Below are 116,841 nucleotides of genomic sequence, written 5' to 3'. Positions count from 1 at the left end.
GGTTCTTTCAGCTTTTTAAAAAAAACGCTTAATCTTGAAACATATATTAGATACATTATGCTCCATTCAATCACCTCTAAGTCCATAACAAAACCAAATGGGTTTTATTCTGATGAAAGCTGGCACATACAGCCTCAGGTACTTCTGTAACATAATTGGCACCAGAATTATTCTTGGCATTCAGAATATGGGTTTTTTTTTAATTTTCATTTTTAATTTTAGTTAACTCTGGTGTTCTAGAAACTCACATACATAGCAAAACACATCCCCCACACCTACTGGAAAACCTGTCTTGGGAGAAAAACCTCACCATCCAGCTCTTTCTGTTCATATTTTCTTTGCTCCTGATTCAGTTCTGTATATACAGGTTTATATTTAGCCCCTCTTTGGGTCCCCATATGTTCCTTCTAAAAACATTTCCTATTGAGGGATTTCAAACAGTTGCTCTCTTGGAGAAACCACTGAGTGAACGTGACCCCATGTAGGTACGTGTGGGGCTTGTCTGCTGGTGGCACTGTGGCGGTCCCGGGAGTCAAGGAAGCTCCTTACAGACAGCTGTCCTGCCGCATGGCTTTCCTGTGTTTCTGAAACCTTTGTTGCGGAGGGCCACACACAGTGTCTGTGGAGGTCAATTCATGTCCCCCAGGGGTTCCGCTTTTCCCTGCCTTCCTCCTTTGGTCAGGTGTTGCTCTGTGGTAGGAGGTGAGGAGTGGGCAGCCAGAGACTGGGAGCCGTCAGATCTAGCACCACAGGCCAGAAGGTACACAGCAAGAGACTAGAGAGCACACACTGGCAGGGAGAGGCCACGGAGCTCTGGCTCGCCCTGCGTGGCTGGCCCAGAGTGTCCCAGCCCCAGCCCAGGGCCCTGGCTCCAGAGCTGCAGTCGTATAAATGATCTAATCCTGGCCAGGCAGGCCACAGGCTGCACCTGCTCTCAGGGAAGTCACTTACATTTGGTTAAAACAGCCAGCCAGGAGAGGGAAAGGGCTTCAGAGCCAGTGAGACTGGTTCTGTGATCCCTCAACTGGCCTTTGGGGATCACTCTAGGGGTTACTCAGCCTACTTTGTAGGGTCCCAAATGTGAAGGACCCACCAGGTCTCAGTGATTGTGATGATTATAGCTTACCCACTGGCCACTGGCCTCTGCTTGATCACCAGTGTGAGCCTGGGCCTTTTCTTGTTTTCCTGGATTTAGCATCTATTTCATCAGCACATCTTGTGTGCCGCCCCCTACTCCTAGTTCCTGGCTTTTGCTGTAGCTTTCAATGTTCTTCACTCCTATGGATTTACCCCAGTGGATGGTGGGCTCTGAGTCTTTCTTTTTAGTTCTTGTTTCTATGGTGACTAAATGTTACCATATTTTACCATATTTTCTTGAGCTAAGGGCCCCTTAAACAAAGTCAGAATGACCACGGGCAGGGCATTGGGTGGTCTTGGCTTGGCATGTTTAAGAAATCTTTCTTTAGCCTTCATGGACTCCAGAGCCATGAGGACCAGGTTAGTGAGGCATGCGGGGGCAAGGAGCTCCCTGTCCCTGCAGGCCTCTCTGCCCTTTCACGTGCTTTAGGAACAATATGCTCCTGATGCGTGGCTCAGTCCCCTCCTTTTTCCTTCTGGAGTAGGCTGTGGGCAGAGCCCTGTTGTCCATGTCCCATATGAATGATGGATTCACGTTGGCTCTGTGTGAATGTGGGCTGGCGATGAAAAGACCACAGACACAGAAATACCTTTTTTTGGGGTGGGGGTCAGAGACAGCTCAGCAAGCTCAAGCTTCCCTCTTGGAAGGCAAGGGGAGCAAAGGAGGCAGGAGGCAAGGAGCAAGAGCAGCAAGAGAGCCACCAGACTCTCTGATCCCTGGTTTTATACAGGGGGAGGCATTCCATGGAACATTCTACCCAAGTAAGGCAAAGGATTGTGTTACAACAAACAGGTGGGTGTAGTTCAGCCCCATCGGGTGATGCCCAATCCCAGAGCTGCACCTCTCTAGCTGAGCAGAGGTCGTCCACATGCTGCATGCAGCGGGTACAATGCCAGTCCAATACCTCCTTACCCAAGGCTAAAAGAGGTGTCCTGTTCAAGGCGGCCTCCCACAGAGCCCACACTCTTCCTCTGCTCCTCTGTGCTGTAGGAATTATGTGGGAGCCCTGCCATGAACCTAGTTGCCCGTAACCCAGCTGGGTAAGTCAGTGTGGTGTTCCACGGAAGCCATGGTCTCCCACCTCTTCTCTCTTCCTAAATAAAGGAGACGGTTTGGCCTCAGCTTTACCTATTGTTTTCTTTATCATCTTGTTTAGAACCCAGAGAAGGAAAAGTTAGATGCTATTTATGGATGCACCCTTGGAGACTCCAACAGGACTGTGACTGAATGAAGCTGGCACAGGTGGGACCACAAGGAGCCGAGGGGACAGTGGCAAGCTGAAGTGAGCATACTTCCCAACAAGGGGAGGGGCAGCTCCATTCTAGCTCGTTGCTCTCTTGTGGGCACGTGGACCCAAGCATTTCAAATTTCTCAAAGAAATCCAGAGATCGGGATTTTTATCTGGCATGCTCCTACTTTTAAATGTTGACAAAAACAAACAAACAAACAAGACATCATGAAAGTCAAGTCTGTGTGGGACACATAAAACATATTTCTGGCCCATGACTGTGTGGTGGCTGCCAATCTGGGATCCTGCCGGGGATCCTGGGCACTGCATCCTCCCTGGTCATATTTACTGTAATTTGATCCTTACTTTCTTACATCCCATTAGAATAACTTGAACTCCAAATGCCCTATGATGTCTGGGAAGGGGCACTGCTGTAATGTATGAGTTCCTTTGGAACTACAAGCTAGCAGCCTCATTTGATAATTTGCTGTTCTCCTTTGGATGAAATCTTTTGATCTGTCTTGCAATGTACCTACTTTTTACATACGACTTAGCATACAGAGGATGGAAAGGCAAATGGCTCTATCCCTCTTCTTGGCACTGTCAAAAGATAGACTGTCATGATTTCTTGCCCAAACATGTACCACATCAGTGGCAATTACTGAACCCCAGGTTAATGAAACACATACAAAGAATGAAAACAACCACTAATTCTTCAGCATCATTGACTCTAAGGTATCTAATAAGTGGAATTTGAACTTAAAATCTGTAGTAGTGAGGTAGTCAATAATTTGTTGTGATGGTTCTATATTGTAACATTCGTTGAGCCGCTTAACAAATATTTATTCAGCATGGTTCATCTGAAAGCCACAAATGTGACTGCAAAACCCACCAGCACACAAGACTGGAAACTTCTCCCCAAACTGCTGCTTCCATTGTGTGGCTGAACAAGAGCATCAGGCACCACTGCGGTTGTTGTCAGGCAGCTGTGAACAAATGTGATTGACCAGCAAAATGAAAAGCCCGCATGCTGCAGTTTCTGCGGCGTATTGCTTCAGAATAGCAGAGCAGTTGCCTTGGTCTCTTTTCTACACGGTCAGTTCCTACAGAGGCACTTAAAACGTAAAGATGGCGAGGAGCAGTAATATCAGGACCCCATTACAGTTATCTTTTCATTGGTACCACCTGAATTTAATTCCGTTTGAGTCACCCAGGGTTTTGTGACTCAAACGGAGGAGCTGGGTAGTGATGATACAGAAGTACCTCTTCTTTGGGGCATCAGCTGTTTGGGAGTCTTGGCACTTCAGAGAGTTTGATCTTATGACTTCTCCTCAGGCTTACCTTGCACCAGCTCCTCCTTGCTTGTGGCTGGTCAGCTGAACTTTTCTCTCTACCTATGGGCTTTTGCATGTTCTGTTCCCTTGCTTGGAATGCCTTTCCACTGGCACTTATTGTAGCTGTTTCCTTCTAAACTTTGAAATTTCTATTTAAGTGTCACCTCCTTGGAGCCCTCTCTTTCCCCCACTCAAATGGCCTGCCCTTGTGCATTAGTGAAGATGGGCTAGACTGCAGTGCGATAGTGAACCAACCCCAGATTGTGAGGGCCTGGCCAACAAAGGTTTATTTCTTACTCAGTGTCAGTTGAGCAGCTCTCCTCCAAGCAGTGACTCAGGGATCCAGCTCCTCAGTTTGCCTATCTGAGGGTGTGCAGATCAGGGAGAGAGGGCTTTCATGCAGAGGTATTATGGCCTACCTACTGATGGTTAGAACCTTAAGTTATTTGAAAGGGGTAAAAGGGCTGGAAAACAAGTCTTCTGTTACATAGGCTATTAATTTAATAATTATAGTAAACCTTTGAGGAAAGTCATAGTATCATACTCATTTTACAGATAGGACACAGAGGCTTAGAAAGAGTAACTAACATACCAAAGGCCCCACAGCAAAGAATTAGGATAAGAATGCAGGGCTCAGGCCACACTGAACACAATCTCTGTATTATTGTATTGCTTTCATGTCAAAGATAATAAAGAAAATTGATAACATGACAATCATATATTTGCATCTAGTGTTGGAAACTCAAAGAGTTTTATAAGTATTCTTACTATTTATTCCCAGAACAATAGTAGCTTAGATTGAAAAGATAGCTTTGCTAAGAAGGCTGAGGAACAATTAGACTAATCATTCTCAAATGTAGTCTATAGCTTCTGTGGAACACTGATACTTTTTCAGTGCATCTGTGAAATCAAAACTATTTTCATAATAATCCCAAGATGTTATTTGCCCTTTGCATTTTCTCATGAATATACTTTGGATTTTTCCAGAGGTTCCTTAACATGTGAGGATGTGATTGCTGTGATGTTAATATGTAATGAACATGTGGTTGTTACTTTTAAATGGACTAACAGTTTATTATTTTAGGTTACAACTTTTAAAAAATCAACACTACTAACAATAAATATCAATAGATATAATACACATAAAAAATAGTTCTTTGGGATCCTCAATAATTTTAAAACGTGTGATGAATCCTAGACCAAAAACTTGAGAATCTCTGAATTTAAATAGCTTAAAGCAATGTGTTTTCTGACAGTTTAATTTCAAGTATATAACAATTAAGAGCCTCAGTTTAAAAAAATTTTCAAACATGCTTATGTTTCAATATCTTTATTTTTTAAATGAAATCATATTATATTTATAATACTAATTACAGTATATCATGGAATACAAGATTAATTTAGAACATCAATCATAGTAGATTAGAGTTCTAAATTTTGAAGACAGAGATGAATATTAACAATTCTAAGAAATTTCCTCAATTTTCTGTTTCTTTTCGTGTGTGTGTGTGTGTGTGTGTGTGTGTTTGTGTGTGTGGTGGGTATTGAACCCAATGCCTTATACATGCTAGGCAGGTGCTCTACTACCGGGCTATATCCCATCCTAAAATCCCCTTCTCTTTCTCCTTGACTCCATTTTTTCTCAAGAGTAGTGAGAAAAAAATACAGTCTGTTAGCACCATGACATTCAATCAGTGAAGTCTTCTATTTATTGGAGATTAATTTTCCAATCAATTTACCTTGGCCAACAGTAAAGAAAATTCACTACAGGTGAAATTGTCAACAAAATTCATTTTAACTGCATTACTATGTAAACAGACAGGTTTTCTTCCTTCCTTCCTTCCTTCTTTCCTTCCTTCCTTCCTTCGTTCCTTCCTTCCTTCCTTCCTTCCTTTCTGCATGCTAGGGATCAAACCCAGGGCCCCTCATATGCTAGGCAAGTGCTCTACCTCTGAGCTAAGTCCCCAGCCCAACAGACTGTGTTTGAACTTGGCTGATGGTTTGGTGTGTTCTCCTGTACTGCTGTCATTATAGTAAATTTCAGTTTAAATAAAATCATGTAGCTACTCTCTTCCAGTTCTCTCCCATGCTATATGATATCACAAAACTTCATATTTATAATCCATGTAACATTAATATAGAAAGTAACCTGTGTGGGCACAAGATTTACCCAAGCACACAATAATACTTAATTAAAGACTTAAAGACAATGGATTTATTTTAAGTATCTTTTCAAAAAATTAAAATTAAAGAGATTAAAGAAATAGTAAGCCAGAATAAATTATCCAATACTGCTATAAGTTAATAATAGCTGTACTACTGAGTAAGTAACTACCACATGCAGGTGTCATATGTGGTGACTGACACATTTTAGTTCATTTACCACCACTTCCTAACACTCCAATGATGTTACTGTTATTCCAGTTTTACAAAAGTGAAGAAATTAATCTTTGCAGGATTTAAACACAGACAATAAGTCATTAGCTCATGCATGCAATCAGTAACCAATGTGTTTCCGCTATAAAATTGTGAATTTAAAACATTCTGAGTTTTAAAAAGAGGAGCATTTTCATTAAAATGTTCTCATTTGATTGTCTTTGCATCTTTGGTTGTTGCTAATGTGGGTTGAATTGTGCCCCCTCCCAAAGATATGTTGCAGTCCTAACCACCCACACCTGTGAATGTGATCTTACTTGGAAATATAGATGACCCTCAACCTACAATGGGTTCTGTCCTGATGATTCGACTGCAAGTTGATAAAATTACAAGTTAAAAACTCACTGAAGCTGGGCACAGTGGTGCATGCCTGTAATCCCAGAGACTTGGGAGGCTGATGCAGGAGGATCACGAGTTCAAAGCCAGCTTCAGCAATTTAGCGAGACACTAAGCAACTCAGTGAGATCCTGTCTCTAATAAAATACCAAATAGGGTTAGGGATGTGACTTGGTAGTTGAGTGCCCCTGAGTTCAATCCCTGGTACCCACCCCCCCTAGAAAAAAACCTGAATACTCCTCATCTGCATCATAGCTTTGCAACCATGTCTCACTGTAGAGTATTGCCCATTGCCATAGTGGGGTAAACTGGGAGCGGTGGCCCGCTGCCACAACCAGCATCTCAAGAGGGTATCTCACCAAATATTGCTAGCCTAGGAAAGAATCAAAATTCAAAGTACAGTTCCTACTGAATGCACATCACTTTAACATCATTGATAAAGTTGAAAACTGTAAATTGAGCCATTGTAAGTTGGGGGCCATGTATTTGTAAGTTACAGATGTAATCAAGTAAAGATGAAGTTGTACCAGACTTCGAGTGGAAGATTTGGAGTCACAGCAGCACAGGGAGAGGACTACCAGGAGAAGACCAAGACAGAAAGTGGTGTATGTTGCTACAGCCAAGAAATGGATGCTTAGGGCCAGGAAGAAGCCAGGAAGGAATTCTTTCCCAGTGCCTCTGGAGGGAGCATCACCTGATACCTTGATTTCAGACTTCCAGAACTGAGAGAAGACATTTGTCTTGTTTTTTAAGCCACTTTGCTTGGGGTCCTTCATTTTAGCAGCCTTGGGAATTAATACAATGACTTCCTGGGCTGGAGCCCCAGGTAAGCATAAGATCCTGCCAGTGGGGCCTGGACTCCTGCAGCACTGTGGTACCAGCAAGAGTAGACACCCCGGGAGAGACTACCATCCAGTGACAGGAGGACCCGAACGGACTGAGCTCTTAATTTTAATCTGGTTGATGAGCCTATTTTGATGGTCAAGTTTTGCAGTATGATCACTGAGAATTTTAGAAACACAAAAATGAAAGCTTGCCTTTTACTTCCTGGAACAAAGCAGAATTTAGAAATAACCAGTGACTCTTTCAATTTGAGACAGCAAACTTGTAGGCAGTGGGGAGACTCTGAAATGCATAGCTACAAAGGTAGTGAGCAGGAAAGGTGATGGCTGTGGGTTTTTAGAAGGTGCTACAAAGGGAGAGCTCTGAGCAACAGCGCACAGGGCGCCTGGAGACACACCCGAGGACACACCCTTCAGATTATGGGCAGTGTTTTTTTGGTTTTTAATTAGTTATACATGACAGTAGAATGCATTTATGCACTTTGATGTATCATACATAGATGGGATACAATTTCTCATTTTTCTGAGTGTACATGTTGCAGAATCATATTGGTCATGTAATGTCACATATACTCATACAGTAATGTCTGTTTCATTCTACTATCTTTCCTATCCCCACATCCCCTCCTCTTCCCTCCCATCACTTCCCTCTACCTAATCTAAGGTGATAGTATCCACATATTAGAAAAAACATTCAGGCAGTATTTTTTTTTTAGATGTTGATAGAGATGTTTAATTCATTTATTTATATGCAGTGCTGAGAATCGAACCCAGTGCCTCACCCATGCCAGGCAAGGGCGCTACCGCTGAGCCACCACCCCAACTCCTTGGGCAGTGTTTTAACTCCCTCTTGGCTACCTCATGTGCGCTGATGTCTTTGCATGGATGGGAACTGGGTGGCCAGTCTAGAAATATGGAGTTTGCCCCAGGGGAGAAAAGAAGGGTTCGGGGAGAAACAAGAAGGCTCTACTACACATGATGTATCTTCAAGTTCACACAAAATAAGCCAAAGGATGGCAGGTAACGGAAGTCCTTCACAGAGTCCACAAGCCCAAGGCAGACTTTACTGCCCAGACTGTGGAGGACATGAAGGTGAAGGTGGAGTAGAGGTGTCCTATCCTCAGCTGCCCAAGGCCAGTCTTGAAGACTCTAGTGAGAGCAGAGTCATTTCTTCACCACAGCCACCTGGGACTCCATGAGCAGTCACTAAATGGACCAGAAATATGGGTACTGAAGAGGAGGAAGGGGCTAAGTATGACTCAGGTCTCACATCCTGTTTACTGGGGACAAGTTGGTGCAGTAGACGAGAGTGAGGGAGTAAGGCTGACATTTAGTAAATGCTTAGGGCATGCTAGTCACTGTTCTAGCACCTTCCTACTCAGAACAAGCCCATGGGGTCTGGTAACACCCCCATTTTGCATATGAAGAAAATGAGATGCCCAAACACTAATTCATTGGTCATAGTTTGTACAATTAGGAGCATCCTATTCTTTGACTCCAAGCTTGTTCTCTTAATTCTTGTGCATTGTATGTGCAGCAATGTCCCCACAAGTTTTTAGGTGAGATGGGTATTATCATGAAGACTGTTTTGCAGATGAGAACACTGAAGCTCCAGGAGTTTTAGTGACTTGCCCGAGGTCATATGGTTAGAGGATGGCGAAGTAGGGCTGGTGCTCAAGTCTTGCAGTCACAGATTCCCCACTCTTTCCACGGCACCACTGTGACTGCTGGGCAGAGTACTTGGCTTTTTGAACAGGTTGAATCTGAATCACAATGAAACAGCGAAGTAGGCAAGAGTATAGGGAAAAGGGAAAACCAAATGTCCAGAGATGCAGCAACTTAAATACAGGGTAGAGAAGGTGTGAGGGGGGCCGGACTGGCAGGCCATACCAGAGTCCAGTGCTCCTGAGGTCAAGAAAATAAATCCTCATAGCCACAAGGGCCACCTCGAGCCTATGCTGTAGAGAAATCTTTGGGTGAGATGGGGCAAAACCTGGTGTTGTCTAGGCAATAGCTCAGAGAGAAAATCTCAGTCGGTCACAGAGAGCAGAAGACAGCCTGCAGGTGGGGGACCCGGAGACAGCAAGCCTTGGTCACTCTTAAAATCCTGACCCTGAGGGTGGGAGAAAGACAGGATGGTGGAGAGGCCATAGAAGTAGTTCAAGTGTCTTTGGGTAACAGGGAACAAGCCTCCTTAGGACTGAGAAGGAAAGAGAACACCCAGGGCCATTTGTACTGGTAGCTGGTTGCAGGTGGTGGTGTCAGTTTTTCATCCTAGAATGGATAGAAAGATGTATTCAGAGATTATATTCCATTTCACAACTATTTATGGAGTTTTTTAAAAAATGTGGTAGTTGTAGATGGACAGAATGCCTTTATTTTGTTTATTTTTATGTGGTGCTAAGGATTGAACCAGTGCCTCACACATGGTAGACAGGCGCTCTGCTGCTGACTATCGCCCAGTCCTATTTATGGAGTTTTGTGCTAGCCCCAGTCGTTGCTGATAGTGAGTGTGGTGATGGGCCATATGTCTTCCCAGCACCATCCACCTGTTAGGATCAAAGTGTATTTATTTATTTATGTAAAATATGACAGCCAGTTATCTGTCACCAAATCATGTATGAGGAATTTGCAGGATGTTTACATTATTTCTAAAGACAACAAAAACTATTGGGATAGTATTAGGCCCTCAAACCAGCTTAAGCAAGAAAGGGAAATTTATCCGATTACTTTGGTGTCCCATGGGACCCAAGAGTCCAGGTACAGCCAGGAACGGCTCAGGACCCAGAGGGCCATCGGGAAGTCTGTCAGCTCTGACCAAAGCTTCTGCAGAATCTTCTCTGCCCCAGGTTTCTGCAGGCTGGCTTCTCCATTTACACAGCAGTCTGAGGACAGCCCTGCACAGGCTTGACTTTATATTTTCCTTGTTAAGGGACCAGCCAGATTGAATGTATTAAGATGGTTTTTCTTCTACAGGGGACCAGAAAAAAAAAGTAGCTCAAAGGGCTTAAGCTAATTAGGGAATTTAACAGCTCATATAACAGAAAATTCTAGGACAGCTGGATCCAGGTGGTCAAAGGGCACCATCAGAAGCAGCCTTTCCCTTCACTAGGGCCACATTGTCTACATTCCCTGCTGGTAGTGTCCTCTTGGGACAAAAGACCAATAGGACCTCCAGATTTCTCTCCTTTCCCAACAAAGCTGGGCTCTGGTCAAGCTTAGTGTTGGTCACATGTTTACTTCTAAATCACTTATAGCCCAAAGGGAGGAATGTGCTTATTTGGCCAGGCCTGAGACATGTGCCTGTTGTGGAGCTTGAGTTGAGGTTAGCCTACTCCAAATATAAAACAGTAACAGCACATTTTTATAGAGTTCACTGTGTTTTGGATTAGTTCTAAGTAGGCAACTCATTTTAACCTCAGGTTATTATTATTATTTTTTTTGTTAACTAATTTAATCCTGATGTTATCCTTATTTGATACACAGAGAAACTGAGACACAAACCCTCACAGATAACCAGTCTCCAACTTACAATGTGCAAATACAACATGCGCTCAGAGGCAACTGTATTTTGAAGTTTGAATTTGTATCTTTTTCCGTGCTAGTGATGATATGCACAGTATAATCCTCCCTCAGGACGCTGGTCAGGGCATCAAGCTGCAGCCTCAAGCCAGCCACTTGATTATGAGAGGAAACAACTTACTCTGTAGTGTTCTGTGTTGTTAAACTATGATACTTATTAGGTTAGGTGTATTCAATGTGTTTTCAATTTGTGATGGGTTTATCAGCATGTAATCACTTTGTAAGTCATGGAGCATTTGTAAATTGCAGAGCTAGAAGTTGACCCAGAACTTGGACACCAGAAACTGGGGTCCTAAACATTAGCAGAAGGGAACTTCTGCCAGGAAATTGGGAGATAGATGCTGGGCAGGTAAAAACAACAGATGTCCAACAGTCACTCTGGATTCTTGTTCCACAGAGAAGCATTTCCCCAGCCCAGGGTTGGATAACCACCCTGGTGGGGTTCAGGAGAGGATGGAGGGATCAAGTTGTTTGCTTCTACTGTGACCTTGAACATGGACTAGTTTCAGAAAATAGAAGGGAGGAAAAAACAAGTGTCCTTCTATTGTTATTGTCTAGTGAGGTGTCATCTGAGTAGGGAATTTTAGTCATGCAAGTAAAAAAGGTGTATGGGGGAGGGAACTTATAATTGTGTCTATGAAACAAGCTGAGTAGACAGATTAACAGGAGAGAAAGCGTACGAATTTGTCACACACATGGGGGATTCATATGAAAGAAAAGTGAATATCTCCCAAGCCCAGTGAGATCTGGTAGCTTATATAGCATCCTGGACTACTGAAAGCAATAGGGGCAAGAGGCTTATTTGGGACAGTAGTGATGACAAGCTATGGGAGGGAGAGGGGAAGAAATGTACAGTGTGTAAAAGTTGTCTTGGTGTGCACATAACACTTCTCAGTTAATGAAGGTTGCCTCAAGGAGGACTTGTCAGAAGAATAGGTGCTAGCCCATAGTGGCAGCCCATCTGGGCAAGATAATGACCCATGGGGTGTCTTTTCCTGTGATGTTATCTTCCCTGGTTGATGACTCTCCCAGGGGAGAAGATCCATGTCAATTGGTTTCCTTTTTGGAGGATCTCTGGAAGAACCAAAGAGATGAGGGAGGTTCAAAGAAAGCCTGGTTAGCATCTACTGATCATCCCTGCCACCCCACCCCACCCCCACCCCCACCATCACCATCCCAAGGCCTCACAATTCCTGTGACATTTCCAAACTCCTTTACTGTCACCAAAGGTCTCTGGGGTTATTTATATTCTAGCCCATCCTAAATTCTGCTCCCCACAGGGATGGAGTGATTGTGAAAGACTTCAGCAATCTGAAGGTGCACAGGGAATCCACAGAACTGGAGGGCATGCCCAAGCTTGGCTCCTTTTTGGCTGTAAAGGTCCAAGAGAGGGCCAGAGAAAGGAGCCCAGCTCTGCTTTTTCTAAAGAAAAGGCATAATTCTAACTTGTTATTATGATTAAGCTGCACTTTGGAGTCACTCACAGATAATGTGAAAAAGTAAATCTGCCTTTCTGGCACATGCTGATGGGGGAGGTGGGTGGGGAGTTAGATGGAGGGCAATGAAGGAAGTCTTTATGAGCAAGGCAGACCTCCAAAGATAAAAGTACCTACTTTGCTGAATAGCCAAACATCCATACTAAAAAAATTCTACCTAATTTTTGAATGTCATAGCTTGTTCATACCTGTGTTCTGATAGCTTCTAAGTAATACTGTAATAACATCCAAATTTCAGTCATTACAAAAGACGTTTATCTCTCATGTTTCTAGTCTTGCTCCAACTGGGGACCCTGGTGCAAAGGGCTTCCTAACTTGAGACCTGTAGTCCTGAAACAGAAGCAGAACAGCAACAGCACAGCATAAGAGGTACCCACTGCTCCTGCTTATGGGTGGCAAATGCCACTCCCATTTTGTTGGCCAGAGGAAGTCATATGGCCAGGTTTGACCTCAATAGGGTGGAGAGACATTCTTCCCTCCGGAAGGGACTGGCCTGTGAAAGGCTGAGTATTGTAAGTAATATGTAATCTACTACACACCGTTGTTTTTTTTTTAAGGATTAAAATGTTATTTTCAAATATTCACAAGGAGCCACTGGTTGTTTTGGTTTGTTTAGATAGAAACAGAGCTCTGTTTAATGTCTACACTGCTGTACAAGTTGCATATGTTCTCAATTGTGTGTATGCACACACTTCCTGAGCCAGTTGGTACCAATTACAACATTGGGAAGGGCTAAATGACTTTCTTGCCTATTGCCTTTGAGAAAAAGTGCACAACATCTTTGTAGACAAATTGTAGGTAAATGTAGTGAGGCAGATAGCCTATGTTAGTAGAGTGCTGAAGAGGTGGGGAAGGTGATTTAAAGTCGACTATGACTTGAGTAGAAAAGATGGAGAACAGGGAGAAGGAATGGCAAAGGGGGCAAACCCTCTGTGCCAGGCTTTAGCTAGAACGAGGAACCTGAGACCTAGCATTTAGTAATTACTCAAGGCCATCCCATTTAAAGTGTCAGAGGCAGAATTTAAATTTTCAAGGTTTCTCTGGCCCCAAAGTCCATACTTTCTCATTCCTTTAGTGCTTGCTCTCTAAAGAGATAAGAGAAAAAGAGGGGAAGAAATGGATTTTTCTTTGTTTTTTTCGATTAACATGTAATAAATGTACATAATAATGGAGAATAGTGTGATATTTCAACACATGCACATAGCATGCACTGATATATCAGGGTAATTAGCATTTCCCTCTCTTTGTGGAAAGGGAGGTTTTAAAAAAAGGAAAAGAAAAAAATCGAGAGGCAGAAGCAACCCAAAGTCGTAGAGGGCGTAAGAGAGGATATACTAAAAGAAAAACGGAGAGTGTGAGAAGTCCACATTAGAAACAAATAAAGAGGGGAAAGGCTCTCACTGGTGGTCTTCAAAGTTCACGCAAGTCACCTTGGGAATCTGAAGAGGCCGGGACGCCCCCTGCCGGCTGGGAGAAGTGAGGACCCCGAGCGGCTCAGGCCACGCCCGAGGCTGGCACCCACCGTAAGCCGGGTTCCTGCGAGAGCTTTCAGAAATATCAAGTGGCATTCAGGTGGCGCGGGGTCCGGGTTGCGGGAGTTTGTTCCAGTTCATTCTAACGTGTAGCTCCGGCTAAGAACCATCGGGAAGGAGTTGGCCGGGTAGGGTGGGTCCGGGGGGGAAAAAAAGGGAAATCTTCAAGAGGATGCTGGTCCCCGCGCGGTCACACTCGCGTGTGCTCACTTCGATCCGGCTCTCTCCCGAGGCCTGCGGACTGGGTGCCGCTGGATTTCCCGGAGGAGGAACAGCAGGGATCACAATTTGCACCAACTGCCTGGATCAGGGCCTAGGGCTTCCGCCGCCGCGCCCACCCGACCCATTTTAAAATACGGACCTGGGTGCCACGTGCCCGCTCCTGGTTGGCGCTTTAGTTAAGAAGTGCTTGGCAAGACCAGCAGAGAAAGGGGATCGCGTGGAGGGAGGAGGGGTGGGAAAAGGAAAGTACTGGGGATTGAAATGGAGCAAATTATAGGCATCTGTGAGTGTCAAAAATGAACCCCACTGTTACATGTATAGCTACACTGCGCTACTAAAAACGAAAATATTCAAAAAGTGTTCTGAGACTTTTCCACTCATTGCCACCCAATGGGCGGTTACGCCTCTTTGGACCCCATTTAGGAGACGCGGGACGCATTCTTCAACTTTCTCTTTCACCGCTAAACTGGACGCCTTTAAAAATAAAAAACCAAAAGAGCCAAACGGACAAGCGAGCCTAAGAGCAGATCCGGAGCAGGGCTTCCCTCTCGCTGTCACCAGATCACTCAGGCTCTCGGAGCAGCACCCTCCAACTGCTCAGCATCTCGTCTTCTCTCCTTTCCCCCCTCGTCCCTATTCTCCCCCACGACACCCCATCCCTATTCTCCCCCGCCCCTCTTCTTCCCTCTTTTGCACCCACCCCTTTTCCTACCCTCCCTCCCCCACTCCTGCTTCTCTCTACCCGGTTACCCCCGATCTCCTGGGCTAACTAAATTATGGCACCCAAACACTTAAAGGGACTTCAGCGAGGAAGCCGGGATTCGGCCCCCGCCCCGCAGCGCCTCCTCCACGCCCCGCCCCCAGGCTCCCAGCGCAGCGGGGTGGTAACACCTGCCCCGGGAAGGGAGGGGGTGAGGAGCGCCGGAAACGCGTGTCTGGAGGACGGGGACCCGCTCCGACCGCCTCTAGACTGTGGGGCTTTTTAAGGCCAGTCCTCTCCGCCGCCAACCCCGGCGGGGAAAACGTAGAGCGCATGCGGCGCCGGGCACCCTCCAGAGAGTAAGTACCCGCGTGGCTGCGCCCCCGGGGCTGGGTGTCCCGTGAGCCCCGCTGCGGGGCGGCCTCAGACTCCTGTGGCCTCTACCCGGAAGCTCCCAGAGCCCCAGGGTGCAGCCGGCTCCCCGCGCGGCCGGGGGATCCCAGAGGGCCCTGTGGAGCACCCCTCGTCTCCCATTCCCACCCGTGACTTATTCCCGGAGCTCTCGGCCCACGGGCCGGAAGGGGCACCTGTCGGTCCTTTTCGGGGCGGGCGGGGGCAGGTTTAGGTAAGGGACTTAGTGGAGGCCTCTGAGCCACCCCACAGCCGCGCTCTGCTGGCGAGCGACTCGGAACCCCTAGTGTGGTTGCCTTCCAGTCTCCAGAAGACGGTACAGTGTCCACCGCATAAATCCGGCTGTTGTTCAAAGCGTTAACATTCAGTTCCATTATTATCACTATTGAACCTAGAGGTTTAGACCGGAGGACCAGAATAATAACACCCACCCCCTCCCCCCAGCCAAAAAAGCAACAAACCCGAGGCTGGTTGCAGCTGCAGTGGAGTGCAGTGCAGGCACTTTGGGGTCCCTGAGCAGTCACCAATGCTTGGTGCACTGTTACGCAGCTCCGAATATGCGCAGTGGTAACAGTGGAACTGTAGGGCATCCTATGGGTGTTGGAATACTCAAGGACTTTTTGCTCAAAGATATCCATTGGCACGATTTCAGAGCCACATCTTACCTCCCGTAGGACTGAAAGGAAGAGCCATGCTAAAGGAATTAGTCGGGCTTCAGCTCATTTCTTCTTCTTTTGAAGTTATAAACAAACTTAACAATCATTTGGAGTTACTTAAAAGATAATGCAATTTCTGGCCAGGGTGTCACACAGGATACTTTTGCACGACAGGTCTCAGCAGAAGCGTGGTTAGACAAAATGGCCCTGGTGCCCTATGAGGAGACCAGGGGAATGGGGCTCCAGAAATTCCACCAGCCTCTTGCCACTTTCTCCTTTGCAAACCACACGATCCAAATCCGGCAGGACTGGAGGCAGCTTGGAGTCGCAGCAGTTGTTTGGGATGCGGTAAGCAAGCCCCAGAGGGTCTCTGAAAACATCCTCAGTTATTTGAAAAGAAAAATACCTTTATTGAGATACAATTCAGGTACCATGCACTTCATGCATTTCACTACACAAATTCAATTTTTTTTTAGTATATTCAGAGTAGTGCAGCCATTACCACTTTAATTTTTAAAACATTTTCATCACCCCAAAGCCCCTTCCCCTTACCAGTCATTCCCTTTATCCCCCACCTCCCCAATTACATTGCATTTTAATGGTGGTTAACTGAAAACAGAGGGGAGTGAAATGGCTTGCCAGTAATTACCCAGTGAGTAACAGAAGTCTGAAGTCCTGACTGCTTTGGACGCTCACTAAGTTCTTTTTCTAAAACACTGCACCAAAGAATACATAAAGTGACAAAGCCCGAAATGAACATCATGTTTCATTTTTAAGTTTTCCATAGCTGTAAAATAATAACTGCTTTTCTACTTCTTCCTCTTTAAACACTGTTCTCTTTGCTTGAGAATGGTGGCTTGTGACTCAGCCCCCTAGTGTGTGTGTGTAGCCCCCTAGTTATTCCTGTTGAATAACTGGCCTATATACGTTCTACAGTCTTAACATTGTCTTAGGGCTGTTAAAGAAACATTAAGAAATAATAATATTAATCTGACCTGGTAATACTACTTCTGGGAATCTACTTCTGAATAACTGCATGAAACTATTCCCATAATTAGTACCAATGATAAATAATAACAAGAAATAGGATGCCTCCTATAAGCTGACTGAGGAGAGGAATTGCCAATTTACTCCTAGTACATGGCTATGAAAAACAAACTTTAGTAAAAATTTATATTAACACTATACCATTTTTTCTATAGGATTATAAGTAAATCTAACTTACACAAGTTCCAAAACTGGCCAAAACTTACCTTCTGATGCCCAAAACATGTGGTGAGGGCCCCTGTGGGGTGATGAGAGTCAGGGATGCAGTTCAGGGAGCCTTGGGCACTGTGCTGCTTTTTCCTTCTAGGTGAAGTGTGGCCTTGCTGACCTGGCTTGGCTTAGGAATTGGACATGCCTTAAATAAGACTGTTCATGTCAGTTCTTTAGAACGGTTTTCTAAGTCTCAGTGTGAAAATGCTGTGACAATAAAAAATTTAAGCTTCTCAGATTCAGCATGCTCCTAGCTAGCTGTGCAGCCCCCTGTTGGGGTGCTGGGTCTGCTGTGTGTGCCTCTGTAGGAGGTGGCCTCATAGCAGCAGTGGCTAATTTCCTGTGCACATTAGTGGACTGGGCAGTGTGGGGCTGGGGAGAGGGGTGCACATGCAGTCTCCTCCTGCCAGTAGCACATAGGCATCCTGACCCCACAGCTCCTGAAGCACTTGTTGACCTTAATCATACTCGCACTGTGTTTTGACTCAGGCTGTTGTCCTTTCCACGTTTCTGGAGATGGGTGCTATGGAGCTCAGGGACTGCTCTGCCGTGGAGCTGGGTGCTGGCACAGGGCTGGTGGGCATAGTAGCTGCCCTGCTGGGTGAGTGTGATGCACTGCTTACTGCATGGTGAGCAGAACTCCCTGAGAGCTGCGTTTGCTTTTTTCCTCACATAATATCCATTGTTTTTCCCCCCTTCCTGGGTTAATTTCTTTTGCCTGCACATATCTGAGTTGTGGGCCAACTGCTGATGTTCATAGTAACTCCAGAGGCTAACAGGCTATTCTGCTTTTCACAGAAGATCACTTTGCCTCCTTTACTTCCATGTTGCTGATAGTATGATCTTAAGGTGATTTGATTTCAAGAAGAATAGTCTCATCTTTGTATCTAGGTTTCCAGTTTAAGGTGCTTAAATCCATATGCTATTGGATATAATCCTGTGTTTTAATCAGCTATTTTGCTGCTATAAATAAAAGACCTGACAAGAACAATTTTAGAGGAGGAAAAGTTTATTTAGGAGCTCATGGTTGGTTGATGACCAGCTCCATTACTCTGGGCCCAAGGTGAGGCAGAAAATCATAGCGGAAGAGTGTGGTGGAGGGAAGTGGCTCATTACATCATGTCAGGTAGTGCAGAGAGAGAGAGCTCTTCTCATCAGACAAAATATGTACCCTAAAGGTATGCCCCTGAATGACCCACCTCCTCCAGTCACACTCCACTGGCCTACAGTTACCAACCAGCCAGTTAATCCCTGTCAGGGGATGGATTCACTGACTGGGTTTTAGATTCTCATGACCTAATCATTTCACCTCTAAATCTTTTTGCATTATCTCACATATGAGCTTTTGGGGCTACACCTAATATCTGAACAATAACACCCTGTGAGGTTGGTGGCACATCAGACAGTCTCTCCTCCATCTAAGGGAACTGAGGGTTTTTTTTTCTTCTTGGGAGTATCAGTCCCTCCAAAGTTTGTACAGACATCTGTTTTAAGAAATTGAATTACTGGTGTACAGTTTTGAATTGATAGCTGTGTTGTTTTTTTGTTTGGTATACAGACATTAGTTTAAGCTTAGAGCATTTTTAAGCTTTATTAATATTTTTTAAAAGTTTGCTGTTGACTTTTTTCTACAACTTGTACAGTTGAAGCTATTCAATGATGAGAATAGACCAGCTGCTAAGATTATCACATATAATATTTACTAACCAGAATTGTCAGCTGGGGCACTTGTTCCAATGTGGTTTCTGACTCAGAAGGTCTGGAGCAGGGCCCGAGAGCCTGCACTTCTAACGAATTCCCAGTGATAATGATAACCTGCTAGATTTCAGACCATACTTGGTGGGAATGATCTGGGTTTTGAGAGCACTGAATTCATTACACTATCTGCAGGTATCCAGGTCCTGCTAAAACCCCTCTTTTGTTCTGTCTTTTTGCTGGTAACTCATTTCTTTTTCAGTATTGCTTTTTCTGCTTACGTATCTTTTCCCAAAATCTGATGGGAAGCTTGGGCAAGGTTAAAAGTAGACATCAGTTGATTGAGGCCCCTTTCTGTTTTGAACCATGGCCCTCTGTGCTCGATGAGGCCTTTCATGGTCCTCTGCTTTTATTTTCCTAGGTAGGCCTTATAATGTCCCCAGGTATGTTTGGTATCATTTTTAATTTTTCATTTTTCAAATGAAACGCATTCTGGGCCTGAGGCACTTTCTGAAGTTCCAATTAGTGATGATCTGGGACTCAAAACCAGGCTTAATAGACACAGCAGCCCAAGTTGTTGTTTTTCTATGTTAGCAACTTTTCTCCCTGCTGATAAGAGTTCACTTGAAGATGAAATGAGGTTTCTTCTGTTTTCTCCTGAGAACCAGGACCTTGGTGGTAAACTGCACAGTTTAGTTGTACTTGGTTTTGACACCTCTTTTTAACTCTTTGTGACTTAAGGCAAGTTGCTTAATCTCTTAATGTTAATTTCCCCATCTGTAAAATGAGGTTAATAAGAAAGAGTATTTACTTCACAATGAGGATCGACAGAGATTGTGCATGGAATTTGTTAGCTCACTGATCAAGTAAAATACCGTGTGTCAATTGTTCTTCTGAGCATTTATTTTTCTAATCTAGAAATCTGGATCTGTGGGGCTGGGAAAGTTAGGAATAAGGTATTTTAGTTCTGTTACAGAGCAAAGGATTAGTTAGTTATTGCCACAAAGACTTGGTTGGTTCTGAGAGTGAGCTGGAAGGGCAGAACAGCGTACTTATTCTGTTGATTTGGAAATGTGTGCTTCGTAGCCCCACTTCATTCTCACCTCTTGAAGTTCTTTCCTGCCCTATCCCAGAGAATTCATTGCTGCCTTATTTCTTTTCCCTGTATTAGGCAGTTGTTTCATATATCAGTCTCTGGTAGGCTGAGGCTTTTTTTTTTTTTTTTAAAGTGAGAGAGGGGGACAGAGAGAGAGAGAGAGAGAGAGAGAGAGAGAGAGAGAGAGAGAGAGAGAGAATTTTAACATTTATTTATTTTTTTCTTAGTTCTCGGCGGACACAACATCTTTGTTGGTATGTGGTGCTGCTGAGGATCGAACCCGGGCCGCACGCATGCTAGGCGAGCGCGCTACCGCTTGAGCCACATCCCAGCCCCATAGGCTGAGGCTCTTGAGGAATGGGACCACATCTCAGTCTGGGTGTCTTTGGCCCTAGTATAGCACGCATTGCTCAGTAGATGCTCAAATAATTCTGGAATAAGAGATGGAAAAAACTAGTTTGAAGGCTTTTTGAAAATGAGGAAAGTTAACGTTTTCATTATAGAACTAGATGTAATTCTATTACAAAAATAATTCTTCATCACTCTACAACATAATTACCTTTAGCATTTTGGTATATTCCATTCTTTTCCTCCATCTGTATTTTTAATTATGATTTTATATATATGTGTAATGTCTGCACATGTGTATATATCTGCATATATACATATGCATATACAAATGATAGTTAATTTACCATTACATCATAAGCATTTCTCTTTAATGCTAAGTGATTTTCATACTGACTATTTGTAATCACTGCAAGTGTTAGGCTAGAAAAATTTTGATGTTCAAACCTGAGGTAAGAAAAAAATCATCTTTTAAAAATGGAGTCAGTGGTTGTTTTCAGTCAGCTTTTTTACTGCTGTGACCAAAAGACCTGACAAGAACTATTAGAGGAAAAGTTTACTTGCAGGCTCACAGTTTCTAAGGCCTCAGTCCACAGCCGCTCCATTCCTCAGGGCTTGAGGTGAGGCAGATATCAAGGTGGAAGAGTGCTGTGGAGAAGAGTAATTCACATGATGACCAGGAAGCAGAGAGAGGCTCCACTAGCCAGATACAAAATATATACCCTAAAGGCACACCCCCCAATGACCCACCTCTTCCAGCCTTTAGTTACCTGCCTTTAGTTACCACTCAGTTAATGCCATCAGGGGATTAATTCACTGATTGGGTTAAGGCTTTCAACCCAAACATTTCACCTCTAAGCCTTCTCACACAGGACCTAGGGGACACCTCACATACAAATCATACCAGTGGATTAAAAAAAAAAGGATGGTAATTTTAATTTTGAAACATCTCAAAGGAATTGATTGTTCCCCTTTGAAAAATATTTTCACATTAGCTGATCCAGGGTCTGCATAGTGAAAAAAAAAAAAAAAGTGGTGGTGGGGGTGTGTTTTCATTTTTTGTAATCTTCGTCATTTATTTCTGAGTTCAGAGAGCATCTACCAAGTGCCTGGTGGAATCAGTGTGGATCGAGCAGGGGCCAGGCAGGTAGAAATAAAGTCTTGGGAAGCTTATGTTCTGAGTCGATGGGTGGGTGGGTAAAGGGAGATAGAGACAAATTGACATTAAAAAGCCCCACTCTCACAACAGTAAGTGTTCTACAGAATGTTAATATAGGGCTGCTGATCACTGAGCACTTTCTGTGTTCTGAGAGGGGCTGTGTGTCTGCAGTCTCATTCTCACAGTCGGCCTACATGGTAAAAATGTCTGACCCATTTATAGTAATGTTCAAATGTGAAAATGAAGGGTTAACAGAGAGTAGGTAACTTGCCCAAGGTCACAAAGTTAATAGATTGTGGTTAGAATTAGAATCTGGTTCTGACTCTCAAATCCTGGTTTAGTTTGAAAGTTTTCCCAACCGTTATGCTACTTGGAAACTACTTATAGAAGAATATCTCACATGAGTTAGGTTGGGGTCAGGGAATCTGGATTTTAGAAGCTTCTAGGTGATTTGAAGCCTGACTAGGCTTAGGAGCCACTGTCTTACAATACAACACTCAGGAAGAATTTGCCTTTATTTTTCTGATTCTAGTTCACATCTACACTGACTGTTTGACTTGCACATGTAACTTAAAGCTGGATCTCTCTACTTGACTAATTTCCAGCACCACATGCTAACTCCTGATGCTTCTCCCCTTCCCAAATATATTCTTTCTCCTCTGTTGTGAGTTGGCATCACTGTCCCTCACCTAGTTCTCTTGAACTTGCAGATTCTGTCTTTTAACTCTTCCTCCAATTACCCCACATTCCACTCCCCATGCCTGGCTTGAGCTCTCGTTATGTCTCCCACATGATCATACAACCCTCCCACCTGGCCTTTCTGCCTCTGCGGTGGGTCTCCTCAGACCCACTCTCACAACAGCTGTCAGAGTGTTCCATCTGAAAGGTGAAATTGATGGGGTGGCCTGTGTTTAAATGTTTCTTTGCCTTCCCATGGCCAGTCTGCAGGCCAGATGCCAGGCCTCCCAGCAAAGCTTTGCAATCTTGTCGGTCTCTCTCATGCTTTGAGACATTCCTGGGACACACACACTGCTCTGGCCTGTGCCTTTTGTCCCGAATATGCTTTCTTCACTCTTTTCCCTGGTTCGTGCTGTATCTTAAGTGTAAGTGCAGGTTTCCCTTCCTTCAGGAATATTCCTTTGGTCTCTGCTCCTTTTGAAGAATTTCTCCTTTGTGACACATGATTTCTTGTGCGCACCCATATTCCTTTATTTTCCTTCTCACACTTATATTTACTTATATCCCTCATGCGGCTCTGAGCTCATGAGCTCATTTCTTGCTCATCTTTTTGGCACATAGTATGTGCTTGAATGTTTGAATAAATGTTGCTTACAAAACTAGGTTTAATGATGTCTGTCTTTTTTTTTTTATTTCTAAGTGAATAACAGGCTGCTGTGTTGTCTTATGGACTTCATTTCCCCTCCTTGCCCAGTGTAAATCTCTTGGGCAGTCATGTTGCCCCCATCTTCACTTATCACTGATACCAGTTCCTTGCTTCATCTTACTCTCCAGGCTAAAGAAACCCAGGTCAGATGCTTTCCCTGTTCCAGGCCTGGTAAGTGCATGTGGGTATGGTTGGCAGGAGCAGTGCTCTGCTGGCTTTCACTTTAAATTCAGATCAGAAACCTCAGAGGGGTTCTTTTTTCCATACCTTTTTTATTGGTGAATTATAATTATGCATTAATGGTGGGATTCGTTGTTACATCAAGGGGGGCCTTGACTCCTGGACAGTCATACTCTGCTTCCTGTCTTGCTCTGCTAACTGACTCTTTCATGATTTTGCTCTCAAGGCTCCAGTCTTTCTTTCTCTATTCTCACCCTTAGCCAAGGACATTTCTGCTTTCACAGGGGAGACTGAAGCTATCTGAAGAGAATTTCCACCCACCCCCACCCCTGCCCCACTGCCTCTAACCACACTAGTGTCTGGTGGACCACCATCTCTGCCTTTCTTCCTGAGGTTGTAGTTGAATGTCCTTTTTAGGGCCAGTGACCTCTCTGTGTCTCAGATCCTGCCCACTCTCACCTACTCAGTGACATTGTCCCTGCATTGCTGCTTTTCTGCCCTTCTTCCCAATCATTTCCATCAGCATATAAACTTGCTGTTACTTCTCCCATCTTTTCAAAACAAGAAATACAAACCTAAGTGCTTGGTTGTAGGTCTGTAGCAGGGAAAGCATTAAATGACCCTGGAATATCTTGCCATACCAGATAGCAAGGAAGCTTTCAAAGATGACCAGGGTTGTGTCAGATCAGAGGCCACTAGCAAAAAATGGCTCGATTTGAACATCAATAATAATAATTTCAATAGATCAAAGTATGTCAAATATGTTTAATTCATGAGTTTACAGCAACAAAATGAACCTAGGTATCTTTGGAGAACCAGCTTTTTATTTCAAAATAGGGTTTATTAAAGGGGATGGAGAAGCAAAATGTATCCTGCCTGTCCTATTCAGACAGTTGATATACAAAATGAGTAGCCATTTCTCTTTATAGAATGTTCTTAACAAATGCAAAAAGAATAATAATGAACTGGGGATTTGGGCACTAAGCACCAGTGGCTTCTCATGTCATAAAAACGGAGTCTACCAGACACAGCATACCTCTTGATAAAAAACACACTGCTATCTCTGAAATAGTCCCATTAAAAAAAGACAAAAACAACAACAAAAAACCCAAATTTATAGGAGATGCAGAGGACAGAGTCCAAACAAATGATGCTGTCTGCAAAATTCAGACTACGGGAAACTACAGGAAAAGTGATCTGTTTCTTCCTTAAACTGCAAGGGAAAAAAGGATGAAAAGGAAGCTAATATTCAGAAGATAGACTCAAGATGTCCTCCACACCTCTCTTCCCAACCAGGCAGAAAAGAAAAAAACCATGGACAAAGTTGTAACATGTAGGGAAAGACAATTGGGTGATAAAACCTGAGTCAACAGTAAAAGACAGGGGCTCGGGATGTGGCTCAAGCGGTAGCGCACTCGCCTGGCATGGTTTGATCCTCAGCAGCACATACAAACAATGATGTTGTGTCTGCCGAAAACTAAAAAATAAAAATATTCTCTCTCAAAAAAAAAAAAAACAACAACAACAAAAATAAAAAACAGTAAAAGACAGATTCCGAGGAAAGCTGGTGTGGCACTGAAGGGTGGGCCGCATTTGGGAGCTGGCCAGACCGGTGTTTGAGGGTGGTTTTAGCAATGTGCAAGCTACTGGCATCCTTTACTTAGACCACTGGGGGGTCTTCACTGATTTTCTTGCTACTGGCCTTGCTACTGCCAGATATTCTGTTAAACCCAAGACACACCATTTGTACCTCTGCTCAGCACTCTCCAGTGGCTTTCTGTCTCACTCAGTGAAAATCAAAGTCTTTTTAAAAAAGTTTTTTTGGGGGTACCTAGGATTGGACTCAGGCACTCAACCACTGAGCCACATCCCTAGTCCTATTTTATATTTTATTTAGAGACAGAGTCTCACCGATTAGCTTAGTGCCTCGCTTTGGCTGAGGCTGGCTTTGAACTTGGGATCCTCCTACCTCAGCCTCCTGAGCAGCTGGGGTTACAGGCCTGTGCTACTGCTCTGAGCTGAGAAAACTGAAGTCTTTTTGAAACTTGGTTAATGAGGCCATACATGGTTGTCCACCTTCCCCATGACTTCTCTGACCTCATCTCCTCCGACTTTGTCCCTTATTACTTTGTTCCAGCCATACTGATCTCCTTGCTTGCCTGCACACTCTTGAGTTTTTGCACTCGTTCTTCCACCTGCCAGAAATGTTCTTCCCCCTGATATGCTCTTGATTATCCCCACACACCTTCAGGTCTTCCCAGGTCACCTCAGTCAGGCATTTCCTCTACCCAATCTAGAATTCCACACCTGCCTCCCTTACTTCCTGACATTTCATGTCTCTTCTGGCTTTGTTTTTTCCTTATCTTATATCAACAACAAACAGATATTATACCTTAAAATAACCATAGTGCTTATCTCCTTACTTGAATGTAAGCTCTGTGAGGGTAGGATTTTTGTTATCTAGCTGATGGTAGCACTTAGCTATTTGTAGAACTCTCTCAGGATGTTATGGGAAATAGTCAACTGACATTCAGATCCTATTCAAACTTCTGGAATACCTAGTTGGGCAGAAGTAGCCTCCAAAACCCTCAAGACAGGCATTAGAGGAACTGTTAAAATGGATACAGAAGTGATGTTGAAAAGACTAGATCATTCTATTATTGCCAAGAGAGTTGGGCATGGTGACACATGCCTGTAGTCCTAGCTCCTTCCAGGCTGAGACAGGAGGATGGCTTGAGGCCAGCTTTGACAACATAGTGAGAGAATGAAAGAAAAAGAAATCCAGAGAGAAAATCCTAAGTCAAACCAGGAGGAGTCTGTCTATGGTTTGCATAATTGGAAGAAAAGAAAACTATTACTGAATCCTGCTCCTCAGGTAGCTCACTCTCTAGCCAAGTGTAGTAGTTCTAGGCTGGTGCAATCTAATAGCATGAAAATTTTCATTGTATCATGCTCTAGGACTACAAATATCAAATGTTATGTGTCAAGATAAGAAATCCTGGGTAAAAGCCACCACTGAAGTGGTGCTGAACATTGCTGGTCTGGAACCTAAACTGAAATCTTAAACAGAAAAAGGTGCAAATTAGAAATACTTTCATGAAAGAATGAAACATTTTTAAATTTCAGAATTGCAGGGGCCAAAACTAAACAGGATTTTCATTTCTGTAGATGGCGTTGTATTAGGGCTGTTGTTATTTCACTTCAAGGGTAACTACAGTTCAGGTTTTCTCTTTCATTGAATAAAAAAATTAGATCTTACAGTTCATTGTCAATACACCCCCCCCACACACAAAAAAGAACAATAATAAAATACTGCACCTTAATTTTCTATACCATATCTAGTAACTTAGCAGTTAACACAAGCTGGCATTTTAACTTAGATCTTAGATTGCTTTACTACTATACAGTAATTCTTTTTTTTTTTTTAAAGAGAGAGAGAAATAATTTTTAATATTTATTTATTTATTTTTTTAGTTTTCGGCGGACACAACATCTTTGTTTGTATGTGGTGCTGAGGATCAAACCCAGGCTGCACGCATGCCAGGCGAGCACGCATGCCAGGCGAGCACGCTACCGCTTGAGCCACATTCCCAACCCTACAGTAATTCTTAAATTTAAGAATTTTCAATAATTGAAGATGCTTATGTAAATACATGCGGGTTGGCTGCTTTAAACAACATTAAGAAAGATGGACTGGGGTTTCTCAGTATCACTTTTGTGTTGTTTTAAAAAGTTTAACCTCACAAAACAGCCTTTCCCCATTTTTGGGATCTTGTCATCTTTGTAATAATATTCTGCTCCCAGACTTTTCATTTTTGGATTATATTTTACCATGAGGTCTGCTATCCTGAGTTCATGAAGCAGAAGAAACCTATGAAGGGTGAGCTAGCTGTGTTTGCAGCATTCAAAAACATCAGCTTTCTTTTCACTTGGTGACTCTGTAATTTATAGGCATAACTTCAGCAACAGCAGTTGTGTCATAGGGGCAAGTCAAAGGTTTACTTTTACCAGTTGGCAGTGCAAAAGGAGCAACCAGTTGCTGTTCTGATCCATTGCAACGCTCCACAAAGGGTGTGGTATTCTGCACATCAGGTGGAATATTTATAGTGTTCTATGTTTTAACTTGACCCTTTCTTTCCTTCCTACAGTTGTACTGATATACACCTTGCTTTCTCTTTATCTCATATTATAGGTGCTCATGTGACTATCACGGATCGAAAAGTAGCACTAGAATTTCTTAAATCCAATGTTCAAGCCAACTTACCTCCCCATATCCAACCCAAAGCTGTTGTTAAGGAGCTGACTTGGGGACACAATTTGGGGAATTTTTCACCTGGAGAATTTGACCTGATACTTGGAGCTGACATCATATATTTAGAAGAGACATTCACAGATCTTCTTCAAACACTGGAACATCTCTCTAGCAACCACTCAGTGATACTTTTAGCTTGCCGAATTCGCTATGAACGAGATAACAACTTCTTAGCGATGCTGGAGAAGCGATTTACTGTGAGTAAGGCTCACTATGATCCTGAAAAAGATGTACATATTTACAAAGCACAGAAAAGAAACCCACGGGATGACTTATAGTTGGCTACGCTTATAAGAATATTGTCATTGAGTGTGTCAGTTAAGGTCTTAGACTGGGAATCTAACCATACTTAAATGAAATGGTTGTTGTACACATCTCTCTAACCAAAGGTTGTCAAGGGACAAAGCACATAAGCAGTGTTTTATTCTATTGCTGTGAGTTTAGTCCTATCTTACTCTGAAATTCCATCAACATTAAAGGAGAGTGTGAGATTGTCATTTATGCTGTTTCTGTCTCCTGCATTGCTCCCTCTTGGTGAAGGGCTGATATAAAGGTGACTTTAAACCAGCTGAGTTGTTTTTGGCAAGGTTAAATCATGTAGCTTATTTTAAACACATTTGGAGATTCATAATGTTTATTCTAGTTTTGTAATTTTTTGAGGTTTAACATACATTTCCTGGACTATTGTTGCTGTTGAAATCTTGTCCATTTAGATTCTAAGCACTTTTTTGTCTGTTTGAAATTAAGTTGTGAGTTTTCTGCGTGGTCTCATATCTTGCTTTTTAGTTTAGTTTCAGGCTTAGGAGTGTAAACAAAGGAATAAATAAAAATAAAATCTTATTTATTTTTTGGAAGTACCTAAAGTCTTGAAAAATGTGGAGAAGTTGTCTTCTCCGAATTGAAAGCTGTGGCTCCCCTTCACCTTTGCCATTTCTCATGCTTTTGTTTATTTATTTCCTAAGCTTTCCCTTTTCCTTGTGCTCTTATAATGCATAGGATGAAAGGTTAAAAGAAAAAAAAGTTTTAAATCTCATCCCTCCACAAGAAGGTAGCTTCTGTCTTGTACCTGCAATTGCTCATTCAATGAGTATTCCCTGCAAGGTGACAGCTTCTGGAGGGTCAGAAATATTTCTGCTTCTTTCATTGTTGCTTCCTCAGTATCTAGTATGTCACAGCCAAATTAAGAGTATTGATCTTTGGATTATGTGTTTGCTACATTTGTTTTATGATTATCTTTGATAGACTTTATGGATGAAGTCACCATACATGAACTTTTGGCTTAAACAAATTTAGACCACAAGACTATTATAATCTCAATATGGTATTTGGCACCGGAGGTAAATTCATTTTACAAAATATTATCAATCAGACCTCCTTCTTTTTAACCTTTTGATGAATATTTAGATATGAAAATACCCAAGAATATATTAGTATCTACATATATTTAAAATAAAGATTTTGCTTTAATAAAAGTGAATTCAAAGTTGTGGGTATTCTGTGATATACCAGTTCAACACAATTCTGATAAATACACATGAATAAAAATGTCCTAGCTCACTGAGTCTATAAGATGCTAACATACCATGAACAGGGATGCTCTCATTAAACAAATTTAAAGCCTGGCAATATCACCAATACTATAATGAAAACCCAATCTCATTTAGGTTTGATATTAGAAATGAATATATTGCAGTTCAGTTCCTTTAAGCTCTTTGGCATTGGAGATAGGTATTACAGTGGTAGGGGTAGGGAGCTTCAGGAAGTCCATACATTCCCTGGACTATTAATGCTGTATCAGAAAGGTACTTGGATGCTGTCCTAAGTGAGAAAGTGAGGTAAGATGTCATTGAATTATATATTACATTTTCATAAAATATTAACATGAGAATCAGAAAAGGTTGAAAAATCCCCTAACCTGCTCTACAAAGAGAACATGGAAGAAAAAAAAAATCAGCAGGAATAGTTTGATTGTCTGAGTGAAAATCAAGTGACTTTTCTTGGCTTTGGGTTTGAAATGTCATTGTAGGACAGGTTCCTTGGGGAAACAGACTGAGAGATGGAGATTAGGCTGTAGAAAGTTTAAATGGGAAGGCTCCCAAGATAAAGAAGCCATGATTGGGATAGAGGGAGCATTTGGGCTGTGATGCAGTCAGGAAAGTCCTTAGCTCCTTCTTCAGAGCTGCAGTAGCCCTGCAGTTAGACCATATTGAGGCAAGGTGATGGGCCTTCATGCCCTAGTGTGGATTAGTTTGAATGGAAGGGGTACAACCCTGGGCTAAAGACAGTACTACTAGAGGGACAAAGTTGAGCCATCAGCCACCAACATCCCAAAAAGCCAGGGAAATGAGTCCTTTAGAGGTATATGTAGGAATGGAGGGAGGGAAAATGAATGAGTAGCATACTACAGTGTCCCACAAATGAAATTATGACATACCTTTTACTGTGTTAAAAGTATTCATTTATCTGATAAATGTACACTATAAGTGTGCTTGTTTTTGTCCTCAAGTTAAAGATAAAAACCTAGTCCAAACCTATTTTATTAATAAACTTTGACTCTTGCATTGCTTAATTTCTTTTTTTTTAAATTTTTTTATTTTATTTATTTATTTATTTATTTTTTATTGTTGGTCGTTCAAAACATTACATAGTTCTTAATACATCATATTTCACAGTTTGATTCAAGCGGGTTATGAACTCCCAACTTTACCCCGTATACAGATTGCTGTACCCCAGCTTAATTTCTTTAAACATTTGTGCTGTTAGGTAATCCAGTGTGTATCAGTAACTTTCCCCCCAATTAATGTCATATACTGCTGCCCAGATGCTATGTTAAAACATATTTATGGCACCAGATTCTTAGCACTCCACTGGAATGAATGCTGTTGTTTGTTTAAGCAGATTCCCTCTTAAGGATAGCTTGATTTAGTTATAACAGAGCTAGCCAGAGCCTTGCTATACCATTTGCAGGAAGTTTTTTCACACAAAAGGATTAAAATTCTAGCCCATCAAAATACTTTCTCTAAACTGAACACTAGATTTTTTTTCTTTTTAGGGCAAAATAATGTTTTCTGGAATGTTTTATCTTAGCAAATACAATTTATGGTCCCAGAAGACCAAGATGATGATACTGTGTACTTTGTATTTCAAGTGTTAACATAGTGCCCTGTTCATAAAGGGAATCCCATAAACGTGCATGGAAAATAGATTCCTTCACAGTTAACTTATTAAATTACCCAATCTCTGTGCTTTATTTCTCCTTGCCCAAAGGAAGAGAAGTGGATTCTTGGGAATATTAAAATAACAAAGCATATGCTTTTAAAAAATTTTTAATTAGTTATACATGACAGAATGCATTTTGATACATAAATGGAGTGTAATTTCTTATTCTTCTAGTTGTACAAGAGGTGGAATTATACCGGTTGTATAGTCATATATGTATATAGGGTAATAATGCCCAGATTCATTCTACTATCCTCCTTACCCCCATACCCCTCCCCTTCACTCCCTTCTACCTTCTATCCGAAGTACCTCTATTCTTCCCTAGCTTCCCCCCTCCCCACTTATTGTGAATTAGTATCTGCATATCATGATGAGAAAACATTCAGCCTTTGGTTTTTGGAATTGGCTTATTTTGCTTAGCATGATGTTCTCCAGCTCCATTGATTTACTTGCAAATGCCATAATTTTATTCTTCTTTAAGGCTAATATTGCATTGTGTATAATACCACATTTTCTTTATCTATTCATCTGTTGAAGGACACCTAGGATGGTTCTATAGTTTAGCTATTGTGAGACAAAACATACACTTAATAACAAAATTACATGAATTTTTATGTGAGTTAAAAAATTATTGGTGCAGGGCTGGGGATACAGCTCAGTTACTTGAGTGCTTGCCTTGCATGCACAAGGCCCCGCACAATCCCCAGCACTGCCCCCCGCCACACACACACACACAAAATATATAAATCAGTGCAATATAATAGGGGGATTTGTTATACCATATTAATACATGCATATCATTTGATCTATTTCCCAGTACCATTACTTTCCCTCCCTCATCCACTTGCTCTGCTTATCTTTTATTATTACAATTAGTGCATTTACATTATATACAAATATATAAAAGCAGGATTCATTGTGGCATATTCATACATGTACATAGCAGATTTTGTTCGCTTTCATTCCCCAGTACTTCTCTATGTCCTCTCCCTGCTCTATTGGCAAAATCACATGAATTTGTATCTTAATTTTTCCTTTTTAGGATACTGGGGATTGAACCCAGGGCTTGCTACATGCTATGCAAGCACTCTACCACACAGCTACAACCCTGGCACTGCCCCAGCTTTTGAGACAGGGTCTTACTACATTACCCAGGCTGAATGTGAACTTGTGATCCTCCTGCTTTAGTCTTTTGGTAGCTGGGATTATAGGCCTGTGCCAGCCACAGTACATGGCTACACTATGGTGTTTTTTTCCCCCAGTACTGGGGACTGAACGCAGAGGTATTCTACAAACTTATGTACGTTCCCCACCATTTTTGATTCTTTGAGACAGGGTCTTACTAAATTGCCTAGGCTCCTGCCTCAGCTTTCCGAATTGCTGGGATTATAGGTGGATACCACTGCATTAGGCATACACAGTTAAGTGTTCTACAAGTGTAAGTATTACTTTTAAAAAGTTGTTAAAAAATGATAAAAAAACAATATCCTTTGTTATTATCAAGAAAGGATATTATCAATTTGGCAGAATTGGAGAAAATATTATAAGGGTCTAATATACAGAATATATAAGAAATTCTAATAATAACTCAGTTAAAAAACAAGCAAAGGACTTAAATAGGCATTTCCCCAAAGATATGTAAACAAACAAAAACATGCTAAAACATGCTAAAAACATCACTAGTCATTAGGGAAATGCAAATAAAAACCATGAGTCCATCCATTCACATGAGAGTGGTCATAATTCAAAGAGTAAAATAAGTGTTGGTGAGGAGGTGTCAAAATGGGAACCCTCGTACGACCATGGTGGAATGTAAAATGGTGCAGCTGCTGAGGAAACGTTTGGTGGTTCCTCAGAAAGTTCAAGAGAACTAGCACACGACCCAGTAATTCTACTCCATGGTATATGCACTCAAGAATTGAAAAACAGGGACACAAACATTCATAGTAGCACTAGTCACAATAACTAATGGTAGAACGAATCCACATGTTCATCAACAGAGTGAATGGGTAACTGAGTATACACACTTAATTGAAACTTATCCTGCTATAGAAAGGAATTAAGTACTGATACATGTATAATGTGGGTAATCCTCAAGGAATGTGTTCAATGAAGAAACCAAACACAAATCAAACATTTTGTGTGATTCCATTTATTTGAAGTATCCAGAATTGGCCAATCTATAGAAACAGAAAGCAGACTGGCGGTTCCCCGGGGCAAGAGGGAGAAGGAAATGGGAAGAAAATTTATTTAATGTGCAGGGTTTTATTTTGGCATGATGAGACTATTTGGAAACTGGATAGAAGTGGCAATAGAACATTGTGAATGCACTAAATACTACTTAATTGTTCACTTTACATAATAATTCATGTAACAAAATTCATAATAATAGTGCTATTATGAATTTTGTTACATGAATTATAAAATTAAAACCAAGCAAAAAGAACCTTCAAACTCCTGGAAATTACCCTTCTTTCACTAGATGTTAGAATTCTCATCTGGTTTGGTTAGTATGTATAAAATGTAGAGAAATTAAGGGTGGCACTTATATAAGGCAGTACTTTTCTGGGTCTGCCTTAGGCAATTTAGTGGACTTTAGCACCATTTATGAAATAGAACATGCCAGCTAAAGGAAGATTGGGAGGTGAAATTAGTTTTGTTTGGGACCCGTGTTTTGCAATCTGAGTGGAAACGACAAATCTTGAGTCTAGAATTCAGGGGAAAGGAAAGAGTCATCCCTGTGTTATCACAATTGTATTCTTGAATATTTTGGAGGAAAGGGACTTTTCTTATTTCAATATTTGTCAAGTAACAACAAAGATATGAAGAGAAGACACGTATTCTGATTTTACTGGTGGTCTAAGCATCTGAACACAGTTTACAGGTGACCACATGATCTGACATTCTCAGCTATAATCTGATTTATGCCTGTTGTCCCCTTTAAATTAATATCACTTGTTCATGCTCAAAAACATCTCTGTACAATAAATTATGTGGTCACTCTATGTAGAAGAGGAAAAATGAAATGTAATTCTTTCAGTATAGTGGCAGGTATACCAGGCTTAAAACATATCTTGGCAATTAAGGAATACCATACACAGGAATAAATTAACTACTTACTTTCAGAAATCCCAAACCTTATTTCAAATATAGTATGGGAGAGAATCTTTTGTTCTTAGGCCTCAAGCAAAGAATAACCACATTTCCTTCCTTTCTCTTCCATTTTATGTGATCACAGACGTTCTCGCTTTTCTTTCCATGCAAACATGCATTTTATGACATTGGAGAGAGTTGGCCATGTTTTCCTTAGTATCTCAGGAGAACAATAACATCTCCAGATCCTCAAATAGGGTACTGTTCTAGCTTACTCAAAAAGTCTTGTGCTAACTAGGAGTGAAGTAAAATTAAGTAACTGAAGATGTAATTCTAACTGCTGTGCAACACAAGCTTGTGATAATACTCTAATGTAACTTCTGCTTGCTTAACAAAATAAACCCAAGTCCAAGAAAATATGATTTAAGATTGACAAGCAAGTATAAAAAGATAGATTCCCATCCCCAAAAAAGAGACTTACAGAGTTTTAAAAAGCATATTTATGTGTCTGCACATAAATGTTTGTGTAAAAAGGGCATTATGACAGTTGATACCACAAAGATTACAGTAAGAAAAAGCACTTTATGACAATATTTCACAAATTCACAAGAATCACTTTAATATACAAAGCAATTGCTACCATTCTGAACACAAAGCAGCTACTATGTACATAGTGTTAATAAAATGCATTGTAACTCAGTACATTTTTTCTTTACACATAAAGCACAAAAAGATTTAGATAAAAAATTAAAACAGGGATGTTTTTAGAATGTAGGGAATCTTATATTTACTTAGTATTCAACTCCAATAGAAACATCAGAGCTAAAAATTGATACCCTGTTTTGTGCTGATAGTTTTTGGGGAGGTATTCTTTACACTAATCCTCAAGGAAAAAACAAAAAACCAAACACTCCAAACACCTTTCTAGGAACTTCCCTGGTTATTCTGTTTCTAAAAAGTTTCAAGGGATGCATCTGGGTTAGAAATAATTCCTTTTGCTGGAAGGGGAAGGGAGGATTACAAGGGATGCATAAAAATCAGTCAAGGACAACTTCACAATGGAAAATTGCTAACTAGCACTCTTCTTTGCCACCCCTAATAAATCTATACTCACAGAAAAATGTTGACAAATTATTTCCCACTTTTAATATAAATAATTTTATTACATACACATTGGAGTGGCAACCTGGATAAAAATATGTCTATAAAGCATTTACCAATTCAATTTTTAAAACGTAAGAAAATAAAACCTCCCAACACAATGGTAGATCGTTTCGTGTGGTTAATTAACATATTATCTACAGGGATTTTCTTCCTTCCCTACCAATTTTTAAACCATCTCAGATTTATTCTCACAGCTCTGAGATGCTCCTCAGACAGCTTAGAAATGCCATGCTTCTACAGACAATTAAAAATTAATGCCTGTAAAAGTAGGCAAAATGTGAATTGCCTACTCTTTGACCCTTTTTAAAGATATTTCCTGTAGACTATTCTTTTTTCCTTTTACCTGCTGGTGAGAATAATTTAAAATGTATCATGTTTTATCCAGCTGGGATCTGCACCCCATAGTACAAGGATGCAGACAGGTCAATATTTTCTCTCTGTGCTAAACATTTCTGCCTGCTTATAATATCAACTTGCTTCACAGGCTTTTTTCTATTTTTTTTTTAATTTTTCTTTTTTTAAAAAATAAAATTTCAAGCTAAAACACCTGAAATATAATTCTTCTATTCAAATGTTATCTGGTCCCTCTTAAGTTTGTCTGCCCCCCGAGGACCCATACAAAGGCTTAAGCTACATTCACTCATCAGTAAGAACTTATCATAAGCAGATGAGACAGATGGAACTGCAGCACCCTGTTTGATTTGTATGAATTCTTCCATACTGACTCAACTTAATGATATGTTCAACCCCTCAAGGATTAATGCCTCTCCTAGCCATTGATTCTAGAATGTCAAGGAAACCAGTTCCTAATACATAGAGTGACTCTAGTCAACTGAAAACCCAATATTATTAATATTAACAATATTCAAGATGTATGTAAGCCACCCAATAAAAAGTTCTAGTTGTTCTTTGTACAACTGAGTGAACAAATTCATTTCATAATTTTTCACCTAAAGGCTTACTTAAAGCACACTTCATACTTCCCCCTTCTTATCTGAAATTCAAATTTAGGTAGCATTTGAATGTTAACAAAGCCAATTTAAAAATAAGAATAATTTAGTAAAAATGATTACTACATTGTGGTCTCCCATAATAATACTTAATTGCTTTAAAAATATTTTACTATTCTGAAAAATGAATTATTTTGGCAAACTACACATGATATTAATGTTGGGGTGAGTATAAAGTTACTCAAAATTAGAAACAAATATTGTTCTTTTATTTTCCCTTCAGTCTTTATCCATGATGAAAAAACTTATGTTTGAGTCCCTTTTTTTAAACTGGGATAATCAAACAGAATTTCCATATTTTTGCTTTCACAACATTTTTAAGGCAAGCTTTTAGATGCTAAATGTTTTAATTAATGAAAAGCTTCCATTTAAGAACATCACATGATTTGGAGAGAAGAGAAAGACTAAAAAGTCAATTGATGATGGATGAGGAAATTTCTTAAGTTGCTGATACCCAAACTGGGTCTTTTTTAAAAGTGCAAGTTACACCAAACATTTACAAAGAATTAATGTAAATATAATCCAAATAAATATACAACTTTTGTTTTAGGTCAATGGGAAATAATGTACCAACAGTTTTCTGGGTTACAAAAGCAACAAAATTGGGAAGAAATGAAAAGGTATATAATTACTGTTTCTACTACATGAGTAAGTCCTGCAAAATGAAGCAGCTTTTGATAAACAGAGGCCAATTTGTTAATTAGCTGACTATAGTTGATCACAGAATTAAAAACTTTATTAAACATTAGAAGAAATCTAGATTGAAGTCACTTCAAGTAAGTAAGAGCATCCTGGTTTATACAGCCTTGTTTTTTCCTAAGCCTTTGTATGATTCCACCTGTCACAAATGGTCAAACAGTAGGGATTAGTCCCAAGACAAACTTTAGCCAGATGACTTCTGATCAGACAGCCTGCTTGATTGGTATTGTGCTTTCAGATACTAGCACTGTTGCTGACCTACTGCCAAAACACATTTTCTGACAAAATCCCTGCTCAAATAAAACAATAAAATTCCTCCCCCAGGATGATTTTTGAAAATCAGTGGTTTCTTTTAAAAGCTATCTTCAAAGTGTTCTTACCACTGTTAATAGCTGCCAGAGACAAAGCAGAAAAAGAAAAAAAAAAAAAACTTGGGGAGAGGGGAGAACTTTTCAAGTGACTAGTAGCAAAGAAAACTAATGAAAAAATAAAATACTTGGAAGAAAATTAGAAGATAAAATCAATCATTGAGTGCCAGAGTAATGCAGTCATAGAAACTATCAGAAGGGATGCAATAGGACACATAAAAATGTAAAATTTCATCTGACCTCAATATACTATAATACTCAGCATTCCTGACTTAAGAGCTCTCAGAGCTTTAGATTATATACTGTATGTATATATATATATATGTACACATATATTATACAAATGCCATTTCTTCACCCCCCCATATCTAAACAAACAGAGCACCTATGACAATATTATGGTTGCCAATATGGTACTTGAGTTTGAAAAAGAATGAACTTAAAATTGCATCTCATGATAATGTGAGCACATTGGATCTAGCCCTTTCTAAGCCACTTTTCAGTTAAATGCTATCAAAGCATGAAAACTCATGAGTAATATATCAAAAATAAACCCCTCCCCAATCATTTTTATTAGTTAATCTGTCCTATAGATAAAAGTGCCACATGGCCCTATATTTGCAAAGTGAGCAGTACCAAACTTGCTATTTTCTAGGCAAATCAGTAGCATATGTACAGATTCCTATGATATTTTCATTCCCTTTTGGCCAATATGAAGAGAAAAACATTTATTACTGGTTATGTGGCCACATATATTCTTGGTACAAGATTTTTTTTTATTATGTCATTTTCTTAATAAAGATTCTCAAAGTTACAAGCTTAAAAACACACTTTTTTCCTTATTCTCATATTAAAAAAAAAAAAGCCTGCACAAAAGATGCTTGATTTCTGTCTGTATAAACTGAAATCTTCAAGTCTCTCCAAGAGTCTAAAACAGATTTAGCAACACAATACATTTCTCACCTCATTATTAAGTAACTGACTTCAAACCAGTGCAATCATACTCAAGGTACAGAGAACAGGTCTTTATAACTTATAAATGCACCCAGGTAATATGAATGTGATTGCCTTAATTTATCAGGGACCAAGAGGACCACCAACTTCCTAGTTAAGTAGAAAGCCGCAACTTTTGAAAACTTGGACAATTTTAGAGATTACAACTTGCTACACACCAATTTTTCACTTATAAAAGACATTCAATATGTTCAATTTGACATTCTGACTAAATGTGAAATAATTCCAGTTTGTGAACATATTTGTGATTTTTGCTTGGTTTCTGTTAACACCAAGGTTAGAAAATGATATCTATGCTGGTATACAAACAATTTTTATGCTATCATTTTCCCCATAAGCTCAGCAGGACAAACATCAAACTTTACAGCCGTTTGAAAGCCTTCTTGAGAATCTGGTGAACTGTCCAAATATAAAGACTACATCACTCAATTCTTAGAATGATGCTCCTTCACAAACTCTGTTCATCCTTGAAAAAAGACAATGGTTTGTTACAAACAAAAATATAACATTTACAAATATTAAAAATCTTTTTTTAAAAAATGGACCCAATAAACTAATACTAGTATCTGCACAATGTTATCATGATAAACAAATTTAACTTTCTTAAATAAACTATGACTAAATAGGAAACTAATTTTCTAAGTTGCTTGACTTTTTAAAAAGGAATTTCCTTCTCAAATAAAAAATCATAATCTAACATCACATCAGTCTCCAATTTAAAAAAATCTACCTTGTTCTTATATTTTTCTTTTAAAGGGTAACTTTTAAATTTATCAAGCTTAGTGAATAAAATGAGTTAATTAAAAATATTACTGGAAACAATGTATGATACATACAAATACAGACTGTTATAGCCAGAAATTAAAATAGGTAGCTCCTTTATAACTGACAAAGGCTATACAGCATATTGGAAACATAAAACATAACTATCCTTTTAAGAAGAAAACAAATGTTTTGTAAGAATGATAGTCCAAATATTATAGTACTGTAGATTCTGAGGAAAATTACTTTACTTGTGCACATCTAACACTGTACTTCTTAGAACCATATCCTTATCACTTCTTCACTTAAAAAATTCACTAGAGGTTCTCTGATAAAAGTATGTGAATCTGGAAAAGATTTAAAAATCAGTATTTTTCTATAACACATAAATATACATCACTTTGTTTTCTTTAACATCTTGAAGGCTTTTCTGTTGGTGGTACAATGTAAGTGCAAGGGGCAGCAGCAAATTAGAAATATCTTTTTAAGTAAATGAGTGACAATATAAATATTTTTGAAGGCGAGGACAAAAACTTTTATTTAGAAACCTTGTTATATAACTCAAGGGATGGTTTACTAGCCGGCATCTTTTTACTAAGATTTAATACTAACTAAAATAAGCTTTGTACTTTTATTTACTTTGATTTAATTTAAAATTCAAATGACATGCTTTTTCATTCAGTTGCTTACTTCTTTTAATGTATTCAAAAATGCTGAACACACCCAGAACTGGATTAAGAAGCAACAACTGCCCTAGGAAAGAGCTATCGTTAAATACAGAATATTTTTTTAAGAACCAAGGACAACTTTTCCGTACTAAAGAAAAGAACATACAGAGAAAGTACTCCGAATTCATTCCTAATTTCTTCAACACCATACTAAAATTCTTTTTTAGAGGGTGTATCTTTTAACAATTTTACATAATTTACAATGAAAATGTGAAAACATGTCAATTTGGCAATCAACACTTCCTCATTGCAACTTACTTACTTTATGCATGCGGCCCACACATTACTTCAGCTCAAGAGGCTGGGGAAATTCTGTCCCTAAGGCAATCAAGGAGCTCAGCACAAACCTTGAAATCATTTAAAATTGAAATCATTTAAAAAAAGATTTCATTTTCCTCATTTCCCCCATCAATTTACAAGTAAACAAATTATTACTTCTTGAGGAGGGTTGGAGTTGAAAAGCAGAAGTCTCTTCATGATTCCTGGCGCTGCAAATTTCTTGAGGGGAGAAGTGGAGGCAGGTGTCGGAACATTCACAGTTTAATGCAAAAGCACAAATGAATGAAATTCTGTAGTTGCTTTCAGGCAGTTTTGCGCATAGAAAAAAAGAAATGTTTAGAAAATAAAATGTTTATTTTTGTCTTTCTGGTTGTGGCCAATCCAGTCCATTTTCCACCTTAACAGGTGAAAATTTAAATCCCAAATTAATCTGATTTGTGGCAGTAAAGGTCCTTAAGTGCTTTTAGCTCCTCAATTAGTGTCTTGTTTTGGTTTTCAAGCACTGCCACTCTGTTTTCTAAACATTTCACATATTCTTTCTTCTTTCTACGACACTCTCGTGCTGCTTCCCTACAAAGAAAAAAGAATGGGAAAAATTATACATGATTTTCATATCATTTATTTTAGATTGCTTTATTTTTAGAAAAACAGTTCAAAACATTTTAATGTGTATTGTGTCTGAAAGATACAGAATGACTTTGCAATTTCCTTATATCAAATTTTGATATTCTATATGGAAGGCTGATTAAAAAACAAACATGAAAACTCCATAAGTAAAAGTTAAGTGATCACTTAAAAGCTTCATCTTAGTATTTATTAAAATGCCTATCATACCTGTAAACTTGACATTGTATCCATATCAGTAATAACTAAGATATACTGAAGCAAAATTCTTTAAATAAGAAAATCTTATAAACTGATAATTTCAGGGCATTTAAAAAAATCTATCAGAATCTCTTCAAGATGGAAAGACCTACAATGTTCGTGGATAAGAATTAATATCATCAAAATGGCCATATTACCAAAAGCAATCTACAGATTACAGATTCCATTAGGTTCCCATCAAAATACCAATGATGAGGCTGGGTATAGTTCAGTTGGTAAAGTGCTTGCCTCGAATGCACAAGACCCTGTGTTCAATTCCCAGCACCACAAAAACCAAACAAACAAAAACAACAACGACACTGGAATCAACAGTTCTAAAATACATATGGAAGAATTAAAGTCCCAGAATAGCCAAAGTAATCCTGTGCAACAACAGCAAAGCTGGATGAATCACAATACCTGATCTCAAATTATTCTATAGAGCTACAGTCATAAAAACAGCAAGGTACTGGCATAAAAACAGATCTAAAATCCTCATACAGTCATATGGTCCATGACAAAGATGCCAAAGCCATATGTTGGAGAAAAGATAGCCTTTTAAACAAATGGTGCTGGGAAAACTGATCTGAAGAAGAATGAAACTAGATCCCTCCCACCCTATACAAAAATCAACTCAGTGTATCAAGGAAAGACCATTCCAGAAACAATGGAAATGCTAGAACTCCAACATACTTATTTTGTAAGTGCTGATTAATGAAACTCCTAACACTTCAGAAATAAAACCAAGAATTAATAAGTGGGATGGCACTAAAATAAAAGCTTCTGCACAGCAAAGGAAAGAATAGCATGAAGAGAGAGCCTACAGAATAAAAGATAATCTGCCAGGTACTCTCCTGATAGGGGATTACTAAAAGAAACTTAACCAGACAAACTAATAAATACTAAACAAATGGACAAAATATCTAAAAAGGCACTTCTCAAAAGAAAAAAAAATACAAATGGCTAACAAATATATGAAAAAATGGTCAATCTCCTTACCAATCAGGAAGGTGCAAATCAAAACTACTGAGATTTCATCTCTCCAGTTAGAATTGTAATCATTAAGAATACAAATAACAATTGCTGGTGAGGATGCAGAGGGAAGGTACACTTATACATTGTTGGTGGGACTGCAAAAAATTATTGAAAGCACTTTGGAGATTCCTCAAAAGACTAGAAATGAAATCACCATATCAGGCAGGTATCCTACTCCTTGGTTATCTATCCAAAAAACCTAAATACATGCACACCAATACTTATAGAAGCACAATTCAAAATAGCCATGGAACAAGCCTAGCAGATGAATGGATACAGAAAATGTGGTACATACATACAATGGAGTTTTACTCAGCCATAAAAAAAATAAACAATGTCATTTACAGGAAAATATATGGAGCTGGAGAACATCATGCTGTGTGAAAGTAAACCAGACCCAGTCAAGGGTCCAATGTTTTCTCTCATATGGGAAAGCTAGAAAGAAAAAAGTAATTAAAAAAAAGGATCTCTTGAAAATATAAGGGAGATCGATAAAGCAAGGGTGGGGGACAAAGGTAGAGGGAAAAGGGGAAGAACTGGGGAGGTAGACTAAATTATGCTATGTGCATGTAGGAATATATCATAATTCCTTCCACTTTTATATAACTATAATGCACCAATTAAAAATAAAACAGAAGGAAGACCAATGAAGTAGAGGAAGGGGATTAGGGGAGGAAGGAGAGGAGGGAAAAGGGAAGTACTGGTGACTGAAATAGAGTAAAACATGCTAAAGCATTTATGAATATGTCAAAATGAACTCTGCTATTATATATAACTGTGTTATGGTTTAGATATGAGGTGTCCCCCCAAAACTCATGGGTAAGACAATGCAAGAATGTTCAGAGGCAAAGCAATTAGATTACGAGAGCTGTAGCCTAATCGGTAACTGTAGGCAAGTAGGGTGTAACTGGAGGAAATAGGTCACTGGAGATATGCCTTTGGGATTTATATTTTGTCCTGGGTAAGCAAGTTCTCTCTCTGCTTCCTGCCTGTTACGGCCTGAACAGTTTTCCTCTGCCATGCCCTTCTGCTATGGGGAGCGGTCTCACCTTGAGCCCACGGTTATGGAGTCAGCTGACCATGGAAAATACACTTTCATTTGAAAGCCTTTGCAGAGCTTCCACAGAACTTGGAGTTGATTGGAATCTCAGCAAATATTTTTTCACCCGATCTTGTTGATACTTGGCAGGAAAGATGGGTATACCAGTTACCCTTGGCTGCCCAAATTTCATTCTTCTAGGTTGAAGGGTTCATTGGCAAGAACTCTTTGAATTTTGAACCTTCCAGGTTCTTACTGGATATATTGGTTATAGCTATAAAAACTATAATGCACTAATAAAAATGTTTTTAAGAAAGAACATAAGTGATGTTGGGAAAACATGTAAAAAGAATGAGATTCTTCCCCTACCTTATATAAAAATAACACAAAATGTAGCAAAGACTTAAACTTAACACCTAAAACTATAAGACTTCTAGGGGAAAACCTTTCTGAAACTGGACTTGTCAGTGATTTCTTAGATATGACATTGAAAGCATAAGCAAAAAATTCTGTACTTATAAGCACACAAAACAATGAAAAGGCAACCTATGAACTGAAATAAAATATTTACAAATCATGTATTTGATGCGGGAATAATACCCATAATATATAAAGAACTTCTACAACTCAACAACAAAATAACTAGATTAAAAAATGGGCTTAGGCCATAGTAACAAAAAAGGCATGCGGGCACCAAAACAGGTGGTAGACCAATGGTACAGAATAGAATAGGGCATGGAAGAGGAAAACTGTTCAGGCCATAACAGGCAGGAATCAGAGACAAACCCACACAAATACAGTTATCTCATACTAGACAAAGGCACCAAAAATATACACTGGAGAAAAGATAGCCGCTTCAACAAATGGTGTTGGGAAAACTGAAAATCTAAATGTAGCAAAATGAAATCAAACCCTTATCTCTCATCCTGCACAAAGACTTAAGACTCTAGAACAGAGACCCTGCGCCTAATAGAAGAAAAAGTAGGCCCAAATCTTGTCAGCTTAGGAACTGACTTCCTTAACAAGACCCCTAAAACACAAGAAGTAAAATCAAAAATCAATAATGGGATGAAATCAAACTAAAAATCATCTTCACAGCAAAGGAAACAATGAAGAGAGAGCCTACAGAATGAGAGAAAACCTTTACACATGTACCTCTAATAGAGCATTAATCTCCAAGATGTTATCAGAAGAAATATAATCAATCAACAAATATATTAAAAAATGTTCAACATCTTTAGTAATGGCAATTATCAATAATAGAAGCAACAATACAAGTTGGTGAGGACGTGGGGAAAAAGGTACACTCACACTTGCTGGTGGGGCTGCAAACTGGTGCAACCACTACAGAAAGCAGTATGGAGGTTCCTCAGAAAACTTGGAATGGAACCACCATTCAACCCAGTCATTCCACTCCTCAGTTTATACCCAAAGGACTTAAAGTCAGCATATAATGACACAGCCACATCAATGTTTATAGCAGCTCAATTCACAATAGAGAACTATGGAACCAACACAGTGTTCTTCAACAGATGAATGGATAAAGAAAATGTGGTATATATACACAGTGGAATATTAGCCATAAAGGAGAACGAAATTATGACATTTACCAGTAAATGGATGGAACTGGATAATAATGCTAAGCAAAATAAGCCAATCCCCCCAAATCAAAGGCTGAATGATTTCCTCTGATATGTAGATGCTAATTCACAATAAGGCGGGGTGGAATGGTGATGGAGAAGAATAGAGGTACTTTGGATTAGACAGAAGGGAGTGAAAGGAGGAGAGGGTATATGTGGATAGAAGGATAGTAGAATCAACTGGACATTTTTACCCTATGTGCATATGTGGATTACACAGAACTGGTGTAACTCCTCCACATCATGTATAACGTTAGAATGAGAAGTTATACTCCATTTATATAAGATGTGTCAAAATGCACTCTATTGTCATGTGTTATTAATTAGACCAAATAAAAAAATAAAATAAAAAATGGGCTTAGGACTTGAATAGATATTTCTCCAATGCAGGTAAACAAATGGCCAATAAACATGAAAAGATGTTCAACATCAACTAATCTATAGGGATATGCAAATCAAAACCACAATTATCTCACAGACATTAGGATGGCTATCATCAAAGACAACTACCACTTCTTTCCACCATCTGAAAACACCTATTGTGGACATGAAAAAACTGGAATACTTTTGGACTTTTGTTGGGAATGTAAAACAGGACAGCTGCTATGAAGAGGGTTTCTTGAAAATTACAAAAAGAATGTGTCATGTGATTCAGCAATTCCACTTCTGAGTATCTGTTGCATATTTGAGAATATACCTAACCCTACTTAATTATACACTTAAAAATAGGATGTTAAATATTTTTAACCACAATTAAAAATTATTTAAAAATCTAATAGATTGACAAGAAAACTATTATTTAATAAACTGATAACCATAAACTAGTAAACTCTTTTTTAGCTCTATGTGGTCAAAGGCCCTCTTATTTTTTATATCCTCAGTCTAGTAGGATGAGTAAAAGATAGGTACTTATTTTTTAATGAATATTAGTTAAAAGCAAAAAGATTTTAACTCTTTAAAATATGAAAACCAACAATTTATAATCAATCATTTACAACAAGGGCAAGATAAGTGTAGTAGTTAATAATATCTTCAGTGGCAGATTCCTGGGTATAAGAGGTTTCTATCCCTTACCAGTTATATAAGGCAGATGTAAATTATTTAACCAGATGAAAACTCAAAAGGTTCATGAAGTGGTTGGGGCTATAGCTCAGTTGGTAGAGTGCTTGCACAAGGCCATGGGTTCAATCCCCAACATCCCCCCCCACAAAAAAAAGGTTTATGAGAAATAAATGTTAACATATATAAAGTACATGAAATATTATTGTATTGTTAAAATGTTACCTACTATTTCTAGATAACTCAAATGGTAGGATAATTACATCAATGTTAATGGGGAGTGCTGCATATAATGTTTCTTTTTTTTCATGAGAGGCATGCACATAATCTACTGTATCACTTGGGCATTTGAGAAAAGTTGTTTGGAAATGGATTAAAAATGGTCCAACATTCCTATAAATACTGAAAAAAACAAGTCAAGAGGTGCTTTGGGGCTAGAGGAAAGCTGGGATCTAAAAAGGATGATAGTGGGAATGATTTAGAGGTCAATTTGGATGCTCTCTACTTGATGAATTCTAACACTCAGAGAAATGTAGGCTGTATGCGTATTCACAAGTTTAATTTCAATCACGGCTGACTAGTCTTTTTTCTCTTGCTTTCTCTCCTCCATTACCTGACAATGTACAGTCTACAAGTTGAATTGCCCATATGAATGCTATATCTACTTGTTAGTTTCCAAAGCTAAATTAATATGATCCTATAGATTAGTACCTCCAACCTTTTTCTACTATAATCATATACTGCAGTATTGTGAAAGATTCAAGTATATATTCCTCAAAAGAAACATGAAACATTGGGCGAGGAAAATTAACTTTTTCTTTTTGCAAGACCTCTTGGATCCTTTCCATATACTAATGTGAAATGAGGTCCTCCTCCAAAGAGAAATTCCACATAGCAGTCCTAAACATGACTCTCTTGGGCTGGGAGAAATACTAAATGTATTTCTAATAACACCAATGTATAGAATGATGCTCAAGTTAATCATCATTTAAAATAAACAAACTTGGATACACATTTAATACAATATAGTATACTAGCAAGAGTTCTGAACTGAGGATCAGAAATTCTGGATTCAGATCCTGGCTTTGACACTAACTAGTTGAGTAGTTTCTAGTGGGTCCTTCCCCATTCAAGAACTGCTTTCCCATCTGTTTAAAAATAAAGAAAAAATAAAACAAACTCATCAACACATCCCAAACTAAGGTATAGGTTAGCTTTGTTAGGTACATGCAAAGAATAAATACGGTAAATCATTCTAAAGCATTAATTTTAATTGATGAGGTGGAAGGCATTTTAATATTAAATACTATATCTCAAAGGAGAATACAGTATTAAAATGAAAAATAAAATTTTAAAATTGAAGATGGCGACTTAAATTAAAGCTTCTTGAAACTTTCTGTCAAGATATTTTAAGAGCAAGAGAACGAAAGAACCTACCCAAGGAACTGGTCTAGGGACTCAGTGTGCAAATCAAAGTGACCTCTGATGTCTCTTCTAGTACAAAAATAGGATTTTGTGATTCTAAGAATTTATGCAAACAGATGGCCTGTAAATTCTGAAACTGATTTAGACATACTTTTAGAAAAAAGTTCTTTGCTTCTATAAGATATTCTTATCTTATTTACTCCTCTTTCAGCATCTTCAATCCTTCCTTACTATGTGCTTTTTCTTGTTTGCCTTTAAATATTTATAGGTTTTTACAGTCTTCATCCACATGAATTATTATATTAATTTAAAAATGGGTATATTGGTTCTGGCTTCTACCCTAAGATGTAGAGAAGCAAAAAGAAAGATATTCTACTCTACCATGGGAAAAAGGACGAACCAAATTCATGAGTGTTTTCAAATCTATCAGAGACCAAAGGCTACACAGTAAATTGATCCAAAATTTAAGGAGGCAATGCCTCAAGAAGGGAGGAGACAAAAACATGTTTATCTTGGATAGAGGCAACTGGACAATGGTAAAAAGATGGAAATCTGATAAAGGCCAGAGTGAGTGTAAGCTGGTGGGACAGTATTTAACCTTTTAAAATTCCAGTAATTAGGGAAGTCTGAGTGCTCTTGAAGTCTTTTCTCCATGAACACACTATCAGTCATTCATAGAAAAGACGTCAAAGAGTCCACACACCGCGGAACAACATTTGAGTGGGAGGGAGTTTATCTTCATTTTGGAACAAAAGATTAATCCATTCAGGCAGGGCAACTACCACTGGCCTTAGGGCATTGGTGAGTACTGAATACAGTTTGGGGAATGTGTGAGGCCCTATTTCTTTAAGGATGTGCAAGAGAAGACCATACCTATGAGACCAACAGAAACGCAAAGTATGCCTAAAACCTAGTCTTAATCAGAACAACAACTTCAAATAGCATTAGAATGCTAATGAAAGAGGAAAAGGAAAGAAATAAGAGCTTACAGATAGATCCATGTAAAGCATATCACTGGCTGGTGATCCTGATGAAGGACATGGACATTCCAAGTCTTCTCATCATCTGCCTGATCCTCTCTGCATTGTGTTAACTGCTCTGAAGCTCCACAGCAGCCTCCTGACCCTGGTGAGAATGGCGACTTCTCCTTATGATGGTTTCCTCAACTGGCTGTCAACTCCACACCAGGAGAAGACTCCATCGGTTCCTGACCTGGTCACTGTGGTCTGAGTGAGTGTGCATCTGCTGGACTTAAGGCCTAAGACCTGACACTCTAGATCTGGCACTTGAGCTTAGCATGCAGAGGGAGTATCTGTATAATCTGTCATGATTAAGTGTGTTTGCAGTACTTAGAGTTCACTTAGAATTACTTGCCTTGAATTGATTATGTCTATTGCACTGTCCAGGATTAAGGATTGTCATTTTCTTAAGAACGTATAGAGTGAAATTGTATTAAGTGATTTGAGTGTATAAAACATTAAAAAGGGCAGAAGCATGTGGATCTTCTTTATTTCGACTCCCCTTGACTTCATAAGTCACACCTTTGCCCCCCTCACAAATCTCCTAGAACTAATGAAATTTAGAAAGGTCATAGGGTAAAAAAAAGGTCAATATGATTATTTGGTCCTCCTTTTGGCAAAATTCCTAAAATCCTTGGATTCTCCATGGAATAAGGTTTTGTATGCTAATAAGTTGACAGATGGCTTGTTAATCCCTATGTAGTTTCAGAATGAAGACCAGAAAGACCGGGGTAGGATTAGAAGGTTGGGACTTTCAGCCCTATTCCTGAACCTCAGGGTAAGAGAGGGATTTAGGATAAAGAATAATACATTGAGACTTAAAGGAAATATCCATGAACCACTGAGATGCAGAAAGCATGGTTGTAAATCTTGAGCAACAGATCCTTGGTTCATTCCCTTGTAAAAAAGAGAATATACACATGCAGGGGAAACTGGTAGGAAATTACATAGACCCACTCGCCTCTAGTCCCCTATAAATATTGAATCCCCACACAAAGGCAAGGCTTCTCATTTGAGACAGCCTGAATTCTCCCTTGAATGTATATTTGTTTTCTAAATAAACCTTTGTGTATGCCTTTATCTAGCTCAAGCTGAAATTCTTTTTCATCATGTATGCCAAGAACCTTGTTGGTCATGAGTTAAATTCTCTGCTCTGCTCTGGAAACTCCTGGTACCCTTGTCTAGAGACTTCTCATCTCCCATGACAAGAGGAGGAAAAGGGGGTAAAGGTTGAGTAGATCACCAAGGGCCAGTGATTTAATCAATCACGTCTAAGTAATGAACCTTCCATAAAAACACAGAAAAACTGGTTGAGAAATTTCTGGACAGCTTAACACAGGGAAGCTGCCTGTAGGGTATTATGCCCCCACTCCACAAGAACCTGGGACCTTTCTAGATCTTGCCTTACATATCTCTTCATCTGGCTGTTTACTGGTATCCTGTAAAATATCCTTTGTGACACATAGTAAAGGTGTTTCCCTTTGTTCTAGCAAATTAATTCAAACCAAGAAGAGTCATGGGAACTCTGATTAATAGCAGGTTGGTTAAGATCACAGAAAAAAATAACCTAGAGCTTGCAATCAGAATGCAAAGTAAAGCAGAGGTCTAGTGGGACTGAGCCCTCAATCTGCAGGATCAGATGCAATTCCCTTTTTTGTTTAATTGTTTCTGAATTAGAGGATACCCAGCTTGTGTCCCCTGAAGAATAGGTTGATTGCTTGGTGTTGTGGGAAAAACAATCTCCATACTTTGGTCACAATAGTCTTTTTTTTAAATTTTTATGTGGTACTAAGCACCTCACATGTACTAGGTAAGCGCTCTACCACTGAGCTACAGTCCCAGCCCTACAACAGTCTTCTATGTTTACATGGTGAGTGAGAATACAGAAACTAGGTTTGGCCAGGTGCAGTGGCGTATGCCTATAAGTCCAGCAGCTGGGAAGGCTGAGGTAGGAGGATCAGAGTTTAAAGCCAAAGCCAGCCTCAGCAAAAGTGAGGACCTGTCTCTAAATAAAATACAAAAAAGGGCTGGGAGTGTGGCTCAGTGGTTGAATGCCTCTGGGTTCATTTCTCAGTACAAAAAAAAAAAAAAAAGGAAAGGAAACTGGATTTCGTTTTTCCCATATTCTCAAAGTCAATTTTATTTCTATTATATACTAGCAATGAACTGTTGAGTATCATTTCAAGTAGTACCTGCCCCCAAACAAAAGCAAAAACCTCAGAACTACTTAAGACTTAGTATTGTTAAGAATTAGTTCTCCTCCATTTGATGTACAGACTCAAGGCAATCCTAATCAAAATATAAGCAAGCTTTCTGTAGACACTAACAAGCTGATTTTAAATTTATATGAAAATCCAAACAATTCTATCCTAGAGTAACAGGGTTGGAGGACTCCACAGTCAAATTTGAGACTTGCTATGATGCTGTGGTAATAAACATGAGAATGTGGAACTGGTGAAAGGATAGACACACAGATCAGTGAGGATGTTAGCCCAGAAAAAGACCCAATCAACAGTCCATTAATTTTTGACAAAAGAGCAAAGGGAATTCAATAATCTTAAAATTTTAATAAATGGTGTCAGAACAAATGGATACCTATATATAAATAATGAATCTTGATATATCCCTCGCATATCATATAAAAGTCAACTCAAAAGTGATCACGGGCCTAAATGTAAAACTATAATGTTTTTAGAGAAGAACAGGAGAAAAATCTGTGTGATTGTGGATTAGGCAAATAATTCTTACATACAATACCACAGCATGATTTATAAAAGAAAAAAACATTGATGAACTGGATCTCATAAAAATGAAAACCTTTTCTTCTACAAAATACAGTATTAAGAAAATGAAAAATAAGCTACAAACTGAAAATACTTGCTAATCACATATCCAACAAAAGACTTGTATCCAGAATAAAGATCTCAAAAGAAAAAAACACCAACCCAATAAAAAGTAGGCAAATGATCTAAATAGATACTTTAACAGAGAAAATATTCAGATGGCAAATAAGCTTAACATTAGTAGTTACAAGGGAAATGCAAATTACAACCACAATGAGATACCATTTATATACCTTATAGGATAAGGATTAAAAAAAAAAAAGAACTAATAATATCAAGTTCTGGCAACAATATTAAAAAACCTGGAACTCTCACACACTGTTGGTGGGAATACAAAATGGTACAGTCATTTTGGAAAACAACTGGGCATTTATAATAAAAGTTAAATATATATTTACATTCTACCCTGCCAACCTCCTTCTAAATATTTACCCAAGTAAACTAAAAATTCATATAAAAAACCTTTGTCTAAATATTTATAATAATATATTCCTCCCAACAACCAAAATAAACTTCAAAGTGAAAAAAGATAAAATAAACAAAAAACCATAGTGCATCTATATAATGAAATGTTAGTGATAACACCAACTACTGATTCCTGCAACAATATTAATGAACCTTAGACACATTTTTCTAGGTGAAATAAGTGGATCTAAAAGACTATATGATTCTGTTTATATGAAATTCTGGGAAAGGCAAAACTATAACTGTTTAGTGGTTTTCAGGGATTCAGGGAAGGCGTAGAAGCTGATTAGTATCACAAGGGAGTATTTTTTATTTTTTTATTTTTTAAAAGAGAGAGTGAGAGAGAGAATTTTTAATATTTATTTTTTAGTTCTCGCAGACACAACATCTTTGTTGGTATGTGGTGCTGAGGATCGAACCCGGGTCGCACGCATGCCAGGAGAGCGCGCTACCGCTTGAGCCACATCCCCAGCCCAAGGGAGTATTTTTTAGGACAGTATTACTGTTATGTATGGCATTATGGGGGTAGATACATGATACCATACATCTGTCAAAATCCATAAAACTATATAAAAAAAAGTGAACTTAGCTGTATGTGAATTTAAGAAGAAAAAACAGAATATTGGGGAATCCTAGACTGAGTGAAGATGATGAGAAATCTAATGTTGATGTAACTTCACTAAAGCAGGGTGGAGAAAAGGAATCCTAAGTACCTTTGGAAAACAGCAATTTCATGCAATACTACAAGGCTGAAAACAAAAAGAAAATAAAATATTACACTATAATTAGGTAAATTTATTTCTCACAGGGGTACTCATTATCAACTCTGAACCTGCTTCACATGTACATTAGAGCTAAACAAACATGTAAGCCTAGTTTCTGTCATAGAAAGAATTACAAATAAGCAAAGAGGGGGAGGCTAAAATGAACCCTGTGGTTATAGATTAGTCAGTGATGTTATTATGAATCCATTCATTTTAGTGTACATGTATAGATATAGAAATAAGGACGTATACATACACATCTTTCCTAGTTCTATGTTGAGGCCATACAAGTGTGACCTTGGTAGCAAATAGCATAATCTAGTGCCCAGTTCTTGGTTTCTAAATAGTATTTTCCAATAAAAAAGAACAGGGCTCATTGGAAAAATGGCTGATTCTGAAAACAAGATGAAAAATTGAGTATAGATAATCCAGTAGTGCAAGAGAGGAAGGTGCAAAAGCGGGGGTAGAGGGCATGTTCAAAGGATACAGAAAACAAACTGGAAGAGCTCCCAATGGCTAAAGTTGGGACAATCTGAATAATATAATAATGATAGTAATGAATTATAACCTCCCCCAGTTACCATGAGTCTATATTGATGTAAATAAGGGGGAAGGCACAAAATATCCTTATAGAAAAAAAAAAGTTAATAAAAGTAGAAGGGATGAGAGAAATAGAAAATTCCCATGAGAATACCATAGTAATAATTACTGTGGTATAATTCACTGGTGAATATAGGTTGAATATCCCAAATTTAAAAAATCTGAAACTTAGGAACAGACACATTACTTAAAAGTTCTGGATTTTGGATTTTCCAATTAAAGATGCTCAACTGGCTAAGTCTATATAAATATTCCAAAACCAGAAGAACTCTGAAATCTCACATTTCTAATTCTATGCATTTTGGATAAGGAACACTTGACTTGAACTAAAATCAGTGGGCAAAACTTACAGGGAGATACTTACATAGCTTCCAAGCATCTTCTTTAAAAAACAAACTACTTTGTTGGTTATAACATGTGACCACAAATTCTTTGATAGTCTTCCCCTTAAATGTAGGCTGCACTTAGTGAAATCATTTCTAAGGAATGCAGTATACAAAGAGAAAAATTCTACAGTGGAGTACTTCAACCAACTGATCAAAAGTTAATATTACCAGTAATAAGTCTACTGGTTATGTTTCCTGATATGATGTAGCAAGAGGGGCACAATAAATCACTGCAGGATTTTTTCCCCAAAATTGATGACCTCTATCTAACCATAAGAAAACATCAGACAAACCTCAAATGAGGGATATTCTATAAGAAGTCAGATCCCTACTCTTCAAAAGTGTCAGATACAAAAAGCTATGAAACACAAGGAAACAGAAACAATTAAATGCAATGTGGTATCTGGATTGGATTCTACAAAAGAAAAGGAATATAGGTATTAAAAAATGCATAAGTCTGAATAAAATGTATAATTCACTTAATAGTTTTATACCAATGTATTTCTTAGTTTTGATAACTGTTATTCTGCTTATATAATATAGTAGGAATACAGGAAGCTGAATAAAAGGTATCGGAAACATCTTTACAACGTGTAAGTCTAAAGCTATTTGAAAATAAAAGGTTAAAACTGATCTATTAAAAATGTATATATAGTGCTGGGGTGGTAGCTCAGTGGTAGAGTGCTTGCCTAGCACACTGAGTGGCACTGGGTTCAATCCTTAGCACTATATGAAAATAAGTAAAAATAAAGGTACTGTGTCCAACTACAACTAAAAAAATAATATTTTAAAAATGAATATATGTTTTTATTTGTATCGAGGAAAAATATACTCTATATAATAATTTGGATGGTTCAATTAGAGTTGATATTTTTAGTTTATACTTTTCTAACTTACTTATAATGAGCTGTTTTATCTGTGTAATACATCTTTAAAAATGATAACATATATACTCTTTAGTAATCTGCTTCTGTCCATGAAGAACATTGTTCCTATCTCAGTAAAAAAATACATCTATTTTCTTTCTTAATGAACAGCTGTATGTAGTTGAATGAAAGTACCTTAATTCATATCAAATATACGTTGTTTACCCTATCATTTGTGAATCTGCCTTTATATCTTCATTAGTCTTCTGACACTGTTAAAATATTGTTTGTTTGCTTTGCTATTTTATATAAATCTATTTAACCTTTTCTTTATTATTTTTGTCCTTAAAAGTCTGCTATTAAAACCCCCTGTGCACGCTAATGTTATATAAAAGCAAAAGTGGTAAATTATATTACTTTTGTAATTTTCCCCTCCTTGCTTCCTATGGAAAGAGCTCCCATCCAGTCTGCTGACGTTGGGCTTGTCCTTGTCTGTGCTGTGTCCAATGGAACACAAGTAGACATGTTGTTCACCATAGTCAAGCAGACGCTTTAAAAAGCATTGCCCTTTTGCTGTTGTCAAAGGCTCCTCTCAGAGGTGCTGCTGCTCCTTGGGGCTGGGATTCACGAAATAGACAGCATGTGAAGAGGAGCCATGGGCAAGTGACTTGCAGCTGTCAAAATGTAACTTATAAATGAGGAAGAAATATGTGTTCTAAGATACTGAGATTTTGTGATTGTTACTGTAGCAACACAAATAAATACAACAGCCATTTATATTTCCTCTTTCACAATGCTTACCACTTATTTTCATTTTGGAATAAATGGCTATTTGGAGACTGTAGAATTTCTGAGTCCAAACTTTTCCTGTCCAAGCTTAGTTTAATACAGGTTATGTTTGATGTATATAGGAGACATTATTTCTGGTGAATATGTCAAGAGTACTCACTATAAGCAAGGAAATTTATGGGGATTCTGGGGTCACAACCCAAAGCAACTACTGTAGTGTGAATCTTTTATTATTACCTTAAAAATAATTTTACTTGTCTCTAATCTGTGAGCAAAATGAATACCTAAGAAAGCATTCCATGTTTCACTTCCTTGTTACATATCCACCCCACTGCCGTGTGCTCTAGTAAGAGCATCATAGCAGTGAAGTAGCATGTTAACAGGCTTTGGCAGCAGACACATGATCAAATCTCAATTCTACCAGTTTCTTAAAAACTGTGATGTTTGGCAACATTTAACTTCTCTCTGGTATCTGTGGGAATAAAATTCCACCTCACTGTAGAAGAATTAATAATGTATATAAAGAATCTAGAACTGCCCATACCTAATATAGAACTTAATAAACAGTACCTCAGAGGAAAGGTCAATATCAGAATATATAGAATTATTGATACCTGCATATATTGGTACCTGAAATACATGACTATGGATGAAAGTTCCAAGGGGAAATTTGAAAAGTAGTCAGAAAACCAGGTGGTGAATAAACTAAAGAAGTATTTTGGGATAATGAGCAGTCAAAAGTGGTACATACTTCACAGAGGTGAAATCAAACAAAAAAGAGACTACTGGATCTGCCAAGTGTGTGTTTTGGAATGTGGGTATGTACCTGGTATGTGAGTTTGCATGGTATGATGGTCACAATAGCCAGATTTGACTGAAAGCTCAAAAAACAGTCATCTGATAATGAAGGAAAAAGGAAACTAAAGCACTATATCTAAATTCAAACAAAAGTATTTTACCAGAGTACATATCAGGTGGTTTCCCTATAGATCTCATTTAAAAAAAGCTTGTGAAGAACTGAAGCCCTCTCCATAACTTGGAATGTGTTGTAGAGGTAGGATGGGGATCGTAGAGAGGGCTACAAATCTGAAGGAAAAAAAAAGAAATTTGATCTGCTAAAAGAACAAGTTTTCACAAATGGGCAGTGCTCTAGGTTGGTCTTTACGTAACAGTAGATAAGAACCAATACTGCTGCCTTCTTACATACTATAGAAAAATTTTTTCCTATTTTGTTCCTTCAAAAGGACACTAGAGTTTATCCAACTGTTGGAAAGGATAAAAGTAAGTCCAAATCATGACTACAATTATATTGCCTCTGTAGTCTTTTCTGAATAAGAGGGAAACATTATTATTATTATTATTCTTTTGGTACCAGGGATTGAACTCAGGGTCACTCAACCACTGAGTCACATCCCCAGCCCTATTTTGTATTTTATTTAGAGATAGGGTCTCACTGAGTTGCTTAGCGCCTCGCTTTTGCTGAGGCTGGCTTTGAACTCACAATCCTCCTTTTCCAGTCTCCCAAGCTGCTGGGATTACAGGTATAAGCCACCACACCCACTAGAGGGAAACATTTTTTGTCCCACAGAGGCAAACTACATAGATATAATCTGAAAGTTCTTCTGCCTTTTTTTTTTAATTTTTTTTTTTTTTTTTTTTTAGTTGTAGATGGACACAATACCTTTATTTTCATGTGGTGCCGGGGATCAAACTCAATGCCTCATGAATGCTAGAGGGCTCTGCCCACTGACACACAACCCTGTCCCCTCTTCTGCTGTTTTTAGTAATCAAAAGGACTTATTTTCTGATCGCTCTGCTATGTGTGCTTTAAACTATTTTCTTTAGTAAGTGCTGTTTTTTAAATTTTATAACCAAGCTTTTGCTGGAGACTTCTTAAAAGAGAATTGTTTCTAATTTTAAAAAGGGTTAAGCATCCTTATGAGTACTTTAAAACTGAGAATATTTAAATAATGCATAGTTTAATTTATATTTTAAAATACATTTAAATAAGAATGCAGCTTTTATACTTTTGTTTAAAATTATAATTTAAATACTTAAAAAGAAAATCACTGGTTGATAGAGAACAAATAAAATAAAGTCACTCCACTCCTTTGCAACTTTTCTCCTAATCCCAGAATGTTTCTGCCATTGCTCATAGCTTAGATAATAATTTATTAATACAGTGACAGCTAAAAATATTTTAGAAACAAAGAGACTGATCTGCTGAAATATGAAATTGCTCAAGGAAAAAAAAAACATTTATGTTTCAGACCACTGTGGTTACAAAGTACTTTCAGAGAAATAATCTAACTTGACCCTTAGAACAACACTTTAAGTAGATTGTGGAATCCTATTTTACAAAGGAGAAAACTGAGGTTCAGAAGATTAATAGGTTCTCTGAAAGTCACAGCAAGGGTGGAGCAAGACATCAAGCTTTATCTTCCAAATTCAATCTGTTTCTTTGACTTTATCATGAATTTGAATAATCCTGGGGTAAAAAGTAGAATATTGTCACCAATTTAAAACATTTTATAACTTCATACATCTTTATTTTCATTTTTTTCTGTTTGTCTTAGTCATTTTCATATTAAAATCTTAAAACTATATGAGGCATGTGGAAATAAGCCTATAATCTCAACAAACAGGGAGGGTGAGGCAGAATTGGAAGGGTGAACACCCAGCCTGGGCACCTTAGGGAGACCCTGCCTCTAAATAAATAAATAAGTAAGTAAGTAAATAAATAAATGAATAAGCCAGCCAGCCAGCCTGGGCACCTTAGGGAGACCCTGTTTCTAAATAAACAAACAAATAAATAAATATCAGACTGGGGATGTAGCTTAGAGGCAGAACGCCCCTGCATTCAATCCCCAATACAAAAATAAGGTACTTTTATTTTGATGTCAAAACCATTTAAAAATGGCTTTGTCTACATGTCACAGATTTTGGTAAGTAGAATTTTCCTCATTCAAGAACTATAACTATTTTAAGGTTTCTGTCAGTAACGTGGTATTAAGTTACTATTTTGAGTAAAGAAAATATTGGCCATTGATATATTTACTTTATTATACATAAATTTAATGAAATTTAACATTTAATGTTAATACACATATCTGATGCTCTTGAACATGAACAATACTACTCATGAAAAAATTTGTAAATAATCTAGCTAGTTGGTTGGAGCAAAATACAAACATAGCAAAGCTGCATATTAAATCTCCTGTGAGGAAACTGTATGAAAGAAAACTACTTTATTATTAAAGACTGACCCATAATCTCATTAGTCATTTCACATGCAACTTATTAAATAAAGAAGTTTTAGTAAGATCCATCAATTCTGGGGGATGGTGGTGGTGGAATTCAAGGCAAAGATCCTGTTATCAGTTGTAAAACACATTTGGCAGAATTTGTGGACATACTCAACCCATAACAATCTAAGTAAATGGATTACATGTACCTGTTCTTCATTAGACGAACCTCTCTCTTTCGTGCTGCTTCTTCAGCAGGCTGTGTAGGAAGTGCTGGGGAGGATGCCATAACAACTCCAGGGGCAATGGTGCTAGTAGGTGCTGTGCGAATCTGATATGTTTGTACATCTCCTGAGGCAGCTGAAAAGAATGGTGAGCAAGGTGTAAGGCACAGAAGTGAAGTGACTCGATTCAGCTGTGTGTGTTAATCATCAGTCTAAACATATTTTTTGAATTAGAAAAGAAACAATAAGGAACAGATGATTCTGGCTAAAATGTTGAAAAAAAATCAGCACTCTTTGGGTCATTACTGAGAAATAAACCCCAGTTTAATGGACTTATTAGTATAGACACTCAGGTGAAATACATCTAAACCTATGTCTGCTGGGTCTTATATTTATCTTTCATTGGAATGTAGTTCTATTCTGTTAACATGCTTACCAACCTTAAGTCTAAAAGGGAAGTAGGGCACAGCTTGGATGATCTTCCTAGATAGAGTATAGTCCTCAATGTCTTCCTTTGATATTGGTAAATTCATATTAAAAAATTTCAAGTAGACTCTTGCCACGACATAAAAACGACCATGATTTTTCATAAAATAGCAAAATGGAAGAGAAAATAAAGCATTATGGTCAACTATTGTAAACTTCTAATTCAAACAAAACTGAAAGTATGAAAAAGTGTACTAATTGATGCCAATTATATTATTTGTAAACATTGTTTTAATATAAATGATAATGGCTAGATAAACTCTTAAGTTTTAATTTCCTAACTAAACAATCCACCATTTGTGAAAAGAAACAATCACTGTTTGTCAAATTTCTTCTAATATCAACTTAATATGCTCTCCTAAGAATAAGGAACCTAACATTTGAGAGAATTTGAAGGTCTTTATATATAAAATTATTCATATTAGATATCAATATCAATTAAAATGTGTAGTTTGAGTGGAAAAGATTTATATACTAAACATGTTACCATCTTCAAACTGACGTTCAGAATTCAAATTCACTGACATCCTGCTTTACATTTTTTGAGTACCTGCATGTAAAGTGAAAAGGTGTTTTATTCCCATTAATAAGCAAAATATCTTTTTCAAATATTATTTGTTTAAAAACAGAATATATTCTGTAATTACACTAGGGCCCTTTAAATAAATTATGATTCTCTAGTTAGTGTTTTAGGATTATCCAAAGGTAATTATCCATGGCAAAGGGATACAACTGCCACTACCTAACATAGGCAAAATGCATTATTATTAATGAAAATATTTTTAGAAACAAATTATTATTTCCTCAATCTACAAATTTCCAATCTGGCATAAATTATATTGTTGAAATATTCAAACAGATTCAACGAAAAATAATCAATTCCTAGCCATATATTTCTGAAATAAATGTAACAAAAAAATTAAAATTAAAAAAAATCTACTTCATAATTCCTCAAGGGTTTAACTACTACTTTTCCTTCTAAGACCGGTGGACTTGCATACTCGTGTGTGGTCTTTTGGAATATAATGTTCTTATACAAAATATAATAATTTCAGAAAAGACGACCTAAGTTTCTTTTGAATAAAAACAAGAGAAACAGAATTGTGGACCTCCAAAATTCTTATGTGATTTAGCGCAATTTCATTTGATAAATGAAAAACAAACAAAAAGGCCCAGAATAATTGGATCCTGCTCAGTCACACAGCGGATCCATTCAGAATTACATCTAAAAATCCATCTTTCCTGACTTCTGATTTCATTTTTTTGTTCTAACCTACCCTGTTTCTCCTGTTCCCAAACAGTAAAGGTGTTACAGATAGACACTATATTTTTAAATACTAAAAATAGTTGTTTTTATGCCATGACATTTTGGTCCAATTTTGGGATAATGGAAGAGTTCATGGAAAATATTATCTATATCAAAGAAAAATTGACTACATTTTAGTTGTGTTTTATAATATGATACTTACTTTTTCTGAGTTTATAAAATTTTAATCTTTTAAAGAATTTACCACACCTGTGAATTCTGAATTCCCTTACCTTGAACAACAACTTGGTTGCTGGGCACTAAGATCTGCTGTCCATCAGTGGTCTGTGCATACTGTAGAATGGTAGTACCCGGCTGAGTGGCAGCTGCATTGGTCATGGTTAATGTTTGCAGACCCTGTACCCCATCGGTACCATTGTTAGCCAGCTGTATTGCTCCTCCCTGGGTAATGGCAACTAAAACCCAATGGATTTTATTGTTACAAGTTTAATTAATACCATGTAAGACCTTTAAGACACTCTAAATTCAATGTAGAATAATTTGTAAGGCATCATCTAGGAGAAATTATCACAATGAATCTTGGTATCCCCAAGTAGCTTTCTACTACTCTATGAACTGCATTACAATTTATAATATAATGCTGTTAATAATTTTTTAGAAACTGAGAAAATATCAAATTCCTTTTGGAATTATTTGGTTACAAAGATATCCTGCCTGTGATCCACACTTTACTTTATTCTAGTGTTAACCATATAATATATTGTTTAATATTTGTTGGGCAAAAACTAAATAAATTACTTGAGGGTAGGAAATGTGATTTTTCTTCTCTACCTTTAAAAATGTAGTCTTTATGCTCTCAGCACAGTGGTGAGCCTGTAATAGGCACCCAATAAATGGTTATTTTAAAATGTAATCAATAGGGCTGGGGATGTGGCTCAAGCGGTATCATGCTCATCTGGCATGCGTGTGCCCGGGTTCAATCCTCAGCTAGCGCCACATACAAACAAAGATGTTGTGTCTGCCGAAAACTAAAAACATAAATATTAAAAAAAAATTCTCTCTCTCTCTCTCCTCTCTCTTAAAAAAAATGTAATCAATAAAGCAGCACATCAGTGCATTCCATTTATCTCTTCTAGCAATTCATAAAATATATCAAAAGTCTACTCAATTATCCAGGTGTGGTGCACACATCTGTAGTTCCAGCTACTTGGAAAACTCAGGCAGCAGGATCACTTGAGCTTAAGAGTTCAAGATCATCCTTGGCAACACAGAACCATCTCAAACAAACAAAAGCCCACTCAATGAAACAACTGAAAAATAGATGGAACTCAGCACAAGAAACCTCTTGTGGAGCTTAAAATTAGAACTCAAGATCATTAATTAGAAACAAAAACAACCAGTGTGATGGTGCACACCTGTAATCCCAGCAATTTAGGAGGCAGAGGCTGAGGCTGGAGGATCACAAGTTTAAGGCTAGCCTCATCAACTTAGCAAGGCACCAAGCAACTTACCGAGACCCTGTCTCAAAATCAAAAATAAAAAGGGCTGGGGATGTAGCTCAGTGGTTCAATACCCCTGGCTTCAATCCCTGATAAAAACTGAAATCACCTGTATGCTACAGTACATGGAAAAAGTTAATAGAAAGAGAAGCTATTCTTTTTCTTGGAAGACACAGATACTAACATTAAGAAATTTAATTCATTCACAATCTCCCTGCTAAGGGTCAGGTTTTCCAGAAAGAGGAGGAGGAAACAAATAATCACAGTATTACATATAAAATCACATAGGGTTTTAACTGAATTAAGAGACAAGTAAAAAATATGAGATCAACAGATCCAACTCAAATACAGTACTGTCCATTAGAAGGGAATTAGTTTGATATCAACTGCCTGTAAGCTCTGGGAAACTATAATATACTAAGTCATCAATCAGTACATGTAAAGCTGATTATTCACTACTCAAATGATTAGTTTAACAAAATAATACTTGTGGACATTAAGACATTGGCATTTATAATCCATCCATTTTAGTAAATCTCAGACAAGGGGAAATACTGGAATATATAAGAATTAATCTAATTCTTTAAGATTACTTGAGAGAATCAGAAGGTTAACAAAATTAATCTACAATTTCACATACAGAGTTAATATGCAAATTCTATTCTGTTTAACATATTACTTTCTTTTTGGTTACAGCCATGAATTCAATGTTGGAGGAAGAAAAAAAAACTATACTTGGAAAAAAAAATTACACTTAAAAATATTTGGGCTATAGTCCAAGTTCTGTTACTAAATCATTACTTGATTCTCTTATCTCTTCTGTAAAATAAAAACATCTAGTTGTAGCCACAAAATATAATTCCTGTAAGCATTAAATAAGGTCATGTATATCAAAGTACTTTCAAAACTGAAGTCTGGTCCTACTGAACATATTTTCCTATATAACACTGATTTATACATTTGATTATTCCAAAAGGATTTGAGAGTTTCAATAAAATACAACTGAAAAGATAGAAGTCAAAAAACTGTTATGTCTCTAGGTTTACATAATGATCTACTAGAAAAATCTAGACTTAAGGAAATACAATAAATAAACTTAGTTGAGATTCCATACAACATGTAAATGTATAAGACAACATGTGTATGTAAACAGAAGGAACAAAGGGATATTTCACCTTACTATTGAAGAGGAACATTTTAAGTTTTATTAACACTCTAACACTTTACCACTTGAATTGTGACATGCTCATTTTTTGAGCTAAGAATTATAAATGTTGTTGTAAATGTATTAGTTATATTGTTCCTTAATGAAAAATCAACTAGTTCTATCAAAAACTGTGTGTGCACATACAGAGAAGAAATAAAAATAAAGCTTTAAAAATCTCAAAATGTTAATCTCTTGAAATTATTTTTGGTAGCTGGAAAAGGGAGTGCAAAATTAGACATTTAGGGGGATAATGGGAGTTCTCTAAATTTCACTTCCGTCTTTCAGATTTCTGGTATGTCTGTTTCCTAAAAAGCATACTTTCTAGTTCAAGTGAGAACTAGAAAGTCCTCCAGTAGTGAATCTGTTACCAAAGGGAATGTTATACCCCAGGATGCTAAAGTAGGCAAAAATAAAAGTCATGTGCTAATGTTGTAAAATCACATCTTTATTCAAGATGTTTACCTGGACACAAAGCAAAAAAAAAATACACATACACACACACAGAGGTATAGATATGTACCTCTTTGCATCTGTCAACAAGAAACTTAAGGAAAAAAAGAATAACTAAGCTTACTGAGTTTTAATAGTAAACCATTAGCTTGGTCTGACTATCAAAAATTTTAGCTATGAGAGAGCTAAAAAGTTTGCTACTTGAGAAATCTGTTTTTAAGACAGAATGCAAATTACTGTTAGGCAAACTGACACTGGATTATAAAACAAAAAGTAACCTAGGTGTCAAGCATTAGGCACACTAAGAGATAAGAAGAGGCCTCTAAGTGCCAGATAGAGACATCATGAAATGAAAATTTGAATAATTTTGTAATAGAAACCTTTGCTTTTTGTGAGCCAAAAAACCAAGTATCCAGTTAATTTTCCTTGTGTTTATATAATCTTAATTTGCTATACTACCTTTTACATGAAAAGAAATAATAATTGAATGTGCTAGCAGACTACAACAAAGTCAACCCCACCCCCCCTTGAAACATTATTAAATATGAATATTTTTAAATGCAACTTTTGGAAGGTAAGATAAAGTATTAAAATAGATGAATAGTAAGAGCATCTTTGGCCTTAAACATAGTCAAGGTATAATTTTTTTTTCCTTTATCTGAAAAAACTCATGTTATTCTTGAATATTATGTGAAAACTAAAATCTTTTTTTGCTGCTGGTACTGGGAATTGAATCCAGGAACCATACATTCTAGGTAAGCACACTTATCACTGAGCTACATTCCCAGCCTGAGGACTAAAATCTATAGAGGTTCATTTAGTTCTTCAAAAAACTTCAGATTAGGCATCTGCATAAAACAAAGGAACGTGTAAATAGCTCACATAATTGAGTAATCCTAAATAAAACTCTGAAGAAAATACTCCTATTACATATAGACCTCTGCATATTAAGCAATAGAGGAAATAAAGTGGCAGTAAGAATGAGAAAAAAATTGGAAATTACATAATTCCCTTAAAGAGAATAAAACATTAACTTTTCTTTTCTCTTTACAAAACAGAAATATCTATTACTCACTATACTGTCCACTGCTAGTTTGATAAATCGGAGTTGGCACCGTTACAGTGGTGATGGCAGGGGCTGAAGTCTCCTCTTCAGACTTCTCTTCTTCAATCCTTGGCACTCCTGGTGCATCAGAAGATAAATCATTCAGAATTTTCCTAGAAAAATAGAGAACTATCTTAATTAAAAGTAAAATTTACTGTCTAAATTCAAATAGTAGTTAAAGATTAGAAAATTGGCAGAAAGGTGGTTAGAACAGAAATTTAAAAATTGTTTTTATTTTATACTGAACTTCAGACAATTTACAGTTATCACTACCATTTTATCCTGTTTGTTTCAGCTTACTTATTTTCCTATCCATGAGGGTACTTATCTGTTAAGGTTCTGTCACTTGAAAATTTGATAAGCACAACTTCTATGTTTTTCAGCTAGATTGCTGCTAAAAATATCAAGCCAAATGAGACCAAGAAGAGTGCTTTTCAAGTACTTCCTGTGGATATAAATTTATCACTATAAAGATAGAAAGTTGTTCCAATAAAAAAAAATGCATCTTCTATTATCAATTAATTCCTATTTCTCCAGCCTTACACATATATATTAAGAACTTTATAGTAGATACCGTACTATAATCAAGACACAGAAGCTAGATTTCAGGAATTCATAAACTTAAACTAAAGGTACCCTAGTGGGGAGTTTGATTGTAAGTGAAGATGTCATTATCTTTAATAACTCTTTCTCTGGACTTCCCAAGTAGATTTCCCAGATAGAAGTCAAATAACTGTTACATCTCTAGGTTTACATAAAGATCTACTAGAAAAATCTAGACTTAAGGAAATACAATAAATAAACTTAGTTGAGATTCCATACAACATGTAATTTTAATCAATTAAAAGAATCTTTGAATTGATCATTAAGGTGTTACTATTTAAATGACCTTTACTACAATGTAGGCTACAAGCCAATTAAGAAAAATTAGGATATTTTTCAATAAAAAAAACGCATGTTAAAAGGCCTATAGCTAATATTTGCCTAAAATTTATAGAGAAGCTATATGCATACCTGGCTGGATCTGCTTCAGGATTGAAGGTGTTATATATACTATCATGAGTTATACTTTGAAGTTAAAATCTAACGCTAGTTATATTTAAAACAATAGAAACTATTAGCATAAAGGCATACAACATATATCTAGTATCATAAAAGTTAAGCCCTCAAAATCAATTTATTTATATTTACTTAGGATCCTTAATCCAAATGTGGGGATAGAGAAAGGGGTTGGCTTAGTAGCTAAACAAGTAGGAGCAGGGAGTGACAATCACCTCTTCAAAAAAATTGGCATATACATAAATAGAAATGTTAGACTAATAAAAAGGAAGATAATTATAAGTCATTAAACTCTAAATTATAATTCATTAAACTCTAAGGTAAATTTATCAATATTTTTGGAATTGTCCTTCCTGCAGATGTTTCTACATATGACGAATGGTTTTTTTCTACCTTGGAGACAAAGCATGGACTAAGTAACATCTATAGCTGAAAACAAAAAGTATAGTATGGTGCCTCTAAAATTAGAGAATGTTAGCAAAGCATTACCCTAAAACAACTATTAAATAGTTATCTGCTAAGTACCATGGCATAAAAATGGCTTGTAAACATGTAGCCACGTAGATGAATAACAGCCTCAGAACTGACATGTAACTAGAAAATCCGTAACTATCAAATGTATTTTTTTTAATAAAAAAGCAGCACCCAGCAGTCTACAAAAACAGAACCAGAAAAAAGTAATGTTTATCCAGAAATGCTCAGAGTTAAGAACAATTTATTTTATAAGACAAGCTTATTCTATATGATAAACTTATTTGGGAAGTAACTTGAGATAAAAATAAATCACCTATAATACTGGCTTGATCAGTAAACCAATCTTCTGAAATATCTTTACCTGCAACTATCTAAGGCTTCCTGTACATCTTTGATTCCAAGTTCTAATTATTAAATTTCATACCTGTAGGAAGGTCTCCTTGAAAGAATCTCCCTTCGTTTTTGAGAATCAGTTACACTATCCACTGACTCTTGTGAATCTTCGCTTTCTGCAATAGTTGAAATCTGAAAATAAAGAAGAACTTGATCTTGATAATCAAATTTAGTTTCCAAAAAATTTCATTAACTTTAAGGTTGAATACAAAAGAATACATATATTTAAGTCTTATACATGGTTAGGTTTTTAATGGGAGACAACTGCAACAACCACTCTCCCTTCCCTTTACTTAACTTATAGAATATTTAAACTGAATTTAGAGAAACTAAAATATTTGTCCTGAAAACATCTGTCTTTAATTTCTTTCAAGACTCCATGTAATCAATCCTGAACTCATCAGTATTATTTGTCAGTTTTTTCTTGTCAGCTGTTAGGACAAGACTGCCAATTTAAACAAGGTTTCTGACATTAGGGAAGGAATGACTAAATATTTGCTCAGAAGTCTATATAGAGACTATACAAACATTTCCCCTTTAACTCTGATGCAAACACTTATGCACTACTTAAAATTGTACAAATAAAATTAATGATCCCTCACCACATTCCCCAGTTGTTTCTAGCAAGTTAGGGAAAAATCCTGTTTCATATAGACATGTTTAAAAGTTGGCATTCTAAAATTACTTTTTAAGCTAAAATCCAAGGTAAAGAATCATGCATTTCTGGTAAGCATCCCTAGACTGAAAATAAATGAAGATATATGAATAAAGATTTTACATGGGATAATACAAAAAAGAATTTACTGAAAATTTACTGTGTCAGGTGCTATACTAAAGCACTTGCATATATTCGTATATAGTACATTACTTAGTATAGTAACATCAGGCACCAGATAGTTACTAGTACTATATCCATTTTATAGATAAAAGAACTAAAGCACAAAGGTTAGGTAACTCACCCAAGTAACAAAGCTATGAAGAAGTAAAACTCCTGTTAATACTTAGCATCTGTTTTAGACAGCCTTACCAGCATCAAAATCTTGGTGGTTCCTTCCAGTCTCATTCCAGACTATTTCAGTCTGAAACCAGTACTGTCAGAAGTAACAACCCAGTAGCATTTTTAGACTGTTTCTAAACTAGAAGTTCTCTCACCTAAATGTGCTTGTCTGTCAAATTCATATTTACAGATTTCTATAGGCTAAACTGTAGGGGTCACGTATTCTTTTCCGAAAGAGGTGGACATGATGCTATCAGAATTAGAATTAGATTTAGCCAAGACAAAGGGATCTGTGTGGGTTAGGTCCACATCAAAATATATGACCATGGCAATATGAAAAATCTTAAGTACTTCAAAGATATTTGAGAAATTCCATAGATATTCTGTATGCAGTCAGAGCCTAAGGGTTCTAGAGAATAGACATTCACTTTACAAAGAAATCAGTTAAATCTAGTAATGCTTTGTAAAATACACCTATAGTAAAGTAATATGTCCATCAAACTTTAAAAGTATATGAAGCCTAGTTTGAAAGACCTAAGAATCAGCAGGCAACAATTAATGGATCCAGAAATGATGGGCAAGGCTGAATTCAATCTATAATTCTCAACAGAGTAATAATGCTACAAAGTACTGCCAAAGGAACATGAAGGAAAATTTCCCAATTATTAGTTGTAGCTGCTGTAACTAGCCCACTCAACACAGCATCTGCATAAACTTTCTCATAGATAACTGATCTGTGAACAGGTCTTAGCAGAGAGTCAGAAATTCAAGGAACAAGACTACACTCAAAGTGGACGATACTGATAAACAGTTGTTACCTTTATTAATACTGCACTCAGAATCTACTTAGTTCCTCTGTGGCTTTCTTTGCCTTCTGCTTCACTTATATATGCCCATTCTTATATAATGACCTTTTTAAAAAATTATTTTTATTTGTTCAAATTAGTTACACATGACAGGAGAATGCATTTTGACACATCATACATAAATGGAGTATAACTTCTCATTCTTCTTGTTGTACATGATGTAGAATTACACTGGTCATGTAATCATAAATACACATAGGGTAATAATATCCAATTCATTCTACTATCCTTTCTACCCCTCCCTTCATTCGCCTCTGTCTAATCCACCACGGCCCAAATCCCTCATTATGAATTAGCATCTGCATATCAGAGAAAACATTCAGCCTTTGGTTTGGGGGGATTGACTTATTTAGCTTAGAATGATAGTCTCCAGCTCATCCATGTACCAATAAATGTCATAATTTCATTCTTCTTTATGGCTGAGAAATAGTCCATTGGGTATATATATATATATATTTTTAGAATTTTAACATTTATTTATTTTTTCTTAGTTCTCGGCGGACACAACATCTTTGTTTGTATGTGGTGCTGAGGATCGAACCCGGGCCGCACGCATGCCAGGCGAGCGCGCTACTGCTTGAGCCACATCCCCAGCCCTCCATTGGGTATATACACCACATTTTCTTTATCATTTATTTGTTGAAAGACACTGTGTTGGTTCCATAGTTTGGCTATTGTGAATTGAGCTGCTATAAACATTGATGTGGCTATGTCCTTTGGGTATAAACTGAGAAGTGGAATGACTGGGTCAAATGGTGGCTCCATTCCAAGTTTTCTGAGGAATCTCCATACCGCTTTCAGTAGTGGCTGCACCAATTTGCAGCTCTACCAGCATGTATGAGTGTACCTTTTCCCCCACATCCTTGCCAACATTTATTGTTACTTGTGTTTTTGATAATTGTCATTTTGACTAGAGTGAGATAGTCTCAGTGTAGTTTTGATTTGCATTTTTCTAACTGCTAGAGATAAAACCATATCTTAAGGACATATAGTAACATAGGAGGACTTTCTTCCAAGCTGAAACTTACTAAAGCAAGCTATATAAACCACCCACATAATAATTTTGAAATGATGTTGCTTTTTTATATGTGGCCTTGGATTCCCTCCCCCTCGAAGTGAATTATGGCCCTTAGTAGAAATTTTGCCCTTCTCTGATCTAAATTACATGGTAAAGACAGAAATAAAAACATATTAAAGCAATTTTAGCAATTTTTTCAGGATATTTATTAACAATTATCTAAAATAATTTATCTTTAGTCCTTCAGTAGTAGTCTGTTTTAATAATTCATTTTGTAAATCTTTGCTAAATTTACATTATCTTTGGACAAACAGATTCTAGATCCAAGAACTTTAATATATATAGAAACAGAATTCAAAATGTTCTTTAATAGCCACAAATTCTCCGTGATAACTTCAAGCTGTGAAGTATCTGTTTATCCCCTACTTCATTCACAGTTTAGTTAATGCCAACAATGTATAGAAACAATATTCTAACTTCTGTTTTTGCAGTTTCATTTGTTTCTGTCACTAAAAAACGATGTTGCACTGAATGGCAGACACCTGGAATCCCAGCAACTAAGGAACCTAAGGCAGTAGGATCAGATGTTTCAGGCCAGCCTCATTAATTTGGCAAGACATCTTAAAATAAAAAACAAAAAAGGGCTGGGAATGTAGCTCAGTGATAAACCCAGTATTGGATATTGGGTTCAATATCCAATACTGCAAAAACTAAAATTCCCAAATAAATGAAAATGGTGCTTTCCTTTCCTTACAGGGAGTATTTAGATTACTGAACTGCAAAGATAAAAGATTTGGGAAAAAAAAAAAAAAGTCAATTCAGATAGACAGAATTTACTTACCACAATTTAGTGACTAACTCTTTAATATAAACAGAATAGTGACTATTCAATATCACATAATGAATGTAACACTTCCTACCCTAAATGAAATCAAACCACCATGTAATGTACCAATGGTAAGAGTGCAGCCTAATGTCAGCTATGGGCTTTGGGCAATGTTGTAAATGTAGGTTCAGTTTTAACAAATGTACCAATCTCGTGGGGAAAGTTAACATGAGCAAGGCTATACAGTGGGGAGGGTATTCTATTTTCCATAATGTTACTGTGAACCTAAAACTGCTCTAAAAAACTTAAATCCTTAGAAACAAAAATTATATTGAACCCATACTTGAGAATAAAAATCATATCAAAAATCCATTTTATAGTTATTAATTATAGTTCAATATAAACTTAACAGATTTAAAACAACCATATATTCCAACTAGAAGTATCACAGGTAATCTCATTCTAAAGATAGTACAACTACTTCTGTCCCTCACCTCTTGTCATCTCTCTTATTATAAATCTCTTCCTGAGTTCCTTTGATACGTCTTTCATTTTGGCTACTTTTGAAAGTCAAGAAATTTTCAAATAATCAAGTCACTACTTATAGATATAAAGCTTTAGCTCCATATTTCTCAACTTTGATTTGTTTATGTTTATATAAATATAAAATTTTAAAAGTATCTACATATTTATATAAGTATATAAAAGTATTTATATAAATATTTTTATAATATATAATATAATCTTTTAAAAAGATTATAAAAGTGATTCAGAAATATGATTCTGGGCTTAGGTTATTTAAATGTTGATTTAAAGTTTGCTAGTTTTGAAAAGGGGAACTCAACTGAATATGTAGATAACAAAAGTTAAGTCTCAAAAGTATACTTTGAGACTGTACTTACAAAATAAAACGCTTTTCCATTTTTCTCTACAAATTTTGCTAGTTATTAATGAAATCTATCTAGTGTATTTTCACTCCCTGGCTTCAAGTCAACAGGAAGGTGGTGTTATAATTTCATATTTTTAACAAATTAAGTTCAACACCTGCTAAAACTAGAAGTCTTCTGAACAGTTGAGAAAATTCTTTTTTTTTTTCCTTTTTCTATTCTTTGGGGATATTAAAAAAAAAAAAAAAATTGGGATTGAACCCAGAAGCGCTTAACCACTAATCAGCATTACTAGCACTTTCAACTTCTAAGCCTCCTGACTCAGCCCTCTTCCCCCAGCTGCTGGGATTATACGCATGTATCACTGTGCCCAGCTATTTAAGTCTTAAAGTACATAGATTTAAGGCAAACTTTCATGGTTCGCAAGAGAAAAAAAATTTTCAAATTTCTATTTTCAAAATGCTATCTCCACAGCAAAAGTTTCTTTAAAAAATTATCACATTCATGATTAAAATAACACTTCCCCCATGAAAGGTAATTAAAATGGATTTCTTTTTTCAAAAACATCTTAGGTAAGATATCCCTTGTAAGTTCTTGCCTGCCATCATTGAAAAGATCAGAAAATTGGGAAAAATTATCTTAGGTTAAAAACAAAACACAACAAAAACAACAAAAAACCCAAAAGCAATCCATTCTGAAGTTAAACAACTCTTAAATACTTTGCTATATAATAATTAGACTATGTTGCACAAACGTTTACTTTTATCCCCACATTACAAAGTATTAAAAAGACTATCAAAATTCTCATCTCTACTCTCTTCCTTGCTTACTCTATTCCAGCAACACCTTGCTATATTTCCAAATCTTTGGATATGCTTTGGTTATCTTCTCGGCTTAGACACCTTTATGCTGTCTTCCATAAAATTAAACATGCTTGCCCTTCATGTCTTTCTCTATTCCTTTATCATTTTATTAATCTTTCCAGCACTTATCCTCACCTGACATATTTTATTTTTTCATAGTCTGTCTCTCTTCACTCAAATGTGATCTTCATGAGAATAGAGATGTACTGTTTGTTCACTGTGGTCTGATAGCACCTAGAACAATGACTGGCACATAGGATGTGATCAATAAACATTTGTTGATGAAATGGATGTAAGTAATATAATCTGTGAATCCTCTCTCACATTTAAACTGCACTATAGTAAAATGTGGCCAAAAGTAATGAATGTAAAATGAGAATGCCACTGACAACCCCCATACACAATGCAACTCCCAGTATTTCTGTGAGCATTCTCACACAATCTGTGAGGGAATTTATGTGTGTACATGGGAATAAAGTTAGAGTACCAAAAGTCAAGTTGTGTATGAAATATCATTATAGCTTAGTTCCTAATATTTTTAAACAAAAATATATAAAAAGAAGTCTTATTATCTTATTCGTCCCATCAAAAGAAGTATATATCATGCATAATATGGAAACTTTGCTATGTTCCAATATTCTCTCATATAGAAGTTTGAGGGGCAATTTCTATTCTTGTTTGATCACTCTTCTGATGTAAATTATTTCCTAGTTATTTTAATTTTTTTTGCAGAATATATGTAGCTTTATTATGACCTAGGAAAGACAGACATTAGAGCCTACTTATTAATAATTATTTCTGTTAGCCAGCTGAAGTGACCATTGAGGCCCTTTAAAGAAAAAAAAGAGTATAACTGTATCTCTATTTATAGAATCTAGGTTTCAAGAAGTTCAACATTTCTTTTGTAAATTCACCTTAATGTAAAATATGTTCTTGAAAATATGAATACATATTTCTATTAATGTTTACATAATCCTCAGAATTAAATTATGTTGCCAACATTAGAATTAAGAATATAATCAATTAAATCATATATTATAACCAAAAATTGTAATCTTTTTCACAGCAAGACTTTCTTCTTTAATTGAAAAAGTAAAAAGTAAAAGCTAACATGAACAAAGTCATTTGACTTATAAATATGCACACTGGATCTAGAATTTAGGTGTTCTGACTGATTAGCAGGCCAAGTTCTTTTCATTGTCATCAAGAAGAAGACAGGAGGGGGAATTAGTACAGAAGAGTATAGAGAATGCTAAGGTAGCATTCAATGAATTAAAAACTAAGGCGAAGGAATCAGTCATTGTGATTCCACAGAAACATCAAATTCTTTATAATTATTTGGAAATACTATCTCCTACTTACTAACAAAGTCTATTCCCAGTATCTTATGGAAATTCATCCAACTTGATTTCACATGGAAACATTATCCCCTCTGCTTAAGTAAAGAGTTGAAGGAAACTGAAAGCACAAGGACAGAATGAAGTAGAGGAACTAATAGTAGCTCAATGATCAGTATAATATGGCTGACAAAATCTCATATGTCCTTTGATGACATTAATAGAATGCTTCTAGGAGAGAGGGGACACCTCCCCACTCTATAGATATTAAGCAGTTCTGGCTATCATACTCAAGGAAAACACAATTCTCACTCAGTAGAAAACAACCAGGACGGTAAAGAGGAATACCAAAGGTATACCATATAATAAAAAGCCTGAAGAAAAACAAAACTTTGTCCAGTCTGAAATTTTTCTTATAAATAGGAAGGGTGAGGGAAATGGAGAAGAGAAAGCAGTTTAACAGAAAAGGAATTACTTGTTAATCTAGTTTCCGAGGACGGAAATGGGACCACCAGGTGAAAATTTTAGAAAGATATTCTGGCTAACCACAGGAAAGAACATTTTAGCAATCACCCCTAATTCTAAATAGATTATGCCAAGAGATACAGCTTCCTTTCTATGAAAGTATTCAAGTAATTCTGGACTACAATTTGGAAGGGAAATGTTATATAGGGGATACAAGTAATAAAGTAAGGGGTAGGTAGTCAACAAGTTTGGCTTAGATCTGAAGACCTCTAAGACTATTACTGAAACCATGAAATTCCATGTTTATAGAGAAGGACAAAGACATAAACAGTAATTTCTCACCTTCCTTTCTAATAATAGTTCTCTTCAAATCTAGGACCTAGGACTCACCTGCGTTCCGGAGAAAAGTCTTTTTAAGTCCTTACAGGAAGACTGTGAAGCAAAAAATATGAAATGGGAGGCTGGGGTTATGGCCTACTTGAATGAATGTTCAAGTCTTTTTTTTTTTTAATTTCAATAAGCTCAGTTGCAAATATCCTATACTGCTCTTGGTTCCCTACAGTTACACAGAGTAGTCACTTCAGAGGTCTAAAGTTCCTTTAGAGATCAAACCAAAGGAACAAACTCTCCAAAGAATAGGATAGATAGCACATAGTATAATCAACAGCCCTGAAAATGTACTTTCTAAATATATTATTATTTCAAAGTTATATACTATAAATGAAAGTTCTATATACAGCCAATATTAAAATATTTTATGTGATCCCTTGGTTCAAATAATATCAAGTAAGATTATTATTTTATTTTTTATCAAGATTCTTTTTTCACCCAAATGAGGGTTTATAAAATAATTACAAAATTACAATTTTTATATCTTAATTTTCCTTAACTTAGATGTGTCAGTCTCTCCCAAACATTTCCACTTTATCTCATGTATTTAACTATTTCCCAATCAATTCTTTATTTTTTTTCTGAAGCTTCAGAAAGAGTCATTTTTTTATGTCTCTTCTTGTGTATATATGTTCCTATACATAAGGTAACTATTCAGATGCAGCACATTCCTTTACTGTGAACTAAAATAAACTCTAAACTAGACGTGTCCTTATTTTCATAACTTATGAAAGGAGACAGAAATGGCTATTAACAACATATATAAAAGTATATGCAGAACTTTTTATACACATACCTGAACTGTCTGGACTTGTGGAGACTGAATAACTGATGGCTGGGCCGCCTGAATAACTCCATGGACTTGAACTGTTTGCCCATTGGGCAGCTGTACTAAAGTTACAGTGGGAGCAGATGATGTTGCGTGAGCTGCTGGCATAGAAACCTACAGTGTTGAACATGGAAAAAAATTACCATTACAGATACTTTCTTGGGATTACTCAAGTTCAATACAAAGTAACTTTTTAGAACCAAAAACATGAACTTTTTGAAACACAAGTACTCATTGATATAAAAGAAACCAGTGATTAGATTTAATATTTTCAAAACACAACACCCCTACATATCCCTCTCCCCTCCACTTACAACTCCTCTTAAGTGACGAAAAAACACAAGTTATTTCAATGTAATATAAAAATTCTAACAGACTTCTTCTAAACACCAAGTACCACTTTATTTGTATGGCATGTTTTCCCACCTACTTGCATATCCAACTATCATTTCATTTTTCCAAGAAACTGAAGACTGGGGATCATTACTGCTGTTTAATAACAAATCTTCAAAGAGATGGATTCCCCCAAGGTCAACAGATATAGTGGCCTTGATGGAACATAAAATTCTTCCGAGTATCATGTTAAATATGACACATTCTAAAATCTTAACTGTTCTCCAACTTGAGCAAAACTGACCTAAGAATATACACTTTACTGTATGCAATTCAGTTTTCTTTTTTAACTATTCCTGAGCATACCTTTTCATTAATGAGAAAGTATTAATAGACACTATAACTGAAAATTTCTAATCCTCTTCTTAAAAATGATTATAAAGTGACAATATATGATGTTTTAGAAGTTTGTTTTCATTTTGAATGAATAAAAGGATACAGCTGAAAGAATATATAAAAAAAATTTTTTCCCTTATAGCAAAAGTATGCAATTTTAATGAGTCAATAGTCAAATTAAAAGGGACTGTAAGTCATGTGTATCAGATGGTACTTATTGTTCTACTCTTAACACATTCAGGGTAGGAATTTTATTTGCTCATTTGGTAAACAGTTACTGGGACCTACTGTCAGGAATAATGTATAAAAAATGAAACAAAGATATGGGACCCTGACAGTAAAAAAATTATTGACATGTATTTATGAAGGAATGGGGTGGAGAAGACACACTAGTAAATGCAACTCAATGGAGTAATGAGGTTTGTTAAAAGAAAAATGAACATACTGAGGAGAGCTACTCAGTCCAACCTAAGAGGGGAGGCTACCAAAGAATGTTAATTTAAAACAATGAATACAACTTAAACATGTATTTATGATGATTTACAGGGGAGAAGGCACAAAATTTCATGCAGAGAGGGTAGTACTGACAAAAGCAAAGAGAAACAATGTGGTAGAGAGGGATAAACAATTCAGTACTACTACAGCAAATAAGTTGTTACTGTATCATGTACGAAATCAGGAGACATCCAGGAACAGAGGTAAGCAGGGAATAAATAAACTAGTCATAAAAGCCTTAGTATATGTCACATAAAGAACTTGTATTTTGGGCTGGGGTTGTGGCTTAGAGGAAGAGCGCTCACCTAGCATGCGTGAGTCACTGGGTTCGATCCTCAGCACCATATGAAAATAAAATAAAGCTATTGTGCCCACCTTCAACTAAAAAATAAATGTTAAAAAAAAGAACTTGTATTTTATCTTGAGTATTGGGGAAGGCAATGAAAAGCTTTTTAACTTCTTTAGTATGATAGTGAGGTTTTATGTTCATATTAGATACTTCCAGTGGCAGCATGACTGATTTATACATGGGGGGTGGTAGATGTGTAGAGACAAAATGAGAAAGTCAGTGCAGTAGTTAAGGTGAGATATGAAAGCAGAACACAGCGCAGTAGTAGTGGTAAGGATGGGAGTGAGAAAAGAGATTTCGTGAAGATCTGGAGGAAAAACAAAGACTTTATGAATAGGTGAGGGAAAAATCAAAGATGACCCACATGATTCATGTATGAGAATATGGGTAAACTATGCTATCAACAGAAAGAGAATGCAAGAAGTAAGGACAAGGTTTCTGGTAGTAGAAGTCATGGTAGAAGATAATGGAATTACTGACATCTGAATAGGCAAAGATGTTTAGCATGCAGGTAAACATTTCATTCCAAAGTTTTGGGGAAAGATCCCTACCAAAGAAAAGTCTTTGGCATACAGGTTAAAACCAGGAGGTTCCATCTTAAAATATTAGGAAATCCTTCCATATTAATCACTTTCTCTCTGGCCACTTTAAGGCTTAGTTTTATTTGATTCTCAAAATGTGTTCCCTGCACTACCTGCATTAATCATATGGGGTGTCATTTGTAAAGTCAGAATCTGAAGGGACTTAAAGATACTTCAACCCTAAAGTCTGAGAGGCACAACCTTAAGATTATTCAGAGTACCTCACCTTAATTCCATAAAAAGCTCTTCTAATATTTGAAGCAATTATATTCTCTTTACCAAGTCTTCTAGGGTAAATAACAATCTGACTTTAATAGATAATTCCTTTCCTACCCTGATCACTCTTCACAATAGTTCCTCTCATTTTAAGTTTATAAAATACACATACATGTCTAAAATCGAAAGCCTTTATAATCCTATCACACAGAGCTAATCATTGTTAGTATTTTGTTGTGAATTTTCTAGATGTGTTTTAAAGCATATAGGAACATTTGATTATTGTGACACACTATTACGAAACTGTTCCATCTTTAAGTATTATTAATAAATACTATTAATAATCTTCTTTAATGGCTTCAATGGCTTAATTTTTATAGACAGAAACAGACAAAGTTTAGGATAAAAGGAAAGGAAATAAATAATAGTAATAACCTGTTATTTTGGAGATTGGAGAGAACAGTAATGAATTAGGATCTGAGACTGTTTCATGAGCTAAGATGGGGCAAGCCTGACTGGCAGCACAAAATCACAAATCTCAGGATATATAGCATCCTGGAAGATAAGAGTGAAAAGAGGCTGAAAACAAGAAATGCTGGTTGAAGGTTCTTTGGGAAGCAACTGGGGATCAATGCCAACTCCCTATGGAAGAATAATCTACCATATTCTAAAAGAAAAATGGAGATTTATTCTTTGGACAAAGGGTTTGATTGCTTAAATCAAACATTGCTGTAGGCTACTGAACCTTAGTCTTCTTTTCTCACTTGGCTCTAGGCCTTTTCCCTGTAAGGCGACTAGTGAATCCTCTGGGGAACTTAATACCAAGAAGATCTAAAGACACTGACATTAGGGCAACCACGATTGCCCTATAGCAAAGTTCAATGCTCATAGCTATTAGGACCCTAACACATCTACAAAGCTTCTAATATAGCATCTTAGTCCCCTACTTTCATTTACTTATTTGGTGCTGGGGACTTCATCCAGAGCCTTATACATGCTAAGTGTGTGCTCTGTCTCTAAGCTACATCCCCCAATTTTAAACCTGAGCAGATAACCACATTATCAAATATTTGGAGAAAGCCTCTAATACAAAAGATGGAGACCAAAACAAATGGGAGGTGAACTGTATAATGGAAAGTCTATGTAGGAAAAAAAAACCTGAAACAACAACAAAAAGTATTCTCAAGATAAAAAAGAAATATTATGTTTGTGAAACACAGGATGCTATTAAAACATTAAAGGACTATTCAGCAAAACTCTTGGAAACATGATAGTAGAAATACAAATTCAACAGATGGGTTGGAATATATTGAGGAAGTATCCCAGAGAGCAGAACAAAATGAAGGAAAACAGGAGAGAAAATAAAAGAAAATGAGAAAAACATTCCTAGAGCTATAACCTTTGGATCATAAGAATCCTAGCAAGAATTGAGGGGGGGGGGAATCATCAACAAATAATTTAAAGAAATGCCCCATAATAGAAGACATGAGTTTTCATTACAAAAGGTCTCATTGAACATACAGGATAAAAACTGATCCAACTTATCAATCCCCATGATAATGAAATTTTGAAGTACCATGACCAAAGAGATTTTATAAGATACCAGAGATGAAAGATAAGTTTAGTCTTTTTAAAGAACAACATTAAAATAAATTGACTGTGGATCAATGCTTTCAAAATTAAAAAAAAAAAAAAATTTTTTTTCATCTTTACCAAGAATCTTCTCAAGATACCACTATACAGACTTTTCTGTATCAAGAACACAAATCCTACAAGAAAAAAAATCAGTAGAGTGAAAAGAATTCCCATGATGACACTATATAGAGGACTCAGAAGATAACCAGACCAGATAAAATAGTGTGACCAGAAATAGATATATTGAGAATTGAATCACTAAGATGCCTGCAGGGCAGAATGCTTGGATGAGCTCAGATTCTCATGTGTGCTTGTTTAACTTGACCCTATAATGTTTATGCCCTGCCTTGTCTGGGTAAATTCACCATCTCCAAGTGTATTCACTTTATTTTATCTTGAGAGCTGGAAGTGGGCCCTGGGTATCTTAGGAAAAACTCCTGACTATATTCCTGCTGGCGCTCCAGGATCTGGCCCACATTTTAGCTTAGCCAGTTTCCCCAGCCACGACACAAAACCCCAATTGTGATGAGTCCTCAATTTTTTAAGACTCATTCTTGTTCAGTAACTTCCCTCAGAGCTTTTAAACTCTTGGGAAACTACAGCTAGATATACCAGAGCTTCTACCAGGGTTATTTTTCCTAGGAGCTTTCATCTTAAATAGGCAATACCAATTTCTTGCCTAGCAGATTTCCATTTCCTATTTTCTTTTTATATTAACTACCTTTCTCACGTGTGTCCAGGTACAAAGTTGTTAACAAAATATTTTAGGGAAAAAAATGAGAACAAAAAATTAGTACAAGAGAATACACCCTTAAAGACAGGATGTTTAAGACAAAGACAAAAATCAAAGAACTCAGTATTATCTTTAAAATATCAATTTATTTGCCTTATCCTATTTTCTAGTTTAAGCATATATAAGCAGAGGCTTTCATACTATCTCTACCTTCATGTTGATAAGTTCTATGATAGGAAAAAAAACATCTGTCGTAACCAAGGTTCTCTGCCCTTGTTTGAAAGAGATAATTAATTTACACATCAGTTAAAAATGTCAATATTTCTGGATCGTATAACTACAAATACTGTATTAGTGTTTAATGATTTATTTTACTGAATTAATATTATTATTTCTAAACATAGCCCAATATTAAGTGAACAGGAAATGTGATATTCAAACAACATCTCTACAATAGAACCGAAATTCTCTTGGAAACATATTCCTCTTGGAAGAGACACAGGTTGGAATCTCTCCATATTTTATACCTGGGCTAATGTGGCAATCTGTGGCTGGGCTTGAACTGTCATTTGTTGATTTTCAGCTTCTGTTACAGCTGCATCTCCACTCTGCTGGTTCTCTGCTCCAGATTCCATGGTCATTTAGTTACCTACAATAATATGGAAGAGTGTTACAAGCACTACAGTGCTTTGTGTTTTTGTGACTTTAATTTCAAGTTATAAATAGGTATATGTGGTGGTTAGGAAAGCAAATGCATTTAGAAAACTAGTTAAGATATAATGTAATTGAATTATTAGCCAACTTGTCCCAATTTGCTTAGCTATAAAAGTTCTAGTCCCTTTAATAAAACAAAAAAACCCAACAGCAGCAACATCAAAAAACAACAACCTATTTCCTTGATTATTCTTCGGAATAATCATTAATTCATGTCGAAATAAGGGACTTCTTTATTCCTTGAATCTTCCCTTCTTAGCACCAACAATTGTAATTTTTCCAAATAATATCCATCAGGTAGAGAGAGGGTAGGAAAGAAAAGCAAGCTAAAAATGATAGTCTGTGAGACACTGGCTTTATGGTATGTCCTATAAAAGTATTTTCTTCTAAAGGAAGCAGCACAAAAATTATAAGGCACTCTCATAGGAGGTTTTGGTGGTAGAACAAAAATCAGCCCACATTTTAAGAGCCTAAGTTGTGTTTAGCAATACAGAAAGGTGAAATAAGAGACCACCAAAGCCAAAGTAGAGGCTCCAAATATTGAAAAAGTTAGTGTTCTGACTCCTACTTCATGTATAGTATGCAACATTACAATATCAACATACATACTCACACAGAGAAATAAAATACTTTTTTGAATGTTTAATTATGAAGTTCTGACTAAGTCAATCAGAACTGACATTTGTTAATTTACCTTGTTTTGCTAAGAGCTTAAAGGTATATATGTTGTGTAATCTGGTATTGCATGGCAGTAAGAGTTAAGTGAAGAGCAATTACTAGTAGCAAAAATAGTTAGGTAAGGGGAATTTTTGATAACTGGGGAAGCAATCCTGACTAAAACTTTGGGGAAAAAAGGGATGTTTCTAGTGTACAATTGTTATCATTCAGTGCCTACCATATTACTCAACAAAAATGAATTTATTATGAAGGAATACTTATAGTTATTCCACAAATAACACAAAAAAACCCCAATGTTTTTCCAGAATAAATTGCATTTATTTTATTACTCTGAAATTAATGTTAAAAATTGTTACTGATACTTATGTTATTATTATACATCATCACAATATATTGCATGCTTATACATTATAGAATTCTACAAAAGTGTTTTTCAAGTAACAAAAATGGAAGTGAAAACATTTCTGTGGAAATGAATATAAATAGTTTAGAAATATTAGAATCCACAAAACACAGATGACAAAGGCAAACATAACAGACTTGAGTACATCATTATTTAAAACATTCATGAAGTCCCCAAGAAAAGTGCTCTGAAAAATCTTCCACAAATAATCAACACAGTAACATCCAAACCACAAAACAACTATGAGTAAATGAGAAACTCTCATTATTGACTAGTTTACAAAGATACATTTCAGGGGCTTTCACTGTAAGATTTTTTTAATACCAAAAAAACAAAATAATCATCCATCATTAGAAGAACCATTTTAAAAACATTACAGCAGTAAAAAAGCATGAAATCTATATACAATATAATGACATACTATTAACAGATAACCATTTATGTAAAGCACATACACATACAAGTAAAACAAGTGGTTATAAAGATGCATCCATGTTTTAAAAAGGTATGAGAAATTAAGCACTAAAGTGGTAGCTCTGAAAAGGAAGAGGATTTATAGAATTTTATAGGTCAATAACTTTTAATTTGTATTCTTTATATACTTTAGAATTCAGTATTGTCTGAATTTCCCTTCTGTGAACATAGATTCAGGATTACACTTTACAATTTTAAGAAACCTTTTTTTATATTGGAGATTGAACACAGAGTCACTTTACCAATGAGCTACAGCCCTATCCCTTTTTATTTTTTTATTTTGAGACAGGGTCTTGCTAAGTTGCTGTGGGTAGCCTAAAAGTTTCAATCCTCCTGCCTCAGTTTTCCAAGTTGGTAGGATCATAGGTGTGCACTACCATGCCCAGCTAATTTTAAGAAACATATCAGATATAATGTAAAACATTTTAAAACTATGAATCAGATCTATACTCCAGTCATGATTTCAAGATACTGCTGACAAATTTTTTCCAAATCCCAGATAGTTTTTAATCTAAACTGTTTACCCTACATTTCCAAATAGTACAGAAAACTTTTTAAAAATTATCAAATAACTTTGATTATCATCATTTGACATAATTCCCTCAGCTGTTATACCAGGTATACTTACAATCTGTGCTCTTTTAAAATACAAAAATCTTTTTTAAAAATGTCAAATGTAACACACAACAACAACAACAACAACAGTTCATCTCTCCTAAAAGTCATCTACATTTTTGGTGGTGGTGGTGGGGGAGGGATGGCATATGAAAGCAAAATACTTAATCTCAATAACAATAAAACAAATAAATGAATCCATTCAACAGTATGGGACAAAGTAAATAGACTCCATAAGTTGTTCTCCACTAAATCATCACTTTAAACAAGAATGAAAACAAATACAAATTTATCACAGTTGGCAAAACATACATAACAATTTTAAAAGACTTCACTCCAAGCCATGTTTTTTTTAGCTATACTTTTATCCATATGCAGTTTCTCTCTACCATTTGGTTAAAAGCAGTCTAAGACATAGATAGATCACATTCTTAAATCTAATATACGGAGACTACTTAGCTTTGTTTTTGTTTTAATTTAAGGCATAGGGCATCTTTACATCTTTTTTTTTCAAAAAGGGGGGGGGGCTGGGGATGTGGCTCAAGTGGTAGCATGCCTTCGGCCTGGGTTCCATCCTCAGCACCACATACAAAAAAAAAAAAAAAAGATGTTGTGTCTGCCGAAAAAAAACTAAAAGAAAAAAAATACATTAAAAAATTTCTCTCTCTTAAAAAAAAGGATTTATCACTATATTTTAATGAAGGAACAAAGCCATTAATTACTAATAGGTACAAAGACACACTAAAAACAGAAAGCTTTCATCTTACTTCCCTCCTTAATTGGATTATATGCCCCCCTTTTCTTTAAGGTGCAAAATTTCCAAGGAATATAAGTCCTCATTTAAACTTCTAATATTTTATCCTTTAGTTCAGATGGCCTATAAATCTTTTCAGGGTAGGAGACAGCCTTAGTTTTAAAAACCTTTAGCTTCAGTAAATACCACCCACTTGGGAAATAGCAGAAATACAGTCTTTCGCTGGAAAATTTAAGCCTTTCTCAAAGTGCTGGTAAGAATTATTTCAGGAGAAACGACTGTTTCAGATAACAAACTCTTAAGACACAACTAAAACAGATACTACTTTTATATTTTTCAACTTGAAGGTAATAAAAAAGCAGTCTCCCAATTGGAAAAGACTCACATTTAAAGTAAATACATTAATTCAGGTCTTTGAAAGCTTTTGCTCTTTTTGTTTACATCTTCAGGTATGGGGAGAAGAGACTGTACAGCAAGTATCAGGTACAGAATTTTCAGTTTTTCTATTAATCCAGTATCAACCTAGGCAGCAGTGATACATCCAGACATAGGATTAGCTTAATTAGAACCAGTACATGGGTTGCTAAGGTTGTTTGAAGACTGCTAATTCACTAAACAAATGCAAGCTTTTGGGGAATCTTGGGGGGTACGGAGAACCAACACTGAATAATGCATTAAAATAAGAAAAATACCAGGTACATATGAACTCAGAATGTTGTATGAATACTGAGCCTGGAATATGAGAAACAGAATGAATCTGAAAATATAATATAGGCCTGATAGTTTTGTGATTTTTGTTCTTCCAATTATTCTGAATTTTAAAATTTATTTGGAATAGATGTTTAAGATTTGGGGATGTTCACAATTTATCCTAAAAAATTAAAGAGAGATTAATCCTTAAGAAACTGTGAATTGATAACAGTGCCATGCCTCAAAGAAATAATTTTTTAAATTATTTTTTAAAAATAACTTTTAGAAAAATCAATTCACAAAGATACATACATACCATTTTGCTATCATGGTCCTCAGAATTCTATCTTTTAATTTGGAAAGTAAAGTGAAGCAATTCTGTAGTATTACTCCCCAATCTTGAGGGAAAAAAGAATACTGCTATAGGTAGTTGAGGGAAGGAGCCTAACCCTTGGTGGAGCTGGATTTGTTGCCAAGCAGCACTGTCACCAAGTGGCTGCTGGATAAATTACTTTAAATTTTGTTTCAGTTTCCTCATCTGTAAGAACAAAAAGGATGGGTTAAAAGTCCTTGCTTCAATTTTAAATCTTCTAATCTTAGGAACTAAGACCACATGAGAGGTAGGTACGTACACATAATTACACAGGTCATATAAGAAAATAATATTTACTACTAAGGAAGTACTTTGTAATGAAGGATGCAAATTTACACTGTAAAGGAAGATAGATTCGTTAAAAACAGGTCACCTAGTCTCCTGATTTGGGACAGTGGTATCATCATTTAAGCATTATCATGAGAATGTAATAGAATTTTGAGATAGTACTTTAAAAAGTGCTACAAGACCAGACCATCATCCAATAAAGAGCCTCTGTTTCACATGGTAGACACTGTCTTACTACACTGCTCAGGTCATAACTACTGTTACAGTTATTAAACAATTAAATAGTCCCTTTTCTCAATTAGGAAAAAAAAAGAAACAAGCAATTATTCCTTTCCATCTAAGAAAGCGCTAAGAAATTATTAATCTGTTGAGGTTTACTAAGAGTAAAGGGCTAAATTACTTTTGCACCTTTCCACAGTGGAGATAATAACAGGTATTTAAAAGTTTTAGTTTAGGTAAAGTGTCAAATGAACGTTTCCATGACCTTTGAAATAAGAGAATGTGTTCTATAGTAGTCATGAAAATAGTGAAATTCCAAAGAGGCATTAAGAATGAAAACAGTATTAATAAACTTGGAGTATTAATAAACAGTATTAATAAACTTATCAGAAAAGTGACTTTTCTGATTAAAAAAAATGGTACATAAACAAAGGCTGAAACTATATATAGAACTTAAGAAAAAGGTGAAAGTCAGTGGTTGGTATCAGACTTTCCATAGAAAACGAGAAAAAAAAACAACAACAGTAATACAGAATGGTCACTCTAAAGCAACAGGTAAAATAAGAATATAAGAATGATGTCTCAGGACTGGGGTTGTAGCTTCGTGGTGGAACACCTGCTTAGCATGCGTAAAGCACTGGGTTTGATTCTCAGCACCACAAATAGATAATTAAAATAGAGGTCCATCAACAACTAATAATAATAATAATATTATCTCTTAAAGTCATTTGGTTTAGAACTTTTATAATACAATGAATTTTGCTTCTAGTCTATATAGCAATACCTGGGGGAATCTGCCATAAGTGAACAATACACTTTACTAAAACTAAAATAAAGTCTAATATTTTTGTCAATTTACATTATAGATGTCTTGTTTTAAACTATCATATCTGAATATGTATCAGGCATTGTTCAAGCTTCTGGAGATAAAACAATGAATAAAATAAATCTTTAGAAAAAGTTTGACTTTCTAGAGTCTATATCTAGCAGGTGGGAGCAGGAAACAAACAAAAAATGTACAAATCAGATGGTGAGAACTGTAGAAAAATAAAGTTGGGAAAGATGTTGAACTGATTTTCAATATTATAAAGGCTAATCACTGACCCTTACTGACAAGGTAGCATTTAAATTCATCTATACAGGACTATACTGTACTAATTCCCTATTTGTCTATAGAAAATTAACACAAATCTTCAAACTGCAAATTAAAGCTTACCAAAGAAAGCCCATATCACTATTTTTTTTTGCTAAAAATCACTAATAAAAGGAATGCTGTATATCTTCAATTTGTTGTTTTCCCTAAAATGTATTGACCTTTAAGAAATGCTCTAGTCCTTAAGATTCTTAACATTGTAATTTACGAAAAATAAGCCTACCTTCTCCACAGTCAACTTTTTAATCCCCCTGAATTTATGACAACTTTAATCCTGTTTTGGATGGGGTAAGTATTCAGAGAAATAAACTGTAAATTTTGGCTAAAGAAGAAATAATGCCTTTGTAATTAATGAAACACATTCTGGGTTGTTTTTATTGTTGTTGTTGTTTTTAATGGAAACGACTTCAATTAAAAATGAGGGGAAAAGTTTCCTCTGCACACTAGCAAGTGGAGAACTCCGGAACTCTCACCAACTCAAAATTTCAGGAATTTAAGATAATCACATAAGTAAAACTCCAAAGTCTCCGGGTTATTCATAGCAAAAGGCATATTTGGGCACATTTTTATTGTCACTGTCAACTACCTTAACTAAAAATATTCTGCAGAAGTATGCCCTCAAACACCTACATGTGATACATAATCTTTTATAGTTATTTTGTTTCTGTACTCAGTTTTCAGGATAACTGATTCAAAGTTTTGTTAACACATCCTTTGACATGTATTAATTTTTTTATGTATTATGACTAATTTACTAAAGAAAGTTCAGGTACTAAACAACAGACTTTCCAAGAAACAATCAACAACAATGTTAATCTAGACATATTTGTCATTCATCTTTATGTCTAATCTGTAGTAAATCAATACTGCAAATTTAGCAATGCTCCACATTTCTGATGCTAACAATAGTTTACTGGTGTTAAATACGGCATACCTTCATTGAAACCAAAGAGGAAACAAAGGATTTTCAAATACTGTACGAGTATGTATGCACATGTATACAAACACATATCCACACTCAACAAAACATATGTCAGCCTCATCTGTATAATGTATAGACTGATTACACAACAAAATAAGGTGATATACATCTTAAACGAAGAAGTCAAAAACAGGATTGTGTTTAAATAAAATAAACCAGTGTGTTTATCAGAATAAAAAAATTCTGACATTTTCCAGAAAGTTTTCTCTGTGCTCCTACGAAGGTTTGTCTGTCTTTCATGGGAACAAGTCTTCCTTTCAGGCTCTTATCTTCATATTAGAAGTCAAGAAAAGTTGTAATATGAAGTTAACTCCATGACTTGATGACATTTAAATTATTTATAAGACAAAAACAAGAACAAGCTTAAAGATTTCCATACATACTTTCATAAATTCTATGTGTTATTAAACACTAGTAAAACCTCACCATACCACCACCAGCAAAAAAAAAAAAAAAAAGAGGGGCACACAGCAAAAGGAAATCTTTGCAATGTTATTTAATAAACAAATTCCTCAATTTATTCACTAATTGGATTTAACTCAGCAAATGGTTTGGTTTCAACATATTTTATGAATTTAGTAGTTCTGTGATTACCAGGATATTTGACTATCAACTTTAATAAAGTCTATTTTTAAAGCATGTAGCACACCTTATGAAAAAGATGATTTCCTCAAAGTTAGTATTTAACATAAGTGAATCAGAAAAATGTTATGTGATTTACAGAAACACTGCATGATTTATGATAGACATCTCTGAATATATGACTACATCTATAGAACTTTCAACAAGAAAACTTTAGCACTTTCTCAAATCAAAATTTTTGTTCTTGTTTTTAAAATACTGGCAAAATTTATTTGCCTTGTTTTCCCTGAGGTAAGACTACTGGTAGCTCTGAAACAAGCTTTCATGTACCTGGTCACCAAGAGACAGTGTTGCTTAGCAAAGCAGCAACCATGACTATGCATTATTTTAGACGGTAACGTTTTTATCCCATCTCTTCCCATTCCCCTTTCTTATAAACACCCACCTAATATGTTTGTAGCTTTCAAGAAATGTTGAGGTATGAAGTGCTACTACATGGCTTTTTGAAGCTAGTTTTTTTTAAAAGATTATACACCTCCAATATAGTTACTTTTATATAGGCTATATTTATGTTGAATTACAAATAAAGCTATCTTCATTATTATGTTAAGCTTTGCTTTATAAACCAGCTCAATGATGAAACTGTAAGGACTCAAAAAGTTATACCCTAAATTTAAATATTTATAGCCTACTATTCCATTTATTTAACAAAACCTAAGTGACCATGTGAAATCACTACATTCAATTGGGAAATAAATAGCCAAGTGTTTTTGGTTTTTCTGCCCATAGTTTATGATGTAACATTTGTTACTTCGATGGTTCTGTTTTGAACTAATATTTGAAATGCTATTGTTGGTGAATTATTTACAAATCAGATACGGAAGAGTGAAAATTCAGCACATGTTATGCTAGGAGTCATAATGACAGGAATTCTGGTTTTACCTGACTTCACAGAGAACTGGAGATGTTACACCACATAGCTCAGTATTATAAAAACTACGTATTTGGCAATGAAACTGCATAGACTATGAAGCAATAATGCAAATTATTTCAATTACATGCTGCTTACTAGTCAGGCAGCAAAGAAAAAAGCCCAAGAACTCAAGATAATAAAGATATATTGGACTATATTTAAAAATTGTCCATGGCTAAACCATAAGGCTGATAAATGTCATGCAGTCAACAGCACTTTATGTACAGTTTGTTTTTGTTTCTTTTACATTAGAGTTCACTCTTGTGCTTGTACATTTTATGGATTTGGACAAATGTATAATGGCATGCATCTATCATTATAGTACCATACAAAATATTTTCCTCTTTGGACAGTTTAGACAAAAAACTCACTTCAAGGTCAAGTATTCTATCTTTAATCTTGAAACAATCAGCATCAAGTTTAACCTTGCAGGTACAGCAACTATTTTTTTTACCACCATGGGCCTGACTTCTGGAAAGATCATTTTGATTAACATAATATGCTATTCTTGTGTTTCAGAGGAGGGTAGTACTGGAAAATAAATCCAATTTCCTCAGTTAAAAAAAAAAAAAAAGTATCTGGGCTGGGGTTGTGGCTCAGCAGCAGAGCACATGTGAGGCCCTGGGTTTGATCCTCAGCACCACATAAAAATAAATAAATAAGATAAAGGTATTGTGTCCAACTACAACTAAAAAATAAATATTTAAAAAAATGTTTTTTAAAAAAGTATCTAAGTTTATTAGGTTTAAACTGACCAAAACATGCATGTCTGCTTCCTTTAATCTGCGCCAGGATTGCTTTAACCTTTCCTTTCAAATTGGTGACCCTCTAATAGAAAATCATTCATTAAAGAAATGTCGGGACCTCCTACATAAGTGTTTTGTTGAAAACTATGGGGCAATAGCATAAAGCATACAAGAGTCTTTTCCTCAAAGGGCTTACAATCTAACAAGAGACAAAACATGTACAATATATGAAAAAAGCTTGACAAGTACAAACTAATCCTATGACCAATTTACCTACAAATTCCCTTCAAACATGTAATAAGTGATTTAAAAATATAAACTTCTAATTAGAAATGACAGAATACAATGAATTATGGAAAAAAGGAAAATATGAGCTGGCCACTTAATCTTTATACTGATCAACAGATCTGATTAATAACATAATGAAATAAATACATTTTTCCATAACTTGGTAAAATATTTCCTTCAAGTGAGCTACTTATAAACCCAAACTAATACTGCTTATGAACAAAAATTTCAGTAGTCATAATAAGACAAGAACCTTGAAAACTAGAAAGAATGCTACAAAAGAATGAAGACGACTCTGCTTTACTATGAGGCTTTTACACAGCAAATACCTTAGTTAAGGTCTCCAGAACTCAGTTTAGTCATTCGTGAAAAATGAAGAATCACTACTCCCTTCATGCATAAAAGTCTGTAGTTGAATTCCCCAGTACAGTATAGTTTATGAGTAATATATTATGCCCACACTGAGATCATGAATACTCTTATAATAATAAATAAATCCTCAATGGTAAATCCAATTAAAATGTTTGATTCAAAGTTTTCATTTCCTGATTTTCAACTTTGCTTTTCATCAGTCACTCGCAAAAAGGAATATGAACATAGAATGGGGGAAAACTAGGAGGTGGTGTATAACTCCAAATATACATTAGTGGCTTTAGTTATTTTTCACTAAATAATGGGATCCTGTTTGTTGGGCTTTTGTAGATATTTAGAAAATACCTGAAACAGTTAAATAAAAATTTATGATGCTTTGGAAAACAGTCTGTTATTTCTTCAAATAGTTAAGTGTAGTAATCACATAACCTAGCAGTTCCACTCCTAGATATATAGACCCAAAAGAAAACATGTCCACGTAAGTGTCTCTTAGTCAAAAGATCCAACTGCATATGAACTAATGAGTGAATAAAATGCTGAATATTCAGAAAATGGACTATTATTTGGTAATAAAAATGAAACTGATACTACAATATAGATGAACTTTGAAAACATTATGCTAAGTAAATCACAATGAACAATATGATTCTATTCATATGCAATGTCCAGAATGTGCAAATCTGGAGATAGAAAGGAGATTAACAGCTGCCTAGGACTGGCATATAGGGAGATTATCAGGGATGGCTAGGAGATGTGGTGTTCCTTTCTGGGGTAGTGAAAATGTCCTAAGGTTGACTATGGTGATAGATGTACCACTTTGTATGCATACTAAAACCACTGAATTATACCATCAAATGGATGTAGCATATGGCATGTGAATTATATTTCAATAAAGCTGATAAACAGTCTGTAAGGTCCATTTTTAAACTAAAATACCTGGAAGTCAGGGAATCTACATTTTAGGCTAATTGATCAAATAATTCCTCTGTATTTACCTTTCTTCCCTCTTATGTATTTAAAGCTCCCTGCCTTAAAGTCAGAATTCCTAATATGAATCCATAATCTTTCTTTACCAATTCTGTACATATTCATAGTAAGCTCATTCTACTTCAGTTCCTTCATTTTTGTTTCTTTCAATGCTTTAAAATACACTTTTAACTCACTTATTCAAGTTCTTTTGAATTCAATTTAAATTCTACTTTCCCCACAAAGTCTCTTCTATTCTAAACTTAACAATTCTTCAAGGGAACAGTGAAAACTGATATTCTGCCATTTAAAAATAAAAAACAAACATTCTTCCTTAAGTATCATCCCCACTGTTGCATCAAATACTTTGAGGGTAGGAGCTGTACCTCAGGCTTTATTGTTTATAAAAACTAGCACAATCTTCATTTAATACCCAGGTATTGTTTCTATAAATACCTAAATAAAATTCCTTGTGTTCATTTTATCAATTATAATAAGCTCATGGCCAATGAAGTTTCAATAAATAAATGATTAAACAAATGGCAGTACACAAAGTCCATGTATTACTATTATTTCTTCACTATGGTGTTCTAAAACAAGATACTTCTGATCCTCCTATTACCATTTATATGAACAAGGATAAAACACTCAAAATGACTCATTTGGGGCTGGGGTTATGGCTGAGAGGTAGAGCACTTGCCTAGCATGTGTGAGGCACTGGGTTTGATTCTCAGCACTGCAAATAAATAAATAAATGCCTGTCAACAACTAAAAATGAAAAAGTGGGGGGGGGCTTCTTCACCCTTGGCTGGATTACAAACATTTTTAGTTAACATCTATGATACTATCATATAGATATTATATATACTATTAAAACCCACTCTCACATGCAGATAACCAGCTCATTAGGAATACACTTAAAACTGATGAAAGAAATCAGAAGTTTCAGGGAAAATTCACTAATCTTTGGGAAAGAAACTTATTACTGTAAGTCAACTTGTAGACCTGCTTCCCACTCCTACGAAAGGTCATTAGCTAGCTATTTTATCTTCTCACTTAACTCTTCTTCAGCCAAATGTCAGTCTTCTCTCCTTTCAATCAATCCCTCTGACCTCTTCCTCTCCAAACATGCTTCTATTTAGATTAGTGATCCTAGATTAATCTGACAGGAGAAAGAAAACTGATAGATGCTTTCATTTTTGTTCACACAGCCAATCTCATGTATGGTATATTTTTTTATTAATTTACTTCATTAGTGAGAAAAAAACAACGTAAGCATTTAAGAATTTATAAAAGAATAGTACTGGTTTATTTATTTATTTATTTATTTTGTGGTGCTAGGGATGGAACTCTAGGGCTTCATACATGCTAGGCATGTACTCTTATCACCAAACCACATCCTTAGCCCCAATTATTTTTTTTTTTGGGGGGGGGAAGGTGGGTAACCCGGGATTGAACTCAGGAGCACTCAACCATTGAGCCAACCCAGCCTATTTTGTATTTTACTTAGAGACAGGTCTTACTGAGTTGCTTAGCACTTCACTTTTGCTGAGGCTGGCTTTGAACTTGTGATCCTCCTGCTTCAGCTTCTTCAGCTGCCGGGATTAGACATGAACCACATGAACCACTGCGCACAGCCCAACTTCTTTTTTTTTTAAGTTGAGATATGTTAACTACCCTAAAGCACTAAGTGCAGTTTTAAATAAGTTTTCACTTATTTAAAGTGAAAAACACTGCTGGGGATGTACAATGTTTGTATCAAATTACAGATAATTATTCATCACTGGAGATATTCTTATCTGTTGGAATAAACATCAGAATATGAAAGATTAGATTTATCTTCTCATTTAACTTTTTAAAAATTTTGGTAATCTAGTTGATAGGTGACCAAATATTCAAATATCTGGGCAAAATACAATAAAACATATCTTCATAAGAATTTGTCTGGCAGATCTAAAGAAAGAGAATGCAAAACAAAAACTAGGACTCGGAGAGTGTGCATATGTTGTGATGAGAAATGTATTGTGAATTTAAAAATGAAATGATTTGTCTTACCTAAGTTTCTTCTCAAAAATCTAAAATTTATAGATATAATGTGGAAGAAATTAAAAATCATATTTACTTCCTACAACTTCAATAAGCTGACTAGTGTGGGCTTATATAAAATGCTGGAGCTAGCATATATGTTAAAATTAGCTGGAAGAATAACATACAGCCATTTTCACATCATCAGTTGCTTTAGTTCAATGACCTTTACTTCTACCCCAAGAGGTAATCACTGATTCTGTTGACATGCTGCAAAATCATTTAACTCTCTGGTAGCCTGTAGATGTGTTCCAGAAGGAAATTTTCTGCTTTTACACAGTTCAATCATCTATTCCATTCCAACCCCAAAATCTGTAAAAAGACACCTGGCTTTGTAAACCCATTAATCAAATAGCAGGTTAAAAAAAAAAAGCACATATCAACATTTTATTTCAAATACTAGGAAAACCTGAATATACTAGTAAAAAGGTAATTTTATATTAAAACCTTTGGCATTATGGTCATAACTACTTAACTATCAACTTCAGAAAATTAATTACACAATCACTATTTTATTTAATAATTTTTTGGAACACAAGTGGTATGTGTCCTTGTCTCTAGATCAGTAATCACTTTTGAGTTTTAGTCAACTTAGAAAATTTACAGCATGTGTATTTTAAAGATAAATACACTAAGAGCATGCATATTTAAAATGTACCATAGCTTAATGCTGCTTTGAAGATCCACGAAAGAAAAACAGACATTGAAACTTGTTTTGTGCATGAGAAGAAATGTGTATTACCTGGTTATCAAGGTAAGTTAATGAGTATGTAAAAAAATGAATGCAGGGAAAAAGCTAGTAATCAACCTTACTGAGTAATAATATCCATAAATTGTCTTCTTTTAAAGGGGGAAAATCTGGACTATATGAAACATTCTTTTCAGAGACCTTTAGAAACTCTTTTGGCCAGAATACCTGAAGGAAGCAGTCTCTTGAGGACTGTAAGAATCTCAATTAAAGTTAAACTCAGATGAATTTCAGTTAGCTCTTACACCCAGCTTTCTTGCCTCCTTTGTGTATACTGATGACTTTAATAAAACTCTTAAAAACTGGAGCAAAACACATCATTGTTTATAGCAGCTCAATTCACAATACTAAGCTATGGAACCAACCTAGGTGCCCTTCAACAGATGAATGAAGAAAATGTGGTATATATATATACAATGGAATATTACTCAGCCACAAAGAATGAAATTTGATGGTAAATGGATGGAACTGGAGACTAACATGCTAAGTAAAATAAACCAGCACCTCCCTCCCCAAAAAAAGGCTGAGTGTTCTTATGTAGATGCTAAGTCACAAAAAGAGAGGGTGAGAAGCAGAAGAATAGGAATTCACTGGATTAGACAAAATGAAGGGAAGGAAGGGGGATAGGAATAGGAAAGACAGTAGAATGAATCATATGGAACTTTCTTATGGTCATATATACACAACCAATGTTACTTTCCATCATGTACAGACATAAGAATGGGATCATAATTAGAATGCTATATTCCATATATGTATAATGTGTCAAAATATACTCTCTACTGTCATGTATATGTGAAATTTTTTAAAATGGAGCAAAAAATAAAATAAAGCAGTTGAAATATCAACTTCTGGTCAGAAATTATTTTGTATTTTTCATTCAAATGAAATGTTTCTCATGGCATAATGGTAAATTCTCATTGTTTAAAAAGTCCCAAAGATCTAAAAATAAAATCAGCTCACTAATTGGTTAATAGTTATAAGCATATCCACCTAAAGAAATGCTTCATAATTTATATATCTATATAAATAAAAGGGTCTTTTATATGTTGATACAAACCAATTGTTAAGCCATGTTGGGGATGAGAAAGGAACTGAGTATTATGAGTGTACAATATGCTATCATTTATTTAAAGGCAGATACAGTACATACATATTTGCTTGTATACGTATAGAATATCTCTGAAAAGACAAAAATTAGGCAACATTTCAGTGATGGGGAAAGAGAACAGGACATTTTGCTTATTTTATGCAAATGAATTATGAACCATGTGAATACATTACATGTTCCAAAAACAAAGCTGAAAATATAAAAAATATAGTCTTCCTCCTTACTTCACCAAGGGTGATTTCTCTTTCCTCTGATTGCTATCTGACAAAAAAGTATTCTGCCTTATTAGTCATTGTGTTCACAACTGTTTCTTGAGGGTAGAGGAAATATAGTGTAATTCATCCTTGGATTTACAGCAGCTTCTGGTCCAATGTATTAAATATGATTAAGTATGGATAAGTTAAGAAACTTGCCGAAGGTCCCACAGAGAGGAAGTTTAAATAAAGCTCAAGTTGAAAAGCTGTAATTAGTTGATTCTTCCCTCAGGTACTTAATGTTACATCCCTATAAAGCAGGTACTATTATTCTAATCTTATAGATAAAGAAACTGAAGCTAAGAAAGCTTTTTAAAAAATTTACCCTAGGTCACAAAACTCTTTGAGGGTAGGTACATGACAGTAGTGGCAAGGCTGGGATTCAAACCCAGGCCTAGGATTATTCCAAACCAGATATTCTTTCAACTACATTCTCTGTCACAGTAAGTGCTAAATAAATATTTGAATTCCCATAAAATGTTGTCTTAAGTGATTCTGAAGTAGAAATTAGTTCACACATGGGCAAGAAAAAAAAATCCTGTATTTTTCTACTCCCTGACATCTGTTACATTCTTAAATTCATATTTGAGCTCAATTCAAAATAAAGAGTCCATTATTAGAAGTTACACCATACATGAAGATTTTTGCAAGACTATTTCATGGACTTGGCTATAAGCAAAATTATGTAGGTATGGCTACAAAAATGTCTATGGAATAAATGAAATGATAAATTTCACTGATACCCTATAAGCATTAAGTTACAATAATACTTTCTACTGTGAAAAAAAGGAGAAATAAAGTGAAATGGAATATACATCATTCTCTGTAACTATACTGTACCCAAACAAAATCATATATCTTAGAATGAAAAACAAAATAAGCTACTTCTCTAAGAAGAAATCAAAATTTCTACTAATCAGATGTAATCATGAATATGAGTTTATGGAAAGCAGAAAAATGAATTTTATGGATCAGGTTTTCTACATTTCTTCAGGCTTTCTATATGAAAAATAATTTGTGCAAAAGAACTAACACAAGAGTTTTAAATTCCAAAATAAGTCCTCTTTTAACCTTCTTTAGACAAATTCTAAGAATTTATTTGCTCTTTGCTCTATAAATACATGTATCCATCAGGAAGCATTTTTACTGACACCTCCCCTCCCCCAGAGTAGAAGTACATTCTAGAACCAGATTCCAGGTGCATGTTCAAATATTAAAGAACATAAAAGTTTGAAAAGTACCTGAAATTGCTAAGAATCACAAATTATGAGTCTATAAATAAACTTTAAAAGATCTTTTGGATAAGACTAAAGAAAGAGCACATCAGAAAACAAATTTTTTTATAATCTCTTAATAATCATTGTTGTATGTTGTCTACAAAGGAAAAAAATTCTACTAAACCGATGCTGGTTGGTAGAAAATCTTTAAAGAAATAATAACTACTTATCAATACTATATTTAACTTCCTCAGTGTTTGGAAATAATTTTCTCAATCCTAACAGAAAAAAAAACTCACTTTACTGTATCTTTTAATTTCCTTGGCAATGACAATTTGCTAATGTTTAACAATTAGCAATGCAAAGCTGGTTTTGGACTTGGATAGGAAAAAAAAATCAGAAGACAGTGCTTATTATAAATCAATAAATTTATTTCTAACCAGAAGTTTTGTATGTATCACTCCCAATTCAATCATACAGCGACAGGTATATATTAAAAATAACCTCATCTTTCAAACCACATACCTAACTGTAAGGAGGACTTTACTTTAAATTAGAAAATGAGCAATAAGCGTAAAATATTTCAATAGACAGCAATCAAAACTATCTTGAACTAAATCTTTAGAAGGCAGACCTGATGCAAGCTGCGGCTAGAAAGAAATTTTAATTTCTTGAGAAGGTATGACAAATTTAAATAGGTCATACTGCAAGTCCTTTAAAAATGCCTTTTAATCTTTAATGTGTCAATGACTTATGAGGTCCCCTCTTCCCCACATGAGAAGAAAAAAATAAAGTTTCTTAGCTTAAATTGTTGTCGGCCTTCCAGTGGAGTTATCTACAGCATCAGAGACAAATAATGGATCTTTATAATGCCCATTTTAATAAACAGTATTAAATTTATTACTCATTAAAGTTTAGACAAAATACCCGAGAAACGTGGTATACCCCGGGGTGAGGGGAGATCCAGATGACTCAAACACCTTTGGCAAGATCGCCCCCACCAAAAAAAATTGATGTAAAACAAGAGTACTTTGGCTAATATTCGTTTCTAAGAAGGGTTTCAGAATGATAGACTTCAAGAGATTATTACCTTAGTGAAAAGGGTTAAAACCGAAACTGTTTTCAAACACCAGCTTCCCTTTTACAAGATCCCAACAGTTTCTTCAAAAAAGTTATAAATTTGTTTTTCTTAGCACCCCCTTGCACTCAAAAAGAATGTATTCCCATGACTACTTTTTTTTTTTTTAAAGCGGGGTGGGGGGGGGCGTGGAGGAAAAGAGTCAAAAATTCCCTTAAAAAGCACGAGCTCTCATCTCAAGTAAGCAGCGAAGGGCAGAAAACAACATTTCCCCAACGGTGTTGGGAGCAGGGGGAAAGGGCAAGAAAAAATACAGCACGAGAGAAAACCTTGGGTTTCGAACTTTATTGCACAAAGAACCGAGAGGAGAGCAGGTCGGACGTTGCCGCTCTTCCCCTCGCGAAGCGGGCGCGGCGGACACGGAGGCGACCGAGAAGGCGGCAGGCACCTTCACCTCCTCTGCCCTCAACTGTCGCCTTCTTCCTCCTCCACCCCCCACAGGCACCAGGCGGCGGCCGCCCCGGCGGACCGGACAGCCCGGCCGAGTCGGGCGGCGGGGGCCGGCGGGCGGCGCGGGGGGCAGCGCCGGGCCGGGCGGGCGGCCTCCCCCGGGGCGGCTCCCGGCTCCGGCTCCAGCTCCGCGCCCGGCCCAGCCCGGCGGCGGGAACGCGGGCGCCAGCTCGCCGCGGCCGGCCGCCCGCACACACCCCCGGCCGCCGGCTCCCACCCCGCCCGCCGCCCCCCGCCATGAGCGCCGCCGCTGGCTGCAGGCAGAGTCGCTGCCGCCCCGGCCGCCGCTGGCTCCAGTCCGCCGCCATTATTCTTTGTTCGCTGCGAGCGGCGGCGATGTTGTGGGGCTCGGGCGGAGGCTCCATCTTTACCGCGGCCCCTCCTGCGAGGGGAAGGCCCCGAGCGCGGGTGTCCGGCGCCTCCCCGTCCCCCCTCCGTCCCCCCGGCTCTCTCGGGCTCCTGCCTCCTCCTCCTGCTCCTCTTACCGGTGGTACAAGCTCCTCCGTCACTGCTTTCGTTCGCGGCCCGGATCTCGCTGGAGTTTTATTCTCTCCCCCACGTAACACACCGCGTCAAACTACACCTCCGCCGCGTCACTCACCAACACTCCGCTTCTCCCAGCCGCCCGGGCCACAGGCAGCAGCAGCCGCCGCCGACTGAGGAGCCGCAGCCAGGGAGCCAGCCAGCGCCGCCCAGTGCCGAGTGCGCAGCGGCCGCGCACGGAAACAGCCGAGCTCAGCCCGGAGCAGCTCGAGCGGCCCCGCCCCCGCGGTGGGGGCGAAAATTGCCGAAGACTTTCGGGCTCTTTCGGGCGAGGCGGAGGGCCTGTGCCGGGAGAGGGAAGGAGAAGGTGGGCCGAGACCCGCTGTGGGAGGAGCGGTTCAAGCCCTTCCACGGCGTTCGAATGCATAAAACCGGGTGGCGGAAATTTGGAGGAAGCGGGGTTTGTGTGTGGCCAGGTGGGGAATTCCCGGGGTGTGGGTAGTGTTGAAACCCCCGCACTAGGCTGCCCCTGCGGCGGTGAGTGGCGGGCTCTAGGGCGGCTGCGGCGGGGCGGGTCTGAGCTGCTGGCCCCGCGAGCCCGGGAACTTTCAAACGTTGGGACGCGCCTCCGGGGCTGCGACATGGCTGAAATGCGGGAGTCCTGCTGCTGCCCCTCGACCAACGTCCCCGGGGCCTGGGGACTGCGCTGAACTGCCTGTCGGGAGGGGTCGGGGCGTTGTGGGCCTCTGTGGGAGGAGTTTTTCCGACCTCCCGCCTTTCTGAGCGCCTCGGGGAGCGCGGTGGCCGCTGGCCGAGCTGTTCGTTTTCTGGGATGAAGGTTGCGGAAGTCGTGACCTCTCGCGGGGTTCAGCCCCGCAGTGAGGACAGGCAAGGCCCTGGGTGATTTCAGCCGCAGCCGGAGTTCTCAGAGCAGTGACCTGCCCTGACCGAAGCTGCTCTGCGACACTCGAAATATGTCCTCACTCCACCTGCCCGCCTTCCCTCAGACAACATCCTGTGTCGCTTTCTTTTCTCAGCCGTTTCGTACAGCAGTGGTTTGCACCCCATACACCCTTTTCTTCACCCACCCATCCTGAGTTGACGGTGTGACTTCCGTGGCTTCCAAGCTACTGCAAACTGCTCTCCGAGGTCTCTCAAGGCCAAGCATTCTCTTATAACTCTCCATTTTCTTATTTATTGAACCCTGCAGTCCTCTCCCTGGGCTTTCAAGTTTTTAAATTATTTCTGTTCATTCTGGACTCCGCCCCTTAACGACTTCTGTTCCAAAGAGTTGCCCTTCCTGTTCTCTTAGTTCCATCCCTGCTTTCTCAGAAACATTACACTGAAGAGTATCCTTTTATTTTTGGCTTTTCCTTTACAAGCTCTATCCCCACCAGTGTTTTAAACATGCTAATGTCTCTCATTTCTTTAAAAAGATTTCTCACCTCCTTAGATCACTAACAACTCCAACTGTTTCTTACCCCATAGATTTTCTCTCATATCCCTCTGCTTTATCCTTTCTGGTCCACATTCTGTCCCTACCACTCACCTGAAGTGGCTCTGAATTGTTAACAGACAAGCTTCATGTCTGTGATACCAGATGGTTTTCAACCAGACTTCATCCCAGAATTTGACACTGCATCACACCCTCTTCCAAATATACTCTTCCCCTTGCTCTTAAGTCAGTTTTACATGTATTTGGTGTTTGCTTTTTAGCTGTTTTTTTTTTTTTTTTTTTTGGCACTTGGAATACAACCCAGTGTCCAGGGGTGCTTTACGACTGAACTACATCCCCCAAAATAGAAATACTTTTTATTTGAGACAGGGAGGGCAGGGTCTCTAAGTTGCTGAGACTGGCCTGGAACTTGCAATCTTCCAGCCTCTGCCTTCCAAGTGTCTGGGATTACAGGCACGCACCACCATGCTTGATATCATTCCCCCACTGTCTTTATCCAACTCATATATTGGAATCTGCTGATCTAAGCTCAGATCCTCTTTTTGAGTTCCACAATATTCACTTTACTAGGTGGTCCCTTCCAGTGCTTCAATACTCACTGTCAAAGCTCTCCAATTCCTATCTCAGATCTTACCTTGAACTCTAGATTCACCAGTGACCTTTGGTATACTCTAGTTTGCCTAGCTGGGGCATATCAAACTATAGTTTCCCTCCAAAACTCTCTCCCTATAGCCCCAGGCTCTGTAAAGTGTGTCCTCCGGGAGTATTTGCTTGGTGCAAGTTAAGACATGTAGAGCCCGAATATCTGCACTACGTATCAGAATTTCCAGATTCCTGAAAAAAAAAAATGGATTTCTGACCTCTGTGATACCATACCACCTTTTCTCTTCCACTCTAGTCTAAGCTACTTTTGTCTCTTATTTGAAGTCTGAAATAACCTCTGTCCCCCCAAACTGCTCTTGCCTTATTCCAATCTATTTGCTACACTGCTGCCAGAGTAATCTTAAAAATGTAAATCAGAACAAGTCATTACCCTTCTTAAATTCCTTCAGTGGCTTCCCTTTGCTTGCTGAACATTATATAAGCTCCATTATCTGGACTTGTCTTTTTTCTCAGCCTGCCCAACTGTCCACCCCTAACTCTCAGTACTTCAGCCAAATTAATTAATCTTTCTTTTTTTCTAGGTATCGTTGTGTCATGTATCATGCCCCCTCTGCCATTTCCCTTTTCCCTACTAGCCTCTCACCTTAAGGCATTTACACATACCATCCCTTTTCCCTGGAATTCTTCTCTCAACCCACTCCCTCTACTGAACTTTACAGATTTATCATACTTATCATACTTTTATCCTGGAATTTCTTTGCAGGGAAAGACCATATCTGTCTCACTGCCTTCTTTTCCTTTTCCCTCCCCCCTCCCATCCCATCTTTTTAGGTTCAAATCTTGGCTCTCAGTAAGTTGTGGGGAGTGGTGCTATAATAAAATAACATAGACTGGGTGACTTATAAACAATAAATTTATTTCTTCTGGTTCTGGAGTTTGGAAATCTGAGATCAGGCTGCCAGCATAGTTAGGTCTGGGGAGGACCCTCTTCTAGTTTGCAGATAATGGTTTGTTCCTTATAGTCTCAATGATGAAAGAGGGAAGAGCTCTCTTGAGCCACTGATCCCATTCATAAACATTCATAAAAGCTCTACCTTTGGGCTGGGGCTGTAGCTCAGCGGCAGAGCACTTATCTAGCATGTATGAGGCACTGGGTTCCATCCTCAGCACCACATAAAAATAAACAAAGGCATTCTGTCCATCTACAACTACAAACTACAAAACATTAAAAAAAAAGCTCTACCTTTATGACCCAGTTACCTCCAAACTCACCATCTTCTTATGCCATAATATTGGGGGTTAAGGTTTCAGCATATGAATCTGGGGGGAACACATATTCAGTTCATTGCACTGGTTCAGCCACTTACTAGCTAGAGACTTTAGACAAATTGTTTACTCTTGTGCCTCAGTTTTTTCTTCTAAAATAAAAATGGTAACAGTGTTAATCTGATGATTAATGAGACAAACATATAAAGTGTGTTAGGTCGGTGGCGACTTAGTGGCAACTTAGAACAAAGCAGCCCGCACTGGAAAAGAACATCAATCAAATGCCAGCGGAAACGCCTGTCAATCAGCCAGATCTCCTGACTAACTCCTGTCAATCAGCAGGACCCCTGGCCAATCCTGGAGTTCAGCCAACTCCCCTGATCAACTCCAAGGGGGCAAGGGACCCTAGAAACACCTTTTCCTGTCCCAAGCCCTTCCCTTCCTGCTGTAAGCCCCATAAAAGTCCAGTCCGGTCGAGCTTCCATGCGGTTTCTCCTCAAATCCTTTCCCTGTCCCCTCTGTGGGATCGAGTTCCGCCCGGGAGTGATATCTCAATAAAGCCTGTTCAGCGGCCCTTTTAAATCTTCCTCCTTTGGCCATTGCCTGCTCCGACTGATCTGACAAAGTGCACTTGGAACAATGTTTGGCATATAATAATTTTTAGTACATTTTCAAAATTGAGTTCATTATTTTCCTGCTCCTTTTCTTGCCCTGGCCCTATACACAATACCAAAGTCTTGGAATGTTCTACCCATAGTCTATATTAATCTACCAAATATGATTTTTTTTATCCTAAGATTTTCTCATGGTTATTCTTCCCTTTTATTCACACTATGAATAAAAGTCCTTATAATAGAGATGTGAAGTCCTTATCACATCTCTATTATTTTGCTAATCTTACATGCTTTATAATTGCAAACCTGCTTTCCTTCTTCACTTGTGCCATTCTGTAAAACCAGTGGGACTCAATAAATCGTGTTCCTCTTGATTTTTGTTCTAGTGGCCTCTGCTCATTTAACTTGACCCATTCACTTATTCATTCAGTTATCCATTCATTCAAACTCAGGTTATTTTACTCAGTTGGATTTAGTCCAGATTTGAAATTCAGTCTCCTAATTTCATTTATTCTACTCCAACCTCTCCATAAAACAGACATGAACTGGAAAGGTTAAATATTCAGCATCCGATTTTTGTCTCTGGGACTTGGAAGCCACTTCATTTTAAAATTTATTTTCCCAATTTTGAAGCTATGGTCAATATTAAGGAGAAGAAACAGATCAAAGTAGAGGGAAGCACATGGATATAACTTAACACAGTTAAATATAGATGAATATCTTGAAATTTCGAGGCAGCAAAAAAGGGAAGGTCCCATGAGATGCTTATAAACGTTTTTAAGGAGAAAGTAGTATATGAGAGCTTTTTGCTAACTTCGGCTTCCTTTTCCTGTTTTTTTTTTTTTCCTCCTGCTGTTGAATCTTATTTTCACCTTCACAAAGTTTCAGTTCTAGGAACCCTGTCTTTCCTAGTTCATCACCCCCTCATGACTTGATTTTTCTTTCCTACCTAACCCCAAGACCATGATGACTTATTTATTCTAAAAATATCTGTTGAGCACCAACTTTTTACCATGTTTTTTTTCTAGAAACTGGGGCCCTGGCAGTGAACAAAACATTATCTCTACTATCAAAAAACTAAAACCTTCAACTTCTCTACTGGATATTTGTCTTTTTTGATCACTTCTTTGTGCTCTCATCTAGTCTCATTATAAATACTATTGTCTATGTTGACAGTGATTAAAATTACCTTTTTTCCCCAAATCACTCTCCCAAACTCTAGACTCATTTAAATAACTACCTAACTCATATAACCACTAGAATATTGTTCCAGCTTGTGTTCTATCAGAAAGCAGAACCTGAGGCAAAAGTTTCCGTGCTGCTATTTTATTAAGGAGTCAAATCTCAGGGAAATAAGGGTGGGGAAAAGCAGTGTGAATCAGGGGAGAGGGTCAGGATTCAGTTAAAAGAATGCTAACCCTTGCCCTAGTGCAAACATATCTCCACAAGAGGCTTATGTATAGTCTCTTAAAAGATAAAAAAGACCTGGGCATGAGGCAGAGCACTCTCGGGGGGCTACTACCTGAGTAGGTTGACCAGTGGCTGAAGGCCCCCTGCAAGCAAGACCAAGAGGAACTGAGGTGCTATAGATTTCCACTAGACCTTAAATTCAATATGTCCAAAGTAGAACCGGTTGTCCCCTTCGCTCCTACACCTACAGTCTTTCCCACCTTAATTGATGAGATTTAAAAAATCTTGATTCATCGAGCCCTCCTTTCACCCAAATATATTCCATCAGGAAACTTTATGGGTATCTTCAAAATATATCTCAAACTAATGACTTACCACCACTGCAAGTGAGCCTGGTACACGACACCTTCATCTGTTGCCTGGATTAGATGCAATGGCATCTGAAGAAGTTCCTCTGCATCTTGCTGCAGCCCAACTGCACTTCTGCCTCAGCACCTTGGCCGTTCTAATGCTTAAAATGCTTTTTTTTTCCCTAAACAACCAGAGAGCTAACTCCCTCACCTTCAAATCTTTCCACTGAGAAGTTTTGAAATTCTCATAACAACTTAAAATTACAACTGATACTCTCCTCAACAATCCCATATACATTCCAGTTTTCCAAAATCCTCTTACCTGTTAACCTCCCCCAACACCCACACCCATGGGGCTTACTGCCTTCAAACATACTAACATATTTCTTTATATGTTTAATGTTGACTGTTTCCACTGCTAAAATACAAGCTTTAAAAACCAGAATCAGCCAGGTGTGGTGCTGCACACCTGTAATCCCAGTAGTTCAAGAGGCTGAGACAGGAGGATCAGGAGTTCAAAGCCAGCCTCAGCAACAGCAAGGCGCTAAGCAACTCAATGAGATCCTGTCTCTAAATAAAATACAAAAATAGGGCTGCTGATGTGGCTTAGTGGTTGAATGTCCCTGAGTTCAATTCCTGGTACTAAAAAATAAAAAACAAACAAAAAAAAATAGAATCTTTGGAACCATGTCCTGACATAATAAATTTTTAATATATATTTGTCAGATGAATTTCCAACCTGCCTATCTTCAGTCTAGGTTCATTTTCTTGATTATCCAATCAGTTAAAATGGAGAGGTATACAATAGCTTTCCCTTTTATTTGATAGCTTTTCATACAGTGTTAATATGATGGCTATCAAATATTTCTGGATGAGGTATCATTGAAATCCTTAATATCCCTCTATAATGTCAAAATCCCAAAATTCATGAATGACCCAAATGTCTCCACTAGTAGACTGCTTAATTCATTTCTGTCCCATATATGTACATGCATCTCTTTTAACACTATGACATTATAATTATTCATTCACTTGTCTACATGCTTTATTGAACTATGAGCTCTCTAAAGGCAAAGTTTGTTTTGCTGGATGTGTATTCCTAGTAGACTGGCGCATTATAGGTGCTTGGTGGTGTTTCTTAAATGAAAGAGTGAGTGGATGGTTAGAGTTTCTATGGGATTGGTCAAGGGGGCATGCCCTGTCCAGCTGATACAAGCAGCTGGTGCACTCAGTACTTCTTTCCCTCTAGTGTAGATGAAAGCTTGAGACCCTTCATAGTTGAAATCTTTGGGCAAGATCGCACCATTATCAATGCTTGTTAAGCGATCTTGTAATTTTAAGTTGATTCTCTAAATACAGAGAAAACACTGATCTCACAACTACTAGTAGTCTGTTTGCCAGTTAGAGTTCCTCATGTAAATTAATATATTGCATCTTTTTAAAAAAATTTATAGTTGTAGATGGACAACATGCCTTTATTTGATTATCATTTTTGAATGTGGTGCTTAGGATCAAACCCAGTGCCTCATACATGCTAGGCAAGTACTCTGCCACTGAGCTACAGCTCCTAATATATTGCATCTTAACATTAACTTATTCTTAAGAAAACCCTGGAGAAACAAAAACTCTTGACGTCAACTTCCCCCTTCCAGCTACCCTATCATTTTGTTGTTGTTGTTCCTTTACAATAAATACCCTTGAGTTTTATATTCATTGTCCCAGTTCCTTTCTTCCATTTTCTGTTAAATCTACCTCAACTGGCTCTGGCACCCAGCATTCCATTGAAAGTACTCTCAGTGTTGCTGAATCCAGTGGCTGATTCCAGTCTCCATCTCATTGGCCTGTCAGCAGCATTTCACACAACTGATGGCTCCCTCTTTCCTGGACATTGTCTTCCCTTACTTTGTAGTACACTTCACTCTCCTGGTTTCAGTCCTATACTGGTGACTATTCTCAATTTCCTTTGTTTACTGAGAAGGTCTTCCTCTCTCTCTCTCTCTCTCTCTCTCTCTCTCTCTCTCTCTCTCTCTCTCTTCTTGCAGTGTCCTTAACATCTAGAAGAGTGCCTGGTGTATAGTCATTACTCAAATGTTTGTTGAATGAATGTAATTGAAATTCTAGATTTCATCTCTTGGGCATTTAGTTTGCACAAGCATGTCTTCCTTAGGCTGATTGTGTCTGGTGCATCTGTAAATACCGGGTGTCTTTTTAAAAAATTATTTATTTATTTGTTTATTTTTATGAGGTGCTGAGGATCAAACCCAGGGCCTTGAACATGCCAGGTGAGCACTCCACTGCTGAGCCACAACTCCAGCCCCTAAATAGCGGGTTTCTGTATTGCAGCCTGAAAAATGGTGTCTCCATCAAAGTAGTACCTTCTTGTGGGCTTTTCTAACAGGTTTTCTTGTTAGATGTCTGCCTCTCTGGGTGGAGTCTAGAAGATAAGGAGAGGAGAAGTAAAAGACTGTTTTTTCCTTATCTTTTTTGTATGAGGTGGATTTTTAAAAAATTAATAATTCAAATTTAAATTATTTCTAAATGGATAGAAATTTAGTTCTACTTTGTCTGACAAGTTTGTGGGTGTGTGCTTCTTTGATGTGTATGTGTCCTATGTTTGTGTGTATATGTCTGATGGGACAGTGCCTCTCAAACTGTAATTAGAAATAGTTTGTTTCCAATCTACAAAAAGACCAAGTACAGAAACAGTGTAAGCATCTATCATCTTTAATAGTAATTTGACAGAATATTTTTATGTCTTAAAATAAATAATACAAATTTGCAGCCTTATGTTTTCTATTCTTTGCATTTAAAAATATTTTCTCTGGCAATTCATTTTTTATTGAATTTTACAAAAGCATTAGTTGGTCATTGAAAATTTTAAAAATTTGGTCCTTCCCAACTGTCTTAGAAACATTGGTTTGGGGTATGAAGGAAATGCTGTAGGATAAAAATATTTGAGAATTATTGTGATAGAACAACCAGAAAATGGCCAAAATTACATTTTCTGACTATCCTTTCCACTCCACAGTTATATCCATGAGAAATTAGATATAGAAAGAATAGAAGCACATTGAAGTCTTCACTCCCTGTCCTGCCTAATTAAGTTGTTTACAACATACTCCTCTTCCTCTACCCTGACCCTTCAATAAAGCACCTGGAAAGAACCCAAAGAAAACAGTAGTATTTTCCAAGAAGCCATGGGAAAAATGGTAGTTTCCAGGAAGCATTGGTAACCCTGACAAGGTGGAGACATTGAACTCTGCAAAGATAACAAGCTTACTTTTTTTTGTAATCCCACCCAAATTCTGCATTTCTGACTGTACTATTCTCATATAAATGTTGTTAGTCACATATCCAAGGCATTACATTAGTCTAATCACACAAAATCAGTGAGGCTCTTGCCTTTTTAACTGGCTTATTAGGTTCTTACTCCTTTCTTTTTGAGCTTTATGCCCATGCATAAAAAAAATCTACATTAAATATATTTTGGGGCTTAAAAACTGGTGCTTTACTGGGATAAAAGTAAAGAACAGTTTCTCATAGGATGTATTCCATAAGTTCCCAAGAACATTTCTTGTTAAGTAACATTTCTTTCAATATATGAATAAAAATGATAAAATGGTCAGTAAGTCTGCCAGTCTAAATGCAGAAGTTCATACCCATCTTCCTAAAACTCTTCTGTGTTGGTTTTCCTTCAGTTATGAATGTCGTCGTGGTAACCCTGGAAAACAACATAGCAGACGCATGCCCTAACATGACCTAAGCTCAGGTACAGGAAACAGTGGTTCAAACCATGCCAGAAGCAGCATCCTATCTCCACAGACTGAAAGGCTACCACAGCATGGTAAACTTACAAGGTAGAAGTTCTTGTGTTTCCTAAAACTAATCTTTTTTCAGCTGTCCAATACTTATTGGGTAGTTTTCATGTTCTCCATTTTTCTCACACAAAGGCACATATCCATCAATAGCATCCAAAGATGGAGAGAGGGGAGTTCTGTATTTTCAAAACCTCTTCCAAAGATTTTTAGTTTCATATTTTCAAAACCTCTTCCCACCTTCCCGCTTCTGCAAGAATTTAGGAAGGGATTTCTTGTTTGTATATGTAAGAATAATGGGAAAGGGAAGAATAACATTTTGTTTGCTGTTGTTTTTTCACCTTAAGCTTAGTTTTTTTCCTATGACAGTGAGACTGTAAAATATTACCTCTCTTTTCAGGATCTGTCCTCCAGCTTTATGAAGGTGTAATTGACAAAAATTGTTTATATTTACAATATGTAATGTTATATTTTGATATACTCATACATACATTAGTAAATGATCCAATCAAGTAATGTTTTCATCATCAAACACACTATTTTTTTGTGATGAGAACATTTAAGATTCACTTTCTTAGCAATTAAAATATATATATTTTAAAATATATTTATATTTAGTTGTTGATGGACCTTTATTTTAATTATTTATATGTGGTTCTGATAATCAAAACCAGTGCCTCACACATGCTAGGCAAGTGCTCCACCACTGAACTATAACCCCAGCCCTTTCTTAGCAAGTTTTGAGTGGAAAATACATTATCATTTACTGTAGTCAACATTCTATACAAATAGATCTCTAGAGCCAAGAATAAATCTTCTCATTTATATACATTCTTAGGCAGCAATTGAGAATAAAAATTCAATGTCATGATTGTTCATAACCTTTCTTTTGGTGTAGATTTTTCTTAGCAAGGAATCTAGTCATGTTGACTGGATTCTTATAGTCTAGTATTTGATATACTTTTTAAAAAGCCAGTCAAACATGACAATGATACAGTGTGTGTGCTTGTGTATATCATACCTGTTACCTTGTTACCACTTCCAGGAAATGTCTTCTTGGCGACAGGACTTAGAGGAGGACACACACATCTATGTGTTTTAGTCAACTTTTTCACTGCTATGACTAAAAGATCTGACAAGAACATTTTTTTTTTCTTTTTCCTTTCTTTTTTTTTTACCATACGATTTATTTTTATTTTTTTTTAGTCATACATGACAGCAGAATGTATTTTGACATATAATACATACATGGAATGTACATACATCAATCATATTGTCTATTCTATTCTGCTGCCCTTCCTATCCCTCCTACTCCTCCCCTCCTCTCCCATCCTTTCTCTCTATCCAATCTAATGTGACACACTTTTTTTTTCTGACAAGAATAATTTTAATGGGGAAAAGTTCATTTGAGGGTTCCTGGTTTCAGAGGTCTCAGTCCATAGATAGCCTGCTCCATTCCTCAGGGTTTGAGGTGAGGCAGAACATTATGGCAGAAGGTGTGACAGAGGGAAGCAGTGATGACCAGGAAACAGAGAAACTCCACTGCCAGATACAAAATATACACCCCAAAGGCACACCCAGGACCCACATCCTTCAGCCTCACCCTACCTACCTTCAGTTACCAATCAGGGGATTGATTGATTGGGTTAAGGATCTCATAACCCAATCATTTCTCCTCTGAATGTTCTTGCATTGTTTTACACATGATCTTCTGGGGGACACCTCACATCCAAACTATAATATCTGTAGCTCTCCTGTAAAAGCAAAAAAAAAAAAAAAAAATTATCATTAGGGTTTTATATTTGTAGATTAGAAAAAAAACTCTTTATTCCATAGCAACCTATTGGTCAGAACAGATACATTTACAGTTCTGAGATCTGTTTAAGAGAACCCTTAGTATATATATTCTCAAACTATGAATGAGGATTATAAATGGTGAAATGAAATTGAATTTGCTGGGTTCTCGTACGCTTCCAGCCCTCGATTTTAATAGTACTGCTTCTTAATCAAAGTTCACAATCTCCCTAACTAGACTGTGATCTTCCAGAATAGACTACCCTTTTTGTCCCTCTTTTCTTTCAGTACAATGACCCTGGCCAGGTATACAGACTGAACTCGAAAATACTGTTATCTAGTATGTTACTGTCTGATACGGTGTAGATGTTACTGTTTCACATCTACTCTGTGGCATAATACTAAGTAGTTTTTGTTATTGTGGTTTTGAGCTGAGCCAGTAGAATGCTTTTGTAATTGTGTGTCAGAGTTTCTGGTGCTTTTTCCAGGAAGCTGGAACTGAATTATTTTCAGAACTTTTATATAACTTAGTCTATCATCTTTAGTCCAAGATTAAACAAATACCGTATGTGCCTGTGGCCTACATTATACAAAATGTGAAAGGGTTACAGCTGAAACACTCTCTAAGTGGCTTTCTGCGGCCAAGAATACTTTCTGGAATTATCCAAAATGTATGATGAAGCCAAAAGAGGTTTTTAAACACACCCTTTCTTCCCCTTAGGGTTTTCCCTAAGTCATCCCTTCCCTGTCAGAGCTTGCTGCACACACAGAGGCACAGCACTTGACAGGTGTTAGGAGCTACATTAGCCACTCAGGTAATTGTCTAACCCACTAGACTTTGTAAGTGCCTCAAGACTAGGAACCCTCCCCTTAGCCTCAATACCTCTTCTGGGCCTGTTTTTTTGACCTAAACAGAGGGGAAAAAAAAAAACCCACAGGACCCAAAAGACTGAAATAAGTAGTCTAAGTGGAGCAGAGAGAGCAGCCACAGCTTGGGGTGACATAACAGAGCAGTCATGGAAGACCCATGGTGAAGATGTGTTCTCATATTCTTACCAGGTGAGAAATTTCAGACCTCCCTCCTTTTATTGTGCTTCTCAAATATTGTGGGGTTTCTGTGTTTATTTTACAAATTGTAGCAAACCCATGTCAAGCAAGCCTGTTCAAACCATTTTTTTTTTCATGTGTCTGGGTCAAATGTTGGTGATTTTAACAATATTTCAAGTTTTTCCATTATTATTATTTCTGCTGCAGCGATCCAAGATTCATGATCTTTGATGTTGCTGCTGTAGTTGTTTGGGGGCACCATGAATGTCCATCAGATAACAGGCCAACTGAGTCGGTAGGCCTTGCCTGTGTTCTCACTGCTTCACTGACTTGTTCATTCCCCATTCCTCTCCCTCTCCTTGAGCCTCCCTATTCCCTGAGACACAACAACATTGAAAAGAGTTCAACTAATAACCCATAAAGGCCTGTCAGCGTTCCAGAGAAAGGTAGAGGTTCAGGTCTCTCACTTTAAATAAAAAAAACTAGAAGTGATTAAATTTAGTGAGTGAATACAAACCACAAGCTGAGAAAGCTCGAAAGCCAAGTCTCTGGTGCCAGTTAGCCTAGCTGTGAATGTAAAGGAAAGTTCTTGAAGGAAATTTTTAATTTCCAATGAACACACAAGTGATTTAAAAAAAATTAAAAAAAAAAGCAAATAGCTTATTGCTGATGTTGAGAAAGTTTTAGTGGTCTAGACAGAAGATGAAACCAGCCACAACACTCCTTTCACCAAAGCCTCACCCAGAGCAAAACCCTCACTCTCTTCAAATCTGTGAAGGTGGAGAGAGGTGAGGAAGCTGCAGAAGAGAAGTTTGAAGCTAGCAGAAGTTGGTTCCTGGGGTTTAAGGAAAGAAGCCAAATCCATAACATAAGGTACAAGATGAAGCATCAAGTGCTGATGCAGAAGCTGCAGCAAGTTACTCAGAAGATAACTAATGAAGGTGGCTAAACTCATGTAGATGAAATAGCCATCTATTGGAAGAAGTCACCTAGGACTTTAATAGCTAGAGAGAAGTCAATGCCTGGCTTTGAAGCTTCCAAGGACAGGCTTTCTTGTTGGGGGTAATCCAGTTAATGACTTTTAAATTGAAGCTAGTGCTTACTTCCCATTTACCAAATCCTAGGTCCTTAAGAATTGTACTACATCTACTCTGCCTGTGCCTTATAAATGGAGCAAGCCTAGATGAATTTTAAGCCCATTGTTGAGACCTACTCCTCAGAAAAAAAAATTCTCCCTCCTCCTCCTCCTCCTCCTCCTCCTCCTCCTCCTCCTCCTCCTCCTCCTCCTTCTTTTTCTGATGGGGTCTCACTATTTTGCCCAGTCTGGTTTCAAACTTGTGAGCTCATGAACTCATGAACTCAAGTGACACTTCCTTCTTGGCCTCCCAAGAAGCTGGGACTACAGGCATGTACTACCTCGCATAGCTAAAAATAGATTCTTTAAAAAATATTATTGCTCATTGACAATGCACCTTGTCTCCCAAGAGTTCTGATGGAGCTATATGAGATTAATATTGTTTTCATGTCTGCTAACACAACATCCATTCTGTAGTTATATATCAAGAAATAATTTTTACTTTCAAGTCTTATTATGAAATACATTTTATAAGGTGATAGCTGTCATAGATAGTGATTCTTCTGATGGATTTGAGCAAAGTAAATTGAAAACCTTCTAGGAAAGATTTATCATTCTAGGTGCCATAAAGAACATTTGTGATTCATGGAAGGAGGTCAAAATACCAGCACCAACATAAGTTTGATTCCATTAACATGAGGGTAACCCTCATGGATTGCATTGAGGGGTTTGAGACTTCAGTGGGGGCAGTAATAGCAGATGTAGCAAAAATAGCAAGAGAACTAGAATTAGAAGCAGAGTTTAAAGACATAACTGAATTGCTACCATCTCATAATAAGACTTTTGTGGGCGAGGAATTGCTTCTTATAGATGAGCAAAGAAAGTGGTTTCTTGATGAAGATGCTGTGAACATTGTTGAAACAACAAAATACTTAGAATAATAACTAAAATTTGTTAATAAAACAGTAGCAGGGTTTAAAAAGATTGATTCCAATTTTGAAAAAAGTGCCAATTGGATAATATGGTACCAAATTCCATTGCATGCTATGGAGAAAACTCTTTTGAAAGAAGAGTCAATCAATGTGAAAGATTTCACTCTTGTCTTATTTTAAGAAATTGCCACAGTCATGCAGCATTCAGTAACCCACCACCCAATCAGTCGGCAGCCCTCAACATCGAGGGAAGATCCTCCAACAGCAAAATGATTATGGTTCACTGAAGGCTCAGAAGATCATTTGCAATAAAGGATCCTTTCAAATACGGTATGTAAATTGTTTGTTAGACACTAGTGTCATTTACACTTAATAAACTATAGTATAGTATAAATATAGGTTTTATCAATCAATCTGTGATTTGCTTTATTGTGATATTACCTTTATTGTGGTGGTCTAAAAGTGAAACTCCTGTATCTCTGAGATACGCCTATGTTAAATGACCAACTGAGGATTTTTTCCCAAAACTTAAAAAGTACAATGTGGTACCTATAGAACTTATAGACATGAATTTTTCTTTACTGATTTGAAATTTCTCTTAAAAAGGGAAAAATAGTAGTAATCATGTCATAAGAATATTGGGAGAATTAAATGAAAAAGACCCACATACATCATTTAACACTGTCTCTGGTACATGGGAAGTGATTAGTGATATTGGATATTATCATAATTCATAGCATCTAATTAAAATAGAGCTTTCTTATGTCTCTAAGAAAAATTAATTGCCATTTAAACTTTGACATGATGATTTCTTATCACCAAAATTATTTTATATTAATTGAAAAACTTTTAGACTTATTTAGGCAGATTTTAAAATCATATTTCTTTCCTATGTTATATATAAAAAGTCAAATCATGGGGCTGGGGATGTGGCTCAAGCGGTAGCGCGCTTGCCTGGCATGTGTGCGACCTGGGTTCGATCCTCAGCACCACATACCAACAAAGATGTTGTGTCCGCTGAGAACTAAAAAAATAAATAAATAAATATTAAAAATTCTCTCTCTCTCTCTCTCTCCTCTCTCACTCTCTCTTTTTAAAAAAAAGTCAAATCATTTCAAGTATTTTAAGATAAAAAAAAGTCCTAAAGAACTTATGTTCAGAGTCTAATTCCTCTAAATCATTTTTCTTTGCAGAGACATTGATTTCTGTGTTTTTTTTTTTTTCCTCATGGTGGTGTTGTCTGTCACATTAGGAGTGTTGGAAATAAGAAACACAGCATTTCTAAAATGTGCCCCTCTTCTGGATCCCAGATTCTCTCTCAAACCACTAACACCCACTCTCCTTGTGCTTGCTCCATCTTATCAGAAAGTATCAATGGAAGTTTTTAGACAACAAATACATTCATATCCGCCCCCCCACCCCCGAACCCTCCCCCAACCCTCCCTGCACCCCCCCCCCCAAATTCCTGCCCTTCACTTCCTAACCTGTTTCTTCTTCTCACTTCTTAACCCCATGATTGCAGTTCAGGACAAAAATCCCTGGAGTCCTCCTTGGATCTTTTCTGTCTCTTACACTCCATATCCAATTCAATGAGACTTTAAATCCAGAATCTGGGCTGGGATCATGACTCAGTGGTACAGTGCTCGCCTAGCACAGGCTGGGACCCAGGTTCGATCCTCAGCACCACATAAAAATAAAGGCTTTGTGTTGTGTCCATATATACCTAAAAAATAAATATTAATAAATAAATAAATAAATGAATGAATGAATAAATAAATAAATAAATAAATCCAGAATCTGCCCTCCTCTACTGCTGCTGTTCTGGCCTGTGGCCTTACCATCTCTTCATCTCTTGCCTATAATTATCTCTTAACAGGTTTTTCTGCTTTCATGTTGGCCCCACTACAATCCTGTTCTCAACACAGTGGCCAGAGCACATCTTGCAGTACTCAGTCAGACCATATTTCCCCTCTACTAAAAACCATTCCCATTTCACTCACAGTGAAAGTGTTTGCAATGGCCCCCAGGACTTACAAAATTGAGGCTCCCTGTTTCCCCTTTCTCCGTCTTTTCCTCATGTCTGTTGCATGTTGCTCCAAACTTCGCTGGCTGTTTCTCAGTCTTTTAAGGTTTGTCCTTACCATGGGGTCTTTGTGCTAGCTCTTCCCTCTTCCCGGGATCCTCCTCCTCTAGGCCTGCACAGTTAGCTCCCTCATCTTCTTCTAGACTTTGCTCAAATCTCATGTCCTCATCAAAGCCTACTTTGACCACCCTGTTAAAGACTGCAATCTGAACCTCTTCCAACCCCAGTACGCCTCATTCCCTCTAAGCTATTCTGTATTTTCTTTATCCCAGTATATAATATTCTATATACTATAAAATTTACTTATGTATCATGGTTCATTGTTTATTATGTCTTTCCTCAGAAGGGTAGAAGCATTTTGAGTTGTCCACTGATATTCCTGAGTGCTTGAAACAGTACTTATAGGCATTCATAATATGTTTCTTAAATCACACCGAATTGTGATAAGCCCTATCCTATGACGGAGGCCAGCACAAGTGCCATGAGGATATAGAGATAGTCCACACCAAGAGGAGGTTAAGAGAGACTGAGAGTCAATGCCTCAGTTGAGCTTTTAAGAATTAAAGGCTGAGGCTGGTAAAAGAACTAGCAATGAAATCAAAGGTGCAAATACTCAATTGGTGTCTTATAGCTGGGCCTGCTTAAACTGGATGATTTAAACAACAAATTTTTACTCCTCACAGTTCCAGAAGTCCACAGCTCTAAGGTTCTGCTAGCCAGAACCGCAGTTAAAGAAGTTTATACTCAATATCTTTAGAAGGAAATTCTATGATACAGGTTTTTCTCCTTGGACGTCTTCTTTTAGTGTATACCAGGGATTGTATTCAGAGTTAAAGTGTTTGCTATATTAGTACCTGGAATGAGACATAGATCTATTCTTGAATCAGCTTCTTAACTTATGATGTATGATTTATGTGTTTTTAACAATAGGTGCCATCTGCTAGCTTCATATGTAAGAAATTATTCTTGATAATTAGATGTCAAGCTTAGTTGTTTTTAGCTGCTGGAGGATTGTATATACTGTCAACATGAAAATATAACACATTTTAGAACTGTGCATTCTTGAAAATGTTTGCCTGTGACCTTTAAATTTCAGTGGGTTGGTGCTAAGTCCCTCTTCCCTCCCAGTTTTGACTCTGCTTATAGAATCGCCTAAACTCAGTCCCTCCCTGGCACACAGTAATCAAAATACATTGTTTAAATGACTGAATCAAATAAATTTTGATCCAGAAGAAACATAGTGTAAGTCTTAAGGACTTGTGGAAACAGAACTTAATAAACTGTTTTGTGCCTGTGAAATAGGGTTCATCATAGTATTGACCTCAGTCTTTATGAGTGAATGTCCTATGAATTACTCACGTAAAGTAATTGGCACATTTCTTATATTAATACGTTTACTAGTAAAACTTATTTTATTAATAGATTTTATTTTTTTAAGGACAGTTTTAGACTTATAGAAAAAATGAACAGTTAACACTGAGAATTCCTAGACAACCCTCCCTATCCCATACCATCTAGTTTCCCTATTTTTAACATCTTAAATTAATATGGAATGTTTGTGATGATTAATGACCTGCAAATTGGTGTAACCATTATGGAAGTGGTATGGAGATTCCTCAGAAAACTTGTAATGGAACCACCATTTGACCCAGCGATCCTACTCCTCCGTTTATACTCAAAGGACTTAAAATCAACATACCACAGTGACACAGCCACATCAGTGTTTATATTAGCTTAACTCACAATAGCTAAATTATGAAACCAACCCTGGTGCCCTTCAACAGATGAATGGATAAAGAAAATATGGTACATATACACAATGGAATATTAGTCAGTCTTAAAGAAGAATAAAATTATGGCATTTGCCAATAAATGGATGGAGCTGGAGAATATCATGTTAAACAAAATAAGCCAATCCCCCAAAGCCAAAGGCTGAATGCTCTCTCTGATATGCAGATGCTAATTCACAGTAAGGGCAGGGGCTAGGGAAGCATAGAGTTATTTTGGGTTAGGTAGAGAGGAGTAAAAAGAGGGGAGAGGAGTATAGGGATAGGAAGGATAGTAGAATGAATCAGACATTATTACCCTATGTATATTGTGATTCTACATCATGTACAGAGAATGAGCAATTATATTCCATTTATGTATGATGTGTCAAAGTGCATTCTACTGCCATGTATAATTAATTAGAACAAATAAAAATATAGAATTTTTGTAATCATTAATGACCAATATTGTTTGCATCATCGTTATTACCTAAGGCCAAAGTTCATTCAGAACTCCTCAGTTGTCGCCTAATGTCCTTTTCTGTTCCAAGATCCTATCCAGGATACTTATTGCATTTAATTGTGCTATCTCACAGTCTCCCTTGGCTGTGACAGTTTCTCAGGCTTTTCTGTTTCTGATGAACTTGAGAGTTTGAGAAACACTAACCAGATACATTGTAGGGGCCCTATCTGTTGAAATTTGTCTTTGGCACATTTTAAGACATCTAAAAGTGTTGATTACTGTTATTGCTTAGTGTTCAGATTAAAATATGAA

General features: G+C 37.1%; 2 protein-coding genes across 10 annotated transcripts; one reads left to right on the top strand and one right to left on the bottom strand.

Annotated features, from left to right (window-relative positions):
• The first annotated feature begins 15,014 nt into the window (after positions 1-15,014).
• On the top strand, positions 15,015-27,841 carry Mettl21a (methyltransferase 21A, HSPA lysine). Of its 4 annotated transcripts, XM_040294801.2 has the most exons (5): positions 15,020-15,205; positions 16,088-16,261; positions 17,660-17,771; positions 22,981-23,023; positions 27,225-27,253. In XM_040294801.2, exons 2-4 carry the CDS (start codon positions 16,115-16,117, stop codon positions 22,983-22,985), a joined length of 264 nt encoding a protein of 87 aa, XP_040150735.2. In that variant the 5' UTR covers positions 15,020-15,205; positions 16,088-16,114; the 3' UTR covers positions 22,986-23,023; positions 27,225-27,253. The 4 variants fall into 4 exon arrangements, with proteins under 4 accessions (XP_077874030.1, XP_040150735.2, XP_077874029.1 ...); XM_078017904.1 differs by lacking the exon at positions 27,225-27,253 and having other exon boundaries at positions 15,015-15,205; positions 22,847-22,985; XM_078017903.1 differs by lacking the exon at positions 17,660-17,771 and having other exon boundaries at positions 15,021-15,205; positions 27,225-27,841.
• Positions 27,842-34,138: 6,297 nt separating this feature from the next.
• Positions 34,139-98,074, bottom strand: Creb1 (cAMP responsive element binding protein 1). Of its 6 annotated transcripts, none has more exons than XR_001230069.4 (10): positions 97,858-98,050; positions 79,627-79,748; positions 74,329-74,475; positions 73,533-73,574; positions 65,915-66,015; positions 63,928-64,070; positions 59,969-60,151; positions 57,929-58,079; positions 39,664-40,250; positions 34,139-38,377 (listed from the first exon to the last, which is right to left on the bottom strand). XR_001230069.4 is itself a non-coding variant. In XM_013362786.4 (9 exons), the coding sequence occupies exons 2-9, from the start codon at positions 79,738-79,740 to the stop codon at positions 40,106-40,108; spliced, it is 1,026 nt and encodes a 341-aa protein (XP_013218240.1). In that variant the 5' UTR covers positions 79,741-79,748; positions 97,974-98,074; the 3' UTR covers positions 34,139-40,105. The 6 variants fall into 6 exon arrangements, 4 of the variants coding, with proteins under 4 accessions (XP_013218240.1, XP_005335173.1, XP_005335174.1 ...); XR_005738090.2 differs by having other exon boundaries at positions 39,837-40,250; XM_013362786.4 differs by having other exon boundaries at positions 34,139-40,250; positions 97,974-98,074.
• Positions 98,075-116,841: the final 18,767 nt, after the last annotated feature.

Source organism: Ictidomys tridecemlineatus, chromosome 7 (genome assembly GCF_052094955.1).
Source record: "Ictidomys tridecemlineatus isolate mIctTri1 chromosome 7, mIctTri1.hap1, whole genome shotgun sequence".
NCBI lineage: Eukaryota > Metazoa > Chordata > Mammalia > Rodentia > Sciuridae > Ictidomys > Ictidomys tridecemlineatus.
This window is presented reverse-complemented; position numbering and strand designations above follow the sequence as displayed.

What these genes read in the sequence shown, in the direction of transcription:
- Mettl21a (XM_005335118.5), top strand. Translation starts at nt 16,115, where the DNA reads ATGGCCCTGGTGCCCTATGAGGAGACCAGGGGAATGGGGCTCCAGAAA. An exon ending in CAGCAGTTGTTTGGGATGCG is followed by an intron (nt 16,262 to 17,659) that starts GTAAGCAAGCCC and finishes GTTTTGACTCAG; the next exon opens with GCTGTTGTCCTTTCCACGTT. An exon ending in CATAGTAGCTGCCCTGCTGG is followed by an intron (nt 17,772 to 27,224) that starts GTGAGTGTGATG and finishes CTCATATTATAG; the next exon opens with GTGCTCATGTGACTATCACG.
- Creb1 (XM_013362786.4), bottom strand. Translation starts at nt 79,740, where the DNA reads ATGACCATGGAATCTGGAGCAGAGAACCAGCAGAGTGGAGATGCAGCT. An exon ending in AACTAGCAGTGGACAGTATA is followed by an intron (nt 60,152 to 63,927) that starts GTGAGTAATAGA and finishes ATTGGGTTTTAG; the next exon opens with TTGCCATTACCCAGGGAGGA. An exon ending in CAACCAAGTTGTTGTTCAAG is followed by an intron (nt 58,080 to 59,968) that starts GTAAGGGAATTC and finishes CATTCTTTTCAG; the next exon opens with CTGCCTCAGGAGATGTACAA.